Here is a 144,179-nt window from a genome sequence, read left to right as displayed (position 1 = left end):
AATATTGAAAAAAAAATAATATTTAAAATATTGCTAAAAATTAATTGGATGACATTCACTAGTTACTAGCATTCAATATTCATAAGAACATATTATTAAAACAAATAAAATTATTGAATGTGTGGCAATGGTCAAGAAATGACGATTAGAGAATCTTTAAGAAATCATATTATTTTTTTGTGAATATTTAAATGTTATTATGAAATATTAATTATTTACTTTTATTTGAAAATATTGTTACAGATTATTAGAAATGTCTGATCTGATCACCTATAGGTAATGGGATATATATTTTATACAACTCGGTAATGGGTTATTAACAAGAAATAATTTTTATACCTGAGTAATTTTGAAACTTGATGTTCAAGATTGGAGTGTGACAAAGAAACAATTCGACTTGTAGATTTACCATCAGATCCAAGATCATACAATTCAATTGAATTATTTTCAGCCAAAGTATAAAGAATATGCCGTGTATTGTCAACAGCTATTTCAATGATGGCAGAAGGTTCTGTGATCGAATATGTTAAAAACGATGGTAGTATATATGATAAAGTATTAGCTGAATGACAAATTTTTTTGCAACGTCTTCCATTACTTATTGAAAACCATCCTAAATCTTTCTATATGTTTTGAAAAAATACTGCATATTAATATTCATAAAGCTTGTAAAAATAGATAAGTATTTAATATTTAAAAATATACTGTTAAGATAATAAATACCCAATAATCAATTTCAAAAAGGTTACCATCTTCACTTGCAAGAAAAATACGTCCTTTATTAGTTCCAACAATTTTAGATATTATCACACCTTCAGTAGGAACTTCATAAATGGTATCATTAGTAAGTTCCAATTGTTCTATGGTTTTACCTGATATTACAAACATATTAAAAAATAAAATAGTTAAATATAATTGTCTGAGTTAATTTAATTGTTTAACAATTTTAAAAGTAAAATATATAATGATATAATAAACTTACCATCAACACTAGGAACTTTTTTAAATGTTACACCTAATATAGCAATGTTTAATCCTGTAGCTATAACTAACAAATATTTAATATGAGGTTGAAAAACATTTGGTTTAGGTTGTACCAGAGCTACAGAAAAAATAGTAGAGTTCATTCCATCAAAGTAAGATAAATCCGTTCTAAAAGAAAATCATCCAATTAAATAACTATTTAGATCATAAATAATAATATATTACCCTTCACTATAGTCCCATAAAAAGAATTCCTGATCAATTGTGACCCAAACTCGGTTGATTTCGGGAAATATTCCTAATTTGCGATGAAAGTTTTGAGCATCTATATTAACAAAAAGTTTTTTAAATTAAGTAATTTAATATTTAAAAAATAACTATGACAATTATTGTATGGTGAATTTATTTGTACTATGATGAATCATTTTCTAACATAAGACACATTTAGTACATAATTCCAAAAATAAAAGGAAAATGAACAATTTAAAATTAAACATAATACCATTCCATTGCTCTAATAATGCGCCAGGCAGTGGTATCTTGTGTCTTGATTTGAGAGGAGTAATTGAAGGCATTCCTAGTCCTTCTTTAGGATAATCATATTCTGTACAACCACTAACACTTTGACCTAGAGGATCAAAAAAACATAGAAAAAAAAACAAGCTTATATATTTAGATTGATTAAAAAAAAAAACTAAAAACATAATAATATGGTACTGACTGCTTTTAGTTATCTGCATTTTTTCCAGAAGTGTTGGAAATGAGTCATCTGCTGCAAAAAATCTATCCAACATTTTGCCAGATAAATCTAAACTATCTTTGATGGATATCGATTGATTAATCATTGACATTGTATCCACAGATCTTGAAACATTCATGGTAGAATCCATCTTTAATCTAAATTGACATGTACCCATCATTATTTATTAAATAACCAATTAGAAATAATCATATGTCGGTTGCTGAGTTGCATAAAAAATTAATTTACTAAAATTCATCTCTAAAGTAATAGACCAATAATCGACCAGTAAATCATGTTTAAAGGATTATTAACTTACTATAGATCCATTAATTGTTTAGTGATTGTTTATGCAACCCAGCATTAAATTCATAAATTGAGATCACTTACTAAAGTTAATAATATGTCTTGTGAAAATATCTGGGGAGACAGTTATTTATTTGAGTATCACTTAAAATGTTTGAGTTAAATTGTTCATCATTGATAAAATAAATAAATTACTTGTACCCAAATAAAATGATGTACTTGTAATACAACAGTAGCTCTTCTTTTTTTACAATATAAGTGTTATTCGTCACAATAATTATTAACTATTATATTAAATTATTAATAATATTATTCTTGAATGTTAACAAAAATAAAGAAACAGTTTCAGATTAGCGGGAAAATTAGATAAGCGCCACCTAACCTGTACCTAACCACGGCGTAAGCAGTAAGTACAGAATAGATGTAATGCATTAGCATAACTATCCGGCCGGCGGCCGTTAAGAACTAACCTCAAATATATGTATAAATATATATAATTATAAATATATTATTATATATAATATTATATCATAATCGTAACATGTCATATAAACTTATATAAATTATAAATATATCAATATATGATTGTTTTACGTTTTGTGTACGGACTATAGAGCTATATATTATAGAGCCTTAGTACGGAGTACGGACCACGAACTAAGCAGACCCTAGCGTAATATTAGTACTCTTATTTAAGATACGTATGTGCTTTCATTTGAGCCGAAGACTATAACTATTTTTCTATGGACTATAGAGTAATCTATATTATATGATTTTAAGTTTTAACACATACACAACCCGGAGTTACTTTCCGGAAGTTCCTCAAACCTTGTACTTTGCAGTAAACGGACCTATAATTTACTAGACAGATGTTACTGATGTTAGTAACGGGTTTCGTCGAGATTAAAGAAATTCTTATCAAGCGCATTGATATTATGATAAATACAAAATTACAAATACAAAGCCATGCGACAATATTACATGCTACCTTTAAAGTAAATAAGTGAAAAGTGAACTTATTGAATAAATGAAGCTAAATTCTTTCATTTTCATTGAGTGATTATAGCTCTTATTTTTTTTTTTGGGTTCTATTATTACAATCCATCATCAATAATCAATCTTACAAAAATTACAAAATATGACCGCACATTTCTGATGTACTACCTGTAAAGTTCACTTAGTAGTGTGTATTACTAAAGTGTTTAACAAACTAAATTTTTTATTTATTTACTAGATCCTATATTATTGTTGTTTGAATTTTAAAAAATTATGGAATCAAAAAATAGGTAAAATAATATACAGTATTTATATTTCGCCGTTTAGTCCAAATGTTTATTTTTCTTTTGATTTTATACAGATTTGGCTCCTGCGAAGTGTGCAACAGTGACGTTGCTAAATACTGCTGCCCAAGGTGTGAAGTGAAAACTTGTAGTTTATCATGTGTAAAAATTCACAAGAAAGAATTAGATTGTGATGGCAAGAAATACAAAACAGGGTTTAAAAGATTAGAAAACTTTACGGACGCAGAAATGAGTCAAGGTACTTTCTCAAGTTTTTATATTTTAATGGAAATGTTATTAATTAGTTATTTATGAATAATATGAATAGATTATAGACTTATGAATGAGTTTATTGAAGCTGTTGGAGAGTTTAAAATGAAAATTCAACGTATATCCAATTTATCTCCAGTGAGTATAATTTATACTTCAGTACTTAATCCTAGAAATTATTTTTATTATTTTAATTAATTTAATTTCAATAAGCCAATGTAAACTAGAAAATATCAAGATATTAAATTTCAAAATATTTGTCTTTTTAATTAATTAATTCTGATTTAATAAATATTTTCAAAGACAATTTTTATTGTAGAAAAAATGCTTTAATTTTCAACTTTAAGAGTTATTTTTGTTAGCAAATTGGATCTAGTTTGTATTTTAGGAAATGTGGAGTAATGTAAAAAATTCCTAGTTCTATAATAATGATTAGGAAGTACTAAAAATACAAACATTAATTTTGTTAACATTATCAATATTAAACATTATATCTATTGAATATAGCTAGGGTTATAATTATTTAACAGTATTTTATTCATATTATTTAGTTATCATTAAACTTGTTAAAAAAAGACATTTATTTGTAAAAATGTATTATTTTTTTTATGAACATATAGATTACCAGTTCTTTTATTAAAATTTTTTTTTTTTTAATTATAATTGTATACAATTTTAATTATATATCATTTTTAGGTATTTCGAAGATTACGTTATCAAGCATATCAAAGACACATACGCTTGCAGATCTTACCTAAATCTACTTTGAACAAAAATAATACCTCTTTTTTTAATCCTAAAATTAATAAAATCTTTTGGCGTATAGATTGGACATTTCATGGCATAGACGTAAAATACACAACCCACAAGTATTAAAATTAATTAATTATATTTATATATTTATTCATTACATCGTCCATATAAATTATTTAGAGTTCCAGAGTATCAAAAAATAAATAATATAGTTAGAAACTATTTCACAACAGAGTTTCATGATGATGAAGTAAAAGAAAAAATGCAGTTTTATATTTCAGCTGGAATCAAAGGTGTTATTTTTTTAATGAAAACACCATATGGAAAGTTAGTATAATTGCATATTTTTAAGTAATGATAATACAGTAAATTCCCGTTACAACAAAAAATCCTGTTATAATGAAAGTCATAGAAGTCCCCTGCTGAAAAGCAGGACTTATAAAGAGCTTATTTGAATTTTCGTTACAAAAAAATTTCTGTTATAACGAAAAAAATTTGGTCCCCTGGAGTTCGTTGTAATAAGATTTTCCTGTATTTACTTTCTTTTTTTGGTTTAACTGATGACTCTAGAAGTATTAGATTAAGGTCATTATTATTCTACATATAGTATGTACCTAATACACATAAATACATAATTATTGATTTATAAAAATATTTTTTTCAGATATTATCAACTTGATTCTGAGGACTCAATATTGTACAGCTTAAGATATAAAACAATACTAGAATACCCAGAAATATTAATTGTTTTATCTATTCATAAAGACACATTTAGTGATCTTCTTTATGTTGAGAATTCAACTTTTAATAACAATAAATCAACAATTGTGTAGCATTTAATAAATTGTTAATCATTACCTGGATAAACTAAAAGACTAATATTTTTTTGTAATTAGTGGTCATATTTTATGAAACATTTTTATCTATAAATATAATTATAAGTCATATCCAAAACAATATTATTGATTTTATTTGGCTATGGGTTAATTATATTTTAAAACTAGAATAATTATTGAGCTCTACAAAAAGTAAAAGTATTAGGTGATAAACTCAATGTGTTTAATGAATAGAAAAACGTATAATTTTGGAACATCATCTTAAACCAAAATGATTAAAAATTTGTATAAACTATATTATGTAAGAATATTTTTTGATTTCAACTAAACTATTGAATTGTTTTTATATTGTTGATGTTTGTACAACATGATAATGATTTATTGTAATAAACTTTTAGTACAGAATTATTTTGTCATTGTACATAATACAATTTGTTGAATACTTATAAATTAATATTACAAAATCGTGTTATTTATCATTATTTTTATTTTGATAAATTTAATTTCTAAACAGTTGTTAATGAATATTTTATACGCTTTGATAATAAAAAAAATTGTGACTTATTTAATTATAAAGCTTCTTACTCATAAAAAAAATTATACCATATAGAAATCGAATAAAAAAAAAAAAAAAAAAAGTAGATGAAGAATTTAAATAGTTCAAAAGACATACTTTTCATGTCTATAAAATGGTATTTGGTTAGAATTTCTTTGAAAAAGTTCTATTAATAATTAATAAACAATTAATTATAGATATTTGTGATACTGTGGTAGGCATTGGCTACTGAACAGGTATTACTGTAGTGATGGATAAATAATAATGTTATGATTTATAATAAATTATAATATTACTCTTAATGTAAAGGATAATTTATAGATATGCTACTCATTATTACTATAAGTGAAATAAAAAATAATCATAGATTTAAGTAAAAAAATTAAAAATCAGTCATTTTTTTTACGGAAATTTTTAGCTTGTTTAAAGATTTTAACCTGTGCCCTGTTTAACTATTCAACTTGAGTACTCGTTTCAACTCATTTAAATGCTAGTGAAGTTAAGCCAGTAAGTCATCCTGTTTAATAACTTTGTCATAAACTCATAACAGACTTTACATTTTAAATTAAAAGATTTAAATTTAACAATGTGTTAGTAATATAGACTAGTTGACTAGATAGGTTAGGTACCTACACTAGGTAATAAATATCCGGTGAATTTGTCGCGAATAAAATTGGTCGCCAAGATAATTGATCGCCGAACGAATATTTTTAGTTATTTCATTAAGTACCCTATGTAGGTATATTTCATAGTTTTATGTTAAACCTTAAACGCTTATTTTAATTTAAAAACATAATAAATAGATTATGTATAGTAGAATATAATAATAACAATTTAATCACGGTCGTATTGATATCACCTTAACACTAAAAGGGTTAATAATAATGCAAGTTACAAAATGTATTTTATACTATACTTATATTATTATTATTATTTATTAATACGATAGTCAGTAAATTGAATGAATATTATTAACTTACAGAAGTCGAAGCTGCATGAACTAATTACAGCGCGAGTGCTCAATTCCATATTTTGTGTAGTAATATTTTTTATCAAATTAACGGCTTTGGCTGCTTTAATATTTCCACAATCTGGTATATGATCATCAGATTATGTGATATTTCTTTAAATATTATTTGATCATTGTTAGAATTAATACGGCCTTTACACTTCATTTTTTTTACTGGTCACATTTCTATATAGACTTTTTTCAGTTCCAATTTTTTCAAAAATACACATATACCGTTATAAATTAATTTATAATTGCCTTTTTCACTCTTAATAAATTCCATTATTATACAATAAAAAACAGCTGACACACACAATATAACACCGGCATCGACTAACAAACATAAGTATGTAATGAAAAATTGGTATGACCAAAGGAATAGATGATGATAAATCGATAACGGCTATATAAGCTTATTGAAGTTATTGTCACGCCAGTTCAATGATCTCGTGTGTATATCATTTAATGGTACCTTTCAATCTTTCATAATATACCTATATATTATTATATATTTATATCTGTTGACCGCATTGTAAATTGGATTAACTGTCCGTTATTTAAAAATAAATCAATAAGTATACTTGAATATTCTAAAACAATAAATATAAAACTCGGAAATATACCAAGGGTAATAAAATAACTATAAAACTAAAAAAGTTCATTCGGCAATCAATTATCCTGGCGACCAATTGTATTCGCGATCTATTCACCCACGATCAATTCACCGCGATCCCCTACGGCCAACACTCATACACTATAATAATATTAATATAGGTACTTACTTAGAAATTAAGTTTCAAAGATTATCTGGACATAGATTTGATACAATTTAGGTTTAAGTACTTAAAATAAATTAATATATGAATATTTATAATACAATTTATAAATAATGCAACTACACTATACCTAGGTCAGGTGTTATACCATAAACGGTTATGCTTATGCCTGTGTTGACTGTGTCGTGAATTAAAACAGATACAGTGGTCGACGTCACCGCGCTTATATTTGTTTATTGTAGGATCTAATAAATTTTTTATTAAAAACTAATTAGGGTTGATTGGATTTGCCTTCTTCAACTATTTGCTTGATATTATTTCAATACGTCAGAATCGCCTTTCTGCTAAATTCCTGCGCAAGTGTGGAATAGTAATAAAGTGCTTCTAGTATTTAGTATACCTATCTGTCTTGATGATGATGGTTTCTCATCAATTCGTCTTCGTCATAGAAGTCAGAAGCAATATTTTTTCGTCGTATAGATTGGATTTCAACTCAGATGTCTTCGTTGCCTCGTTGGTTGTGATTTGTTTACTTATCCAGTAGTTCGAGCGTCATCGCGTATAATGTTCATTCATTCGTAATCATAAAGTTCGGCTGATCGGTATGTCTTGTAACAAGAACTTCTCTTTGACTGACATTGAATCCAACGTGTCAGTAATCGTTGCGTATTGTGATTTTGCTTACGACATTCTGGCATTCTGCACTTCGTTAGCTAAATCTTCAAGTAAAATTACTATAAAATTTTCTTGGCAATTTTATGGGCATATATGAGCACTGCATGAGCCGTGAAATTATTAACTATAACAATAACACATCATAAGTGGCTCATAACAAATTTTGTTTTCCCATTTAGTCAGCCAATTGTTGAAAATGTCTTTTATCATCCACTTGTTATTATTTACAGTTTAGTCTACACTCTACTATCTCTACTGATACTGTAAAGTTCTTAACACCTTTGATGGCCGTTTAGTTTATTGCGAAAAGATAATATTTAGTTATCTCCTGCGCGATAACAACAAAATACCGACCACGCAAACTTAGCTCAAGCAGTTTCTTCTATTTTATTTAGTAATATCTAATTGTCAAATGACTCTATATAAACCGGTATAATAGACGATTAGTTTTTTTTTGCCTGTTAGTATTATTTTATATTTATTATTATTTATTTATGTGTGATAATCGAGACAAAACCAACCTATATTTGAGTCCAATTAACGATCAAATTATTTAACCACGAGTCCAATTAGTTGCAATTACTGTATTATTATTAATTAATATTAGGTATAATAGGTAAGAGACGTAACACCCGCCGCCCACAACAATTCAATAGACATATATTATATATACGGGTCCGGCAAAAAAACCTCTCATATTTCAAGAGGCAGTTGCAAATAAACAAACAAAGAAATAGAAAAAATTCTTTTATTTTTACTAATAGATATTATGCTATTTTTAATTATTTATTTTAAACATTATATCGGTTAAGTGGTGTCCTCCATTGTTAACATATTCACGATAGTTTTCCATAACTCTTCGTGACTGTCATTTCTGGTGTAATGGAGGCCAATGCCTGGTGATTGGCTCCGCCAATGCTTGTAGGGATGTGGGGCGATGGTCGTATACACTGTGCCTTTAAATATCCCCAAAGAACGCAATCACAGGATAATCACGTTAAAAAATTTAAATTTAAATTTTTTTTTTAAATTACGTTTTATTTTCGTTATTTTTGCTGGTTTTTATTTCGTTTTTTTTTTGTTATTTTTTTGTTCCTTGTTAAAAATGGCACATATACCACTATCCATTGACGATCTAGGACAAATAGACGTAGCCGTTTAGACGTTGGGACAATTGGATATCAAAAAAATATATATAAATCAGTAAATAAAATTAATAAGTCAAAAATGAATATAAAATATTTAAATATACAAATTATTCATTATATAAAATATTAAAATTAAAAATATATCTAAAACAAATGTTTTATTGTAATAGGTACGCCAACAATTAAAATGTATTATCAGAAAAGGTTCTTTATATTAGTACGTAAAAATGTATATAAAAAAAATTATTTATTGTTTAAAATATCTAAAAAGTTTATGAATGTTAAACATAGTTATTTATATTAATTAATAATTATATTACTTACTTATGTAATAATATTAAAAAATGATCAACATTTTATTTTAATGCAGAAAAATATTTTGAGCGATTCCGCGTAAAAATGATATTTTATTTTATTTTTTAGTTTTATTACTCTATAAGGTTCTAGTGTCATACCTTGAACAATTTTTAGGTTAGATTAATATATTTTGATGATTATCTATTATAATAATATTATCTATTAAGCACCTACCTACTTATTTTTCAATATTTTGTTCAATTATATTATATTCATTATTTAACCAGCCTACCCCTTCCCAAAATACATTTTCAAGGTACATTCCTTATAAGTGAAAAGTACCTATTTAAATTTTAAAGTATCGACGAGTGAAGTGAATTGGCACAGGGATAACTCTAAAATGTTCGTCCATCAGTCATCAGTTCATCACTACTTACTTGGCTAATCTAAACTTTAAATCACATTATAACTAAATACTAATCAACTATAGTGTTACTACACAGTATACATGTTTAGAATTCGACTTTTTTTATTGAAATTTCCTGAAATAGTTTTGACATCTGAAATAAAAATACATATTTTTATTCAATAAAATAATAACGATAAAATATATGTTTAGTTTCAAAAATGTTAATTTTGTAATCATGTGTAAAAAAAATGTTTTCAAATACTCCACTACTTTTTGAAAAAAATAAATGTGAACATTTGAAAGAATTATTAATACCTTGTATCCTAGGTCCTAGGTATCTACATCAGCTACAAATATCAAAAATCTATGTCATGGTAATTTGGTAAACACTAAACAGAAGTAGGTAAAGGTAATGAATAATAATGATCATACAATATTATATGCAATAATCATTATTATGTAAACATTTTAAATTGTACTATACGAGTGTATTACGTTTACGTATATTTATTATATATTTATATTTATTTATTTATGTATTTAATATAGTAGCATAGTTTTATTAAAAATTGTGTCCTATGTAAATAATATAAAATAGGACGTGGAATAGTACCCACGAGCTGCTTACAAGCCGACAATCGAGACAAATGTACGTGATTAGAACGGTTCTCAATCAAACGTATTTAATACGTATTTGAGTATGATTAACCAATTAAATTTAAAAAAATGTAAGCTTATAAAAGAATTATTGAAAGAAAAATCTGATTTCGCTTGCAAGTTGCAAATATACAGTATAAAAACTCAAACACAACCATCATGTACCTATTGTATATGTACGGGCTTATTGTATAGCTTTCATTAACGATCGTTAAAAAACATGTTTTTTGCAGTGCATAAAAAATAAAATATACAAGACAAAATTATAAAAAAATTCTATAATAGTCATCATTAATTATAAATCATTATAATTATAATGAAAAAAAACATAAATGCAGCACACGAAGAAAATAAATAATGCATTATATGTATATTCTTCACAAAATGCAATTAAATATAATCAATTGTTAAGCAATTAAAATGTATTCAAACATATTTAGATGACTTATAATATATACTTATTATATATGACTTATACTTAAAATATTATTTATATGAATTACAAAAGAACTATATTTTAAATTTAAAAATTTATAAATAATAACTATATAGGCACTATATTACTATAAAAGTATTAGTTATTAATTTTTATTTGCAACCAAACATAAAATATAATGCACCTAAAAAAAAATCATCAAATGATTTACTTGGATGACCCGTGCCTAGTATAGCCGGTGTGTTTTTAGAATTTATTAGAGGCGCGTTGAACAATGGCATTATAAATTGTTATATTATATTTAATTGTAATTTAATTAACATCGTAGATATTCAAAAACAATCCTATAAATAATAATTATTTTTAAAATATAGCAGAAATTTTATACCACACATTGATTTTTATTTGAAATAAGAAATATTCAATAAATTTAAATTTATGGACGAACTAAAAATCTAAATAATCAAACATATTTCAATTTCATAACCTAAGATCTAACTATCAGGAACACTTAGTTATGCAGTTATGCAGTTATAGACAGTTATATATACTGCTAACCGTTTACTATTTACTTAAAGATAATTATATGATTTTTAATTTAATTTTTAAGTACTTACACTGGTATTCAGACGTGGTCACATGTATAGTGTAGTAAAATTTTGATTTTAGAGGAAATAATTAGATTCCGTTTAAACTATTTATTAAGTAATTTAGTTAATGAGATATGAAAATTAATTGGTGAAACATAATAAATAATATCATCTAGTTCTTTCTTAGAAAAATAATTTTCCAATTTAATATTTTTAATTATTAAATATAACTATATAAGTAATAACTAATAGGTTAGAAAGCTACTGCTGCTTATTGTTTACGTCTCGGTCTCACTGAGGTAGGTATCTATCTATAATGACACGAATGATAGTAGGTATATATAGTATATAACATGTCATGAGATTTAAAATTATATGTTCATCCGTGGTCATTATAATAACAGCCTTTATGAATAAACAAACATGCAATGAATGACAGAGTAGATTAATCAAACCCTCATCTAAGTCTATTGCCAATTATTGAACTTAATTAAGACTTATTAATATTAAAAATTATCGTATTCTGCAGGGTCGTAATTTGCAGATACAAGTGTGTGCATCTCATAGTCCATAGAATATAGATTGTTTTTCATGTATTACGAAAAAAAAATTATTTAGACTTTTTTAATTCTTAAAGAAATAATTTTTTTTTGAACTTCAATTATCGTCTATATTCCATAACTAATAAGTTATATTGTACCTATTGAACATTTTAATAGCATACTATTATTTAATATTGATTATTTTAAACTAAAAATTGAATTTCTTTCATTTTTATTTAATTAAAAAGTATTAATTATTTTTTTGCATTATGCATGTCGGTACTTACTCGTTTGAATTTTCATTTGTATAAAAAAAAAATTATCAATTTAATCAATTATTAAATGATGTTTAATAATAGTTTTTAAATCTAAGAATACTTATTATACGAATCAAAGAGTTGACTATTTGTAAATTAATTGTCATTCCATACAAAATTCTAAAATTACATAATTATATTTCAGCCTTTAGGTTATATTAAACGTGTCAGCCAACACAATATAATCATCTAACATTCTAATATATTATACGATTTGATATTATATTTCACTTCAATAACGTATAATTTATGAGTATGTAATTGCGTTAATAAGAAGCGATTTATAGTTAGTGGTTAGACTATCTTTTAATAAATAAGTGCAACACAAGTCCCCGCCGGATACTTTAACCAGATAACATCGGTCTCATAAAAATTCTAACATCCATTCCTAAGGGATCTTATTTACACACGTCTGTTGGCTCGTATTTTACCGTCCTTCGAAAAAGAAACCACGTTTTTTCGATACTTTGCACAAATATATTATATACAAGCTAATATATATATAATATACGCTGTGTCTCTTTATACGATTAACTGTGTAAGGTGTAAGATGTAACATGTGTAATACTTTAAAAATTTGATTAAAAAAAACCAAGCAACTGAAACATTAATATTTACTTTCAGTGGTTATCCCGAACGAGTTAACTACAAAGTATAAAAAGTATACAGATATTATGTCGCAAATTTTTAAATTGATCATGATGAAAAATATTACATAAAGATTAAATTAATAATACGTTTAAAAATATTTTATAGGTATCTATAAAAATAATGATTGTCATTGAAATACGCTATTATAACACTATTATTAGCTATTAATTTTCCAGGGCTGTGAATTTAATTCACCCAAAAACTGTTAAAAATGCAAAAATATGCAAAATAAATCGTCTTATATTTACTATAGGTACTTACATTAGTATTTAGTACAAGTAAAACAAAATTGGACTGGAATTATTAATTCCTCTCCAACAAGATAACAAAACGAAACATACGAATGCATTAAATTCTCAGTCCTGGGTTTAATTATTATATTATAATATTATGTGTACTTACTTTATATTCAAGTTTATTTTAAGTTATTACAGTTTATATTTATAATACATTTAATTTTAATGTTGCTGTTAATATTGTTATCGTAGACGAATTCTAATACACATTGTAAAAAAATAACATTTATATCTTATGAATAAAATAGTTTATAATACATATAATATGCATACATAATACATGTATATATTATATATATATATATATGTATTATGTATATGCTTTATACAATATATACATGTATACTATTACTATATATATATAGGTATTTAATTACTTGTATAATTTAAAACGGAACAAATAATTAATAGCATTTGCTTATAGCATTTAAGAAAGTGAATTAAATTAAATTTTTAGATTTTTTTCTTTTTATCGTTTTTGTTTAACGTTTATACTTTATACTATAGTCTATATTTATATATTTGATTAAAATGTCGTATGCAATCATTATTTTAATAATTCATACATTACTACACTAATAATCAGATTAGTTTTATAAAATATTAGTTCACATTTACACGCATTAATATCAATAATTAAGTTCAACTTAATTGTTAATACTTAACTTTTAGCATGATAAATATATTATATAATAATAATATGATACTAATAATTTATATCTGACTATGGTAACAATATAATATAATAATAACATATCTAACTTAGAAAATAAAACGAATTAGGTGTATCTATTTAGAAATAAAATATACATATAATTATTAAATAGACTTACTATAGTAATAAAACAAATTTCAGAAAGTTTAACTACCTACATAATTAACTAAAAATAAATAAAATAATGTAATGTGCATTTTTGTGCATTTAGAATTATATATTACATTGATTTATTGGATTATTATTATAAACTATGCATAAATAGAATAATGTTGAATATTTATTGTGATATTATTAAGGAAGTAAATGTAATTTTATCATTTTATTTATATGATCAAATTTATAATGTTTTTATTATTTTTTGAAGATAGATAACTCGTAAGATATTATTTTACATATTATAAAAGTTGAAAATATATAATACTATTATAATATATTTTATTATATATTGAGCAATTTTTTCTAGTCATTATAATCATTAATGAAGTTTTAAAATAATAACTACACATTAACTAAAATGAAACTGACTTGTTTTAAATTAAATTAATTATTTAGGTAGTATATTAATTATTATATAATGATTAAAAAGTATATTGACCCATTCTTCCATGCGTTATGACTACAGAGAAGTTTGATCGGGTAATCTATGAATGATGTGAAAAGTATTATATTATATTATATTTAGTTCAAAAGTAGATTGGTCGTGGGGATAAAAGGCTTTTCTCTGTATGTGGATACATCTGTCTGAACGAGTCTGCAATAAAAAAGAAAAAAAGAAAACATTGGGATATAAAAAAAGTTTTGGCATAATGATGTATAGTATTATATATATTATATAATATATATATACATAAGTAGATTCTTCATTTGTAAATTTATTTTAATAACATAAAACATTATATTGTGAAATAAATATATAAATGAAATATTGAAAAAAAAATGTGTAAAATGTTTAATTTTCTTTAAATAAAAGGTGTAAATTTAAACCTAATAGTAGTGTAAAACTTACCCATTGAAATGTGGCGAAAATGTGACCATGTCTTTGACGTGTACTTGTGCAGTTCTAGCTCTTGCCAGAATTGCCATTACTGTTCGCTTTGATGGAGTCATTGATACTTTGGCACATTCTCCAGACAACAGGGGACGTTTCCTTCCTGGAGTTTCCGTTAACCCGTTTGAATTGTTTGGAGTCACATGTTTTTCTACATCCAGAAGATAAATGTATTCTGACTACTGATTTGTGACTACTGTTACTATTATTATCATATTAAATATAACTAAACTATAGGAACAAATATCAAGCTATTACTTTCAAAGATATATATCATTAAAATATGTATATTTAATTTTCTTTATTTTTTGTCCATATTTTATTTATTTTAATCTAAAATCAAATTTAGCAGCATAAAATACACTACGTTAACATAAAACAATTCAGCTAACATTTTCAAAATAGTAAAGTTAACTTTTAATATTAAATGCATTTATTTTTAATAATTTTTTTTTAATATTAGGTTATGTATTACTGTATTAGTATTACATTAATTTTACCATTTATAGGTATTGCTTATACCTAACCTTATAACTTTATAACTTTATAACTATTAAAAATACGTGTTTCAATTGTAAGGTGTTTAAATACCTAAATTAATCGATTTACACTAAATATTAATATGAATTATGTAAAATTTATTTCAAATTGTGAGACGCCTTTTCGGCTTTCGTTAGACCTCAGACGGCTTAAAACAGAAAACCACTTTTTGCTCAATGCTCAAAGACCCACTTATTAAGTTGGGTAAACAGTGAGCTCCAATAAATCTGTCTAAACACAGCGCGTTAAGCTATACAAATGTTATAATACACTGTATACACATATAGGTGACACAAGAAATACTATTCGTGTAAACTTTCGTCATTAACCAATCGATTTTAGACAAACTATTCAAATAGGTAGGTCTACAGCAGTATAAGTATGCCGTGGCAAACGTAATCATAGGACGAGAATGAGAGGGCGTTGAAAACGGAATCTTTGCACAACTATAGTAAAATGTAATGAATGCGGAGAAGTTCAGGCAACGTTGTATCCACAATTAATACTACTCAATCGTCGTAACCTTTAAGTATATAAAATGTATACCATGGTATATATACCTAGTACCTACTATTCGTATAATATTATATTAAATGGAAAATACTAGACGACCAATTATTATGTGTACATGTGATTATAATATTATATCGTACCTGATGCGTTAATTATCGTTTGATTAGTGTTGATATTGCTGTGTTTGGTGTGCACCGGCGAACATTCTCCGGCTGAATGAACGGCGCTGTAATTTTGGCGATTATCGTCCACGGAATGAGACGAAGATCCGCTCTCGCCAGTTTCCGAATCGGTCGCGTCCCCCGATCCCTTCTGTAATATTTGCATTTCCCACATTTGCTCTTGTCGTATTTCATCGTTATAATCCTGTAATCAGATGAGTAGTGTGTTTAGCAATCAGTAGTTACAAATTCGAATTTAATAATATATATCCGTAAACTATAAATTTCAGCGCAGACGGAAGTAGGTATTAATTAACAATTTACGAATGAGTTATTTAAGTCTTAAAACTCCCTCTCATCGCACCACTCAATAATATAGTGTATATATATATATATATGTACATGTTTATATGATATATATATATGTACATGTTTATATGATATATATATATGTACATGTTTATATGATATACTTTAAAATTTAAATGATTATGTTGAACATTTGTTGAACAAATAATGACGAATAAAATGTCTTTTGAGTTGTTAACAGTCGAGATGGTATAACGGCAAGTCAATAGTAGGGTAAACGTAATTAAAAATGAAATGTTTTTTTAAACATCAAATGCTACGTTTATACAATTATCCTATGGTCTGGATTTCCACCCTCTTGTGTTAAAGCTGTGAACTATCTTAAACGAGTCAACTGGAATATATTTTTGTAACTCAGTCCCACTCAATGGTACATATAAAAAAATAGCGACGCTTATCTAAAATCTCAGTTACTTTTAATTCACACCACATTTTATTCAACTACGTCGTTATAAAAGAAATATACTTTTTATATATTTTTTTTAATTTAAGATGAATTACTTTTATGAATCAACAGGATTTACTGCAATTACGTTAAACTCTTAAAATTTATAATCAACTATATTGTTTATGCATGTAGTACCATTAGTAATACGTAATGCACTAATACCGTATACTATATAATTATATGCATATTTAGATATTAAAAATTAATTTTAAACCTCTAAAAAATTAATGAAAGCACCAATGTGTTGATTTACATTGGTTTCCTTAATAGATTAAATATGCGTAGTATGGCATCAACTAATTAATTATACTAAAATGAAGGTACTTATACCTATATAGCTATATGTACATATTATATTGTACATAAGCTGAATAAACTCATATCTTCAACATCTTAATTGATATACCACCGAGCCACCGTATTGTTTAATAGCATTATCTAAGTATCATAAGCATATTGTATAATATAGAATATGTATTTAAATGTAAGCATATATTATATTATTAGTTATGCATAATATGATAAAAAAGATTTTATATTATAATTTTATATAGATTTATAAAATTTAGTCAAAACTATCAATAATGCATAAATAATTATGATTTTTATTTAAAATATTGGGAAGAAAATAATAAATATTAATTTATAAATTGTAATACCTCCCACACAAGTTATTTCACCAAAATCCAGTATCTGTTAATAGGTTTTTAATAATAAAAAAGTTCTTCAATTCATTATATTTAATATACAACTTTGTATGAATATTTTATTACATCATTCACAATGGAATTTATTATTTGGGTTACATTTTTAATTTTAATTTAAAAATATTTTTAATACTTACCGGTACTAAAAATCTTCGGACTTCTGTTAAAGCATATGCAATACGAGCGTGTGCTTCTGCTGGAGGAGCAAAAGCTGTTATTTCAACATGAAGGTCATCTTTGAGATGAGAAAATTTTGGATCTCCTGAATTTCTTAACTTTTCTTCCTTAAAACGAAGTACAGATAAATTAAAACTATATTAATTAAATACTATTTAGTATTTACATAATTTCACTTAAAAAAATGAAGTTGTATACAACGTCAAGTTACAATTGTTATAGTACCTACATATTAAGTATAATATCATTAAAATAATTAAACCATATGAATTGAACATGATATTTTATTATTTCAGTCGATTGCTTACATTTAGAAATACCTATACGGTGTCTTGCTGTGTATGACAGAGTGACTCATAATGTATATGTAGGAACTCGACAAATCATAAAAACTCATCCATTCGCCCCCTAACTATATATATTATAATTTATAGCCTATCTATAGGTACACATTAAAAATAGCATTTCAGTATTTGAATATATTTAATAGAAATTAATAAAATAATAATTCAACTCTTCGATTAGGTACATATTTGTTTAAATTAAGAATTTCAGATTTTTAAGAAGTATCATAAAAAACAAAATTGAACAATTGATTAGGTAATAAAAACATGGGTATATAAACGCACACAAAACATAGTGATTTATCCTTGTTAATGCTGTACGTATATTCTATATTTTATACATTGCATGCTATTTTCTAAAAATACCAACTCAATTTTAATTTTAGTTTTATTAAAAAAAAGTAAAAAAAAATATTACTTGTAATTTAAAATGTGTGTATGCTGAACAGCTGCTTCATAAATAAAAGTCAATTAAAATCACGATAAAGGATTAAATACTATTTTATTATTTTTATAAGTAATGCACTCATGCATTTATGTTCAATTTCACTGATAATAAATAAAGAAAATAAAACTTTTAGTAAAAAATAAATGGTTTTGAAAGATAATCACGATGGTATCTAAGAAACATTGTTAAAAATTTTAACTTTTGATAGAAATAGTAAAGACATCTATAAACTACATAATAATACGTACATATAAAATATTATATTATACAAGACTCTATAGTAAGTTTTAAGTCCTACATCAAAAGCCTCCTATTTCCGTACACGAATAAACTTTCACGTATCTACCATTACTTTTTCGTAGCTATATTGTTCATGATATTTAAACTTATTATAAAGTCACTTTTACACTTAAGTCTTGATAGTTATATCACGCTTCTTCTATAGTTCATTTTGTATAGTAGGATACTAGGAGAGCAATATCATATCATTCTATTACTAACTAACATATTTCGAATTCAATACATCAATAATTATCTACCCAAAATCTTTTTGTACTTGACACTAGACAGTATAACTTAAATACACATTAAAGATACTCCAATACTGATATATTATTAAACATTTAAGATAATTTAATGTTTATACCTAATTTACCATTTTACCCTGACTGTACAAATATAGGTACAGTCATGACTCATAAAGATATAGAGATATTAAATAAAATATAATGCGTCTATACCTATCGGTTATTATCTATATAATGTGTATACTATAATTTAATTGATCGTATATACATATATAAATATATCATTATTCATTTTAATATTCAGTATTTGTGTAATCAAGCCATGTTCAGGATAGAGTGAGAAAGCGTGCAGGGTTAGGGGTGCAAAAGTGCCATACCCAAGGGGCGAACATTTTACGATTAATTTTGATACTAAAATATTATTACTAACAGCACTATAACAATATTTGCAATTTGTTTTAATTTATTCGTCACTTTGAAATCAAGTAATTAATGATTAGGTACCAATTTTTTATTCAAATTTTTTCTTGTTACTATTATATCAAAACGTGTGATTAGTGTGAATACCCAGATTTTATTTTAATATGATGTATTATTATTATTATTATTATGTTTATTGTATTTTGTATGTATTATATATGTATATGTATCATGCATTGTTTTTATGTATATTGTATATGTCCATTATATGTGAAATATGTTTGAGAGAATCTTGATGGTTTCAATGATATTTTTATTTTGCATTTTTTGACAAATTCAAGTTTTCGGGGCATTTTTCAAGTTTTAAAAATATTTTTTATTATTTGTTTTTGAAGTGAACATAAAAATTGTAAAAAGTAAAAAACCTAGTTAAGTTGTTCTAAAAACTAGCCTTTCGGTAAAGGTACAAAATGGTCAGATAGGCAGTGCAGAACGTGTAAAAGATATGCAAATACTCGTATTATGCAATATTCGTCGACCCTTGTTTTCATATATTATTATCTACAAATACTTAAAGATTTGATAATTTTGATACAATAGGTACTTCTATTTTAGTGTATTTAATATTTTAAAGTTTATACTTGAAAAACTCCATAACACATTTGAACACGTTTCCACTATACCATTTTTTAAACGATGAAAAATAAATTTTTATAGTACCTACCTAAATGTATTTTAAGAATTTTAAGTCGTTTTTTATATTTTAGAGCATTAAAAATACTTGCCCTATTCATTTTTAATTATTTAATTAGTTCTTGTTGATAATAATAGTTTATAGTTGTTAAAAATAATTATTAATTAAAGTACCATATTATATTATAATAAACATATTGAAGTGTCCGTATAATTTTAAAACCACTTTATACTTACTCGTAGTAATTTTACCGGGTAGCTGACAATATATTATTATATTATACATATAATATAAAAATGCGGTATACCTATACATTATACATCTACATATAGGTATCGCGTATTTCTTTATAAGTAAGATAAGTGAATCACTTGGGATGGCGCTTTGTATTTGAAACTTTGAAAGCAATGATAAATCAATGCATTCGAAAAACATTTTTGTTTTCGGTTTTGCGTTTGCCTAAATTTGATTTGAAAATTATTTGTATGAATTTAAAAAAATACTTTTTGCTCTTTTAACAACAATCTATGTTCTACTTTTAAATTTTTAAGGCAAATATATTAAATAAAAATATTGATAAGTACGAAAAAAATAAAATTAATTACTCACTTATATTAGAATTTTTTTTACGATTACCGTATTAAATACATACTTTATTTTAATCGTAGAAATATAATTTATATACATATTATATACTAGAGATACACATTTATTTTAAACTAATTGCTCAACAGATAATTTTAGTAATCTTGTTTTATTTATTTTAATTTTTTTTATAAAATGTCCTAATGTTTAAGTATAGGTACGTTAGCGATTAGCCAGCCAACTAGTAGCTACCTAGGGAGTACTTGCACAGTATAACATTCACTATAAATAATATTTTTCGTGAAATGATCATTTATATTTTATAACTTATAAACTATACAATTTAAATGACTTATGCATTTAAATAATCATAATAATTACTAATTAGGCAATAAAATATCAATTACTTAACTTAAAAAAAAAATCAAATCTTATATTCTGACACATCATACACATAACTTACACTTTAAACACTATTTATTATATATATGATATAATAAAACCATGTACTGGTATATGTCTAAAGCCTGTATATATATTCCATACGTTTAGATGTACGATATAAATCCACCTATTATGAAATCAAAATTGTAAATGAAACATTATTAATAATGTCCAATGTTTGTCAATAACAGACGTGTAAACACTTATTACAATTTTTAATAAATAACGTTAAATCTGATGTAAATCGTATAAATGTCGCTACACGTTTTGATTAAAATTTAAAACACATACAGTGTACCTAATACCTATACATATATTTATAAAGTATACATTTTAACAGCGTATACAAAGCAATATGTTATAAATAAAATGTTGTTAAAGAAAGGACCGAGATTATTCATTTCGATATTATTCATTTATAGTTTATACCATACTGAATGTGATTTTATGTACGCCCCGGAGGAATTACTACAGTTTTCCGTATAGTTCTATTATAAGTATACTTTTACGGTATATTGGTTATTATAATAATCGACCGGTATCGTAGAGGGGATGAAGTTCGGTGATAAAATAGAACGGGAAAAATAGCGCAAACGCGCAATAGTTTGTGGTGGTAAATACGCATATACGAATATAGAATTATTATGTTGCGTATTGTAGATATTATATATGTGTTTATGTATAAATGTTATATGCGCGAATACGTGTAGTAATTCATACGTGAAAATCGGATTTATCACGTGCATGTGATATCAACCATGTATATCGTTTAACTATAAAAAAAAAAACCGTACCTGGAAAAATAGCTTTTAGTTTTGGGTTAAATATTGTCGCCGAGAATTGTGCACTTATACGCCGTATAGATACAGTTATTTTGAATTCCATCACAAGACATTTGGGCTCATGTATAGGTACACAACATAATAAGACTCCGGTAAATTAAAACGCGTGTCAGTAAAACGTTTTGTCCCGCCGTTGACACGCTTATATTCGTATAAACAATAGTTAATATAATTTCCCATCTTATCCATTCCCTTAGGTAATCAAGCGTATTCGTCTTCCTCAACTGGAGCGTACACATAATCAGTATACAATATATTATATATTTATTTAATCTATGTATGGGTTTGACGCACCCGATTTTACGCATATTATACATTTGATGGTAGCTGAACTCCCGTGGTCTAGCATATAACATTTATATGCATATCAATTATAAATAATAATAATCACGGACAAAGCGAGTCCGTGATAATAATAATTGTTTAGTCGAACAAACACCCAGCGATATTAAGGTCTTAAGGACAATAATGCAATTACCTTGTTCCGATCACGCATAGATCCACGACCGAGTATTGCCATTTTCGTTATGGTATCTTCCTGTAATCTCTTCAAAGAGTTGCCTTTTGGTCCTAATAGTTTCCCTACAAAATTAAACTGGAAACATACGAAATATTTTAGATATAAAATAAATCTTAACTATTATTTGTATACACTATATAAGACATAATTATATTAAAAACTGTTTTTGTATCGGTCGTATCTATGAATATAAAAATTAATTTGTAAAAAATACAAACATAAAATAAGTAAGTAAGATAATAGTTGTGATCATGTTATTTCATTTTGTGGTCGTTGTTGGTTATCAAAATTATTATTATAAGTAACATAATTATAAATGCATGCATAATATTATAGCTTTAATAAGCAGATAATCTAAAATTCCAAATTTGTATTAAAAACAAAAATCAAAACATGTTAACGATATTTGTTTAAAAAAATACGTTTCGGTTTGCATAACTATTGTATAAATATGTTTATAACTTATAACGATATACTCGTATTTCTTATTTGAATTTATTTTAGTATATGAATTGTTCGACTCAGTTTCAAGACTGCTCCCTAAAATAATCTATCATATTTCATACGGTAGCTTTTTCCGGAATTGTAGAATATAATAGATATTTGAAAATAAAAGAAATACTGAGAATCACAAAACAATCAGGAGTTAGGACACTTTCAAAAAGTATAAGCCAAAGAAACAAATGCTTACGATGGCTTATAATATGCTTTATAGATATATATATAGCAAACCTACGTAGCTATATTTCTATACTTGGCCCACCCAATAACAACTAAAACAAAAGTCATTGGATAATTTATAAAAATATTTAAGTTGGATGTAAATAATAAAAATATACTTTAATTTTATATAATATTATAGGGACAACATTTTCTTAAATAATTACTTGTCAGTTTGGAATTATTTTAATTTATTATTATTATTATTGATATCAGTGCAAAAATTACAAACATTTCACAAGCCCCCCTTTTTTCAATTTTCAAATTTTTTTTCGGTCAAATATTAGTGCGCCATTCGTGTGAATTTGTGCGATACCGGTTTAGCCGTAAATTAAAAAATAAAGAAGGAGGGCTAGAGAAATGTTTGTGCAAAAATGACATATTTACAATAGAATAAAATACATAATAAAATTGTATAAGCAGTTAAAGATTAAAATGTATTAAAATTAAATACGTACTATTACAAGCTAATATATGCAAAATATACGATCTAAATATTTTATAGTCAAATTCTGATAGTTAAAATTGTATATTTTAAAATATACTTTTGACATTCCTTGCCTACATTTTAGGCAAACTAATACATCACAAATTGAGCTGAAAATTGAATTTACTTCCATTGTCTCTTTTACAATACGAAATATTAATAATTTAATACGAGTGTAATATAGAATTGTATTAATATTTAATTCATTTAAATTTTAAACGTTGATTTTATTATTGATATTAATAATTTATGAATATTTTTAATTTTAACTCAAAAAATATTAAGGAACTCGTTTCTGCTGTATATAAAGATTCGAGTATAAATCGTCACAAGAAGATATAATGGATTAGTTAAATTTGAATTCAATAATAAATAAAAGGAAATTCTTAATTCAATAATTTGAAATTTTTCCAAAAACTTATGTCATAATTTGACACAAGACAAAAACAACTTACGAACTTTGTTGATGAACTGCAGAATGATGTTAATAGATTTCTGATATAAATAGCTTAATACAAATTAGTCTAAATATTTTCTTTAAATTTGGGGCCGGAGGGAAAGTAATGCCAACAGCAGTCCTTCCTCCGGTCCTCGATAACACAAAAAAAAATAAATATTTTTTAAATGAAATTATTTAGAGAAAAAAAAACGGCATAAGTAAAGACGGAAGGTTTTAATTACCACAAATGATTAAATAACATACGAGTAGAAATAGTTTTATCCAATCTCGTTAAAATTACAAATGTATTTCCAATATATTTAAATTTTTGTATAAAAATAATTGAAATTGAAATTTTAAACTTTTTAACAGAGAACAAAATAATTTATAACGATAAAAATTCTAGAAAAAAAGAAGAAAAATATTTTTAATTTATGTTATATGTCCAGAAATTAATTAAATAAATAAAATATGGTAAATATATAGTGTTGAAATTCGTGATAGTTATTGGTTTTTGAATTGTAACAAAAAAAAGAAAATCGAATTTTCGAAAATTGCAGGCGTTGCATTGTTTTCCCGCTACTTTTCCAATTAAAGTATCTACTGAGATTTTTCTACTTTTGACCCTAGGTCAAATATTATTTTAAATTATTTATATCACAATAACATTACAATATAATATTATACCAGTGGCGTAGCCAGGGGTTAGGCTGATGGTGCTGCAGCCCCTTCCTCCCCGAAGAAAAATCCCGTCTACGCCACTGTATTATACCTATATATATATTATAATATATTCTATTGTTTTGCTCTAATAATCATGTATTAATTCGTTTTATATATTAATAAATGAACAATTATAACTGATACAAAAACAAGTAATAAAATAATAAAGTATGTAACATAATATATTTTTACTTAAGATAAATTAATTACCTACATATACATCATTTTTGCACGAAATTATACATTTATACCTACCGTTGGCATAAATATTTGCCTTGTAAGACTAACTTACATAACGAGCATACGTGTTATAATGAGAGCAGTATCTTTTATGAATATAAAATTTGGGGTGGGGGAGGAGGTTAATGTAATGGCGGACCCGGACGCATGCGATGATTATCTTATACAATATTCTGTTTATGCGCTACATATTATATTATATACTTTGCTGATATGCGAAGTACTAAACTGATGTAGTGATGTGTGTTCATGTGAGGACACACTTCTATCGTTGATTAAGTTATCTACCAATACGGCTGTGTATAATCTGCAATTATTTCGAAAAATATACATTTCTTTTTTTATTTAACGTTGTATGGTACGTAATTTTTAAGTACCTACATAGTTTATTAATTCATTATAAAATATTAATCAAAATAATTTTATGTTAATGCTGTAGAATTTTAGGTAATTTTCAAATATATTATACTATATAATAGCTAGGTAGGTACAAATATTTTTAATTTAAAAATAATTAATAATCATAAATAAAATTAATAGTTTTCAATGTTTTTCTTTTAAAAACATACACGTTCTTGATGGAAAATCGGGATCGCCATTTTCAACAATACTAATAAAGTCATATAATTCCCTTTCGCTTCTGAGTCTTAGATTTATATACATCTAATCATTATATTCTAATGGATATCATTTTCATCTAATTCATATTAATAGGATAATAAATATATATTTTAGATTTAAAAGTATTTTAAATTTATAAAATAGTATAGTATTCCTAGTCATATTACTTATGTAGGTACATTTAAAAACAATATGAATATTTAATTGTTTAATAATGTGGTTACGATGTATCGACTATTGTGTACTCAGTTTGTACATAATGTTTGTGTTTGAAAGATCTAATTTATATTAATATCTAAAAATCGCTATCAATATTGATACGTCATAATAAATTATTAATTATAATTATGTTTAATTATTAATAACTATTTCCTTCATCTAATTGTAAATGATGTATCCCTAGTGCATACCTTTGGATGGTCTCTTACAGGTACAGCTACCCTGATGGAAACTTTAATTGGTTTGTCACGTGTTATGTCCACCATTCGACGAATACCCTCTGATTTTCCTCCGTTTCTAGCTTCTAAAATGATAAGAATATTTTTCTTTAATACTTGCGTTGTTATTAAACTAAGATAGAATTATGGATTTATTACATATTTTTGTATGACTGCAAATGCATAACAATATAGATTTTGAACTAACAAGTTGTTAGAATCTCGAAGAGATTAATTATATTAGTATATTATTTTTTACATTTTTTTTTAGTAGTAGTAAAAGTGGTTGATATCTTTTATATAGCTTTACCAATTGGTTGAATATTTCATGAATATAAAACGAAAGTATACTAAGTACAAAAATCAAATAAAAATAATTTGTAATGACTTTTTTTTTATTGAAAATAAGCAATAAATACACATTTTAAGAATTTGATATGAAAAAACTGAAATTTACAGTCCTCTCATTTAAAACTGAAATCTAAAATCAATTTTGGATAAACCGAAATTTGGTCATAATAGTTTTTCGAATTCTATGACTTATCGTTGTTTCTTTCCAATTTCAAAAGATACAGTACAATATGTTGGCTTAAACCAAGGCAGGCGAAGTAGAATGATTTATGAGTAACGACTTACGAGTGCCTAACATGCTCAGTCACTTTATTCTATCCTCGTATAATTTTTAACTGTGAATTTTATCAATTTAACATTTACACACCTAAATAATGACGAGTTAACATTTAAAAGTTTTAAATTAAATTTGTCACTTGTAGGTGCGATCCGTTTTTATCGTTCAACACCGTGCTGGCAAATACACAAAACGTAATACTGTGCCAGGTACAGAATGTTAGTTTACGACTATCGTAAATTTGACTTTAGCACGCTAACCTGGTATAGTATACAATAACTACTTAATGCTAGAAAAATGAGACAAAATCGTTATTTTTACTCAATATATACGATGTCTAAGACACGATAGTAATTGAATACGATTATATCTATAGATGTGATTGTAATTCCATGTTTATATTTAAATAATTCATTTTGTGTTTTGGCTTTTACGGTAACTAATTATAAAACTATACATTATTATATCACGCTATCATATATATTTTTTTTTGTTATCATAAACAAATCATTATATATTTTTATATAATTTAATATCAATACGAAAGATTAACGAATAAATTCAATTTCTAAAGACGCTTAAGTTAATAATCAAATAAATCATATGAATTAAAATTACATTAAATTACCTGATTGAGAATTTAATTTATGATTTTCACTTTTATTGCCGTGGAATTGATTCTCGTCGTCAACTTCTACAATATCCATATCTGACATGATAGCAATAAATCATCCGTTTGAAATTTTATTTTACGTTAATATTTTTGTGAATTGATTACAATAATTGCTTAAAACCTGAAATATTGAAAGTTTTAAGTTTAATTTTATAAAAAACCAATGCTGTTTCCTAACGAGTACGTGAATATTTATTTTGAAACAGTTATAAATTATAATAATACATACACGCAGTGGCGTAGCCACGGGGGGGGGGGGGGGGGCAATGGACCATACATCCCCCCATCGGCTGTATCAACTTAATATAAAAAAAATGAACTGTTATTATTAATTGTTTATTGTGTTTTTTTAGTATTTTGGGTTTGTGCCCCCCCCTATTTTAAAATCATGGCTTCGCCACTGAATGATTTAATAGTAGCACATATACCTAGATATCTACTTTTAAAAGTTGTATAAATAATAATTAAGAAGACAACAACTTATAGTTTCATTATTGATTCACTTCACCATATGTAATACATTAAGAAAGAAAAATGTAATTAAAATTGATAGATGTGATGGACATATAATCTGTATTTCGTTTCAAATAATTATCGGTTATGTTTACCCATAATAATATAATTTATGCTCTAAAACGTCTAGACTAGTATTTAGTTTTGCTAACTATATTTAGACATATTACACGAACTTCTTAAAAATATATTAGGTTACCTATGTATGATTTATACGCTTGTATATATTTAAAAACCAAACTGATTTTAAATACGTAGGTCTGGTTGATTGATAATTGTAGTAAAGGTGTGTGAATGCGTGAATGGAATTATTATGACAACAACATCATCGTAGATAATATATACAAATGATTACTATGTAGATACCTATTGCTATTTATCATAGTCTGCAAAAAACTAATTTTTATATAGGGAAATTAATTAACAAATTAATAGATATAAAAATATGATCTATCAATTTTCATTTCATAATAATTTAAAGTTTTGATAATTGAATACTATGCTTATGTATTAAAATAATAATAAAAATATTATTATTGTTCGTTAATCTAATTACCTAATCAACATCACATAAGCACTATAAAAGTTAAAAAAAAAAAAAAAACAATACTGTATATTAATTTTATAATTTTACCTACTCTATATAATAATATAATATAATTATAATTTTTTTTTTTTATATAGTTCATGAGTTGTATTAAAAAAAAAAAATGTTCGTATTTGTATTAAAAATCAGAGTGGGTAATTAAAAAATAATAAACATTTATAATAACTATATAATAAATAATATATATATTGCTGTAACACGAAGGTATTTTTTAAATAATTTATACTGACTTACCAAATAATACAACAAATAATATAATATCCTCGGGAAAATGTTTCAAGTGATATAATTCTGTTGAAAAGTTAAACCTATACTAAACTTTATGAAAGGGCTGCTTTACGTATACCCTCGTCGTTATGACGATATCAACGCTATCTAGTGACATAATATGATGTATACAATTTAAATTATATTATTACCTACATCATGCCATAATAAAATGTATAAATGCAATTTAATCACTGATACAATTAGGACACAAAGGATTAAATAAAGCACTTCACAACTTTCAGTGACACAGCTTATGAACATTCCATAAAATAATATCAAATCCCAGGGCATTATAAAATACACTAACTGAAATTAAATATAGTTAAATTTGTAAAGTCGACGCTTTTGATAAACCTAATATAGTTATTTCATACAAAAAAATTAAGCTCAGTTAAAGATTAATATTTAAACACAAAAATAAATCAAAATATGTATGTATAAGATCATAAGATAATTCTATAACATTTAAACAATAAATGAACAAATAATTTGTGATACTGTGATCAATAGTCGTAATTTATCTAAGTCTAAAAAATAATTACATAATATATTTAATAATACTTTATGTTTAGTTACATATAGGGTAGCTAGACGGATATGTAGGAATTAGTAGAATACACAAAATAGTATAAATTATTTATATGATAAATCGTTGTAGGTATTTGAAAATTTATTTTAAGCTTATATAAGCAGTACTTATAAAATACCTATGTTTTAGCATCTACATAATCGTTGTTTTTATGTTTATAAAAAAAAATGTTTAAATGAAGGTAAATTATTTCAAAGAAATATAAAACAATAATTTTCTAAATTTAAATTAGTCAAAATATTATACAACTTAACTCCGTATTAAATCAATAAAGACAAAAACTGATTTATAAAGATTCAAGGTATTTCAAGCGTTAAATAACTTATATTTAAGGTTTAACTAAATTTCAAAAATGTTAATGGTTTATTTTTAAATCCTTATAATTTTCAGTAAACTTTGTATGAATAGGTAACTTTATAAACTTTATAAAGTTTTAGAGTTATAGTTTTATATTTAATATACAAATTAACAGAAAAGTCAATTAATTGTAAATTTACAATAGTCCTTATTAATATAATATATACCTATATTCAGAGTATAAATAAATTTGTATTATAAGGATTGCGATTTGTGAGGATAATAAATATGATTTTATAAACTTCTCACCATTTTAATTAAAATTCGACTACATATAGGTAAACATTGCTGACATTACATGAAAAAATGTGAAGTTAAAATGTTAAGCTCGTACATATTATGTAAAAGAATTACTTTTATTTTAAGTACCTTTAAGTAACCTTTGCCGTTTTACCGTTTTTCATAACTACCATCTGGTAAATTTCTGAATAATAATTCCAATAAAATGGCTTTTTTGAATTGCGTATATAAATGAATTAGCTATTTATAGATGATTATTTATTTTATAATTTTATTTCTGTCAACACTGTTTAATAGGAAAAATATGTACCTCAAAAACTTTAATTGGTGTATTGTTTATAAATCGAATCTTGTTGTGACTTTTTAAAAGGCATTTTTTCGATTTTCGCTATATAATTGTTTTTCTTAGCGTAATGAATAACTATAATTGACAACCACGGTAAAAAATGTTGACAAAACGTCAACAAGCACGGTTCAAACCGAGCTCGGCTCAGAATTGGTTTTTCTATAATGCGATAATTTATCATTGCTTTTAAATTTAATATCTCAACACGTCTCTATCCTGGGCTGAGGTGAGCGAAGCGTGACGAATGCCTAGCACCCGATCTTTGTATCCTGTCCGGCTTTTTTAAAGTATCATTTATTATATCTGATTTCTAAGACTTCAACAAATACTGCACTACTTCAGGGCCGCATTCCTTATATCGATACCAACAAACATTACCTATTATTGACTTGATAAATTATTAATATATAGCAAACATTATTGTAGAGCTAATAGCTTACTAGCTCCACTCATAACCGTCAGGACCCGGTGTATAAACAATTTTTAGTTAATTATACAATAGTTAAGTCATGTAAATTTTGTTTGGAATTTAAAAAAATCACTAATAAATAAATATAATACATTAATATTATAAGTATAATTATTATACACATGAAGTATGTTATATAATGGATTAAAATAATTTAGGTACCTACGTGATATAAATATGGAATAATTTGTATAAACCGTAATAGGTAAGCATAAATTTCCTATTGGATATTATTATTCATAGAGTTCTTAAATTTTAAATAATATATTATATTTAAGGTACTTGAAACATTTAATATAAAACAAAAAACAGTATCAAAGACGTCTATTTTTATTTCTGTTATTTGGTATAAAAGTTTAGTTATGCTTGATGTCAACTTTAAAACGGTCTTAATATAAAATCATTTAACGTTTGTTAGTATATTTTATTTTTATTGAAGCTATGTTTAAAAACCATTAAATAAAAGCCTACACAACACTAGAAGCAAACGAGTTGTGAATTGTTTTTATATGTTCTCTTTTTTATTGTACCTATTGTTCTTTCTTTGTGTCTTAAAAAATAAGTCACCAAGAGCTATGTCATCAAATACGTATATATCCTTTGTGCTTTTTTTGCGTCTCTCGGCAGTTTTAAGAATAACTTCACTATTTAAAAAGAAACTCATTAAAAACATTTTAAAAATAATATTGTTTGTTCACATACGTATAGAAATGGGAGTGTTAAAATTTAAAATTAAATTTCAGAGTAAAAATTATACTTTATTTAGAGGATAAAAATATAAATAATACCAATTTTCATCAATTTATTTAAACATATAAAATAATAATTAATTTTTAATAAAGCTATTTACTTTTATTCAGTGTACGCAGAGAAGTTATTTCGTTCAACGTTTTAGTATTTTTCAAATGAAATGTATAATTATTGATTTCATAAGGTCAATATTATTTTTACGACAACCTATTATACTGGAGATGCTTTTAATAAAAACAGGGTTTATTCTTGCATGTATTTTGCATAATGATTTTTTATTGTTCATATTGTATACACCTATAACATTCATCTTTGAACTTTCACAACTTCACCCTTTGTTTACATATTATCATCTTTAAATAATTATAAGTATACAAATATTACATTCAAAAAGGGGGATTTTTATAATTGTACATAATAATAAAATCTTTTGTCCTTAAAATAATTGACTAAAGGATCAGTTGTTTTAATTATTAATTTTCCGTTTTAAATAAAATAACAAATTTTATTTTTGTGCAAAGTTTATATTATTTTTATTACCTATTTACTAACTTATAAGTTAGTAATTATTATTTTAATTTCTATATCTTATTATATCTAATTTCTAGACAATTGATGAATTTTATTTTGTGTCAAATTCTATAAAAATAATATTGACTAATATAACTTAATACATTATTAGTACCAATAGTACCTTTTTGGGAATTACTAAATGCGAGTAATATTAGGTATTATACTCGCACATAAATACAAATATAAGATACAAAATTGGGTATATTCCGTAGTTTAATTTGGATTTTTAATTAAAAAAATCTATAACCTGTTATAATTGTAAAATGTCATAACTCATAAGTTATAAATTATATATGACATAATATATGTCATGTTTAATAAAGAATATTTTTTTTTTTTTTTTTTTTGAGAAATATTACCTGTCAAACTCTTAAAGATATACAAAAATGACTAACGTTATGATATTCCTTAAGGGGTTGTCGTGGTTACTTGAATAATAATATATATTTAATAATATTTGTATATTATGTACTTTAAAGTACTTATATTTTATAATAAACACAATAAAATCATTTGTTATTTGCCTTTTTTTGCCTATCAGTAGAGTAGGATTCAGGACTCGAGAGAATAAGGAATAATTTTCCATCAACTATTTAAAAATCTAATTATGTATAATTTACAATAAATACAATACTAAAATATACAGTATATAAATTATATACAATAGATAAAACATAAATATACATGTAAAGTAGTTATATTATCGATAATTACTTTAGCCTATAATCTTAAATATATAAAATTCACATAAAAAAATAACTTAAAAAAAAAGGAAATTATTATTTATTATTTTTTTTTAACCTTGTGAATATATATAAATATAATATAATGTATAGTATACCCATAATACAGTTTTGAAGTTTTTGTGAATTGTGAACTGTAGTACTAACTCCAATAATTGTGAGGTTGAAACAACATTTTTATTTTCGTTATTGTCTACGGGTTTTTATAAAAAGTAATTATTTAGAAACATAAACAATAATGTGTTTATACTATATATACGTAGGTAGTAGATATTTTAATAAAGTATCAGATTTTATACCATTTTTAAAAATATCAAGAAATCACAGTGGTCAGTGTCTAACCTAATTTGAATTTGAAGTGTTTAGAATAAACCTCTTCTTCAATAAAACCTCAAGCTGAAGAAGTTTTCAGTATGAAAATTTAACTGAAACCAATCAAATGTTTAACTGTGTTAACTATTAAAATTAGTTAAATGAGGTTTATTGCCATATAAGCTACTTTAATAATAGGTTAAATAGGTATATACGAAACGTACCTATTTTATTGTATTATCAATTTAATATACTTATTATTTATTATAATATTTAATACTAAATACTAAATATTGCTATCATTCAATGCTAATAATAATACAATGTATTTTATAATGTGATTAATGGTTGTTATTATTTATTATATTATACATTTATTTATAAACCTTTTTTTTTTATATTAAAGCCAGATTTTTGAGTTTTTAAAAATATCATAAACACAATTCTTAAAATATCCAATTTGCAAATTAATTTTTTGTTTAAGCTTTAAAGTTTTTAAAGTTAAATTATAAATACTTAGTTACAGTTTCAAACTTTTACAGATAAAATTATTTTATTCACGAAGAAAATACTCAAGAATGGGACTAAAGTATTTGGCGAAGGGATGGAGGAGGGGTTGTCGTTCTATTTCTCACATCATTTATTATAATATGTCAACTTCCCCACTTCTATTCAAAAAAGTGAAAAAAAGGTTCAGAGTTGGTGATGTCATGATCGACTTTTATTTATACATAGTTTTAAATTTTAAATAATAACAATTTTTATAATTTAACTTTAACATAACCTATCCAAACCCTAACGGCTAACATAAAGAATCAACATCCGTAGACCCATAAATTAATCATTAATTAGTTTTTAGTAATATATATATAACTACTACAATTAAACCATGACTTCGACAAATATTACACGTATGACTATAACAATTTAGTAATACTTAATAGTATAGTCTTTGACGAGAAAGGATTTGCCTAAAGAGTAAAAAATAAAGGTATAATAATATACTATTCGTAATTTTAATCGACCAAACCTAATAACTCATTTTTTTTATATAAATAATACCCACCAAACATATTCGGTGTATTTTGTTTATGTTGTGACCAGTCTCTGAAATATTTGTAAAACCAACTAAAACAACTGTTGAATCACTTGAATCCCCTAATTATTGATATAGACCTATGAAAGATGAAGGTGAGCTCTAATAAAATGTATAATTACTACCTAATTTTATATATTTTATATAATATGATTCATGATACTTATCGATAAGCCTTTGGAAATCGTCTGACTTTCTCCGTAGGTACGTATTATTTCAGTGGTTGATTTCTATTTAACAAAACATAGTCTCATGTTGTTCAAGCTCATCCAAGTGATCTATTTCCAGGTTAGATTATATCATAAATATATTTAATTAAATTATTATTAAAGGTGATGAAATACAGTCAAACAAAACATAAAACGAGTATAGCGTACCGTATAAGTGGTAGTGACATGTCACTAAAACAATACCTAACTAATAATAAATTGTTGTGAACAACTCGGTGCTTAAAATTGTTTGTGTTGTAAGTTGTAACCTTTTGATAAATTGTGTATGTCTGAAGTGTAATTCACATCAAGTAGCCTTGATGCCAGCCATCCACTTATATTACTCATTAGATTTGGATTCTAGATTTCCCACGTGATACGCAATGATATATCAGTGATAATGAGTCAATACTTAAAAATACTTTACTTATAGCACATTAGCGCCGTATAATCCTGCCGGGGACGCAAAGCTAAGTAGTGTGCAGTAAGTGTTACGACACCACTAAATATATTGTGCCGTATAAAAATTCAAATTTAGAGGACAAATTTAATTAAAATTTGTTGCTTGTATAAAAGTTTTTAATTTTTAAAACAAAAAGGTTATAACTAGACAACGTCATTATGTGTGAGGACTCGTATGGTTTACATTATTTTTCAGTTCTGTTTCGTAATTTATTCTTTGATGTATTTATATATTATATCAGCTAATACCTGTGAGTCACAAGCTGTGACATTCAGTAGATCAATTACGAAATTTATCTATTAATTAGTTGCATATCGCCATGTGTATATATTATGTACTACGAGATCGTATTTTCGTTTCGGCAAATAAGGATAATTGGAAATAATATATACTATGAGGTTTACCATATAGTTAAAATAAAATATTTATGCATCCTCCTAAATAATTTACACCGAGTTTCATGTAATTCAAAAAATAAAATAGCAATATTGCAATATAAACCATTTATAAAGTAGACGCTATACAGCGCGCTAAACGAATAAATAAATAATAAAATCGACGAATTCCTAATAAATAATAATTAATAATACAGATAAACGATATATTATAATATTATTATAAAGTTTATATGTTTATTATATGAATACATGTTTCAAAGTGAGTACGTGAGTACATAAGTACGTGATGTGTAGTACTGTAGTAGGTACCTTTACTATACCTTCACCAATCACTAGTATAGGTACATACGCATTTAGTAATAAAGTACATATTATAGTACGAGTAGATACTCGTAGTATTATTTTCAGTGAAAAATTAGATTACTTAAATTATTAATTAAATTTATTATGTGTTGCTTGATTAGAACACTGATTATAGGTTTAATGTTAAAAATAAATTTTAATTTGACAAAAAAAAAACACGTCTTGACATTACAAAAATTGAATATTTTGTTGTATAATCTATTATAAATTATTGCTTATTAGTTATTAAGAATATTATTATAGTTTGATTCCAAGGAAACGTTGGCGCAGTATTTTTTTACCCCAAAATCTTTATTATAATAAATAAGACATCGCTTTACTTTCATAATCAGTCGAAATCAAAAACGTATTCTTATATGTTAGTGGTAACTGGTAATACCTGGAATTTAAAAAATCATAATACATATATTTTAATATATATTTCAAATCTATTGAGATTATTTAAAAAATGATATATACCTATAGGCTATAACTCATATTTATACATGAGTTTATTTTTTTGTTTTTAAACAAAATGCTTAACAATTTTATCCAATGACGTATTTACAACTTATTTTTTTTAGTGGTGGGGAGGGTGAAAAGTTTATTACATTATATATATAATATATGTATAAATATAGTCAAATTATAAAATGAAATCAAGCTTTCTGTTTTTATTTGCTAAATCATTAATCCCTGAGGGAGTTGAAGCACCCAGCACCCCCTCCCGTAAATACGACACTGAATTTTTATCAACGAGTTAAACACAATTTTTTTTTTATTATTTGGATAAGTATAGCATTTAACTCCATCCGCCTCAAACACCATAATCTAAGGTATTTTCGTTTATTAAACAATAAACATCACCTAATACTTATTATTTACTCGACAACTACGTAGAGTGTAGACATAATGTGTTTTAACAAATTGATAAGCATAATTTTGCCGTTACCTGAGTAATGAGTTTATAAGTGTATTATTGTTATTGTTTTATTCTGCAGGGAATTCAATAATATTGAAATTTAAAAGTAAATCCTTGGACATTGGTGTACCTTTTCGGACAACGTGGATTAATGAATTATTAATTATACTAGCTGTATAGGCGTATAATAATAGCTAAATATGTGAATTTATAGGTAGGTACCTACCTAGGTTACCTAACCACTTACGGTCGGAAGACACGATATCAGACGTTATTTGCATTGTTGTTATTGTTTTGTATATTATAATATACGTATTATATCATTGAGTATAAATTATATGTTATTTGAGTATATGGCGCTCATAAATATATAATTTATAATTACGACTAAACAATAAATAATAAATAATAATGTGCACTACATTAACGATTATATTACCATAAAATACTAGGAAATAGGTATTTGCCATCATGGGTAATGGTTATTGCCTATATTATACTAGAAACTATAACGTTAAAAATTAATAAACGTATTCTGATAATTAACGAAGGCGTCATAGCTGGGTAGTAAAAATTGACGCAGATGACGATCAAAAAACCAGTAACCTCCATATGTCAGTTATCACAGGTTTATAATAATATTACTGTATTATTGTATGTATATGTAGTAAATAATAATATATACACTAAAGAGAAGTTTCAAGATCCTACAAATAGTATTTTTAAATAACAAAAAATAACTAAAATTGTGACTATATATTCCTAATATTTTATGATTTCAGTCAGTTACCTTCTATTAATTTTTTTTAGCTTTTTGACTTTTAAAAAACACTCCAACAAGTAACAATAAACACAAAAGAAACACTCATTATTGTAAAATCAATAGATACATTCATACGTCCGTCGTCCACTCAAAATCTAAAATATGTATATACAAATATTAGTGTACGTTCTCCTGTTCTGTAGAATGTAGAAAATAGGATCTTCGTTACCAAATATTTGTAGCATTAAAGATTAAATTCGATTAAACACTAGGGTTAATTAATGCTGTAATACATATTTATACAGACTTATAATTCACAATTTACGTGAATTGTTAGAATTACCTATGTCCATGAAAATAAAACTATCGATTGTTTTAAATTATTAACTAAGTAATAGGTACCTAAGGAGTAAAAAAAAAAATCAAAGTACATTAACCGAACTTGCAGACTTTCTTGAAGAGAAATTTCTACATTGATAGACTAATTAGGAGAGAAGTCATAAGAGAATCTCATTATTTCATATTAATATAATTATAATAAATTAATTAAAAAATATAATCCCCAAATAAAGGCTTTCATTCAATGTTTAATGTAATTTACTCATCTATATAGTCTTCTATCAAAGCATTAAAAATAGAAGATAATTTAAATCAATTCAAAGTTAAACAACCAATATTCCTTTCTTAAAAAATAAAACTCTACGAATTCAAAAGTTAATACTCCATCCAATTCGAAAATAAATCTGTTTAAGAATATTAAAGAGCATTGCTGAAAAATGTTTATCTTCAGATAAATATATTATACTTATACTTGTTATACTTATCAATTTATCATATATTTAAAATAATTTTAAATTCTGGGTGGAGCGATGAATGCATTGATATTACAATGATGTGTTTTCTTTTTACAACCTATCTCATATTTTGTTGAAATTATTACTGATTTTCTATATTTACTAACTCTACTAAGCCGATGTTTATTTCATGGTGATGAATATCAGCTGATTATTTTATATCTAGATCTATTAGTAAAACAAATTTATATTTAACAGTAGGTCAGAAAACTATTTTGATTGATCTACACTTAACATAAAAAAATTCACGTTTAGTAGAACCAATTTAAAATTAATTAGCCTATCATAAAAGTTAATTATCTAGAACACCTCAAAGGCTATTATCAATATTTTTATTTTAAAGTGAGTTATTATATCTATAAATAATATTAAAATTTTAATTTAAGTCTAAAATGTAAATTATAGCTAATATTATTTCGTTTAAGTTGAATACTAGAATCATTCACTCATTTCACTCTAATATTAAAGCTAAAAAAACACAACATTTTGTCTACAAAACGCACAATTTTTAATTCTATGTTACATACTTACATATTCTTACTCTTATATAGTCTTATGTGTTACAAACAGAAAATAAATAGTTTAATAACATAGGTAATTCAGAATTACTGTAATTCAATTTGTATTAACTTAAAATTTCATTTTCTTTACATTTTATTTTAAATACAGAATTATTAGATGATATGCGCTATATTTTTATTATACGAAGAAGATGAACTGACTTAGAAAAAGCAACAAAACAAAATTAAAAGACGACATTGAGCTATCCTTTAAATTAAAATTAATATAATTGCTGTTGCCGCCCGAGGTTGTATGACTTATATGTATTACCCCGCACATGCTTTGTTAACCAGACCGGAAAAATGAACCGACGGCGGTTAATCGAAACTAAACTGAAGATATTGTGTTGGTTGTGACGGCTCGTAAAGACTGGGTTCGAGAAGGTCGAGAAAAAACTTAATCTCAATGTCGGATTACATCGAAAACCACACACGTATTGGCGTAATTAGTGATAAGTCATGGGAAAGAGGGGTGTCCAATTTGGCCATAAGAATAATATTTAGAAATCTATTTTTCCAGGGGGATTTGTGCTAATAACTATCCTGAAATAACAAATTACGTTTTGTGTTGTTGAGGAAATGAACATTTTATAGAAATAAATTTTTACGAAGAAAAATATTTCTAATAGCGGGGAGTTTTTACCTACAATTAGGAACTGGAAACAAAATATTAATTACCTATATTGTTAATTTATTAACAAATTTAATAACCATAATTTAAATTAGTTTGAAGACTAAAGAGTATTACATTATTTTTTTTATTATTTTTTTTTTTTTTTTAATTATCAACTTAATTAAACTAAAATACTAAATACGTTTTGGCGATTGGGGGGCACTATAATAAATTACACATTGTGCTCGATATTTCAAAAATCTAAGATACGGAATATTATTTGTTAATACAAACTCTATGCAACATAGGTAATAGGGTATCTGGTGAATTTATCGCGAACAATTGATCGCCGGTGTATTGATCGCGGGCGAATTGATCGCTAATACAATTGGTCGCCAGGATAATGGATCGCCGAACGAACTTTTTTAGTTTTTTAATTATTTTATTACCCTATAGGTATATTTCATAGTTTTATGTTTATTATTTTAGAATATTCAAATATTCTTATAATGTCTATTCTATTTCTACTCGTATTTATTTATTTTTAAATAACGGACAGTTAAACGCTAATTTTAATTTAAAAATATAATAAATAGGTATATTATGTATAGTAAATAATAATAATAACAATTTAATCACGGCTATGTTGATATCACCTTAACACTAAAAGGGTTAATAATATTACAAGTTCCAAAATATATTTTATACTATTTTATTATATTATATTTATATTATTCATATAGACTTTTTTTCAGTTCCAAATTTTTCAAAAATACACATATACTGTTATAAATTAATTTATAATTGCCTTTTTCACTCTTAATAAATTCCATTATTATACAATAAAAAATAGTCGGCACGCACAATACAGCACCAGCATCGACTAACAAACACAAGTATATAATGAAAAATTGGTATGACCAACGGAATATAGATGACGATAAGTCGATAACGGCCGTATAAGCTTATTGAAGTTATTGTCACGCCAGCTTTATGATCTCGTGTGTATATCATTTAATGGTACTTTTTATAGAATACCTATATATTGTTATATCTGTTGACCGCAATTTAAATTAGATTAACTGTCCGTTATTTAAAAATAAATCAATAAGAATACTTGAATATTCTAAAATAATAAACATAAAAATCGGAAATATACCTATGGTATTAAAATAATTAAAAAACTATAAAAGTTCGTTTGGCGATCAATTATTCTGGCGACCAATTGAATTCGCGATCTATATTCCCGCGATCAATTCACCGGCGATCAATTGTTCGCGACCAATTTACAGCGATCCACATATAATAGATACTTAATTCTTTTTTAGATTGAAACTACACCACTTTTGCACATATAAAATGAGCAATTGTAAAACGTCGCGACCCCAACCTTAATATTATCTATGAATTAATTAACTGATCATCAGTGATAGTCGTTATAAGTCAGATGGAATATTTATTGTATGTAACGACTTTAGCAAATGCTTAAAATTGATACAAATAAAAATTAAAATAAAAAAAGATGGCTTGGTTAAGTAATTGTATAAACACTTTAATACTTTATGATATTTTTCAAATAGTTAAAACTTAATCATAATATATATAAAATATATTTATTTTGAAAATGCTATGATCCCGGCTTCTGGTGTCTGGTTGAGATTTAACTAAGTGGGTTAATATAAAAATAATAAGCTCCGGGTAACATAAACAGTTACAAAGTTCTAAAACTAAAGCTTTAAAACTAACCATTTGGGAACAGATTCAATTTCAGATTGAATTTCTCAAACTATGATTTTGAGTTGAGACTGTCTTATTACATCAAAGGTGAGACCTTTGACTGACGCTATTGCAGACAAAATGTGTGCGATTTGCGTATATTAATTTCAAAAATAAATAGTTATAGATAGTAGATTCTAATAACTATTCTAACTGAGTGAACTGTTGCATAATTTAAAGTTTTAATTTATAATTGTAAACCTTGTATAATAAATAATAATGTATAATATTAGTATAACTGTATGTCTGTATAACATAATATAATATATAATATTAAATTATAATATTCTTTTGTCAGCTCAGATACCCTCAAACCACACAGCACTATAGCGAATAAGTGATACGTTAAGAAATATAATTGTATACATTTTATTTTACATTTTTTCTATTAATAATATAATATTCTTCTACATTTCTACGTACACACAAGTAATGTGTACGTAGCGGTTGATGGTGAAAAAAAGAAGGAAGTTGGCAAAACAATATCGAAACACCGTGCGTGTACGATAGTGGGAACACGTAGGTGTTTTATTAAAAATATGTCATTTATTGTACAAGAACTTTTGCAGCGAACTCGACAGATACAGGTCCGTGGAGAGAAAAGCTCGGAGCCGGAGGAAAGGGGTACTATAAAGGCCCGAAAGTTTTTCAATGATCCACGATCGTGAAATTAACAATTACGTAGTTTTATTTAAACAATCTATAATAATATGGTTTACCACTCGTTCGTCTCCGTATATCTTTTATAGCAAATCAAATAATAAAAATTATTAATTACACTCATACAAAACAGACTAGAATAACGTGTTTTTTTAATAATATTATACTACAGTAGAAATAGAACCGTCAAACTTAAGAAAATAATTGTATAGGTAATACTGGTAATAATACCTTGTGCCAACCGTCAGCCATTGTATTGGATTATTATCTTCCGTTCTTATTTTCTCATTAAACTTTTAAATTAATGTTAAACGACAAACTAATCAACACTAAAATTTCAAAAATTAAATTAAGATATTTATAAAACATAAAAATACCAATAATAAATTCAATGTTTTTCATTTTGCGATTGTGATAAGCGGATCAAAGAAAGTATTTTAAAGTAAATTTAAATTTACCCAAAAATCCTGTAATATTTTGAAAAATCCATGCTGAGTCCTTTGACCCTTTCATGCAAATAACTCAATGTATTTTTGTTTTTTTTTTATCAACCGGTGTCGACTAACATTATAATGAGTAATAACACGCATTTTGTGATAATAATGATTACGACGTCTATTGCACAGAATACCTATATCAATTAATCTTAATATTTCTGTTTTTCAAGTACAACGGTAGTAATGATACACAAGTGCAAATTGTGTGGGGCTTAGGATTTAGTTTCTCAAAACCTCATTTAGCTTACCTGAAAGTTTTTATAACATATAATATTTTTTTAAATATAGATTATAACGCGATTTTTTTTAAAGAAGAATTTCTTTAAAACTAAAACTTATATCCTACTGCAACTGTTGCTGCTATAAATTAAATGTATTGTATTTATCTATTCACTTTTATATTACTAATTATAAATGTATAAAATTGATTTAGATAACTAGATGTAAGGTCAACGCACTTGTTTTCAATCACAAAACCACGTGCAACATGACATATTTACGTTTAGTTGAAGAGTAAAACTAATTTTTTATTGTTGGTCAAGCACATAGAAATCACATTGATATATGGACTGTATGTCCATTGTCCACAATATCCTGTCGTAGTTACCAAGTACCGATTTTGTCAGAAAGAGATAGACTGTGATAAGTTATGGTGTCACTTGTGTCTTCTATATTTTTCTAAAAAAAAAAAATGTTTTTATTTCAATAATTAAATTTTTCATTTTTTTCACTATTAACAGGTTTAGATGGACCTAAGATGCTATCTTTTTTTTAACAATATTGGACTCTGAACCTCTTGGCTATAAATCCGTTTCTTTATGTAAGGGCAGCTATAAAATTATGAATGGGTTTTTGTACTCGGTGAATTGGTCGAGTATTTTTAATGATAATTTAGATTTCTAAAAAAGTCTCAATTTCTATGAAATAGTTTCAAGAGTTATCAACATATACCCGCAAAAAAAAGCTTTCATGGTTGATAATAAATAATAATAGAAGAACTGAAAAGACTTTCATTTTTATTAGATAACTAATAACTGGCAAACACTATTATGATTCCAGATTTATTTTATAGTTGTGTTGCGTTAAAAAAATGATTTTTGTGGTTTATTGATATAAGTTTTGACCGTTCTATTACTTGTTTAGCTTAAAACGTATTTTATTACTTTATTAGGTATTTATTATTTTTGTATAAATATAACTTAAAAAAAAATTGTAATAACACAAATAATTGCAGATGAGACGTGATATAACATAACAATATAATAATAGTTTACAGTCACTATAGTTAAGGCAAAATACATAAATGCAATGTTTGTTCATTGTTATGCAAACAAGCTTAATTTTATATTAAAACAATCTGTTGATTATATAAAGGAATGTAAAATATTTTTTTATAACACTTTTGATTTCCATCATTATTTTCAAAATCTAAAAAAAAATTAATATACTTAATCAAGAAGTCAAAAATATTTCCATCTGTCACCCCCCATATTATAATGAAATTATTATATTAGACTCGTTAATATTATATTTAAATATAAATCAGAAGTTTTAAACTTCATTTATTCAATTGTAGAAAATTATGAAAAATGTAATAAGTGAAACATTATCTTATGCAAATCAAGTCTAAAATACAAAAAACTTCTGGAATTTCTGGGGATAAAGACACAAAGTACACAGATTCTAAATGGAAATCATCAATACATTAATTGTAAAAACTAATGAAAGGTTTTCAGATATCACTAAATTAAAATTAATTAGCTATTCAAAATTATATTTAATTTGTTAAGATTAGAATTATCCAATTTTTAAATATTTTTTTATTAATTAAATAATTATGTATACTAAAATATACTAAATATATTATTATACATTACATTTGGTATATTATATTAATACATACGTATTACATAGTGTAACACATTTTGTATTCTATAGTTTTTCTGCTTACATTTTATATAATGTTATAGATGATTTTTACTATAGCGAAAAAGTATTGTGTAACCACTAATCAGCTAAACACCCAATTATTATTAAAAAAAAAGTGTTTTCTTAACGTTAAAGCAACGTCTAAAAAAACAATAAATATTTCAGTTGAATAATATAATATTATTAATGTTACATTGTAAGGCAGCTTTGGTGCCATGTATAGATATAAGAAAAAATGTATGTAGGAACATTTTACGAAAATTGTGTGTGAAAAATATAGGTATGTAGTAACAACTACACAACTACAATATATAATATTATATAACAATAACATATGTTAGTAAAATTTTGCGTACAAAATATTATATCTTTTGAAAACAACTTGTTTTTTCCTTTTAAACGAATATATACGCATTGTATACGCGATGTGCATACTGGCATACTGCATATATTATACATGATATTATGCTTATATTAATATATTATTATGCTTATACCTACTATTTATATTTCTTACTACAACAGTAAACGAACTGCAGACGCACATCCTTCCCAACAGTCTTTCTTAATGAAACTTGACTGCTCTCGTGTTTTTATGCCTAGCTTATATTTTATAACTGCATCGCCTAAAGTTTATCAAATTGTATATTGAACTAAAAAAAAAATATCTCTGCAACAACTACTGTATATAATGATATATATTCATTGCAATAATTAATCAATTAATATTAAATAACGATTTTACATATTTGATCACTACTATTATACTATACACTAGGTATTATAAAATTCCATACGTACCTACTTATTGAGCCGTTTTATAATATTATAATAATTTACAGAATATAATACAAAACATGGAAACATTTTGAATTTTAATATTATGGAAGTTCCAGACAAAATACCAATGTTACGATCCAATATCCCAATGGAAGTATGCTGTACTCGTATATTATACATAATATATTATGACGTATATACATATAACAGTGGAATAATTTCAGCATTTTGACTCGACGGGAGTTTAATACCTACGACTTCGTGTAAGTATTATTTTTATCCCCTCGTTTTAAGTACACTGAACGAATGTCGAATACGGAGTGAAAAGTCATATTTTTTAAGGTTTCACATGTTCTTTCAGTACGAGTAATATATAAGAACGAAAGCAATCCTTTTTAGTTAAATTCCTCTATTTGAGTATTTGACCATTATAAAAACCTATAAATAATACCTATCTAAAATAATTTTCATTTTTCGTAAAACCATTATAATGTAAATATAAATTTTTATTTAATTGGTAATCCAGTACCTCTTATTTGCACACATTGCATCCGACCCCCACATCAAATTTCCGTAGCACCACTGTGGTCGGATGCCGTGCGCCATGGGAACGACAAGACAAATACGAAATATAAATGTCCGTCGCTATACCATTTCCGGGAAAAATATAGAATTGTTGGTCGAGTACGGTGCCGGAAATCGTCTTTCTTCCTTCTTCCGCTCCACTGTTGTCTGAACAGATCCAATGGGGGTAGTAAAGGAACTAAGTCCTTCTACCCAAATATCGAAACACAAACATACATAATTCCACAGTTTTTGTTAAAAATATATTTTAAACTATTATTTAATTAACTATATAATACATAACCTTCTAAATAAAAGTAAAACTAATTAAATCTATATTAATGCAATTCATATTTATTATATCGTATTAATATCGATGCAATTAAACTTTTATACTTTTATACATATATATCAACGGCCTGAGTGTGTGCAATTGGAAATTGTTGTTATAATAATTAATAACAACTAGGTAGTTTAAATCCATTTTAACTTAGATTATGAACATTTTTAATAAATAAAGTATATTATTTAATAATAGGATACATTTGAAATCATGGTAATACTTTTTTTTTATGTATATTTTACGGGCGATTCCTCAGTACATAATATCTGTATGAGACCCTTAGTTAGCCCCCTCAAAATGTATTTTAGCCCCCCTCCCAATTTTTTTTTTTATTATTTTAGATTTAATAATAATTTTAGCATAAGATAGTGATATACATCTTGTGCAATATGACGTATAGAATTATTCAAAAGTAAATTATATAAATATAAAATTTATTTCGCAATATTCATAATTTAATAATTATATTTTTATCTAATAAATATTATGCAAGCATACGGCAGCGGCCAATGGTGTAATACCATTACGGCCGTCATCGTCCGATATTTTATTTTTATTTTGGAGATTAAAAATGGACAAAAAAAAAATTATTTAGTATTTTTAATATACCAAAAAAAGTATCCAGTCGTAGGTACTCGTACAGTTACTACTATTGAAAATGAAATAAACCAGACAATTTTCAGGAACTCCTAGTTTTTTGGAAAGCATTAAAGTAAGTAAATTAATTTAGGTATTTATTTCTGGGGCTGCAGCCCCTCTAATACTTTAGAAATAATTGCGCCAATGTTCAGCACCCTAGTTTTTGCATTGAAATTGCGCCTCTGTCATTTGGAATGAGATATGATTAACATTATAATTTATAATTAGGAAAAATTAAATAATAATAATAAAAACAATAGGTAATTACATTTCACGTATTACATATTATTATGTATAAATGACAAAATTCAAAAACATTCAATTTACCAGACACATTAATCGGTTTTAGTTGGTGAGTTGTTGTGGAAGGGAACTGGGAACAACAAAAGGAACTCATTATTTCATTAGTTTATGTTGCTGGAAATGAATCAACTTTGAAGTTCACTTGTGAGAATAAAGAAGGATCATCAATGGATCTATCAATCAGTTTATGTAGGAACACTAAGTATTTGGCTTCAGCACACTTATTAGCCAGATAGGACATATGAATGACCAGTGGCGCAACTAGAAAATAATTTCGAGAGGGATTACATTATTACAATATATAAACATAAGATAAGTATACATAGGTTATTATACTATTCGTCGAAAAAATTTAGAGAGGGGTTACAATCCCTTAACCCCCCCCCTGGTTGTGCCACTGGTGCTGAAGCTCCTCCATATTTTTTTATAATGTTATCTCAAGGTTTTGGATATCTGTTACTATTATCCCCCCTCCGCAAATTGCGCTTATGAGAAAAGGTCAAGAGCTTTCAGGACTGATATAGTAACTAGTAAGTATAGTCAGTGGCGTAGCCAGGGTAGGGGGGGGGTTAACTCCTCCCCTTTGGCCGTATTTATATCAAAAATATAATGTTGATAATATAGGAATACAATCATTTGTTCGTGGTCATAGAATAAAGATCGTGGTAAAATGTATTTTACTATATGCCGAATTCACGTTATCGACTGCAATGGTGATAATAATTAATAATCATTATCATTCAATTGCTTTATTATTTTACCACGATTGTAGATTTATTTTATTTTATTAACCCCCCCCCCCCCTCAAAAAAAAAAAATCCTGGCTACGCCACTCTCAGTACCTATTATAGTCATCACGAGGAGGACGATCTGTCTTCGGTGCGTATAATGTCGCAGATCATCATATAAATTATACGTTATAATAATATACTACAACACTTCTAAATGATAATTAAACAATATGGTTTAAACGATGGATTCGTAAAATGTAAGAGCAAAACCAATATTTGTTTGGCGTACATTCAAATTAATGTCCTCCTCCTACCAGATCATCGCTCCGAGTCGGTCCACGAGTCCGTTGAAGCGCGTACGCGGGCCACGGACGTGCGGAGTGACACGTCGGCGGTCGTGTCGATGGGTCGTGGGGTGCGGGTACGCGTAGACGGCACGCGAGTCAACGGGGTCGATACACTCTGCGCGCATCGAACCGTGCCACCCCACAGGATAACGGGTTTATAACGAAAACTGCGAAATTCTTCGGCGCGTAACCGGTGCTGCGATCTGTGGGCCACGGCGCTGTGCGTACATGCACGCGGTACTTTTCGTCGGTCGCGCGGTATCGATTTTCATTATTTACAAACGTTTCACCGCCGTTGCAAAACGCTGCGCCACACCGTTTCGTGCGTCATGCTGCCCGCTCGCCCGTCCCGCCGACGAGTACCCGCCGCACCCCGCCACAAACTACCACCACCACATACGAACTGCGGCACGGCGTTCATGTTCACGGATCATTGTGTTGTCGGCCATTTTCAACGCGCGTTGCCTACTTGCCCAGTTAACCAAACTCTCTCTTTACGTGTGTTCGCCGACATAGTGCGTTTTCTTTCGTTCGTATATCACGTTTTGCACCTTTTCTGCATACCGCGTACCTGATCGCGTCACTCCAAACACCGTTAACCTTTTCGTCACACAATTTGACGCAGCCGACCTACTGTTGCCAATTCGTGTGTAAGCACTAAGCGCGAAACGCCGCCAAGTCCAAACATCGTCACGCCGACTGTAAATCTATTATTATTTTGCCTTTTCGCTGTGTCCTTAGCGTTTGTCAGTGAACCACCGTTGCCCGAACAACATGTCTTCGACCGAGATGAACGATGGCGCCAACGGAGAGATGTCTTCTGAGTCCAAGCCCAACGAATACGTGTCGGCCCTGGTCAAGGAAAAGTATGCTCTGGACGCTTCTACCCATCAGAACACAATGAAGCTCATCGACGAAGGTTAGTTATTTTTCATGATGCCATATCATAGGTACCTACATACATTTTTATGACTTCTATTAGTCGCAAGTCGTATCGTATGTGCGTCACCCTATTTATCAACATCGTTTGATTTTATTCGTACCTAGGTATGTAACAAGAAATCCCAGATATTTCTTTTTTCTTTTGAATAAACAAGTCCATACTCGGAAGGTAATTTGTACGTGCTGTTGTAGTTATAAACATATTTTTCCCAGTGTACAAGAGATTTTACCATTTTACGTCCATTTTTTTTTTATAAATGTAACATTTGCTTATATTGGTAAAATTAATATTAAATATGTAAATTTAAAAAAGTAACTTGGTGATTAGTATAGTACTATAGTTCTAAGTAATTTCATAACTTGTGAGTTTTTCCTTCAAACAAAAACTGGATTTTCAATCTCTTGTTATAAGATATTTATAGACTGTTCAAATCCTCAAATATCTGACTTTCATTCATTTCAATACTTGTCTTATCTTCTTGGACTAACTATTACTGGTTCTGTATGGTAGTAACTAATTATTAACTACATTCTAATTTTCATAGAATTAGGTAACATTATTCCTACAAATAGACTCATTTAATACATAATATGTAACTTTAACTGGCTTACCTCAATTCCAATAAGTTAACTTTTATAGTTAAATTCATATAAATTACTATTAATTCTGTTTATTATCAACTTGGTTTACTTAAAATTAGTCAATTTATATTTTAAATATGCATTAGAAATAACTCTAGGAGTATACAATGCATTTAAATAGAACATACCTACTTTACAATCAAATTTGATTAGGTTATAATTATTAATTAGTTATACCTAGTTAAGATAGATCATTTAAACCCTTGCATATATAGTCGTACCCTAATTTACACTGATTTAATATAAATCTAGTTGATTCAAATAAATAGATACATATAAACAAGATTCAAACTTCAACTTGATGTACAATATCACAGACTTGATTGTAACTGAGATTATGATTTTTATTTATTGTTAATCAACATTTAAAGATGTAACAAGTAAATATGCTTGAATAGTGCCTACGTTATACACATTATCAAGACATAAATGTTATCATTTAGATCCAAAAAAACTAAAATGCCTATTTAAAATGTATACAAAATTAATTATTAAATTAATTTTGTTTGTTAAAACAGTTTAGATCATTTTTTTTATTTTACATTTGTTTTTTGTGAATAGATTTAATAGATTTTTCTGTTTTAAAATACTAACTTACAAACTAACTTTATTTTATTTACATTTTAAATGTGTATTTTGTTTTGTTTGGATCCAAAATGAAATTTTGATAAGGATTAATACTGTATGTGACGTCACACTATTCATCCGTATAAATGAATTCCTTAAATATATTATTGAGAAATCATGTTACATTGTTTATAGGTAATATTTTAATAAATTTAAAATAAGACTTAAAAATATCATTTTTAAAAATTACTGATGCCATAAATGATATGTGTAATATTTGCAATTTATTTTATTCTAGAAATTGCCAGAGCACAAAACACCAATGGCAAACCAGAATCAGCTTATTTGGACATAAATAGCGATAAACCTATTCGACTATCTGCCAAAATTATGGTTCCAGCTAAAGAATTCCCAAGGGTATTAAATATTTAAAATAAAATTAATTTTTAACATAAATTTATTAATGATTTTCTAATATAATTTTTCATAAATATTATAATTTATTTTACATTTTCAGTTCAACTTTGTTGGTAAACTTTTGGGACCTAAAGGAAATTCTTTAAAACGTCTCCAAGAAGATACTATGACCAAAATGGCAATATTGGGCAAAGGATCAATGCGCAACAAAGAAAAAGTATGTGTTTGGTTTTAATAATACTTACCTTTAACAGTATTTAAACAATTTAAAATTCTTATGTTTGGTGATTTACTCAAAATTAATCATTTATACAATGTTATATTTAAAGAAACAGTATTTAAACCATGTATTAAAATATATTTAGTTGCAACAAATTTCTTATAGCATATTCCATTTTAAAATATTTTGCTTATAATTTTTAACATTTTTGATTAATATATTTATATTTTATAGGAAGATGAAATGAGAAGTTCATTAAATCCAAAATTTGCGCACCTTGCTGATGAACTCCATGTCCAAGTTACTGCTTATGCTCCTCCTGCTGAAGCTTATGCTCGTCTTGCTTATGCACTTGCAGAACTTAGGAAATTTTTGATACCCGACCATAATGATCAAATTGCACAAGAACAAGCACGTGAAATGCAACAATTTGGAGGTGCTCCACCTGTTCGTCATCCAGGACCAATAATTCATGCTCCACCACCTCCACCTGCAGTTATTCGCCAAATGCCGCCTCAGCCACCTCGTATGCCAAGAGCTCCAGTTCCAGGAAAAGCCAAAGTAATGAGCATATTGGATAGAGCTCGATCAGCAATGGAAGGATCAAATGCTTATCCTGGCAACGGTGGCTATGGTGATTCTGGTTCTTCTCATTATTCCCATTTTGATTCTGGGTAAATTATGTTTTATTAATTTTATAAATTATTTAAATAAATCAATTATGTCAGATAATAAAACTGAATGAATATTTTATAGGTATGGTGGTGTAGCAACATATAATGGAGGCGGGGTAATGATGATTACTACTCAGGAAATTCATATTCACAAGGTGAAAATACAATTATATTATAAATGTAAAGTATTTATTCAAAGTTGTAACTAATATTTTTTTTTTTTAGATAATTCTCAAAGTGGTGGCGGACGTGGCTGGAAAAATTACAATACTGGCGGTAGTAGTGGACCATCCAAACCGACTGGCAATCAAGGTAGTCGGTATGGAGGTCGCAATGCACCATATACCAGACAAAAATAACCAGGTATTTGTCAGGACTATTTCTATCATAAATGAATATTGACAACAAAGAAAAATAATGGGTAGAATAATTTTTTTTAATGTTTTGACATTTCATAATTATCTCAAATAATTTTCCACTTAGTAAAACAAATTAAGATTATCTTATATATATATTTTTTTTTTATATACGTATATAAAATATAAAAGTATTGTACATCCAATAAAAAGTTGTGTATTACATGGGATGTTGAATTCCAAATCATATTTTTCTTAAGATAAAACATTATAATTTAAACAAAATTGTGTAAGGAATAAAATTTAAATAAATACAATTTGTACAATGGAGTGTAAAATACAAATTCTGCACAAAACTTCTTGATTAGATTATTATTATAACTTTATATCAAATATTGTTGGGCTACTTATTTTATTATTTTTTTTTTAAATATGAATTTGTCTATAGGCATATGTTTATAATTTTTTGATGTATTTTTGATTATTACTTTTTATAGATACTTAGAACATACATTGTTACTGAAGGATAGCACCACTGCCACAATATATTTTTATTCAATAAATAATAGTTATTACTATTAATAAAATATTTGAGTTCCTTTAAATGTATAATATCGAGAAAATAAATGAATAATGAAATAAATTTGTCAACAAATAATTATTTTCAAATACTAAATTGCATTTATAAGAATTAAAAACAATTATTATAGTATTTATTAATTAAATATTAATAGTTAAAAAATTAATAAAAACAAAAATAAACATTAAGACAATAATAAAAAAATTCTATTGTGGCAGAGGTAACAATCCGCTTAAAATAAAATTCACCTGTTGCTTGCTGCTAATATTACAGATGCTGATTTATTATAAAAGTTAAAACTTAAATTCCAACCCAGTGATGATTGATGATGATTATTATAATAATAACAAACCAATTAACTAATATAATATTTTTAATTATTATTTTATTATATTTATGTGTTTGAATAAACCTTAATAGAACCTTTCATTTTAAAATGTCACTTATATATTATGTAATTACTAATTAATAAATTTTAAAAAATATTTGTAGTATTTATTGTTTTATACAGTTATTATTTACTTATTTATTATTATTTTTTTTTTTTATCATTTTATTATAAAAATATGGATTACTTGTAATCCAATGCTATCGATAGATGTTTAGATTTATAATAATATTGTAGTATGTTAGGTACAACAAAATTTATATAAAATAAAAACTTACAAAAAATAAAATAAAATATTTACAATTTACTTGATCTTGCTATACATATATTATTTACTCACAGTATTTATTATTGATATAAGTAATTATTATATATATATATGTATGTTATGGATGATGTGCCTAGTGTGAGTTTTGTCAATATTTAAAAAGCCAGAACTATAAATTGTATTCACAAGTTTTGGAAGAGTGAAAGTAATTTGAGGTGTTCAATTATAATTTATAATCAGATTGAATGTGCCAACTTAAATTTGTGGAATAACATTTTCAATGATGAATATTTTATATTCTATTTCTAGTGCCTTGCATTATAATTAATACTAATGTAACAAATAATTAAATTTAGTATGGTTTATTTATTGGTTTGAAGTGTTGTCTTCTCTAGCTACATGCATGAGTAAATAATTGTGAACAACTGTTAGTATTGTTGGCAGATGTTAACATCGACCAAAATTTGCATATCAGCTGTGACATATAATATATATATATATATATATATATATATACATACATTAACCTTACAATATTTTATAATTTGATAATTGATAACAATAAAGTTTCAGGTGAATCCTTATAACCAAATATTGCACGACCCAAACCTAATTCCTCACCATGAAAAACATCCACTGGATAAAAAAAAAAAAAAGCATAACATGATAAATAATAATAATTAATAATATTTAAATTGATCATTATGTTATCGTTTTAGGAGTATATATATATATATATATATAGCCATGATATTTATGACATAAATTAACTTCCAGCAAATGAAAACCAATATAAAGAGGAGTGGAGATGCTCTAAAAAGCGCATAAATTATTATCATGTTGATTGCCGATAATTCGGGCAGCCTTGGAAACCCCTATTTTAGAGAATAATTGTCTCTAATTTTGTTAAAAAAAAAAAAAAAAAAAAATTATGGTGAGGTCTAATGCATTTCACCATACATAATATATTTAACCTGGAAAGTAATAATATTATTATAGGAACACATATTATATTCTTATAATTATATTAAAATTGTGGTAAGTTGTTTTAAAGTTTAATAATGTCAAATGTTCACTGTAACTAACTCGTTGCCTTTGAAAAAAAAAACCATACAAAAGTTATAAATAACTATAAACTCAGTAATACATCAATAATATGAAGGAAAAAGAAATCAAAATTGAATGAAAATATTTAAATAACAGGTACATCTTTAAAATTTAATTTGTTAATATATACATAAATATAAATTATTTAAAACACTACGCGTTTTTGTATTATTTATTTTGTTAAAAGAATAAAAATAATTGAAAGATCCGTTTTTGTTAATACTTTTTTTTTATATATATTTAATTAGTGAATCTACATGAAATGTATTTTGCTTTGCACTATTTTAATGTATATCTGTTTTGTTTCAGGAGAATCTGGTTCTGCTACATACATATTCGTTGATTCTTTCCTGTAACAAAGGTTGGACAACTTCCTCTCGAGTACAATATTTTTTTATTTTTATTTTGTTTTTTATTATTTGAGATTTATTATTGTTTCAATTTGTGGTAATGTAATCCTAATACCAAAAAGACTGACCATAAATGTATATCGGTTAAATGTAAAAATTTTCACTTTTGTAATTCTTATTATTTATTTTTAGTACAATAAAAACTAGTCAATTATTAACTAAAAATGTGTTAACATTTATTTAAAAAGAAATATTTTCTACAATTAAACTATTTGTTTATATTTTTACGTATAAACAAACTTTTAAACACATCTAAATCAGACTGGGTAACAATAACCTCCATTACAGAATAATCACCGTCCGTATCGATATTGACAATGGCTGTGTGCGCCCTTAACCATTCATATTCATCGCGGCCAGTGCGTACCCTTATTTTAATTATTCGTCTACCAGTGACTTTAATTATTTGACTTTCTATTTTTTTCTTGAGCTCATCTAAACCCTTTCCAGTGGTACAAGATATCAACACCGAACTTCCATCGTTGTCAATATTGTCTAGGCGATCGATTTTGTTGCCAACATCGATTACACTATTCAACAAGTCTGGGTTAATGCTTAAGCTCTTTAGCGTCTCTTCCACATGAGTCTTTTGTACCAGGACATTGGGGTGAGACATGTCCCGTACATGGACAATGACATCTGCGAACATGGCATCTTCCAACGTGGCGACAAATGGTTCAATGAGTCTGGTAGGTATATCCGATATGAAACCTATGGTGTCTACATACAACACAGTCATGTTGCTGGGCAACACGCCTCCGTGTACGGTCACGTCTAGCGTGGCGAACAGGCAGTCTTTGGGAACCAGGCCCGCGTCGCCCGTCAACGCCCTGACCAGCGACGTCTTGCCGGCGTTGGTATATCCAACCACCGCGACGATGGGCAAATCCTTGTTGGACCTGTTGTAGCGCAGATGTTTCCGGTGGCTCCTCAGCTTGTCCACAGACCTTTTGAGCTTCTTCTCGTACGCCTTCAGCAAGTCTTTCTTGTCGTCGAACACGAGCTTGCCGCTGAGAGCTATCTGACCGGCTTCTGTGCCCAGCCGCTCCGTATACCCGTCCTGAACGCCGCGTATCCGCGACCAGATGTACGGCAGTTCGGCCAGGGCCACCTGTAGCTTAGCCTCCCTAGTGACGGCGTGCCTGCGGAATATCTGCACCACCATCAGGTACCGGTCGTAGACGGGCACACCGAAACGGTGTTCCAGATGTTGGTGTTGAATCGGTTTCAGCACGTTGACGCTGACGAACACGGCCGTGATCCGACGGTCGCCGGCCACCCGGAGCGCGATCGCGTCCACGTTGCCGGGACCGAAAAACGTGTGTTTCCGGTACGACGTGAGGCCCACCGATAACGTGTCCGTCACCGACCATTCGTCCAGAGTGTGCACCAGCGACCGGCTCTCGTCCAACTTGACTTCCGGCGTCGTGCTCCTGTCCTTTTTGGCGCCCCATTTTATGTACGGCTGGACGATCAACACCTGATGGCCGCCGGCCGGCGCCAGTTTCAGTTGTCTGTCGATCAGCTCTCTGGCCTGGACGTCCTCGGCGCCGTCGTCACCGCCTCCTCCGCCGCCACTGTACCACCTGACGAGACGGCCGCATCGTCCGGCCGTCACTGTTCGCGCGAAGCGGCCCACGAGTCCCTGCATTTGCGCACCTTGTCCTTGGCCGCGATGTACGAAGCCGCCACGCCGGCCGCCGTGGACACGGCTATGTGGGTCCTGCGCACCGCCGGAAACCGCTTGATGACGATCTGCTGCGTCACGTGCACAACGGCGAACGTGAACGCCAGCGCGCCCACACCGATGCCGTACGATCTGGTCAAGCAGTCCAAGTACGAGCTGAACCCCGGTCGCGTCTCTTCGAAATGTTCTTTGAGTGCAGTAGCGCTGGTCCTGTTCATGGTACGCGACAGTGACCGTTTACGATGATATCGTTTGACTGGCAATCCGTCGCGAACGAACGCCGGACCGTGGGCAAGATTTCGAAGACAAATCCGAATGAATTTTCAAAAATACCGAGTGTTGTTTTTAACGCTTGTCGTATCGTTGACTTTGACGTTCAGGTCCAGCGGACAACGACTTCGATACTGTACACCTCTAAAGTCTGTGGAGTGGGGATCGTAAATTATTATTTATTGGTTCTATACAATTATATTTATTCTAAAATATGAATATTATTAATTATACCTACATTATTTATAATTATTCATCAATTTTTCACAGTTAACGATAACAGATTGTCGTTGATAACACAGAATAACGCACAGATATAGATAATAAATTTTGTTTATTATCTATATCTGTGGAATAACGTAACAAGAAAGTTGATAACGTCGTCCGGACCAACGACGGATGAGTAAAATTATAATGACCGTGGTTTGAAAATACATTTTCCCTCCAATGATAACCGGTGAGCGGACGCGTATAATTGCAGAGTAGGTTTTTTAGAATTAAATTTTTTTTAAATTAGAATTATAACAAATTATTAATAATAGATATTTATGATATAATATAATCATTAATCAGGTATCGAGAGAAGAAAAATCAATTAAATACGGTGACGGTCACTTAATTGATTTTCGTTGATATTTAAAATCCTTGAAACACCATATTAATATACTAATATTGTATTGGCTCAATTGTCTTACAATTTCTTTAAATTATGGAAGACGAACAGGATTCAATAGAAATTGAGTGAGTATCAAATAATTATTATTTAATCGTGAAAAAGAAATGTCTATCATTATTGGATATTGATTAATGATTATGATTGGTAATCGTATCACTTTACAGAAAAGGTGTACAATAAATTAAATAATTATTTGATTTTTAATATCATATATTCATAATGTATATTTTTTAGAAATCCTAGTAAAAGCGCCACTGTCCTCTGTGTTCAATATCTTATATCACATCACATGAAATCTAAAAATGTAATTAAAAAAGATGATCTGATGAAAACTATCTTCAAAGGTCGCAATATCAGTAAAAATTATGAAAGAGTTATGGAAGAAGTAAAAAACACCTTAAAAAGTGTACTGTTTAAATTATTTCTGAAACATTGTATTATATTTTTTTACAAATGTCATTAATTATCATCAATTTTATTTCAGACTTTTGGATTTTCAATATCATATATTAAAAATGATCACAAGCAGTTCATAATTATAAATAGTATAGAAGAGATTGATGCTCCTGAATTTAGTCTTTCTGAAGAATCAAAATACCGTATTTTACTTAAACCAATAATTGGGGCTTTAGTTATGGTCCGTGCACCAATCAGTGAAGGTTTTTAAAAATTTAATTTTATAATAAAATTTTTATTTACTTAATTTTTAGAATTATGTTTAATTCACTAACCATTATTAATATTATCATTAAACTTATTAAAATAAAATTTAATAAAAATTTCAGGTCAAATGTGGAATATACTGGACAAATTTGCTCAGAAATTAAATTTAGACATGGATTATATTAAACGAATGGTTAAAGGAGTAAATATTTATTTATTTTTTTATTTAATGTTTGAATTACAATTTTTTTAACTTTTAAATAATGATTTTGACTAAAATTTGTAATAACCACAGATATATAGACTGGAATGGTCGTATTGTTTTAGTACTTAACTAATACTTATTACTCATAAACTACTCACTCTAATTTTCATTTATATACTTCGAAATACTTCAGAAAATATTCTACTTCAAAATGGGGAATTACAAATATATATTGTCTATCTAAAAAGTAAACAACTTTAACTATTATCACGATAAAAATATTTGTTTTATTTCAACTGGAAATTATGTGACAACTTTTTAAAAAAAGTTTATAGATTTTGAATTAATAAGTTTTTTTCTATAAAATAATCATGAAAAAATAAGTTTTTTGTAGTACACGTAAATATAATATAACTACAAACCATTCATCTTAATAAACATTTTTTTTTCACTGATTTTCATATTTTAGTGAAAAAAATTTTTCCTAGTCCCATTATAAACACTTATCTAGTCTAAATCATAAAATTTAAGACCCAAATCTATCAGAAAAAATTATGTATACTTAAAATACTAGGATTTATGTTTTTTATACATATTTAAATTCTTAAATCTTTAGGTTTTATTAAGTCAAACCAACATTTATTTTCTCTGTTTATCCCACATAATACCGGAACAAAGATATTCCCTATTCCCGTGATTACAACTTTCCAATTCAATTTAGGGCAAAGACACCTAATTTATATTTTATAAATAAGAATATTTTCTGTGCGTTTATTGGATAGAATATAATTATTTACATTTTTGAATAAATTATTAATGATTAAAAATAATCAGAATTATTTTAAATTGAATCACGCTTATATTTATAAAAAAATCTGTTCGGTCAATACGCAGTTAGTATTATTCTTTACAGAATATATAATAGGTGCCTTTGTCCTAAACTGAATTAGAGAGCCTTAATTATGGGAATACAAAATATTTTTGTTCCTATATAGTGTGAGAGATCGTCAGAAAAAATAAATGTTGGTGTAGCACTCCCTTAATGAGTTATGTTGGCAATAGAACTACAAGTTGTAAATAACATGTTGTTTTTTTTAAGTATTGACATAATGTATTATTTTTGAGCCTGAAAAAGAAAATTTAAATTTAAAAAAATAATTCCAACTTAATCTAGTGTAGAATTTTACTTTTTTATGTTCGTGGTACATAATATACTTAATAAATTATAAATTTTGATTTTATTTCAGGATTTTGTAAGAGATCAATATCTTCAACACAAACTTACTGATGATACAACTATAATGCTTGATCCAGAAAAAACAAGTTATTGGTTTACTTTAGGACCTAGAGCATTAGAAGAATGTGATCAGATGGCATTATTAAAACGAGTTGGCGAAGTTAGTACACAATTTATAATACAGAATACCTAGTCATAAACTCATAAGCATTAGTTATAGACCTGGATAAACATTTTTGGTTTACTATACCACCACTCAAACAATAAATGTTTAAATATTGTACATAACACATAATAACCTGAAACAAAAATATGTACTAGAAGTATAAATGGGTATAAAAGCATATAGGACTAATATAAGAGTATCAAACATTTATAATCTATCTTTAAATACAACTTATTCAAAAATGTATTATGAAGTTAATGCTGATAATATTCAAATTAACTGTATAATATTTGAGAGATCTTATATACTTTATTCCAAATAAGAAACACTCACAGCAGCCGACTTGTGCGCATAAACGTGGCTTCATTATACAGTAAACATATTAATAGTTGACTTATTAGGGTTGATAAGCAGGTGTTACTTGACCACTGCCCAACAAAAACTGGTCGCCGCCATGGGTGTTTCTTATTTGAAATAGAGTATAGAAAAACTTAGATTTAGTTTACAAATGTACAATATTCAACATAAGGATATACCTGTTTATGTAAATAAATTTATAAGGAAAATTGCTTGAATTTTTAATGTTGGCATTTTGGTAATAATATAAGGAAAACATTAAATTATGAAGTTTAAAGTTAATAAGAAGAAATTTATTAATTTAGTTAAAGTTGTTAATTTTAAATTATGATATGTTACCATAATGTAATTTTATTTTTTAAATAAGTCTATTTTATCTCAAGTTTATAGATCCTTATTAATTATTATTAAACTTCTAGATCTAGATTTTCTATTTATTTCTAGAATGTATTTTTAATTTCTAATACTTTGATTGGTGGCTAATTTTAAGTTTTACCTTATTATGTAACTGCATATACCTAAAATGACTGACAAATAAGACTAATACATTATATTATAGGATATACTAAAGTGTAAGGTATGTACAGTCTATAAGTCCACCATTGTTGTTTTTATAAGAAACATTGGGAAATTATTAGTGATTTATTTTAATATCTACATTTGTAGACATTCACCGACAGTGAGCAATAAAAATATTTTTGTCAATTTTTAATTTTAACTTGATGGATTGTGTTTTTAACTAATTGGAAAAAGATAAATTATTATAACCTGTTTAATTTAAGTGCTAATTTGACAACTATTCCAATTTAAAAAAAAAACAGTTGTCCAAAAACTATGTTTATTATATTTAAAAAAATATATATAATTTTGGACCACTATTTTTTTTAAATTGGAACAGTTTTCAAGTATTAAGATGAAGTAGATGGATTGTACAATAATAAATTAAATTAGTTAAGTTGTTAAGTTGTTAAGTTAATTAGAAAATTAGTTATCCACAATTTAGTTCAAAACTTAGAATCATTAACTTTTTAAACTTCTTTGTTTTTACAATATTATCCAATGATAAAAATTAAAAACAATAGTTTGCATAGTAACTGGTGAGTGATGACTGTTTAAATCACGAGAACGCAACTTTTGACTGTTAAAAAGCATGGCAGTGCGGTTTAAACAATATTCGCGACAGCCGCAGAGGGGGTTTAGGTTAAAAAATTAATAATTAGAATTCACTTTCACGTTCATCTGTATCATATTCAGAGCCTGAAATGGTTCTTTGTCTTCAACTCCCATTGCATGTCATTCGTGAAGAAGGTGACGCCAACTTACTCAAATTTGTTAAGACTTATAAGTTATAAGTAATAGTCCTACTACTCGGGACACCACAAAAACATATTCGGTGCACAAAAATCTCAAGCTCAATATATTTTATATTTGTTGACCGTACCGTAGATTCTCTGTTATTACGAGTGCGCTTACGGTTATACCTCCATATCTTCTAGGTTAACGACCGAACCAAAAGTGGTACTAAAGAGCTACACCCGACCGCGTACACGCTTTACATATATTATACATACCGTTAACCATTATATGATAAAATTGTCAACACTACATACTACGATTGAGTTCTAAATATCTAAATGGTATTACCATAGTGTTACTACAATTTTTTTTCGTTATAAACGGCTCTAATGTTACATTTTATTTAAATATAAATATAATATTAAACCTATGTTTAAGCTAAAAACTATTTTCGTAATGCTTTTATTTTTACAAACATTAAGACTAAAATTACTACTTCAAAAATGTATCATCATTTTTTAGTACTTATTTTTAGTCTTACTGATCTATTTTATATTTTTATATAACTCTGATTAGTGATTTGACATCATAGTTATTGTACTCTCATTATTTTTTTACAGTTGTACAACAAGCCTGCCAAGTCTTTCAAGCGTGTTTATGCTGCGTTAATTAAATAATAATTTTTGTTTGTAAGTCTTTTAATCTCTATTATGTTATCTCAAAAATAAACAATGGACTCAACTTATTTAGAATATACAAAAGAACATATTTAAAGTTCGATTATAATATTATTATAAGGTTCTCGAGAATAAAATATGATTACCTATATAACAATTGTCAATTATGTAAGTATTTTAAATTATTATACGTATATACATTTTAATTAAATATACATATATCTCTAACTGACTGAGTAAAAAAAAATTGTATTCTATATTTTTAATCCTATATATTATTGATGAAACGTAATTTATCTAAAAAAAAAACCGACTAACCACTTTTTATCGTGTACAGTGGGTCAATAGAGCATACTATCAATGTATTAACTATTATAGTTATGGATGACTGATTTTATGGTAATATAAATAAAAAAAGAATACTGAATTCTTCAAATACTAAAAAACACGTACAATAGACGAGTTGTTTGAAAATAAATTAAGGGCAGTAATTTAATTAGCGTTTAGCTTCTTGACCCTAATATATTCTCTTATTCTCTGTATTATGTTCACTATAATATAGTCCTTTCTCTTTCTCCGTCCAAATAAAAATTAGGTTTTTTCCTTCTATTTTGTATATGTAATTACCATTTACCATGTTGCTGGACTGTGAAGACTCCACAGCACGGTCCAGAGATTTTCATGACTGACGTATTCATAGTATTCATACGTTATTCGGTTAGTATTAAAACATAGTTACAAGTGAACACTATATTCTTTGTTTTATGTCGGTATCAAATAAATGTATAAATGTTTACAAACTCCAAAAAAAGCGAATTTGCCTATGCAATCGAACCAGAGGCTGCGGTGTACCAAATACACGATCGTAGAGGTAAGTCAAAATTGTATTCTCTATTATAGCATCATAATAAGTAAGCATTAGTATAGTTTTACTATTACAATATTTTAGTAATATAATTTTTTTTCTCGAGAATACTAACTAGTAACTAACAATTATACAAGCTAAAGATACCACATTTTAGTATAATATATTTAATATATTATATAGTACAATATACATACGCATATTTTTTACTGTTTTTCATTCATTATCTGTTATCATATTAACTTAACCACTAATAGGTATGCCAGGAATTATTTTTACATTTAATAGATAATTGTTTTTTTTTTTCAAAAATTAAAAATGGGTTACTATTATTGTTTAATATTTTAAACTTAAATCAAACCTAATACTTTAAACATACCTATTCAAAATTATTATTATTTTCCAAAACAAATATTATTAATTTATATACCTACCTAATAGTTTAAATTTTAAATTTTAAAATACTCATTACCTAATTGTTTAAAAGAAAAAAATCACGGGGTCCTATAGATAATTTTCTTAAATTTAAATTTGATAATAGTAGTTGTCACTTAAATGTTAAAAATAATATAGTAAAATGGATTATTTTGATTGCAAAATGTACTGTTAGGTATATCTGTATATGCGTTGTCTTCTTAATATTTCATAAAGATACAAATTGCTCTGTAATTAATAATTACTATTAACTATTAAACTATAATATGATTTCGGTAAGATTTATACTATATGCGTTTAGTATATATTTAAAGCTTATAAACTTTCATAGATAATTATTAAAAATAAAGGCTACCTTTCCAAACACCATGCAATCATGCAATCATTTCATAACACTACAAAGAAAATAAATATGAATAGAATGTGAATAACAGTACTGCGAATGTCTCAACTCATATTGTATGTATTGTGTGTATTAAATGATGAATACTCTGACAGTCTGACCTATTGTCAAAAAGTCTTCAACGTTAACGACCATATCAAGGTTACACATGACTGATAATATAATATACCTACCTATATCTTATGTATTTTAACTTTTTAATGTAGATTATAGACACTCTAATAGGCATTAGACAATAACCAATGATGGATTATAAACTTATAACTTCATAAGTCACCTACAAATTAGGTAATTAGATAGGTACCATCAATAACTAACTACAAAGTCAGTGGATACTGGATAGTCACTAGTCAGTATATAAAGTCATCACATAAAACTTATTTTTGAAATTATTCTCGAAGACAATTAACTTTTGTTATATTCGTGGTTAAACATCTTAATTATCTATAAAATGATCATTATGTTTATAGATTGTATAACCTAATAATAGTAATAACTATAAAATAGGTAGCATTATTAGGTAGGTAGGTAACTACCTATCTGGTCGTCTAAATAATTTGAATTATTATAGCCTAACCAGTAAGCGGCAGTAACCATTATATCATTAGTAAGTAGTAATAACTGGCTAGCCCGTAACTATATCTAGTTGAAGCCAAAACGACAATTTTTATGTTCTATACATACTGTTCATAACGAATTGGTTTTCTATGTTGAAAGACCGCAGATGATGTGTGGCGAATCAATTGTTGCTTTTCCTTAGTTACCTACCTACCGCTTACCTAGTGCCAGCCCATATCAATTTGTAATTTGTTTACCTACCTACAAACTTCCTGCAAAAAATGTACATAGACCTATATATATTATATAATTTATAGTAGGTACCGTGTACCTGGTACACTTTAAAAAGATCATATTTATTATTGAAACTTTTCAACCCTTAGTTATACTACTTATTAACTATCTATCTTTAGTAATTATACTCATAACTCGCAAGCATTTACCTATACCAACATTTAAAATTTTTCTTTATTTAATTATAATACATAATAAAATTAAGACAATAATTAAACAAAGTATTAAATAAATAAATAAACGTAGTTTATTAACAAGTATATCTTATAAGGTATCTATAAAATGTAAATCGTACATATTAACTACCGGCATACACTATACCTATATAGATAGACATCCTATAGACTGTGGTAGGTACCTAATTAATGTGCTATAATACGTTATTCAATCCAACTTTTTAATTTATTTTCATCATATAATATTTTAAATACCTAGTTCCTACTTGTAATCAGTAATTATACCTAGTGGTGTTAGCGGTTAGTGGTTACATAATAGATATACCTAGATTAGTGCAAAAATAATTTGGTACCTATATTATATAGTTGATACTTGATAATTAATAATTATTACATTTTAAATCAAGATGTTCCTCCCATAAGATATTAAGATATTATATCAAAATATAAAATTAACTTCTTCAACGTGTGAATTGTGTATTTTTTCATATAGGTACCTACACATATCGATGTATTATCATTCATCACATTCACATATTTTTCGATACATATTTAATTTATAAAAATATTAATTGTGTAATAAAACATTTTACTATTCGTGACGATTTCTTTCTTTCTATTTTTTATTATTATTATTAATTTATTTTGGTATGATATTTATTAATAATATTATGAAATGGATTTTTCATTAAAAATAATTTTTAGAAAGTATTTAATTAATTATTACTTTTTTACAAATGTAATTAAAAGGACCTTCCTATAATATAAATACTTTTCATTAGTTCATTACTTCACTAACAATTATATCTAGCGTATTTTTTTTTTTTAATAATAACCCTTGTAAGGCTGTTATAGTGATATAATAAATACAGTTTACACCTCTGCAGGTGTACAATATAATTAATATTAATAAATGGTAAGTGCACACCAATTGACCAATATGATATAATAATTATGTCATAGTAAAGAAATCGTAATTAGTAAATCACAATTGATTTTTATAAATATTTTATTCTTATATTTAATATCACGAATTACGATGTCACGTTAATTTTAAAAAGTAACTACAAAGTTCTTTATCGATAGTCATCGAGATTTCCTACTTTAGACTAATATATTTTATATAACTATATACACAAAAGTGCGTGCATTATAAATAGTTTATTTGCTTTTACTTTACGGTACTGTGCACATACAGCGATGATTACAGTCGGTTTATTGTCTTCGAGTTCGTGAAGTGTTGATAATGTAAACTGAAAGTACCAAATCACGACTTCTGTAAGACTACCTATAACCTATATGTGTCATCTGTACATAAATAATAATACATGCATAAATGCATAATGCTTTTATAGCGACTATCTAGTATCTATCTATATGACTATATATATGATGCATTTACACATAAAATATTTATATTGTATAATATATAATACATATATGACATTATCTATTGTCGACTCTCGCCTTCATTGTCATGTTATATTATTGTATTTCTCTGCGTGCATTACGGTTGTACATATATAGGTAAATAACACAATATGTATAAGTACCATATAATATCATACATATAGGGTATACCCTGACAATTATAACGGCGAGATACTCCGCCCACGCGGAACGCGAAGAAAACACCTATTCCTATACATGATGGCTATTATCTATTATAAGAATAGTTTAAAAATCGTTAACGATTTCAAAGTCTCATTATGCATTTGTAATTTTTTTAACCGCAGTTAGTTTTTCTTTTGATACATATTATTGTTGTTGTTAACTGCTGTGGCAGCGTTCCGCGTGGTCGGTCACGACCGCGATGTAATTACACACCCGGCACACTTTCTTCCCATTCAATTGATTTGATGTGATTTGTTTTTATTCTGCCCGCCGCAGAACCGCCAGCCATGATGAACTTTGCAGCAGCCGACACGTCGTACCACGAACGCAGGAGGGGACGAGTGTTCGTTGACGATCCGCTGTCTAGTCTCGAACAAGAGATACTGCTGTTCAGACACAACAACATCCAGAAATTTCAACAAGGTGCGTACCTATATACCATCGTATATATTTAAAGATAATAATATCTATAGGTAATATATAGACGCATGTCGCATCATGTGTACAACTATACAATTGCGCGTGTGTGAAGCGTTCGTGTTTACACTTGATAAACGTACTGCGAGCTTAAGTTCATAGTGATTTAATATCAGTCTTAGGTTGCGTGGAAGAGGAACCCGAATACAGGCTGGACGACATCGAATGCGCTTTGCGTTACAACTCGCTCGACTCCGGGATCCCGACCGAATACGACGAGGATGACGTTGCCAACTCGATAAACACAACTCTGAACAGGTATGAAACGACTTGATAATAATTATTACTATGTGGCTCGATGCAAGAAAGACCAATGTCAAAAAAGAACGTTGTTGACAAATTTAATTTAAAAAAAGGCTAATTTCAGTTTTACCGATTGAAAAATGGGCCAATTAAGAAAATAAAATTATATCAACTATGGGTTTTACGTTAAAATTTTGGAATTTCAATGATTGAATTTGAATCCCTCCAACCCCATGAAATATGAATACCTACATAAAATAAATACATCTTTTATAGTTACTATACGAAAATGACGTAACGATGAAAAAATTTAGGCCTGTTTAAATTATGGCAACTCTATATTAAAAAAAAAACTCATAAGGTATCATATTGGTGCTCTATACTATATACTATATATGTTTAAATGATTTGACGATCTGGCAGGTTGATATCGTTGTCGCTAGAACAGCAGTGTTTCCGGCAACCGGATGGGGATGATTGTACGACCGCAATGAGCAGTTTCACCACCGCTACCGCGCCGGTCACCGTCAAGTCCAACAACAATAATTGCTGTAGCCCGGTACCGCTGAACGAGACTTATAACCTGGTTGAAGAAGTATACGTCAACCGGGATCAATGTCACACGACCGAGCTCCAGGTGCTGGACGAATCCCCCGAAGACGGTATCGTGGTAGCCATCGATATCGGTACGACATACACCGGTTACGCGTATTCGTTCAGACGATCCGGCAGAATTACCGTCATGAAGAAACCTGACTGTAATTATATATAATATAAATATAGACATATAGTACCTATTAATTATTATAATATTATATTATTGTGATGTCAGGGGGGTATATTTACGGAGATGGAGTGATGTGAGGATAAATAAATAAAAATGTCTTAAAGGCTTAAAAGTTAAGACGCTTATTTTTATAATACGTCTTTATTTATGTCTGCGACGAGATTTATTTGAAACCTTTTTGGAGGATAAATTCAGTTAATTACCTATAGTTAACAATCATTACAATTTACAATGCAGAAATAATATAATATTTTGTTGTACATACTATGGTCTTGGCCAGACCCATAGCTGGTGATATAGCTGGCAGGGGTGGCGAACCTATGCACGATTGACAAAGGTGGCACGTTGATCAATAAATTTCAATAGCACGTAAAAAAATTGAAATTATTAAAAATATTATGCTATTTATTAAGTTTTGAAGAAATTAAAAAAAAAAAAAACAATTATATAAATTTTAAAAATTATAATTACAAAAAAAGGTGTACCTACTTAATAAAATAATATATAATAAATCTGTAACTTTATTTTTATCCTTAGAAAATTTAATTTCCTTTGAGCACGTGAAAAATGTTCAAAACCTTGATTGGGAAAATTTGATACTTGACCCCAAAAAGGTCGCCACCCCTGATATAGAGGATGATATTTTAGTCCGATTCATTACTGCTAGTTTTTGCCTGTATAAATTATAATTTATAACTATAAGCAATATCTTTAGAGAAATCTCGAAAAAAAGAGCAAACTATGTGTGAACAATTATTTTACTATCCATTATACAATATAAATGCTATAGTTTATTAAAAAAAACATAAAAGCATCACCAACAGTGGAAATAGAATAATGTTTACTACTTTTATCTTTTTTTTCTTTGATAATTTTTACTGATTACCATCATAGAGTATAGCCAGTATAGGTGTTATAATCCAGATATATACGATATACATATTATATTATATTAAATGTATTCGTTAAACGGTATTGTTGTTATATTTAGACGAAAGCGATACGATAGTCGATGGTCAAAAAATACCAACAGCTTTGCTGTTGTCGCCAGATTTTAATTTCCATTCGTTTGGAACGGCGGCCCGTGATTATTTCCACGACATGCACCCGGAAGAAGCACACAAGTGGTACTACTTTGATAAGTTCAAAATGTTTTTGTACAATAAAGACGTGAGTGTTTTATTTAGGTACCCCATAGTGGCATCGAAGCGTATTTAGTATGAAATTTCAATTATTTTCAGGTAATATCAAAAGAAACCCATATAATGGCTGCTAACAGCGTGTCTCTTCCGGCCACGCGCATATTGACCGAGGCTTTACGACATCTTAGATATTTAATTTTAGAAGAACTCACCGAACGGTGTTCTGAAGCTTTGAGTTTGGATTCGATTTCGTGGATATTAACCGTGCCGGCTATTTGGAATAAAAGTACCAGGCAATTGATGAAAGAGATCGCAATCGAGGTTCGCAACAATATTTTAGTTATTTATTATTGATAATAGCATACATATTATACTGCGTTTCAATCAACAATTATAGGTAGGTTAGGTACCTATATATATATAATAATCTTATTGTTTTACAGGCCGGATTGGGTAGTTTGGAAAACCCAGAATCTGTGACCATAGTTTTAGAACCCGAAGCAGCAGCTGTACATTGTCGCAGTGCACGACTAAAAAATACCAAAGTACTTTCTAAAATTAATTTTCAGGATAACTATGAAACTGACTATTGTGTTTTGAACGAAATAGGCGAAGGTAATAAACAATAATTAAAAGTGTAATTTGTTCGAATAGTGTATTAACTATAGGGATTAAACTGATTCCATAATATAATTCAAATTAATATTAACTGTGTTTTTTTTTTTTTGCTCGATTTCAGGATATAACTACTTAGTAGTTAATTGTGGTGGTGGTACAGTAGATGTAACAATCCATCAAGTGTGCCGTACAGTCAACCGACTACCAATCAGTAAACTCCATAAACCTTCAGCAGGCGTCTGTGGATCTCTAAGTAAATAACAAATTTTTCCTTTTTTATCTTTAGGTTCTTAAATAAATAGTTGATTTTAAGAAAGTTTTATTGTATATAGATTATATTATATATTTATATGTAATACAATAAATTAATACAAAAATCTAATCGTTTCACAATTATTTTAACGAGATCCCTCCTACTTTATATTCTTATTATATAATATATAATGATTTTTTTTACATGTATAATAATATTATACGTTATTAGAACCTATTATATATTTATTTATAGTTATATATTGTTTTTAATTAATACACCATATCAGTGTTAGGACATGATACATTACAATTACAGTATCAGTACATATATAATAAGTAAACGTTCTTTAATTGTTGTTGTTGTTGTTGTTGTTATTGTAGGTGTAGATATAGAATTTGTTAAACTTCTGTGTGCATTATTCGGTTTTGGATTCATGTCCGATTTTAAGCTTCAAAGACCTGCCGCTTATATGGAACTCCTTCAAAGGTTTGAAGAAGCTAAAAAGTCCGTGTCTAGCAAAGTGAGAGCGCCAATAGTTATAAGACCTCCGTACGCATTTATCGAACACTACTTGAAGTACTCAGACAAAGACGTTCGTATACAAAATAATATAATATAGCGTATTAGCTTTTGTGTAGACATCAAAGATTGCACGAGTGATGCATAACAATACGTATATTTAAAGGTATCCGACGCGGTGAGAGATTACGGATCTGACGCGATCGTGTGGAATGAACTGGATGGTGTTTTCATTTTACACTATTTGGCCATTGAGCCGCTTTTTCTACCAAGCTTTGCGTGCATTTCAGAAGTAAGCACACTTTTTGCCATTATATAACATTTTCGATAATCACGTCACAGGCGTATGCGCCGTTTTGATATTAAACTTGATATTCTATTTTTATATAGCAAATCAACAACATTATAAACGACGACCAAAAAGTAACTCACATGTTTTTGGTCGGAGGTTACTCTCAGTCGTTGTGGCTTCAAGAAAAGATCATCGAGCGTTTTAGCGACCGTTTGAAAATAATCTTACCCGACTTGGCTTTTGTCAGCGTACTCCGCGGGGCCGTCATGTACGAATTGAACAGGTCGGATACGCCGGCGTTTAAAGCAAAACACAGTTATGCCGTGGGCGTAATCAAACCATTTGTTGACAACACTCATCCAATAGGTAAGGATTAGCGTTTTTCTAGCCTTCACATTTCCAAATCCTTATATTTATTTTTTTTTTAAAGATTTTTCTATGGTATTTTACAGAATTCTATTTTCCGGATGAGAATCCCACCTTTTTACTGTAGGTACTTTATATCTTAAGCAGATGATTGTATTTTAAATATTGATGCATCCAAATCAAAATTCAAACGAATGATCTTTTACGTGAAACTTAAAAGTACTAAGAACAATACTTCATACGATTATTATAGAATTTTAAAGTGTGGGCTATGATAATTTGAAAATTTAATATATAAATAATAATAATATTAATTTACCAATATCTTTTTAATTTTCCGAGTATAATAAATATAAATAGGTAGGTACTATTGTACTAGATTAAATATTACTTCTATTCTATTATTTTATATTTTATGTAAAACCATTATTAATAACTATTATCCTTAATGCATAAAGATAAATGTAATATAACTTCGTACAGAAATTTATTGTTTTAAGTTTTATTAAGAAGCATCAACATTTTCAAAAAAATCATCTAGGTTTGTCACTTTAGTAATCTCTTTAGTTTCCCCAATGACGACACATTATATTAAATAGTAAAATAATATCTAAGTAAATACAAGATTTGGTATTTCTCTTTCAATGTTCTAAATTTTTTTTAAATAACGCAATATTAAAGGATAAATAAAAGGGCGAGTACTAAACATTCTTGATGTAGGTAGTCTATATATTTTTATATCTACTTCCTGCTTTAACTTTAAATCCAATACATAGTTACACTCAGAATTTAAAGACATCAAAAAATAATATGGATTATAATAAATTTGACGATCTAAAACAGTGATGAAATTTCAAAATCTTATTTGAAAAATTAAATACTAATTATACATCAAGTTGTTGGTGATGGGACACCTTTTACATGCATATTAACAATTGTATTATAATATAATTTTAGAAAAACTCGTCATAAAAGATGGCAAGCGTTGGTGTACAGACTTGCTGGATTACCTCATTGAAGAAAATGACTGTATTAGAGATAACGAGACGGTCATAAAAAAATATACTCCAGCGAACTCTTCGCAGGATTCAATCGTAATCAATATATACCTAGTACATAATATATCGGCCAAGGTAGGCGCATATTATATTATATTATGATAGTTTTAAAAGCATTAAAATGAGACTCGTATGGATATTTTAATGTTACTCTATATTTCAATATTATTTTATATTCGTTTTCTTATTTCTAGTTCGTTACGGACGATGGAGTGTTAAAGTGTGGTTCGTTAAAATTAACGAAAAACGAAGAGGATCAATTATCTAAAGAGCTGTTGGTACAAATAGGATTTTGTGGTCAAGGAGAAGTGGTCGCAACCGCTTTAGATTTAGCGAGCGGCACTCGAGTAGATGCTCAGATCGCTGAAACTGATTGTTGATGAAAGTATAGACGTATAGTAGTCCTTTATTAAAATGTTGTTACGAAATATACATAGGTATATAATATATATATATATATAATTGTTAAAATATAAGATAGGTACAGACTCAATGCGTTTATATCTAAATAAATTGAATCTTTATTGGCTATTATTAAAACTGTATATCTTTCACTATTATACAAATATATAATACTATTATACTCATTACTCGTGCGTAGTATGATGTTTTGGATTTAAGATCTAAATATATTTAGTACTATATATTATAATTTATACTAAGTATTATAATTGTTATAATATATATTTTATATTCGTATTCGAGACTATTAACATTAGGTAACTGCTGCATATTAGGAACAAATAATTGAAATAATGTATACCTATTGTTTTATAATATTATATTATTATTACTCGTTAGTTATTATACAGTTAGTATTTACTTCCAATTGCCTGTTAAAATTAAAATATAATAATACATTATGTATGATCAAAATGACAAACAATCATAAGAATATAATGTTGTTATCCAAATCGTATTTCTATAATTAATTTTAATCGATACCTATAAAATGTTCCTATTCATAGTTATGTTATTGATTACTAAAAAAGAATACAAAAACTAATACTATCGTTTCGCTGAAGAAATTAAAAAGGCTTATGTAAGTTTAACTAGTTATAGTTAACTCTTTAGTAATTAACATATACATCTAAACATTCTAAACCTACTTTGCTCTGTTTTACGTGTTATAACTTTTACAATCCAAATACATGCCTATTTTTTTACTTTTTTTAATTTATTGGTATAAGTACCTATATAATAGTAAAAGTTAAACCATTAACATTAGAGTATCATGTGAATTTTTAAAATTAGATAATCAGATTTAAGTATTAATTTATAGAAGACAAATAATTACCCCTGTTTAAAAATCTAATAATCAAAAATAACAAATATTGTGGCAAATGGTTAAATGTATTTTTTAGTAAATTGATGTTTGTTTTTTTATTTTTTTAGTATAATTTGTGTAATAGGTATAGCGTAAACGTGCAACCTTATGAGCTTCTAACCATTTCCGTTTTTATTGTAGTTCACTAAAAACGGCACAACTATATTATATATTTTATGAATTAATATGAATAACCATTATATAGGTAAGGGTTGTAGATTAAATTAATTAATATAGGAATATTTCCTTCAAATAATCTTTTTTTGATTGTTTTGTTAGTTCTCTTCTGTTATTTGGGCGGTATACACTCTTGTATCGTTGTATCTATATAGTCTATATATTGTAGTCTTCAGTATAGTGTGCTTGGAATTGTTTTTAATTTATATATATTTCTTTATGTAGAAAATTGTGATCGTATAATTTTGATTCTCCACAAACACTTAAAACATTATATTGCAATAGTTTATTAATAAATAATATTTATATTATCTGTGTAAATGAATATCTATAGGCGTGCACAGACTTTAATTTCCGGTCGAGCCTGGAAAAATTAGGGCCCCAATACTTGGACGGAGCCCATAATTTTTTTTAACACATTAACATACTACATAATATATTCAAATTGTAAATTTAAAACTGTATAATATTTATGTAACTAAACAAATAGACTCAAGTTGTATGTGCACACAACATTAATGTGCTAGACATAGGTACTTGTATATTTTTGAAGTTGAAAATAAAATACATATTATATTAATTTGTAAAAACCAAATTGTAAAATAAAATTATCTATAAATTAAATATTGACACGCCGATAGCTTATGTCGCTTATGATGTTAAGGTCTCGTTTCCAAAATCCAAATACGTTATAATTATAAATAGATAACATACTAAAAACATCTTAAACCCAAATACCTAATATTGTACATATATAATATGTAAATACTAAATACTAAATTATATATATAAAGTACGTCCATCGTCCATGGTATTAGTGCATTGTATTATAATACAAACTTATTAAACTTATTTTTATAAACGCAAAATTACACTTTTAATAATATTTTTAGCTCAAAATAAGCTGTGGGTGCTAAGCGCCTAAGCACCCTCTGGCACACTCGTGGACTGCATATATGTGCGACAATGGCGATGTTATTATTTTAAAACATACTTTTGAATTTCATACATTTATTATTTATATACATATGTAGGTAGGTATTGTATCTCAATAGTTTAATCGTTTGATGTAATGTATAGGTACGTATATAGTATATAATCGATGAATTGTCGCATTGAACATAGGTTAGGTTAGAAGTTAGAATACAATAAGTGGAATGCTCACCACGTATTGTAATTATTGTAGCCCAAGCTAGCATGTTAAAATGAGATGACTTTATGACGAATACATTAGGAGTATCTATTTCTGTTTAACACGCGATGGAAATGTATTATGTATTATTATCGATAGGTATGTGCCAAACTGCCAAGTAATATCTAATTGTATTTACTATTTATGCGGCTTGATAGCTAACTCATAATTGAACTACGATACATTTATTTATAATATATATATTGATTAATTAGTAATTAAATCTCATCTGAGTTCAGAAAATAAACTGTCAGCTTCATTGACAACTAGATTATATATATTTAGCAATATAGGTAGGTATATTTGTATAGGTATTTTATTTAAAATAATATTAATTTAATTAAATTTTTTTTTTTTTATTCAGCTCTAAAACAAGTGTCCTAATAAATAATTATAATAAAAAGGTATAAAGTGGTAATGCTCTGCTATACGCCTATACATTTGGTGACGAGTAGGTCACTTTTAGAGGTGTGTTGAATTTGAATTTAAATCTAATTTTAAAGATATAATTCGTTTTAAACAGAAAACTATTCTAAGCGGAGACGGTATATTTATACGTTCAGTGGCGTAGTTACGGAGGGGGGCGCAAAGGGGGTACTTGCACCTCCAACCTACCCTGAAAATTAACTTTTAAAAAAAATTTGGTAATTTAAAAAAACTGTATATTAAAGTTGTTTAAGAAATTGCATAGTATTGTTCTATATTGTATCATTATATTATATTATATTGTATTATTTTATTATTTTCATTTACTGAAATTAATTACTAATTACTACCTATATGGCTATATACTTGTGTTTTTGACGTTATATAATCCATGATTATTATGAACAATTTTGAAATTTTGCCCCTCCCCCACCCAACTAAAATTCCTAGCTACGCCACTGTATACGTTTATAAAAATATTGTGAATATACATTTTTTTATATTTTTAGTGAGTAAATTAACAACTTATTAAGAAAGTATTAATTCAATTTTCAAGGATTTTGACCCATTTATCAATTTTTGCTATTAAAAAACACTAATAAAACACGCAAATATATAGTCTATAAAGAGCTCAAAATGAATTACAATTATTTGAAAATAATACCATTTATAGAAAAAATGATAATATAAATACTTAGTAAACATTTGAAATTTTACGGCTATTCGTTTTTGAATTTTAAGAAAATAAAAAATCCTTTTGTTGAAAACTGGTTAGCATAAAATATTAAGAACATAATGATTTTAGAGGAATTGTAGCCTATGGTTAATAAAATCCAAATGTGTACAATCACATATTCACATGCAAACATTTGTATTTTATTATAAGATACAAATACCTACGTAACCAATGCGTCACTAAATTAGTAAAATATGAAGTTTCAAATTTACATGAAATAAAAATAAAATACACAATAATTAGTAAATAAAAATATGTGTAAATTCAATGTTTTAAGTAAAGTAATAGATACATACAATATGTCTGGCAATATTCAACTTGACCCGCTTTTGCTAGTGTCTTTGTAAAATAATAACTACTTGGAGTATTTTTTGTAACAAGTCAAAGAATATTTTTTTTGCAAAACTATTTTATTGTAATAGTTTATAAAACGTTAATATTTCTCGTTTCTTGTTATAAATAATTATTTAATTGGTATTTAATAAAAAAATGTATGTAAGGTAACTACTTATAAGATGAGAATAACAGTGTTAGGTAATTTTCCACACCACCTTTATTATTAAACGACGTACAATAACATTGTCCGTATTGTTTAATAACTTTATGAGGTATTACACGAGGCGCGTTTTTTTATTGTGGTGTCCCCAGTAGGCCTAATCCACATCGTAAGTGAGAACGCATCATATGCAGGGGCGTATTTAGGTAGGGGCTTTGGGTCCAGTTGTCCAGAACGGCAAATTTTTATTTCGTACTTTATGAGTACTGGCGCAGTGACGTCAATCATTAATATTTTTCACAACAAATGTGTGCCATAGAGGTGTAAAATACTATAGTATTTATATAACATGGTATTCTATGGTATTAACAGTTTGACCACTATTGCGCGGCATAGAAGTTTTTTAATTTTTTTTTAATGGGGGGGAAGGCGGCAAAATATGTGTTGCCCTAATCCTAAAACTCCTAAATACACAACTGATCATATGAATGCATTCAAATAATAAAAAAAAAATATACAATAACTTAAACTATGTAGGTATTAATAATATTATACAATATAAAACGGGTAATGTGTATAATATAGGTATGTGTGTTGCCGGCCGGCGATAGTCAATGTGTTGGATGAGAGATGAACGCTAATGCGTAAAGGGGGGACAACTAAATTAAGATGCGCTTCTTATTGATGCTGCCAATCTTCTTCCGGGTTGAAACGAAGCCGAGTGCCGACACATTTCCCATCAGCTTTGTGACAAATTCTTCTTCACTAATAAATATTTTATATTTATATATAGTATACTGTACCTACTACGATTCTAAAAATTATAATATAATACAAACAAATCCTTTGGACAGTTGACATGAAGATGAGCTTCTTATTGATGCTGCCATTCTTCCTCCGGGTTGAAACGAAGCCAAGTGCCGACACATTTCCCATCAGCTTTGTGATAACTTCTTCTTCACTAATAAATATTTTATATTTATATATAGTATACTGTACCTACTACGATTCTAAAAATTATAATATATTACAAACAAACCCTTTTGACAGTTGATTATCAGTTGAATTTCTTTTTGATGCTGCAAATCTTCCTACGGGTTGAAACGAAGCCGAGTGCCGACACATTTCCCATCAGCTTTGTGACAACTTCTTCTTCTTCACTAATAAATAGTATATATTTATATAAAGTATACTAAACCTACTACGATTCTAAAAATTATATTATATTACAAACCAATCCTTTGGACAGTTGATATTAAGATGAGCTTCTTATTGATGCTGCTAATCTTCCTCCGGGTGAAACGAAGCCGAGTGCCGACACATTTTCCTTCAGCTCAATGACCAATTCTCCGTCTGTGAGTAGTCCATGATCCAGCCAAATGTTCGGTTCCTATAAAACTTCAACTAATGTGCTGATTAAATGTAATTTAAACTTATAGTAAAATTTTAATGTTTAAGAAATCTATGTTGGTGTTCTTTTATTTTTGAATTTAAATTAATTTGAAATTTTATATTCATAATTTATCAGTTAAAAATGTAAACAAGAACTAAAAATATTATAGTATATTGCAGTTTAACTTTCTGTTCGGTGGCCACCTTTTTAATTCCTCACTCTCTTTTATAAGAAAGTTAAACAGCACAATAACTATAAAAAAAATATAAATTTAAACATACACAAAGACGAACTAGCTTTGTGATGAGAAATAAAATTGAAAAAATTGGTAATTTATCAACGTATTATTAAAATAAAAAGAACACCTAAAACCGTAGTACAGTACATTATCTGATAAAAAAAACCATAAAAATTAAATATAATTTAAATAAATATTCATAATATACTGTACTACTGTTCAAAAAATATAATATTAAACAAACGCAGCCTTGCGACATTTATTTTTGTTATTCAGATGAGCTTCTTAATGATACTGCCAATCGTCCTCCGGGTTGACATTATTCAAGGATATAGCGTAATTATTTCAGTTTTTTTGTTTTTCCGATATTATGGCAAGATCTGAAATTTTTTGTTTTATTTTACTATTTACCACCCAAAGAACCAAATTGATTATTTGCTACAAGAATTCATGACAAACAAAAAATAAACTACATAATTGTAAAATCATTATACATTTTTCACTACGTCCAGGATCTAAGGTGTACTATTCTACTATTATTCTAATATAATATAATCGCGAATAATACAAATAATACATGGTTGTTATTTCTCACAATATTTGTCTACTATAACTAATGAGTAAAATAAGTAGGCATTGTGTACTATTTTTTCATTGGACCCTGGAGAATAAAATATGCGTCTACATCAACTACATCGTCCGACTAGCGCGGATTGTTCATATTTTTTTTTTTTTTTTTTATTAGAAATCAAAATAAATGGTTACAAATTAAACAAATTTAACAAATAGGTACAGTTTTGATTACCTACCTCCTGTAAGCTAATAGCTTGTGTTGGAGGTAGGGAGTTATTACATTTACCAATAAAATAAAATAAAATAATAATAAAATAATTAGGTAATTTTTTATAATATTACGTACATTGATTTATGAATATGAACACTTTAAAAAATATAATATAATAATAGAGAAGAAAAGACACATTGATGTAAAGTTTATATAAATTAATATATTTTATTTTAAGTTTAAAAAATAATTTTAATCCCAAAAAAGAATAATAATAAAAAACTTACTTAAGCGTCGACTCTTCCCGGGAAACCGAGTTATACCAATCTACAGTGTATACGGGTGGTGCACCGCCGCCGAAGAAACTCCAAGTTTTCTTCATACGATCTTCATCATGATTCTAAAAGGGAGTATAAAGATATTTTATGAAAATAAACAGCACGAAATGAAAAGGAGAGTACTTGTCGTGTACTGAAGACTGTTGTTTAACGACTGTTCATTAAGACTATTATAGAATTGTTAATCGTCTTCGACGAATGTCGTCGATTGTCGTATGCCACAGATGACGAATATTATAATATGATAAATCTAAGGTTTTTTTTTATAGAACTCTTTATGATATTATACGATCTATTTTTCTATTTTAGCTGTTTGACATATTAACGTAAAATTGAAACATATAAACTATAGACCAAATCTTTATAGATATTGCAGTGTATTAATATTTTATTCTAATGAAGATGATTACAAATTATTTAATTTAATCTATAAAAATAGTGAACTAAACAAAAATAATTATATTATTATATATACTTAAAAATAATAATTATGACTAATATCGTTATGTTTCTAACTTATTATTTCTGCATTATTTTGATTCTAATCACGCGCAGTTTTTTAACTTAATCTAACATACCTATTACATTAGATGCAATTACCTCTGTATGTAGATATTATGTCTGAAGACACCTATCATAATAGAAAAAATTCATACATTTCGTTTATACTGATTTCTTGTAACAAATAATACCTAGTCACTATTCAATGCTTTGGGGAATCAATTTACTTTTTAAACTTAAAATAAAATATATTCATTTTTATGAAAAATCCACTATCCGGATGATGAATCAATGTAGACGCATATTTTATTAATTTATATATAAATTAAATAATACTGAACTTCAAACATTCATAATATAAGTTTCCAGTGAGCATTTTATTTTTGTTTTTAGCATTAAAAAAAACTAATGAGAATTCCAATATAATATTTTTAAATTGTAGATATAAAAAAAAAAATATTTATATGAATATCTAACGAAAAAATTAATTTGAACATTTTATAGATTTAGCCGAATACAATCAAAATTTTAATTTTAAACGTTTATAAAATATACCGTGACTATACATTTGTAATTAAAGTAATTTAGTGACTGATGAGGTACACTGTATTAAATTTTAAATCATATTTGCTATCAATAATTTTTAACGGCTTAAAAAAAAAATTAAAATTTTAATTATTTAAAATTATTAAAATGTTTTTATAATTATACAATGTACAAAAAATCATAATGTAGACAGTTGGTAAAATTTTCAACATTCTATGATTAGCATTTTTGAATTAAAACTTAGAAAATGAATTAATTTTGTCGAAATTACACAAGTATATATAGCGTAATGATTCCAGTTTTTCCGATATTATGACAAGATCTAAACTTTTTTATTTTATTTTACTATTAACCACCCAAAGTACTAAATATATCATATTTGCTACAAGAATTCATAATAGATAGAAAAAAAAACTAAGTAATTTTAAAATCAATATACATTCATTGCTACGTCCAGGATCCAAAGTATAATTGACGAATTTATTTTATTCTTGGCTATTTTTTAACTTTAACCTTTTAGAACTCTCATGCCATATTCACAAATTAAAAACAGTTTGCGGACCAGACAAAAATAAAAATTTTATATTTTTAAATTATTTACTATGAAAAAAAATATTATCTAGAACTTTAAAATAATAAAATATTAAAAAAAAGATTTCATCGTTTAAGAATTTAAAACGGGTCGTATACAGTAACCCGCCGGTTACCTGCTATCGGAAATAAAATATAGGTCTAAGTAATCGGGGTGGCAGCTTGTACAAGTCAATAAATATTTATTTAAAGTATAAAAACTAAATTTATTACTACCCTAAAATTATAGGAAAATTAACCTACGTAAGTATCCTTCGACGCTTTTCGGCGAAATCAAGCTGTGCCATATTAAAGTTTAAACGTGCACAGCCACCGAAGAAACAGCTAGTTTATTTCTTAATTCGTCTTCTTTAAGCTTCGGAATGGAATTATTGAAATATTTTATGAAAATGAGAGTACTTGTCATGTACTGAAGGCTGTTGTTTGACGACTGTTCAATACAATTATTAGAATTGTTAATTGTCTCCTACAAATGACAACGATTGTCGTTTGCCATGGATGTCGGATGATAAATATTATAATTTTTTTTTTTTATAAACTCTTTGTGATTTAATTGGATTTATTATTATATTTTATTTCTTTAACATACGTAAAATTGAAACATATAAATTATAGACCAAATCTTTATAGATATTGCAAATAATATAATATTTTATTCTAATGAAGATGATTACAAATTATTTAATTTAATCTATGAAAATAGTGAACTAAATAAAAATAATTATATTTTTAAGTATTTAAAAAAAAGAATTATGATCAATATCGTTATGTTTCTAAGTTATTATTTCTGCATTATTTTGATTCTAATCACGCGCAGAGTTTTAATTAATCTTACTTATCTATTACATTAGATACAATTGCCTCTTTCTGTAGATATTGTATCTAAAGACACCTATCATAATAGAAAAAAATTCATACATTTCGTTTATTGTGGTTTCTTATAACAAATAGTACCTAGTCACTAGTCAATGCTTTAGTTAATCAATTTACTTTTTAAAATTAAAATAAAATATATTCATTTTTATGAAAAATCCGCTACCCGGATAATGTAATCGATGTAGACGCATATTTTATTAATTTATATATAAATTATATAATATTGAACTTCAAACAGTCATAATATAAGTTTCCAGTGAGCATTTTATTTTTGTTTTTGTATTAAAAAAACTAATGAGAATTCCTATAAAACATTTTAAAATTGTAGATATAAAAAGAAAATATTTATATGAATACTAATGAAAAAAATAATTTGAACATTTTAAAAATTTTAAAAATTTGTAATAATAAAAAAATAAAGAACATTGTTTATATTTATATAGTTTGAAAATATTTTTAAAATAATAACATATATAAGAAATACTCTCATACAAAATTAGTTAAGACTTTATGTTATCGGTGTATAAGATTATTTGTTTTTAAACTATGTATAGTATTATAGTCTATAACACAATATAAAAATCGTTTTACAAGAAATAGTTTTTTTTTGGGATGAAAAATTAATACTCAATAAGTCATAAAACATTGAACTTCAGTCGTAAAAAATAATGTGACTTTCTAGTAAACCTTTTATATTTGTTATATTTAAAAAAAACTAATGAGAATTACTATATTAAATTTGTATATAAAAAGACAATATTATATAAATATCTGATGAAAAATAATTTGAAAATTGTATAGATTTAGACAAAATTTATCAAAATTTTGATTTTAAACGTTTATAAAAATATAATATCGTGACTATACATTTTTTATTGCAGTAATTTAGTGACTGATGAGGAACACTGTATTAAATTTTAAATCATATTTGCTATCAATAATTTTTATCGGCTTAAAAAAAAAATTGTTAAAATGTTTTTATAATTATACAATGTATAATAAAGATATGAAATTTTTTATTTTATTTTACTTTTAACCACCCAAAGTACTAATTATATCACATTTGCTACAAGAATTCATAACAGATAGAAAAAAAACTAAGTAATTTTAAAATCAATATAGGTACATTCATTGCTGCGTCCAGGATCCAAATTCCAAGGTACAATTGACGAATTTATTTTATTCTTGGCTATTTTTTAACTTTAACCTTTTAGAACTCCCATAGTCTCATGCCATATTCACAAATTAAAAACAGTTAACGGACCAGACAAAAATAAAAATTTTATATTCTTAAATTATTTACTATGAAAAAAAATATTATCTAGAACTTTAAAATAATATAAAATATTAAAAAAAAGATTTCATCGTTTAAGAATTTAAAACGGGTCGTATACAATAACCCACCGGTTACCGGCTATCGGAAATAAAATATAGGTCTAAGTAATCGGGGGGGCAGCTTGTACAAGTCAATAAATATTTAATTAAAGTATAAAAACTAAATTTATTACTACCCCCAAAATTATAGGAAAATTAACCTACGTAAGTATCCTTCGACGCTTTTCGGCGAAATCAAGCTGTGCCATATTAAAGTTCAAATGTGCACAGCCACCGAAGAAACAGCTAGTTTATTTCTTCATTTGTCTTCTTTATTACGCTTCGGTTTGAAATCATTGAAATTTGAAATTTTTTATGAAAATGAGAGCACTTGTCATGTACTGAAGGCTGTTGTTTGACGACTGTTCAATAAAATTATTAGAATGGTTAATCGTCTCCTACAAATGACAACGATTGTCGTTTGCCATGGATGATAAATTTTATAATGATGTTTTTTTTATAGAACTCTGTGATTTTATAGGATTTATTATTATATTTCAGTTGTCTTGCATACGAAACTTTTTTTATCTAATTAATTTCATACGTAATATCATAATAGTTGTATATCCTGAATTTTTTTTTAAATTATAATTTTATTATTTCAATAGTTGTTTGGTAAAATTTCTTACCAAAAAATAAGACCATCTTCGACCAGCATAATTTTAAATTGTACACAATGCATTAATGCATTATACATTGAAAATTGAATTCAAATTGAACAAATTCGTTATAGTGACATACTTAACCTAGTCTACATGTAGTATTGTAGTCACCTATACTATAGTAGCTATACAGTTGTTTACGGTTTGGCTGAACTAAATGATTAATAATTTTAAAAATGTTTAAAAGTTTAATCATTCAATTAATATTAGGTACATACTAAATAGTTAATAGATTATGATCTACGTATAATAAAGAAGGACTTACAAAATCAATAAAATTAATTTCTAAATACAAGCAATTATTCACATTCGACTCGTCATATACACATGTGACTATATTATCATTCCCGTTTCGGTACCGTCCTGTTTAGGAATAATACATACCTACTCATACTATTTTTTACTGATTTTAAAATAATCAATAGGTTCTAATGTTATGCTCAGATAATTTGCGATATTAATATAATTATATATAATAAATGCATCTATGTATGGTATTATGCTATGTTTATTTTATCCTATAATAAAAGTGTATAGTCAAAATATTTTGAAAATTATAATATGTTCTCGTATAAGAAATGCAATCATTAACATTTGGTAAAATTTTCAAATAACTACAGTTATTCGTTTTTACATTACTACAAAAAAACAAAAATCGGCTGAGCAGAAATAGTTATCACAGAAATATGAAATGAATATCCAATATCTTAAAAATTCAAAATTCAGACTATTATAAAAAAATATTAATGCGTCTTTTCGGAAAACTTTTTATTTTTGTTAGGGATAAAAAAAACTTATATTAGTCAGGTACTCGCCCAGTTAAAAATGAAAAATGCTATTTATAAAATTAATATAAATATAAATTATTATATAAAATGAGTCTGGTAATATACTAATTTGACGATTATGTATTTTCGGTCTCACATATTTTATGCATCGCGCGTTAGGGAATAGAATATGCATACGTAGATGGTAGGTATACGTCACACTGCGGGTAGCAGATTGTCCGGTACAATAAGTATGTATTTATTTTATGTCTACAAAAGTAAATTAAAGCTCCAAAAGTATAGAAAATCAAACTCACGTAAACATCGATTTTTTTTGTGAAACTTAGTTCTGTCATATTTAATGTCCACACGTTCAGGAACACCTTTCTTCGTCCGTCTTTACCTTGTTTCGAATTGAAGATATTGAGATATTTCATAAAAATAAGCTGAACAGAACGACATATGCGTGTAAAATATTATATTTATTAAAGTACGGTTTAACGATTTGTAAGACTATTTTTTTTCTCCGTTAAAATTATTACAACCGTCAACCGTCTCCAACGAATAGCGAAGATTGATGATTGCCATAGATGATAGATTAATATGATAGATCCATATCCATAGATTATATACTTTATTATATTATATTGTAATAATAAAAAACATTAAAAATTAAATTTAAATTTATTCGGGAGTCTGCCGTTCGAGAGACTCAATTGTGTACTTATACAAATTGTATATGCACGACAAGGCGGAGGGCAGGGTAGATTGTATAGATGTTGTTCAGTACATTGAGATTAGACTCATTCAAAGTTTCTGCCATTGGCATAGCATAAATTAGTAATTAGTAGTTGTTATCGATATTTTTCGCCCGTATTATTATTGAATGACACCCGTCTTCTCATTATTAAAGTAAAAATATAATACAAAATATTATAATATTATCAATAATCAATATTAATATCAAAAACCATCATAATTATTTTCAAAATAGATAAAAATATTAAATTATACTACAATTTTCTTCAAACTTTTTTATTACTACCTTTTTTTTATGGTGAGTCGCCGTCTAAAAGACCCCTGACGAGCCGCCACTGTAGGTGTTAATAAGTTTATGGCATAAACAGCTTAAAACTAATCTACATAATATTTTGAATACTTTTCTGTTAGTATTAAATAATAATACACGAATTGGTGTCTTTAAATAATATTTTTGTAATAATAACTTAGAACAAAATAGATAACTAGGTATACCTATTATCGTTATTTTTCGTTAAAATATCCAGTTTTGTCAATATTCAAATTTGGTATATGTACTAACAGTAGCGCCGAACACGGGTATGAACTGGGGAAAATTCCCGCGAAATATTTATGGGTGGGTGGGTGATAATCAAAAATAGTTTGTTATGCAGTATCTTGTATGTATTTAGTTAGAAATAAATAAAGTACCATTCGAACGTAACTAACTAAACATTTTTTTAGTAGGTGGGTCTAACACCAGCATTTTTTCCCCATAACATGAAATATAGATCGGCGCCACTGGACTTACGACTAACCTCTGAGACTGGGAGTTAGAATATGAATAAAGTTAAAGCTTTTAAGCAATAACAATAATATAATAGTAGCTATATAGTTATATAGTTATACTAAGTTATATACTACTCGATAGGCCATTATCTATATACTATAGACTATAGAGTATATTATACTCTTTAATACTTCTATACTAGGTACATATTTTGATATTTTGTGCACAATAATGTTTTAGTCAGATAACGAGCATTGTTCGAATCGAAATGTCTAAATATTCATTTTTTTATTTTATTTAGTTATTAATTTATTATAAACAATAAAAGGTATACATAATACATACTCACAATTTTTGTTGAAGTAACACGATATGTAAATAATAAAATAAATGTACGATAATTACCATACATTTTAACTGTAAACTGTAAATAATATGAAATGATGAGGGAGGATAGCCAATAATGACGGAAACCAACATGAATAGTGAATAAGCGATATAGTCTAATTTGTGGGCTTGAAAGATTTACTAAAGCCATGGTCTAATCTATTTTATACTTTTGTAGTCATATAAGTATTAAGTAGTTACTCATTTCAAATTCTCGTAATATCATCAAATGCTTTTTATATATCTGCGAACAAATTAAATTTAAAAAAATATTTATAACATTCACAGATTATCTATATCTGTGATAACATTTTTCAAACATCTTTGGCAAAACAGCGTACGTTCCGATCCGTTGATAGTCGGCGATCAAAGTAGTTATCGCGTTTACCGTTGCCAACATCATTCTTATGCATTGTGTTTACAAGTTTACAACCTTAAATTCAGTCCGCGTAGTGTGTAAGCGTAACATCTGATTACACTACTTTTCACTCGAACGTGATTTTGAGTGCCGCTGCAGAGGTATGTACAATTATTTTCATCCATTTTGATCGTAATATTTAAAAGCTTTTGACGTTTGAAATTGTTGTCGCCGCTTTAATAGTATCGTGGCGGTTTCGATTTCATCAACCGGCATATTTATTTTCGCGATACGAAAACCGTGACTTAGCACTCAACTGCTGCACTATTCGTTTCAGATACCTGCTAAAATATGAAGTTCAACATTTACAAAACGTCGTCGAGACGCAAGTCCCGCAAATTGCATTTCACAGCTCCATCGCACGTCAGGCGTCGCATCATGTCGGCGCCTCTTTCCAAAGAACTGAGGAGCAAGTACAACGTAAAGTCTATGCCTGTCCGCAAAGACGATGAAGTCCAGGTTAGTGTACCGATAACTTCTACTTTATTATAATATGTTTGGTTTTCACTAGTGTTTACATTCATTACTAAACAGATAGTAGTTTCATAGATCTGATCCATGGATCATATGATTTGGAAGGTATTTTCATTTGTTATTCGATGTTAAATTCTATAAAGTGATTTTTTTAAATTTCACTACTTAATTTTATTTATGTAATAAGTATTGATCAAAAAACAGTATCTACGTTTATCGATTATATCTTATTAGGTATTGTTTTAAAAATTAAATTTTCAACTATACAATATATAGATACAAAACCAACATAATATACAATGTTTAAATGCCCACTATAGTTGATGAGGTCAATTTGTTTATTGAAACAAAAAAATAATAAATATAATCATGTTTAATTGTGAGAGATTTTGTCTATTGAATGCTGTTAAAAAGACGATTGAATATTACTTAAAGCAATTCAATGTATAAAATAATTATTATTTATAAAAGATTTGATTTTAACTATTTATATTCATAATTAATTTTCATATGTACTTAAACTGATGAAGCAAAACCATTCTTTGAAACAGACGAATAACAAGTGCAATCAATTTTGTGTTACAGTTTTTGTATCATAATATTTGATTGTAGGCGTTTTATCTGTTAAATGATATTGTAAAGGCACTGATTTAACCATACCATAGTGAAATTTCATTAAAAAAACTTATTTTATTAGGTATATATTTTCTTAAACATTTATGAATATTTACTATGGTTCTGCTTCTTATTTATCAAATTTTATTTAAACTGATGAAGCAAAACCATTCTTTGAAACGGACGAATAACAAATACAATTAATTTTATGTTACAGTTTTTGTATCATAATATTTGATTGTAGGCGTTTTATCTGTTAAATGATGTTATAAAGGCTCTGATTAAATATTGTTTTAAGTAATATTATTTGGTAGGGATGAAATAATTATTTTACTTTTCACATTAAGGCTTTATTATTTATATATTATGTACCTGTTAGTATGTTAAAAAATATTGTTTCTTACTACTTCTTTGCATAATAGTTAATTATTATAAGTAAGTAACTGTATGTAATAAGTACTTGAACTGATGAAGCAAAACCATTCTTTGAAACAGACGAATAACAAGTACAATCGTTTTTTGGTTGCAGTTCTTGTAGTCAAATGAATGATTGTATAAGTTTTATCTGTTAGATGCTACTATAAAGGCTCTGATTAAATATAAAGCATATTAAATAAGTGTGAAATAAGTATAACCAGTTTATTCCTTTGATTAATGTGATGAAGCAAAACCATTCTTTGAAACAGACGAATAACAAATACAATCGTTTTTTGGTTGCAGTTCTTGTAGTCAAATAAATGATTGTAGGAGTTTTATCTGTACAATGATATTTCTAAGGCTCTGATTGACTAATAACTTGAAATCATTCACTTTGAACAATTTATAGTTTTATTTTAGTCTCTACTATTATTAAATCTATATTTTTGATATTTTCAGGTTGTAAGAGGACATTTTAGAGGTCAACAAGTTGGCAAAATTGTCCAAGTATACAGGAAGAAATACGTCATCTACATTGAAAGGATCCAACGTGAGAAAGCTAATGGTGCCACTGTTTATGTTGGAATCCATCCTTCAAAGGTATTATTTAAAACTTTCTTGTTAAATATTATAATCTATATATTTTCATATTGTTTTATAGTGTGTCATTGTAAAACTGAAGTTAGACAAAGACCGCAAAAAGATCCTTGACAGGAGAGGCAAAGGCAGAGCTCAAGCATTGGCTCTTAAAGGAAAGGGAAAATACACTGAAGAATCTGCAGCAGCAGCCGCTATGGAAACATCATCATCATAATAGTTATGATTTTTTCAATAAAAAACATAAAACAAATATTGTTTGTTTCTGTATTATTTAATTATCCTCAATTTAAAATTTAAATCCAACTTGTGGTTCTTTCTTCTATAATCATTTTAAATGCTAATACACCTAATAATAATAAGGTGTTGATAATAAATCAGTCTTAAAATACACTAACCATTGACTTCAACACACTAAAAATGTGATAAATTGCCCTTTGTAAACATTAATGTTTAAATTGGGGTGTATAAGCAAAACAAATCATTAATAATGAGGTAATTTGTTAAAATAAAATAATTCTATTTTAGGTAGATAATGATGATACATAGTTATCAATCTTTATACTAATAAAGTTTCTTACTAAAATAATGAATATGATAAATTTAATATTTATTTTGATTATCTACTTTTGGTAAAAAATATATTTTTGTTATTTCATTATACGTCCTAGGTTATAAACCTTAATGTCTAAAAACTAGGCTAATTAATGACTTGATTTCAAACAAATTTTTAAATTTTACTAAATCTATGATTTGAGTAAATAAATTTTTTATGAGATGAGAATATCTAAATGAACTAAGCGTATAAATCATCACGTTTAATATGTAAAAGTTATATATAAATTTCATAGATTCTATCTTACTAGTAAGTCATTGAACAATTTCGGTATTTTTAGGTTTTTTTGCTTATAGGCTCTTCGATTTCCTACCTTTCTCCTTATCATTCCTAGGATTATTTATAAACATATTTTAACATAAAATTTCTTATTGTCTTCCGTATTATACAGGAACACGGGATTGACAGAATTTGTACCCATTTTGATATCTCTTAAGTTAATGGAGATACCGTAATTTTGTTATTTTTTATGAGATTCACTACACACGGGGATAAAGATTAGTTAAAATATTTCAAATTTTAATTTAATGTTTTGGTAAAAAAGTAGTTTATTTTTCTGGAAATTTTGACGTTTCAACATTTTTTTTCATTAATCTCATGATTTATAATATTTTATCCATTTTCTAGAAAATTTGTGAATTGTTAAGTAATACCATACAGACTTGTCACTAATGAGTATAACTATATATATCTGTAAAATTGTAAACTAATAACATTCGTCGTTGATGTTTTAATTGATCAATAAAAAAATAAAATATTTACCTATTTAAAATCTACAATATTGCTAGTTGTTATATTAACTTATAAAATAATAATATATAATATGTGATGGATAAAAATTTCGTCATAAATTTGTTAGAAATAGAAGTATCAAGTATGCATTTATAATTTTCAGGTTGCTACTAGAAAAATTTAAATCTTTATTATCTACTAGCCTTATTTATCAAAATTTACATTATTTTGTAAACATTTAAATATTGAACGCATATAAAAAATATTGTGAATAGGTTAGGTACCTAATTTGTAAACCTTATGATGAGTTATCTTGTTTTTTATTTTCAATATTATTAATTAATCTAATAATTAGCATTCATAGAAAATTAGAAAATTATTAATTAGGTTAACTTAATTAATAGCTCGGGCCCCGACTAGCGGCTAATAATAGGTCTATGGTCTATGTTAATGAATGACAATACGGTAAGAATTTTTTCTTTTAAAAAAATATTGATAATAAGTAATAACATTAATAACAGAGAAGTCCACGATGATTAAAGATATCTCTAATCTTCATGATGAAGTCCGTTTCAATTTTTTATCTCATCTAGTTTTATCTTCATAGTTTATCACGATTAACAACAATAAACTAAAGTAATCAAACTGACCAACGACCAACACCGGCAACGGCGGCAATACTCCTCAACAAGACGCCCAAGTCAGCAATATTCTTCTAAAATCTTATGTTTTTCATTAGCGTGACTACTGACTAAATATTAAGACTGAAGCATAAAATTCAATTCTCGTTGTACTTGAGCTACACTGGTGTAGATAAAGTTTCATGTTTCTAGTTTTTAATTTCATGTGTTGATATATGTTTCATACAACTTATTCGTCGTAACTCTGGTAATCAAATCATTACATCTATATTATGATGGATAAAAAGAACGTACCTATACATTTATATTCTTGAGCATAATATCATTCGAGAATATTTTCAAACTGTTAGTTTAATTTGTGATTCATTACAAAAACTAGATTACCCAATAAATTATAGACATTTTTTTTTTTTAGAATAAAAAGGCAAAACTAGGTACCTACTTCACTAAAATGGGTTTATTGACTGATCCATCAGTTGGTCACGGTGCGTTGACCAGCATATTTGTTCGACATCACAATCGTTTTTGTGTAGTAATGTATATTGCATCTGTGGTACTGTTTTGTATGCTGGCGCACTACAGTTTAAGCTCACGTGAGTTTAATGTTTCATTTTTAATAAGTAATTTTTTATGAATGATAAATAACTGATGATAATACTTGTTATTTTCAGAAACTTATTTTTCTGAAAACGCCCTTCTTCCCGGATTGGTAAAAGGCCAGTTAAACGACAATACTGGATCATCGTATAGAGATCATTTTAGAGAACTTAATGCTGAAGCACAACATTATGAAACTGAAACACCTCATGCATACTTGATCTCAAAATTTAAAAATTTACGGCTAGAAACTTACTCTCATAATTTTACATTAAATTATCCTTTAAAAAATAACACAGTAAGTTCAAAAATCAAATATATAAATTATTATATAATCAGTGATGGCATCAAGGTAGATTTGTGAGTCAATGGGTTGGTAGGTAAGTTGACAAAATCTGAATGGGACTCATGAAGTATAATATCTTGCGCCATCACTATACACAAATATTAATTATGATGATTATTATTATACTTTTGATTAAAAAAAAATAATTTAATTTACAAAGTTTAATAATTTATTATTAGATTTATTTATAAACCATAAGTAAATCATCATTATTATAATATGTCATACAAATTATATTGTAGATATAAATAATTTTATAGAAATATACGGGACGTAATGTATATGGTATTCTTCGAGCACCTAGAAGTGCTAGTATCGAATCAATAGTGTTAAGTGTGCCATACAGATCTCCGTCAAGTGTTTTTCACAGTACTCTACCTGGTCTTGCTGTTATGTTTCAAATTGCTCAGTTCTTTCGCCGTATGTACATTTCCATAATCAAAATTAATATGTATTTTTTAACTGAGTTTTTGATAAAGTATGATTTTTTAACAGATCAAATCTATTGGGCAAAAGATATTATATTTTTAGTAACTGAACATGAACAACTGGGAATGCAAGCATGGTTAGAGGCATATCATGGAACTTCCTGTGGTTCACTTGGTAATTACATTATTTGGTTATATTAGTAGTGCTAAGTTAATAATCAAATATAATTTAAAATACCAATGTAGGTGTGTTAGACTCTGGAAAGTTAAGTGGCCGTGCAGGTGCCATTCAAGCTGCTATTAATTTGGAAATTCATTCTGACAAAATTGATCATATTGACATTAAATTGTCTGGATTAAATGGCCAATTACCCAATTTAGATTTGGTTAATTTGGCTCATAGATTATGCAACAAAGAATCTGTTAGACATACATTTAACAATGTTGATGGTGGAGTATGTATTTAGTTTTTAATTACTAAATAATACATTTATTTTAGTTTGATAAAAGTTTTCATTGTTTTAAAGTTATTAAATATTTTTATTAGGCTATTGGTCGTAATAAAGTCAACTCTTATTACACAAATTTGAGCACAATGCTGTCAATGGTAATGACTCAAGCTATGGGAGTGCCTGATGGTAACCATGGTCTTTTTCATAGGTGAAATTTAACCAGATATTTTATTATTTACTTTTATTCACGTGTACATACATTTTTTCTAGGTTTGGTATTGAAGCAATAACCTTAGAAGGATATGAAAAAGAAGGACGAGGCATTTATTCCAGTGTATTACAAGTTGGAAGGTATGGCATAAGATATTAAATGTTAGAAATATACAACTGTCATTATTATTAGTTTTTAAATTTATTCCTTTCTTTAAAGGGTTATTGAAGGCATGTTCCGTAGCTTGAATAATCTACTTGAAAGATTTCATCAGTCATTTTTTTTTTATCTACTACCTTCTACTGATAGATATGTTTCAATTGGTAAGTACTATAATAATATATATAAAAGTAACTTAAATTTATTGAAATAACACATTTTAAAAAGAGTGAAATGTTTTATTAGGTTTATATATGCCTTGTTTGGTATTACTTGTTGGTGCTTTGTTTTTGAAAGCTTTCTCAACTTGGATTCAACATTCTTCTGAACATAAGCTGGGTGACTCGTCAGAACAAGCTACTGTAATAACACCTCTAAGTTATATAGATAGTTTATATAGTTAACTAATGAAAAATTGTGTTTATTTAGATTCCTGAACACTTAAATGTTGGAATGGTCAGTGTAATTACATTGGGTTCTCATGTCTTTGGTTTGTTGTTATTACCAAATTTAGCACCAGCATATTTTACACATTTTTGGAATCATATACCAACAAGTCGTGCAATATACCTAGGTTATGGTTCATTATCTTTGACCATTATTTTTCTTCTACCAATAATAATGAAAAAGTTAGTAAAAGTTATAGTTATAAATAATTTATTTTAAATGAAATATAATATAGTACATTTTAATTAATTACCTCATTTGGTATTCGTTTGGTTCAAAATTCAATTATTTGCCTTAATTTTATATTATTGTTTATAGATGTCTAAATTCATTCAAATCTTCAAATTGGGTATTGTTACATGTAATTTGTTTATTAGAACTCGGAATTGGTCTATTATGTGTTTCAATGCATAATTTTTCGCTCGGATATTTAATTGCTCTTGTGTATGTTCTACCTGCAGTTTGCACTAAATCTAGTCAAAACAGGTATGCAAAATAACTAATATTATTGAATCCATCTCTAGATGTTTTAATGTTCTTTAATTTCTGTTTCAGTTTTACAGTAAAATGTCTTTGGATACTTGTGCACCCTATGAACTTACTGCTTTGGATTAGTACATATATCACTTATACAATATATAAAAATGAAATATCGATTACTGATTATTTTACCAATATACTAGAGGTATCGAGCCAATGGATGGTAATGTCAACAGTTGATAACATGATTTATGGTAATTGGGCATTTACAGTTGGTGTACTGTTATTGTTGCCGGTTTGGACAGCATTTTGGTGTCTTATGTTCCTTCCAACAGTTGTTTCAAAAAAAATGAAGACAGAATAAATAAAAATAATACGTGTTCATTTAATCTTTTTTTTTATTCAATAATTTATTTACAAAATAATTTTTAAGCAATAAAAAAGATCAATATATAAACCATTTATGTTATATTAACTAAAATCATTATATTATTCTAGTAGGAGTGAGTGCGGGTATTATTATATAATATGTATATATTTATTATGTGCCTTGGCGTTCAGTCATAATATGAAAATCAATGAACATCATGATTTTACATAGTTATAAGGTAACAAAATTCATTTAGAAAATAAAATTTGTTCATGATTAAGTTATAGTAGAAAAAATAATATAATACTGAAACAGGACACTTTAAGCATTATTATAAAAAACATAGCTTAAATTTGGGTAGGTAGGAACTATTTATTAGAAGAACATAATTTAAATTAAAAGTATTGAACTATTTATTATTATTTGGGAAAAATTAAGGGATTAGTATACCAGGCTTAAAAATCACAGGACATAATTGGTTGTTTCCAATATTGTCAGATATTACAAATTATGTATAATAAAAAAAAAATACATGTAATAATAATAATATAATAAAAAAATAAAATAAAAATGGGTGAGAGGGAAAGGGATCATTGAGATGTCAGCCATTAATTATCAGCTCGTTATCATTGAGCAATGACTCTTAAATAGCTAACAATCAATTATACAAGAAAATAATATCTTAATTTAGTATTATCACATAACAATATTGTAGATCTCAGTTGGTGATCATATAATGCATGTACAGAAAAATTTATTATTATTGTTACATGGTACTTTGTAACTTGGATGTTATGTAATATTATTGTACCTAGTAAAATCATAACACAATAATATATAACTATGCATATACATACATACATACATCTAAGATATATATAAATAGTATATATACTTGGTACAGATATAAATAATATTACTTAAATTAATAAATAAGTAGTAAATTTGTAGATACCTACTGTAATTAGTATATAAAAAAAAATATATATTCCCTAAATAATAATAATAATAATAATAAAAAAAAATGGTAAAACAAAATGTAATCAATAGGGGTGATGTGATTATGTCATTCGATTTGCTCAAATGCCAAATACATAGAAAAAACTAAGGGTTCTTATTGAGCAATTGAGAATATACGGTGGAATTAGTGGCATGATTGAAAATATTATTGGAACAGCATGTTAAATGTTGATATAATACTTTATAAAAAGTTGAAGTTCTTGAGAGAATAAATTTGTTCCTATTTGCAAACCATTTTTTTATATTCAATATTTTTAGTTGATATTGTAATTGTTAACACAAAACATTTTTTCTTGATTTTCCTTGCAAATTCCAAAGACCGTATACTGATTCAACTAGCAATCTGAAATATTTAGAATTATTAATTAGTAATTTATGACTTAAATATATTATATATTTATATTTATATTAAAAGTAGCAAATTGATAAAAACAAGAGAAAAAGACTAAAGAGGTAATTATTAGGGCTCAGATTTTTTAGATCGACCAACTCGTGCCCATTTTAGCATTATTCTCAAGCTTTAAATGTATTCCAAGTGTATAGAGATTTCTAAAAAAAAAAATGATATATCATTTTCAAACCAATATTTAAAAATAAAAAAAATTGTTTTTAATTATTTGTTCAATTTTCAAAGATCTAAGTGTTTTTTTTTTTTTTAAATTTTTAGGACATTAAAATTTGATTATATGACCTTTTAACAATTATTAGTTACTACAAATTATGTCTCAATTAAATAACATGAATTACATTTTTGTCAGTATCATTGAAATTATTAAAAATTAATTTTTAATTATAAAATTTAAATGTTACAACAATGTTCTTAAAAAATTTTTACTAGATTTATTAGTACTAATTATTCATTAAAAATTTAAAATCTGTTTCTTGTTAGATTTTTTTCAATAAATTAAAAAGGTAACAACAGGTATATTATACTTATTTTATGAAATAAAACTGAAGGAATTGAGTAGAAATAGGAATTAAAACTGCTATATTTATTTCATAATTAAATAATGAATACCTTGTGACTGTTGATCTATAGGTGATGTTTCTGGCATATTGAGAAAAATGAAGTATTATATTTTGTTAAGATCCCATTGTCGTTGATTGTAAAATACTATTAGATACATTTTAATTCAAGATTTGTTGAATTCAAAATATGTTGTAATAGTTGTTGTATAGTATAAAAAGAATTAGAAGTTTAGACGACTTCAGGAGTATAAGAAGAAATGTAGTTTAACAGTTTTTGAAGCTTGTTGATTTGTTGTTATTATGACTGGGTATCACTTGATTACATAGGTGGTTTGATTTTGGTAACTGTAACTTTTGTTTTTTTTGATGAATTTGGCATTATGATGTTCACGAAAGACATACAAATTGAGGTTTAGTTGTATGACTAATAATGGACATTAATGACGCCTTCCTAGATAACAGTAATTTTTTTAAGTCAAACACTAAAACACATAGTACAAATCTTAAAAAAAGTTAATTTTTACCTGAAAGGTCAGCTGCCATAGTATGAACATTTTTAACTCGTTGTTGTTGTTTTGCCTTATCTCTTTTTTCTCGCTCTTGCATATCTCTATCTCTTTGTAGTCTGTCTTCTTCCATTTTCATTCTATCTACTATATTTGGTGACATGACTAATGGTGACTGTAAATGATGAAGTCCATATAGAGCTGAAGGATGAGGACTACTATGAGGATGATATGGAGAAGTAGGAAACAAAGGTACCCCACATCTTTCAAGATACATTTGTTCTTCAATCCTAAAATAACATATACACATTAAGTAAATAAGTATAACTTATTACAAATAATAACTTACCGGAAGGCATGTTGAAAATGTGGAGAATACAGATTTGCAGGATGATAAGGTGAATATGAGGCAGGATCAACAGCAAAATGAGGAGCAGATGCTGATGTAGGTACCATAGTTCTTTGTTCATCAGGCTTATAAGGTTGAAATCCACTTCGAGGCTCTGTATTCAGACCAATTGATTTTGATTCCTTTTGATAAAATATACAAATTAAAATGGATATATATATTATTATACTGGCAGTAAACATAATGTTGATTTTGACAATAAATGATACACTCTTATAACTAAAATAGTTTATTGTTATTTTTTTATGATACTCACATTATCTGGTTGTGATTTATTACAGCTTGAAAGTGCGATTCGTCCTTTTAAAGATTCTTGCTGATGTTTCTCTTGGGACTCAATTCCTTCTTTATCTATTTAAAAAAAAAAAAATTAAAACCGATCATGTTTCTATAATATTAACTTATTATATATAAGTAATTTAGTATTTATTATCTTACCGTTAGAATGAGTAGAAGGGGGTCCAGCTTGTTTAGCTAAATTTCTTAGAGCAGCAGCAAATGATCTACCACCAGGGGATGGAGGTGGCGGAGCTTGGCCAATAAGATTTGGCATTAAAGTATGTTTCGAACCTGAACTTGTTGGTTGAGGTTTGACTAAACCTAAAAATAAAAAACATATTAATGGTTTTAGTTTTATTTTATAATTTACATTAAACTAAATTCTTTAACATACATTAAAATAAATAACAATTTAACAAAGCTATCTAAGTATTTTTAGATATCAATTTTATACTTGAGTTTTAACAATTGATTTTATGATTTCAGAATGAAAATTTAAAATGCGAGGAATAATTTATAAATCTAACATTTGGAAAAAAAAACTGATATATTTATTATATTTTACTATTAAAAAAAGCAATTGAGAATACAGCAAACAGTTCCTCGACTCCCAAAACATACCTAAATCCAAATGCCGAGCTAGATCTAATTATCCACAAAATAAAACCATCTTCAACAATCCATCAAGCGCACTTAAATTACAAATAGCTAATTTTAAAAATGAACAATTCAAATCTCATTGTTAATCATTAAATCCAAATACGGTTCTTTTCGGAAAATGACAAAAACCCTGTGCAACCAAAGGGAAACGTACCACCCCTAGTTCATCTTGATGATTCTTTGACTATTTCTAACACTGAAAAAGTAAATTTTTTTAATGAAAATCTTGTTCCCCCACAAGAAACAATTTAACCACACTTAAATGACAAATATGTACACAAATTTCTTTTTTCCTCACTACCAATGTTCCTTCGAGCCAAACGAACCTATCCCCCCACTTAAAATCGCACAAACCATAAAAAAAAAAACGATATCCTAAAAACTCTGGGTAATGGCTTAATAACTAACAAATTATTACAGTATCTATCTAAAAAATCAATCCTTCTTACCGCCTATATTTACAACTCCTTACTTAGACCATCCTTTTTTTCGACAGTGTGAAAACACCCTGAAATCATTATGCTACTCAGACTAAGCAAACTAAAATAAATTGTATTGTCTTATCGATCAATAAGCCTACTACCACTTTCGGTAAATTATTCGAAAAATTATTCCTTAAAAGGCTTATTCCTAAAACACACGATAAAACTATGTTTAAAAAAAGTCAGTTCGGTTTTCGACTCAGCACAGTACAATTCACCCAATTCACCGAATTACCGACTTCATATCCACTTGTCTCGAACAAAAGGAATTCTGCCAGGATTTTTATTAAACACTTTCCAAGTCTTTAATCGGATGTGACGCGAAGGATTACATTTTAAACTCAAGCTATTTCTCCCTGCCCCTTACTATTTAATTTAAAAGCCATACTTAGAAAATCAAACATTTGTTGTACACCATTTTAATTCATACTCAGGTATAAAAAATATAAAAGTAGGAGTCCCTCAAAGTAGTGTCCTATCACCTGCACTCTATAATGACATACCTACATCCTCTAAAACACTACTTGCCACATTTACTGATGACACTGCAATTCTACCATCCGACAAAAACCTAACCATAGCAGTAAACCTTCTACAACTTCATTTAAGTAAAATAAGTAATGGGCAAAAAGTGGAAAAAAAAAAAAAGAAGAAAACTTCATTCAAATAAATTTTACCTTGAGTCAAAATGAATATTTCCCCACTCTAGATTAACGAAAAGTTAATCCTAATCCATCCTTCAACAAAGTATTTGAGTAACATCCTAGAGAAACGCCTCACTTGGACTTGAGCATACTACATAACATTTAAAGGTAAACAGGTAAATTCTTGTATTCATCTCCTAAAAACACTCCTCAAATCCAAAATGGATCTCAAATATAAAATTTTAATTCATAAAGCTACGGACTAACTAGTCTGGTCTTATGGCATTCAAATTTGGGGCCCTACCTAACCCTTCTAAACCTTCTAAAATAGGCTCACTACAAGCTTTCCAATTTATTTGTCTCAGAATTCTGACAGGAGCTCTCCTTGGTTTGTTATAAACGACTCTCCATAAAGACCTCAAATTTCCAGTTACGGAACTTGCCAAAAGTTATTATTTTAATTCCACGCACCACGCTAATGTTAAATTATCGAACCATCCCAACCCTCATCAAAAATATGTCTTTCTTTTTCTGGTAATGTTCGACGACGTCCAAAACGTAACTGACAAAGAGATCTACTTAAGTTAAAAGTTAAGAAAACAAAATCTGTGAAAAATCTAATGTAAAATTCTAAGGTGTCGTTAGTGAACGACTAGGATCTGATCATAGTAATTAGTTCTATGATATTATGCTTTGAACCGAGCTATCTAATAGTGAAACCGCGTTTAAATCTGTTTATTTTAATAGTTATAAAGACGAGTAAAAATGATTCTAATTTACTCGTATAAGTAATTTATAAATAATTATTAAATATATACATATGTATATAAACATTATAAACGTAAGTATGTTAACACATGGATGATTTGTGTGCTGGACGTTGCAGTAATTATTGATTGAAATAAAAAGTTTTAAATATATAAGTAATTATAAAATCCAATATTTTTAAAATTTAATGAAATATTTGTAGTAAATATTATATTAGCGGATCATAGAGAACTGTAGCGCTGTAGAGTGTAGATCATAGCGGATTATTTTCTATTTATTAATACGCACTTTAAAGACGTACGTGCGTCTTCGTAATAATTTATGTTTAGAATAGTATAATAAACTAGCTGAATTACATTTTTAAAAGATGCTGCCCGTGATAACAAGATAAAATATTGTTTTTTTTAGTAGTACAACCGAAAGAAATCAGAAATAAACAAAAAAAATATTTTAGTATTTTACGGATTAAATTCTTAGATATAAAGTAGTTTATAACACTCCATGAACCTCAATACATTTATAACTTACAAATGTTAGTACCTCTTTTCACGGCTATAACAAATATATATTCAAAACAAAATATAAAGTGGGTTGAAAGCGTGTTTAAAACTATTTAATCGTAGATCTGGTCAAGAGTAATTTTTTGGGTTTATATGAAATTAATTTACAATTAAAAATAATACTTAGTTTTGGTTATTTAAATTTTCTGATCACTATCAATAGACAGACACATACTTGTGTAAAAGTTCCTAGCCTTAAAACTAATAATATTTTTATACAAATATAATATAATAACAATATGAAAAAAATGCTATGATGGTATACATGAATGATGACCGATGAGTCATATCACACGAAATTTGGAGACCCTCTTTATAAATAGAAGGGACGAATAGGACGATTATCACTTAAAGGGCGATATGGTTGTTTATATTTGGTAATGTAACATCTGGGCTTTACCTCCCCCTTTAATACAAGTGTAAACGAGACTGCCGACTTCCTGTCAAAAGACACATCAGAAATTCAGATAATATTCACATATTTATATATTATTAGCAACCAACATTAATTTAACTAATTTCAATATGTATTATTAATAAATCAAAATGTATAGTAATTCAAATTATGATATAAAATAATAGATGTTAATGCGTGTTATGTAGTTCATAATAATATACATAGGTATTAAGTAATACAATATTATATTAAATAACTTTAAAAAACGTTTATATATATATATATACATATTTTTTTAGACTTCAGTTAGTATCGTTTACGATAATTTAGTACCTAGAGTAAAATTAGTAATTATTTAGTATAATTAATGAATTTATATTATAGAATAAGTGCATCAAATACAAATACCGTAGTCCTTAATCTTTAATTCAAACTAAATTCATATTATAAACTATTTTCATATTTCATTAAATATTGTATACTTTTCTTTTACATAATTTAGCCTAGATTGTTATTGCATTATATATATATAATAATGATACCGATTGTATATTTCTTTAAAAAAAAGGACTACAATAATAATATTTATACATTTATTTAATTTTCAAGTCTAGTAATAAAAATTTAAGAAAGAAATATGTGGGTATGTAGAATTTTCAAAATTCTATTTTTCCGACAAAAAAAATGAAATATTAATTTGAAAATATTTAAATAATTGATGAAAATGTTAAGTTCCTTATAGATTATTGTCTTCTGAAATACGAAAAAACCACCGAAATCATCCATCGGTCTTAAAACAAGTGGCTATAATACATTTCAGTATTTGATCATACATCAGAAGACAGTATAGTCTGTGTATGGTTGAACTTACGCAACGCAATACAATAATGTACAAATGCGTCAATCAAATTAATCTTAGTATAATACATAAAAATTGCAATTGTCACTAAATTAAATGATAAATACCTTGGTAATACATCATATTATTTACAATACTCGGAGTTTGAGGTATAGAACCAGCCGCTCCGTATCCAGGCATAGGAATATTGTTTATATCATGAGTGAAGTGATCCAAAGGGACACTATTTGTATCGTCATTAAAACGCATTATACAAAATAATAAATAAAACTGCTCAGCGCAATGATTATTATTTATAAACAAAATTAACGTTTCAGAATTTAAATGGTAAAGAACAACGTTGTAACTATAATATAAACGTGATATTTTTTTATAGTTCACAATGATGGGATAGTAATATGTATAGTAGTATACACGTGTTGTTGAGCTGCGAGTACTGCGTTAACTGGCGACGCATACGGGACGCACACAACGATGAAAATAATACAGTGGAGCGAACGTACGAGAACAAAAAAAACAACACTGGTTAGCAATAGGGGATGAATATCCAATAAGCACCCTTAAACACAGCAGATCTCTAAACAAACTGAAAAGGGGGACGGTATACAGAAGCTAAATCATAAGAATTCTTTTAAAATAAGTGTTGTCTGTACACATTTTACTATTAGGAAATATTTTATAAGATTTATAATTGAATTAAAATTTAAGTTTGATAATTATATAAATTATTGAAGTATAAACAAAATAATGTATGTATTCGGTGGTGTATTCATAATTTTATTTTTGTGGTCAGGGGTTTTTAATATCATATTAAATATATATATATATAGGGGAAGTAGAATTAGGATCCTTCATAAGTTTGGTATGCTATACCCATAGGGCATAGATAATATAAAACATATTCAACTCTCGCAGCAATCTTCATTTAAATAACAATTTTAATACATGTTTAACGAAATCTATTTTACCATAGGTTGTAAATAAACATAACATTAAAAAGTGGGCAAGTGGGTATCGTTTTGCTGTATAGTAGAGATGGAGAGTAGGTCACTGGTCGTGTGGATGTGTTAAATTTGAATGCAATGACGGGTATCATTGTATACGAAAAACGATTCTGAACGGAGATGATTTGTCAGTCAATGATAATTAGTTGGATATATTATATTATTACCTATATTTAAATTGTAATATATCGTTAATTTACGCGATTTCGTAAAAAATTAAATTTCATACGCTCATAAAATGTTTTCTATATTAACAATGGAATTTTTTTTTACAGTAAAAGTATTGGATTTTTGAACCTTAAGTATAAATCACCAAAATTTTATGAATTCTTAACTTCAAAATTCTTTGCAAATTTTCGTGATTTTGTTATATTTTGTAAACATTTGAACTTTAAATGCTTATAAACAAATATTGTGACTAACGATTTTTGATTTTTTTTTACTACGATAAGTACAACTTATAATTAACCTTGTATTAAATTTTAAAGATTTTTTGGATAGCCAAATTTTTTTTATCGGCATTTTAAGAAAAAAACTTAGAAAAGTCGAAAATTTCAATTGTCTATAAGTATTAAGTAGCTTAAAAAAGGTCAAAATATTTTGAAAATTTAATCATAAATATATAACGCTAATATAAGCATTTGGTGAAAATTTCAAGTATTTACAATGATTCGTTTTTGAGTTACAGCAAAATAAAAAAATCGATTTTGTCAAAAAGTGGTTATGCGTAAAAATTCCCGTTTTTCCGTAATTTTTTCAGGGTTTTTCCCGACGCTTTTGAAAACTATTGGAAATTTTTTACTTTTGACCAAAGTACCAACTAGATGAATTTTCCTTTTCAAAGAGGGGCTGAAGTCAAAAATCGAAGCATTATTACTACTCCAAAAAGTGATGACAGACACGAAAAAAAAACACACATCATTGTAAAATAAATACATTCATCACTCCGTTCAGAATCTAAAATTGAGTATTTTTTATTATAAGTATTAATATTTAATTGTAATAAACTAATAAAGTATATGTTTCTATAAATGTATAAAAAATAGTTTTTTACAATTACCACTTCTACCAACCAAATATATATCATAAACACATTATATTTAATTAACTATTATGTTTAAAGTTTTTAAATATTCCACTTGCTTATAAATAACAGTCCAAAATTCAAAAATTACCAGTATTATTTCAACCCCTGAAAACATATTTTAGATACTGAAAACTATGGGTGTCCAACAAAAAAAGGGGGTTTTTTAAAACTGGATATTCTAGAAAACAAATAATAGAATAAATTCACTTTTTAAAGGTCAAAGGCCATACTGGACAGTGGTCAACTGGTTATTGTATAATAAACAAACCAGTTTACGTGGGTATAATACATTACTACTTTAAAAAGATAGAATTATTATATAGTTTATATCAAACCCAAATAACTAACTAACTAATGTACAAAAAAATAATAAAATCACACTATTAAATTAAATACTAACATTAATAAAATCAATTATTTATACTATTTTAAATTAAGTTAGAAAACTATGGTCTATATTTTAATTAACAAATACAACATAAAAAGTATTTATAGAAAATAATTAATGGCATAAGAAATTATTACAAAATTATACTTGTATAAACAAATTTATTCTTGAACTAAACTAAATTAAAGGTATAACTTGGATTTAGAATTTTTGTATTTGATGCATATACATATTTTTTTTTGTGGTTGTAGAATATTTTAGATAAGATGAACATTTTTGAAATTAAATATGTATAAAGTTTGACTACATTTTCATTATAATTTATAAAATGGGCATTTTTATAAATGTGAGCATTTATAACAAATATTAATATAATATAAATTTATACCAGGTGATCTATTTAACATAAGGGATTCATAATTTCAAAAACTATAAAAACTTTTGAAAATATTTTTTATATAATTAAAAGTTATAGGTACTATGTATAATATGTACATACATTATAATTTATTTAATTTCAGGCTAATATTAAAATGAAACTAGTAGATTCTCAAGTACAATCTAAAATAAGTAGTTTCTTTACTTTATTTTATTTAAATTTAATTTTAAACATACATATAAATATAAACTCATCAATAAAAAAAAAAAAAAAATGTTTTATGGAATCAACCGGTTTTAATAGAATCAAAATGATCTGAACCAATGTGAACACATTAAGCAGAATTCACTGTATAATATATTCCTCAAGATTCGAGCGTTATAACTTATTTTTTAACCCCTATAGGTTACTGTAAAGTGGCTCTAGTCACACATGAATTTAGTTTTTGCTTATGAATACTGAGTATTTTTATTTTTATACATAAGGTTACCATTATCATAGGGTACTCGTCTATACAATTTGTAGTTTATTGACTAAAAAATGTATCGACCAATTTTGATAAGAATTTCAGAAATTGGTTTTTTATATATTCAGGAAGTTTAAGAGTAAAGCTTTCAAAAATGATCACATTATCCAAATTCAATAATATACAAAGTGCTATATTCAATCTGACATAGATACAGGGACTGGTTTTCCCAGTGAAATGAGGTATACTAAGACTGTGATATACTGATTTACTAATATAATGCCGTGATTATTAATTTTTCCAAGGTAAAGTTTGGTTGTAACAGCTAGTATTAAATAAAATAAAGTAATGAATTACTAATGACATACCTGCATCTGTTTTAGAGTTGTATTGATTAGAATTTAACTTAGACCGCTTTGTACTCTCAGCAGCAGGTTGTTGTTGTTGTTGTTGTTGTTGTCGTTTAACAATTAGTCGTTGGCCTTTATTTGTTTGGACAAACGACTTTAACATAATAAATACATATATTAAACATATAATTAACATATTTAACATATTAAATATTATAAATGAATGTGTATCAAAGATTAAAAATTGAACAATTTTATTTTTTTCACATATTTAGTTAGGGGTGGCCAACCTAAATGATCTAGCGGGCAACTTTGGAAATACATTGCAATTCTGCGGACCACATATAAAATTATATTAGTATTTTGCCTCAATATAAAAAAAATAAAAATAGTAAAAATAGAATTAATTATTATTATAAAATAAGTTAGGTTACATTCTTAATAATACGGATACCGCGTTGTGCAAACATTCCAGAATATTCTATTAGCACAAAAATAAATTTTTTTTGAAAATGCTTGATAAATCTCGCGGGCCAAAAAATTTCCCAAGATGAGCGAGTTAGCCATCCTTATATTTAGTATTGCAGTAGATTAAGATATGAGTAATTATAAAAATAAAGTTATAATTTATATTTCAAATGGAAATTTATTATATTATTGACATTTATTGACAAAACAATATTTATACCAACAAATTTTTTTTTGAATTGGAATACTTGGTAATTTAATCAATATTTGCATTATACAATACATTTTCTTTTTTAAATTTATATATTGTTAATAAATAAAAGTGTTTGTACCTGTGGTTTTTCAACTGTCATATTTTGTGGCACTCGTTGGCTATAATTGTCTTCTTGCTTTACCATTTTAACAGTATTAGTATTTTGAAGACTTTGTTTATCTAATGGCATACCAAATCGTTCATATTCGATAGCTTGTATATGTATTGTTTCATAACATTCAACACAAACAACGGCAAATTCTCCATTTTCTAATAACAATGCTTGATCAATTTGACGATGGTATCGTAGAAAAGGATAGTCCTAAAGTTAAAAAAGTTAATTATTTTTTGTCGAATTAAACAAAATAATAATTATAAAATAAAAATTATTTGTATATTACATTAACTGCAAGTGAACGAATTTGTCGACGTCCAGCTCTTTGTGTACAAACATAACATACATATTCCTTATGATTATAACTTCTTTCATGCTGTGGAATAGGTATGGAACTTGATTCATAGTCTCGCCATTGGGCAACATAAGCATGATAACAAAATGTACACACTAATGCAGATCCGTCTTCACGCAATTGTTCTGCACCTTGTGTAGTTTCATGTTTTAAAAGATATGGGAAATATGGTGCATTTCGACCCTAAAACAACCATGATTTATAAATAATAAATATTGATAGTTATTATAAAATATAGATAAGAAAAATTACTTGTGGACGGCTATATAATACTCTGGCATAAGTTAAGTCTGAATGGTGGTTGCATAAGAAACAATAAATAGACGAAATGTCATTTCGACTAGATATTTGTTGAGTATTATAACCATTAACATTCAAACTAGGAACGTTATACCTAAAAAGTTTTAAATAAAAATTAAATATAAATGTCACAAAATTATGATTTTTTTTTTTATCATACCTTCTATGTTCTAAAGGGACCCTGTTGGCTTCCATAGAATTCCATTGGGCAGATAGCTGTGGAACACACTTAGAACAGGCTAATACTCTACCTTGGGATTCAACACAATAATTTTCCGATGACCTGAATTACAATTTACAATATAATATAAAAAATGATTTATCTTATGATATAAGTCAATATTTTAAATATATTTAATATTAAAAACATTTTTTTTTTATTTATATTACTATTAACATAAAATAACTATTTTAATTTAGAAATAAACAATTTAGTTATTGTACATTAAAATGATAATATTATTTGATAGAAAGTAAAAAATAGAGAAAACAATTAAGGTATTAATGATATCAAAAAAATATTTATCAATATAATTGAAATATTTTCATCAAAAGAACATACTTTTTTAATTTAATGTATTCTCTAATTATTTTTGATTTAGTATATAATTATATAAATATGTTTGAACTATTTAAGTTAATGATAGGAAATTAGTGTTAGCAAATAATTATAAATTTACCTAGATAATTGTGTAAGACATGGAAAATGCATAGCATGTGAATTCATGCCTTCTGCATTTGTACATATCCATTCTAATTGTGAACGATGTTGCATTTCATAGCATACATAACAACGAAAGTTATTACCACTCATGATACGAACTGGTCCTCCATTACCAGATACATCAGAATTAACCTGTAAATTGAATTTAAAAATGTGTTATATTATAATTTATAAAACAAACTTCATACCCGCATGTGTTGTCTCCGTTTTACAAACGCAAGACATAGCAAATTTGCATTCAGTGAAATAAATTTTATGCTATTAGCTTTAATTTAGTTAATTTACCTATTATTAAACTTAATAGTTATAATCATATCTAGGGCAATTCATAGGCTTTTATTGATATTTTAATTTTTAAGTGAGTTATAAGCATTTAAAAGTTTTAATATTTTACATAATTAATGAAAATTGATTCTGCTGAATACAAATTTTCTATGTTACATATGTGGGGGTATCACATCCTCTTAGTAATGAAAAATATAAACTACTTACTGCATGAGTACTACGATGTGCTTCAGACGGTGTTGGTGTTTGTGATTTATTTGGTTTTGTTATATCATAGGGCCGAAAACGTATATCTGGTGATTTAATTGATTGAAGAGATGGAGAAGGTGATGGAACAACAGGCAAATCCATTAACATAGTAACTTGATGTTTTTGAGGTACAGATTTAAAACAAACTGCACAAACCTAAAACAAACAAATTTTGATTTAAGCAATAAATTTTATAAAGCAATATCAGATGATAATAGTTAATAAATAATAACAAAATAAATGCATACTTGAACAGTGCCTTGAGAAGATATAGGAAGTGCACCAGGTGGAGTTTTTATTTTCGTCAATGACGGATAATAAGGTTCACGGATATTATTTGGATAACAATATAAAGACCTTAAACAAATATAGATCAAATTAATTAGTAAAAATATTTATATCAAATGTAAATTGAAATCAAAATATTTACTCACCTCATAGAAGACGAAGGGTATTCTAGTGAACAGGTAAAACAAATAAATGTAGATGTATCTATGGATGGAATTAATCGCTTACGCAAAATATAATTCCTTTCACCATGTGGAATGCCTTTTGACGTATAGACCTGCAAAAATAAATCATGAACAATTTAATCACTTATATCATAATAAATTAATACATAAAAAATGTATATAGAAAAACAAAATTGAAATGTCTGATTTTGAACTTAATTAAAATAATAAATAGATTAGTCATTAAGTTACCATACCTGCCACTGATTTAAAAGATGAGCATGACAAGCAGTACATGTTTGTACACGTCCTGTACTATCCATTGGCCTAGAACGAGGGGGTCTAGGATGAAGCATAAGGCTAGGAAAAAAAGGTTGCTCAGTTTGATTAACAGTAGCTGGTGGTTTAGCTGACACATGTGATAAGGAACCTCGTCGGAATTCTTCTCCACATACATAGCATACTTCAGTAGAAGAATTTTTATCAGGCATAGATAGATCTAAAATATCTGTACCACTACTACTACTATAACTTCCTATATAAAAAAAAAAATAGTTGATAACAAGAATTAATAAAAGTTAATATTAAGAATTTATTAAAAACTTATTCACCTGGATTAGAATGAGGTGTATTTGTATTAATTGGATTTGAACCATTTAATTGTGCTATGTGATCAGATGATGTGGAAATTGATGTAAGTGGTATTCTAGCACCTCGACTATCTTCTCCAGTAATTTGAGACATTGCAGATGACATGATTGTATCCTTATGACTAGAACAAGAAATTTATAAATTTGTTAAAGTAATTTATATGATTAATTATGACATTTTAATAACCTATTAGTGTAGTCAACACTGAGACCCAATAGTTGGCATGCATATTCTCCTTGTGTAGAAAGATCAGCACCAGTAAATGGACCATTATCACAGCGTTTTAACCAGTAGACACGTTGCCTGGCTGGAACATTTTCTCTTTCATATCGATCCCATTGACCGATTAATAGTGAATAACACAAGTAACAACTTGTTATCTAAACAAGAATTATCAAAGTAGTAAAACAAATTATATATTAACATTTATAAATGACAAGAAATTTCTCTTAAAATAATATTCTTATTTAAATACTTTTTAGGTGTATATTATTATATATACAAAGTGATTCTTTTATCACAAAACACTCATTATTTCAAAAAGTATTCATGTTTTTGAAATTATTTTTGTAAGTTATAACTCATAAACTACTCGCCCTAAATACAATTTCTATATATCAAAATACTCAGAAAATTATTCTGCTTTGGAATATGAAATTAAAACTGTTGTCATTCAAAAAAGTAAAAAATTTAAAAGTATAAATCTTTTAATAAAAACGTTGTTTTTTTAACAATATGAAACTATGTAAAAAAATATTTTCAAAAACATGAATACCTTTTGAAATAACGAGTGTATTACGATAAAAGAATCACCCTTTATATAATACATATAAAAAAACAGTCCAGATTTTTTAGTAGCGCTATAATGGAACCATTTGTCTTTAAATGTTATTGATTAAATTTGATCAACTTGTATTAAATATAATTTATTATTAAAAATATGATTTATACAATTTTAAAATACTTTAATTTTTTAATTTAACGTTTCTACATACCTATGCAATTCTATCATTGTACATATATGATGATATACTATCAATATTTATGAGGATTTTATGAAATATTTTCTTGAGTTTAAGTGCTTGCATCATAAGAAAATAATGAACATAGATGATAGATAAAATTTACGTTTTAATTTTATACACAAATTTCAAAAGTATTTTCATTTATTATACATTGATGGCAATGGTAAAAAATAATCATAACTTTAATTTTATAAAATAAAAATGCATCAATTAAATATGTTTTTTCAACCACTTAAATACTTCCATAACAATTAATAACATTAAGTTATCACAAATAAAAGAGTAATTAATAATTTTTCAAACATAACGTTCTATTCTAAAATATTGAGCAGATAAAAATTAAAAACATTATTGCAAACTTAAAGTTAAATAGTTTAATTAATTATTTATTAAAATAGATAAACAGTAATTTACATTTTATTAGGTAAGTATATAAGTATTTTTACAGTCATGTGATTTTTCTTAAAGTTTGATTGGTAACTTTTATAGACTACTGCCCAATACTATGACTCCCAGCTCAGTACAATTCTATTATTTTGATAACTATTCAATTGAATAGTTATTAAGACACGAAATGTCATTAGTTTCACAACAAATATCTCCAATGTATACTGTTGTAAAAATCTTCTATTTTTCTCTTTCAAAACATAGGTACTCCTATCAATTTCAAAAATTGTTCACGAACCTTTGATTTTTTTTTTTCATTTTGATTTGATTTTGAAAGTCTCATTGATTTTTGTGTAAAACAATAATGATAATATAATAATCATGTTTTACAAAACGTTTTAAAAATCAAATCAAATTGAATTAAATAAGTAGATTGAGTACAATTTTGATCATGGGTTTTTATAGGTACTATTTGGAAAAACTACTCATATTGTTATATCATAACAGAATCCATATACTTTTATTTTTATACCGTGTGGTAAATACCATATCTTGCCTATACTCTAATCCAAAAGAAGATACCCTAACCATTTTCTTCCAGTACTTTGTGCCAGTGATAAGGTGTAGCGTAACTAGGATAAAAAGTTTTTATAAGAATCAATGGCTTTATGCTTTGAGTTAAGTATGAGAAATTAGTTTTGGTGCTACTGAAACTGTCAGTTGCAATGCACAAAAAGCGAGTATAGAGTATAATACGGAGTATAGATATTTATTATGATTAAATAAATAATAATACTTTAATAGCAAAAATACATAAATTAGGACTGGAATTTTTTTTTCATTTCTATTTAGATAGTATTTTTTATTAATGCTATTGAAGAAACCTTATCAAAAAATGTATATATTATAACCTCTATTGTTTAAATTAAAAATTGAATATTTTGGATTATAAACATAAATATGACAAGTAGACGCATACAATTTGAAGTTGAATGAACTGATAACTGTTGTATTATTATTGATAATTCATTAAAATTTAATAGGTAAATAGGCAATAGATTACACTTAAGTCATGTTAGTAGTTACATAAAATCAAATTTTGAATGTTATAAAGTACCAATGTGCCAGATAATAATATACCTGTAGTATAAACACTTAAGTTGTTGATAAAATGAGGAAAATAATTAATATATATTAAAGTAGGTAGCATATTTTAAATTAAAAGTATTTCATTAATAGAATTTAGTGATATTCACACTTTTTACTGGGGATTAAAGGTATTCTTTAAAATAATATTTTTTTTGATTTATCATAAATAACAAAAATTTTTATAGAAGAGCATTATATTAAATAATATCCATAAAATTACATACCGCACTATCTTGTTTGGCATTCAAAGGTTGTCTATAACCTTGTGGAGGTTCATGCATTTCCAAAAATGGAAAATGTGGTGTGCCATCAGATGGTCCAGCTGATGGCGGTCGTACACGTAACCAATACTGCTCGGGATGTCCAGAATTTCCACAAACAAAACATACATTATGTATCACACTAGAGGTCTCTTGTTTTATGTACATGCCATCATCGGTGCGAGTTTCTTGTGCCATCACACCACTAAAAACAATACGAAATATACATAATTCCATTAGCACAAACCTAATAAATTTTCTTTTGGGTATGTGTAGAAATTACCCAACATGTATTGGACCAGGATGATGTTTTGAGCAAAACTCAAAGGAAATATGATTTATCGACAGATGTTACCAGCTGATGTGTGGCACATACATTTTTTCACTGGCGCACACACACACAGCTGCTGCTGTGGGATTACATATAAGGAAAAATAGGGCGTACACTTTTGGATACTACGTCTACATAAAGCGACGATAAAGCGATAGCGGCCGATCGAGATACAATCGGCGGAACGTATTAAACGTCAATCCGGAGCCAGTCGATTAAAAAATTGTAAGTACTTACGTGTGAAAGTGTGATGCACAGAATTCAAAGGGACGTCGTCTCTCGCGATCCGGTTATCATACGATTGTCGACTGCGGTTATCACGGCGAACGGATGTACTTTATCGTAGTTCGGATTCACGTCCATCATCAGGCCGGGTCCATTGACACTGCACGGCAAAAGAACGATGAAGATTTTACCGTCGTGTCGCAACTTTCGGGGAAATGACAAGTTGCTTTTACCTTGCAGAGTATATTTTAAATACAAGACTTTGCAAGGGGAAAAAAAATACAAACTTTTTTCTTCCATGAGCTATCACTTTTTTTTCACCATTGTCTATTGGTTAACACGGTATCTTGTTCCATAACTGTTAATGTCGAAAAAAACAATAATTACAATTTATAGAACACAACACACATCACTATATTCAGTATTGAGTATATCCACCGAATGATGAACGATGAAGTGAACGGTTAATGCAAATAACAAGGAAGGTGGTCACTGACCACTAGTCATTGCTCGCATTTATAATTTATATCAAAAGTATTTTATTTATTTTTGTGAAATATTTAATACCTAATCAATTACCTACTAATGTTGCCTTTTGTCTTGTCTATTGTTCTTAACAGGAAGTTCCTCTTTCCGTTAGCACAATTTAGGCATGGGGGCATAACTCGCCAAAAACTCTCTTGACCCCCTCCACCTCCTCAAGATGTGACAAATAAAATCTTTTGTAGTATTTTGTATCTTTTACAGGTAGCTAATACTTTTTAAAATATTATTTATTTATAAATGTTAACATTCATTTTTTTAAATTTTTTTGTCGATATCACTAAAACAATAAAACCTTACAAACTGCAACCACAGCTGTTGTAAACTATTCATTATTGTGCTGTGGTTATCTTTTAGCTATTTACAATTGTCATTTAAAATGGGTAATATTATAAGAGGATATAATCGGCGCAATAGGTGTTTACTTTCTCTGAACTAAGCACAACAGAACATTTGCATTCAGCAGAACCAATCTAGCGTTATTAATGTTAGAGTAAATTGGGCTTAAAGTTAAAAACATATATACCTATTATCTATGTTTGCGCGTTGGTTTTTTTAATTTAAGATATTTAAATTTAAAAACAAGTTAGAACCAAAATACCTAAGTAGGTATGTAAAAATGTATTTAAATGCTCATTACACAACTGCAAAATTGAAATATTTACCGAAAAAGCCTCTAGAGATAGTTCCAAACTTTAAGTTTAATAGTACGACAGTAGGTCAATTTACTCTCGTACTTAACAATACCTACAAAATTGGTTCAGCTAAACGGAAATTTATTTTGTTAGTGTAAGTTAGAGAGTGAAAACAAATTATAGTACGCTGACTACGCTGGCATCCTCTTGGCTGTAACATTGTTTTATATCGCAGGTTCCATTAGTGGTTATTTCCTTTTTAATTTTAGCTAGCATTATTTCTTTATTTTTTCTTATTTGGTATTGTAATTTATTTTGTTGTAGAATGTAGATTTATGCGTATAAGGTGACGGCGACAATACCCTTCGGCCTTACTACACCCTTTCTCGGGACAACTCGAGTATTTACTTAATAATGATAATTTATCAATAAAATACAATGTAAGAATCTTGTAAGATGTAAAAACTAAAAAGTTCAATGTGGTCGTAGAGGGGCATCGACCCCATACGAGTCTGTTAAATATTTTAAGAATACCTACGTATATTATGTAGTTATAGTTAATATGTATTATAAAACCTATCGCTACAGGCTATATACAATCATGTAAAATTTATAACGATGTATATTTTAACTTTTGATTAAAATAAAAAAATTGTATTTATTAAATTTTCATAATCAGTTTTATTATTCTGCCGTAGACTACAACCGAGTATAATAGTTTATTATAGATAATATCATCATAGTGGGTGTGCTGAATGACTGAATGAGTCATCTGTATAACACTATGAATAGACATTACTTTAATGCTTACTACCTACATATCTTATTGATTAATTGACTTTTCCGTTGAAAAAGAGTGTCATCATTATTTTTTTATGTTATCCTTTGCACATATTATGTAAAGGAAATAAACAACCAACTTAACCTTGATAGTAGTCTAAGTTCTAGGCACCTATATATCAGTTTAACAATAAATACAGGTACCTGTTACAAGTGTTATACAACTCTGCAGTTTTCTGCAGTAGTGTCAGTAGTGATGACAACAATTTTAAAACTAGGAATTTCTCAGCGGGAGGACTTATTAAGTTTGTTTAAGGGCTTCATAATATATCAATATCGCGTCATCGCATCATTTATAATAGTTTCAATATTATACGATATCTATTGTAGTTACCTTTTTATAGTGTAAAAAATATGCTTTATAATAACTTTTCCTAGATTGCAGTTCATGGCGTTTACTTATAAGAAGTTCCTAGAACTCGTCTTTGTTATATAATATATGCTTATTGCTTTATATAATTTAGGCATACCTATAAAGTATAAATTATACATTCATACATTATTATTTTATTTATCCATAGTTGAATGTGCTAATTTAGATAATATAATGTTCTGGTTGAAAACTAAAATACAATACTAATGTATAATATTTATATTCTAACTAAATATTTTTTCTATTTATTTTCATAAGAGTCTGTCAGAAAAAAATTTTGAGAAACGTTGGTTAATAGTAAATTAGTAAATTATTACTTAATAATTTTATGTTTACATAATGACCGTAAATCGTAAAATATGTCTAGCCGTCTAGGTATAATACCCATACTTAAGATATATAGGTATTGTCGTATTGATAGATACTATAACACGTCCTCTCGTCACACGCTAATTTAATAATTTCACAGAAACATTCGGGTTTTAAAAAGGTAAAAAATTTATCGAACCTATCAAGTCTATTTTAATTCATAAATATAGTAAAAACTTGCCTCAAGTTTAAGATTTCATTCATATTTTATTGAATTTTTATTAAAATAATTAGGTGATTTATTACACAAATCATAGTGTAATGTATTGATATATTATCAATATATAATATTTAATATTTATCTAAAATGCCAAATACCATTGTCGTGGTTATTACTTTATTATAGTTAATATGATATACTGTCATATTGATATGTGATACACCAAATTTTGAACATAATTAGTATAGGTGCCTATTATATTGTATTAAAAAAAAAATAATGCAAAGTTGAAAGTAATGATTTACATGATATGCCTTTTACATTATATAACAAACCATACTACCAACACTTTTATAGTTTATAATTTTAAAATAAATATATATTATATTACATTTAAGGCTGGGCGGAATCAATAGCCGCCGGGTCGATATATACTCAGCGTCACAATTACCATTATTAAACCCCTGTGCAGAAGTATTTTGAAGGGCTTTTGCCCCTAGACATTAGCAAAAATATAGAGTGTGCCACAAATTGAAAATTAGCCTCCCATATATTACTCGAAATTAATACTCTACTTTTATTTTTGTATGTATAAGTAGATAGGTAAGTATAAAAATGTCAACAGTTATTTCTAATATACTTGCATATTATTTTAATTATCTGTATAATTCTTCTTTTTTCCGCTCCTTTCAACGAAAATAAACTGTGTACCTATCGTGTTAATATTTTTTATTCATCTTGACTTAGATGACGGTATACTCACCTATATTTAAATTATAACATATGATTTTATGAATTTTCATTTAAAATTTTATTTTTATCGGATCATATTCTATATTTTATTTTTCATAAAAATTATTACCTATGTATTTTCTTTTCGTTACTATAAGACGATATAATGATAGGATAATAATATATAATGTATAGGAGTAGATTAATTTTTTATTATGATATATTATATGAATTTATTGCATTGGGAACTATTAATTATTCTTGAAATAGGTACACAATTTTCATAGAATATCATAATATATGCGGCCAGCGGCATAGTTACGCGGGAGGGGGGGGGCAAAGAGGGCACTTATCCCCCCCAACCTCCTCTGAAAATTAACTTTTAAACAAAATTTAGTAATTTAAAAAAACTGTAGGTATATTGAAGTTATATAGTATTAAGTTTTATTATTTTCATTTACTGAAATTAACCTATATACTTGTGTATTTGACTTTATATAATCCATGGTTATCATGAACAATTTTGAAATTTTGCCAACCCCCCCCCCCATATCTAAAATTCCTAGCTACGCCACTGTATGCATTATGACACAAACACTGTATATTATATTATATCCATCGGCAACTACATCAAACTATACAGCAAAAGTAAACGTTTATAGTTTAGACACATTTATGGTAAATATAAATACATGATAATAATACACATTAGTATAGCATCACATATACACATTGACATTGAGAGTTTTATTTAAATAATATTATATATTTTAAGAGGATGTAAGCGCACTGTTTTCTCTCTCTAGCCCACGCGCAACATAGACAAAACGCATTTACGCAGCCGGAGTAGAACTCGCTCAATTTTGGTTCTAGAGTAAATATACCTATTATAAAATTAAATTTTGATAATATTTCTGAGTACAAGGCGATGAGTTTTTTAAAAAAAATTAAAATTTTGAAAATGTTTTTAAAAATGTTGTAATTTTTAGCTATTTTTAAACGATATAATTAACGTTGTATTGGGAATAATGGAAAAAACTCTCACCGTCTTGTACTCAGAAATATTATCAAAATTTAATTTATTCTAGAACCAAAATTGGGCGAGTTCTACTCAGACTGCGTAAATGCGTTTTGTCTATGTTGCGCGTGGGCTAGAGAGAGAAAACAAACGGTGTACTGACATCCTCTAAGTGTTTTGATAGTGAGTTTTCATCATTTGTTTTCGATGAATTTTTTTCAGAACACTGTATACCTGTAACCTGTGAGATGTGATCCTGTGCGGGATTCTGAAATTAAGAATTCTATTTCATCGTCGATACACCCAAACGAAATCGAAATAAATAAAAATAAATATGCAACACGACGTGGCGTGAAATACGATAACCAGTAGATATAATAACTGGTACCTCGAGTGTAAGAAGAACCAATAGTCGGTTGGTCACGACCATTATCGTAGCTACGCCGTCTGTCGTGTTGTGTTCAAAAGTTGAGCTTAACCAAACTTTCCGTCATAGATCATGATTACAAATCAAAATGCTTTATAGGTAAGATATGACAGCTATGTTCTGTGTACTCTGCTAAATATTATTGTATCGTTCGTGCCGTTATCGTGGTTCATAGCAACTGGTGTAGCCAGAGTTAGTAAACAATGCACCGCGCCATATCGTGTATAATAGATATCAGACGGCCGATTTTAGTGACAGTACGGCATAGCATCGCTCGCAGATATCGACGTCATCATAATATATAGACATTAATAACCCTCATTTTTAGCCCATAATATTGATTAAAAAAACGCGCTTAGCCCTTACACAGTTACATCCCCCTCTGACTATATAGTTATCGACACACAAATACAAATTATTATTTACATAAATTATATAATTTACCAAAATTAAATTTATTCTGTTTTTATATAGGTTAGCCTGATACCTATATACATTATGCAAACGGAGTACCTAATAAACACATAATCATCATATGTGTGTTAAAATGTTATATAATCGGAGCATATTATCTCTTACCACATTTTTACAGAAAAACAACACTGTTAACACTAAATCTTAAGCCTCCAGGGATTCACAACTATACGTCGTCTGCTGTGTCATGTGCCTTTTATCGTATTCCGATTAAGTATTATAATTTATAAGCATCATTCATTAATATTGCAGTGAGTAATCTACAATATATCAGGGAATTTTTAGAGTCATATTTACCTCAACTTTTGGACATGACATGACAGATGACTCATCGACTTTATCGTCTGTGTTTACAAAATCACCTATCAGATTTATTGTAGGTACAACCTATCTACAACAAAAACAAAATATTTAATAATCTTTATTGAGTTTATTTCAAAATTGTAGAAATATACTATAGTATTTTGTGGCAAGAGCAGGAACCGGGAAGTGAACTATTTTAATTGAGGGCTGAAATTCACCCGCAAGATGGAAATTGTCTTCCTACACGAACCATACATATACTATTTTTTGTCACACTTCTACTGCATACAAAAAAGGCTTCTATCGATATTAAAGTTTGGTAATATATAATGAATTGTCCTTGCTGTTATCAATAACTAGATTGATCAAATAACTATTTACTAATTCATATAGAACAGCAAAGGAGTAACCAACCGTAGGTACTCAGCAAGTATTTGTTATATTATGAATAATAATGGGATTCTGACATTGCTAGAAGCTACCACTCAGAAGAAAAAAAAATTCTCTGTTGGCAAAAAAAGGTTATTTTTCATCGTTTTAACAGGCATCGAAAATTAAACTTTCCGCAATGACGTGATAAAAATAATATTTACTTGGTACCTATACTTTATGAAGACTCTATATTTTGGGAGGGAGGACTTAACATAGTTTTGGTGGGGTCAAGTCTCGCCAAGTTTCCCACCCTATTTGCGCGTACCTAATAATTTTTGAAATGTCTGTATGTATGAGTATGACTGTATACAGTGTATATACCTAGTACATACTCGAAAGTAGAAACTCCATGGCTACACCCCACTGATCACATTGCGTTTATTCATAATGAAATGACGCTCATCATTCATGGTTCATCTGTGAGTAGTGAGTACTAAGGGTAACGCGTTTTTACGCAGTCTTGTTATCGCCGTATACCTATCTGTTTTTTTCTTAACTCAACCAATTTTTGTCATCACTATATATTATTACATTATTAAAATAAAAAGAGGGGTTAAATCTCATTACATATGTGGATTTGAAGTTCACCCTTCTTCAAAACTGGATATATCCACCACTAATCCTCAAAGTTCAAATGAATATATTATGATATTGTTTTTTGTTTGTGACGACGTAACGGTTCACGACTGGTCAAAAAAAAAATACTGCTTAGTGCTTTTATTCCGCGGAAAGTCTGTTAGGTTCTGCCTTCTACATTTCGGACTATTTATCGACTATTTATTATTTAACTCCCCTATGGCCCTATGTAAAAGATAAAAATGGAATATTGTATAATGTTAATAAAAATAATGTACAAGTTACAAGAAACCTATGAATTTTATGGGTTATACACTGACACGATGTGCATTTTCCCTTGATGTGCCACCTCTGGCTCGGGAAACGAGTGAAGCGTAGAAATTATGTGGCTCGTAAATATAGGTCTCTTGATCGCTGGAATTCTGTTTCACTGCTATCTCATCACTAATGTGAGAAACAGTCATAATATTATCAAACCAAATCGATAAGAAGACCCAGAAGAGGTAATTTAAAAAAGTTATTTACTTTTTGTATGATGATTATAACGTATATCTTCATGTTATTTGCTTCTCTCCTCTCTCCCTATATTTTAAAATTAGTGAGTCAAATTTCAAAAACATGAACCTTATTTTACAAAAAGATTACTCAACTACTGAAATAGTTATATATTATAAGTACACAAATGAAAATTACACAATATGCACTTAAAACGAATATCGACAAAAAAGTCACCAGTATATTTAAGCAATCATATGTTTCTTTGTAGAAAATCAAAAATTCGCAGGACTATAGGTATAGTATAATATTTGCATATATTACGCTATTTTTTAGAATTTGTATAGTGTATATGTCAATAAACGATTACTGTAGAGGAGTAGTATTGTTCACATAATAGGCCTCCTTTGCTGTCGGTTAAACAGGGAAAAAAGTATAATATAAACATTTTGTATTTTTTTTTTATTATTATTGATATTATTGTATTATAAGTTAATTTTTAGTTAATTTATTGAATCATAGTATTTCAAAAAACGTATATTAATTTATTTTTTATATATTTTTAGTTTCGTAACTTCCTATGGTAGTATATATATTAAGACTAAAATTATGTATATAAATATTATAAATTATACATAAAAAAATTATAAATTTATAAGAGAGTATAAAATTTACAATAGTATAATTAAATTATTTTTGATTTGCACAAGTGAACGAGTTGTATAATTGTAAGTATAAACGATATCTATAAAAATAAATATAAATCATATTATGCATCTTAATTTGATATATGTATGTAACGTAGCCTAACGGTTACTCCATAATACATGCCGTATAAAAACAAACCACTAGATTGAGCTGTATTACAGATTTTAATTTTACTTTAAATCTAAATTAGTTAATGTATTACATTGCATTTTAAATTGTGCTGATTTTAGAAATGACGATGAATGAATTATCAAATTACAGTTACCTATCAATATTATCATTTTAAATTATAGCAAGTACCATATTAAAAGAAATATTACAATACTTTTATACTGTCATATTATGTATAAATGATATCATTTAAATTGAAAATTATGATTTTTAAGAATATTTTTGAAAGTTGTTGGTAAAAATAAATCTTTTTTTTTATAAAATTATACATTTATAAATTATAATACCAAATTTATATTATTTATTCATGTACCTTTTTTTTTTTAAATTTTATTTATATACTATTACATTTTAATAAAATATTATCCTCGTAAAATAAATTACAGTGGTGCCATGGACGGGCAAGGTAGGGCCATGGTCCTACCACTGGCTCTACCACTGGTCTATCCTTAGACATTATACTCATAGTATACTCATTTTAGTAGAAAAAAATCCTGGCGCCGCCACTGATAAATTATAATGTTTATTTTTTAAATTTTATATCTCAATTGGTTATTTACATACAATTGCATCTTGATTTTTATAAATTTATAAATTCTTGCAAATTTAATTACTTTTGTTAAATATACACATACAGTTTCGTTTTAACCAGGCACGTATAAAAAAAAATCGTGGGTGGTGTGTTTACAAAATTTAGCAATACAAATTGTGCCGCAACATAATAAAACAATTTTTTCCTCATTATTTGAAATTATTTCGGGGGATGTTTGAACCCCAAAACCCCCTCTGTATACGTGCCTGGTTTTAATACTAAGTAATTAAATAGTTTTACTTTTATGATTTAGGTTGTCTACAACTTTGATCTACAAGCGTATCTACGAGTACAAGTGTCTACTATTCCGATTAACTTAACCTAACTTAACAATTTTATTATTAATTTAATATTCATAATAATATAATCATTTTTTTGTAGGAATATATACCTACTAAATAGTATCTAGTTAGCACTTAGTTACAAATTACAAATTATAATGTTATAGAAAAATGTATTTTAAGAATAATATCTTAAATGTTAAATAGGTATCCTTTCTGTATAGTACTTACATTTAATATAAATAATTGTATTAATTTAACCTTGTGTTATACGTCAGAGGAAAATTGTTAAGAACAACTTTTGGCATCAACCAAGGGCATTTATATAAAATTATATTTAGGGGGGAGACACGCTTAGATATATTGTTATAATATTAATATATATTATTATTTACGTAAATCTTTAATATGTAAATATAGGTAGGTACTTTGTGTATGACTTTTGATTCTAAATTATTTAAAATATTATGTTCCTAATGATAGGAATTACAAATAAGAACTTTACACTTTAATGTGGTTTAGGTCAGTTGAATGTACGTATTTAATTTAAATATTCTATATCAATATAATAATTATTATTGTTATAATTAATATTGTTACGTAACTATTATTATAAAGAAAACAGTTAAAACCGCCTATTATTATGTATTGAATTTTCTATAGGTACATTCTCATGCATGTTCATAAATCATAATAATAGCTAATTTAATGATTTTAAATAAATTTATTTTGTAATATATATTATGTTAAATTTTGATGTAATGTTTATAGTTATTAGTTAATATAATAATTTAATTTTAATTTTGCATTAATAGTGCACTGTGTATGCTATACCTACTCTCTTCTCGTTCCAGTCACCTCATAATATCTAATACTTAGCCACAATTATTACCGTGATCTGCTATTATTCACGATGATTTAATAAAACCAAATGAAGTTTTACATTTCATCAATCAGTACACTGTTATTTATATTCGTTTATCATATATAGTTATTAGACTCTATTATTGAGTAAAGATTGTACGTATCCTTAAAAAAACAATTATATTAATATATAAAAAAAAACTATAGATATGAAGATTATGTAAATCGTAATAATATGATCGCATATGAAATTAGCACTACAATACGGTGATATTTACATATGTATAGTTAACACAATACTATTATAGCATAGGTATATATAGGTAGGTACGTTTAATTAAATTAAATATATGAACGCTAATCGATATAACAAACAATGAAACCCCATAAGAATATAACATTCTTAGCTTTTGTTACTTGCAATAACGTTGATATCTATCATTTTATACATATTGTGTACATTTTAATGTATAATAAATAATAATGCAGCCAGGTAAGATAATTTATGTACCATAATAAGTTTTATTAAAAGTACTGAAATATAATATGTATTATATTAATCGTTTTTCATCGTTGCCTAGGTGGTTTTAATAATTAAATCAAATATTTTGGAATGGTACCTGTTTACACTTATTTAGTACCTACTTAAAAATTAATAAAAGAATAAGTATTAAATAATAATATACTATACTTTAGAATAAAACATATTATGTATTAATACTTATTAATTTATACTAAATAATTGATTATCAAACCAATAATTAACTATGAATAAAATGTATAAGAAATTATTAAATATAATAAATAAACAAAAAATAATTTTATTTACAAAATATATATTTAATACATTTTTTTAACAAAAATCGTAACTTTTAGCGTTTAAAAACTAGCAAATTAAAATTGTAATTATTTGGAATGAAAAAAATACCTAGTTAAGAGGATGCCATACCCGCATGTGTTGTCTTTGCCTTACTAACGTACACCATAACAAATTTGCGTCTAGCAAACACATTTTGTGATGTCAGCTTTAATATTAGTGTAAATTTTCCTATTATCAAATTTAAAGTTAAGAATATTATCTAGAAAATGACATAAGTATGCTTTTATTGATATTATCATTTTAAAGTGAGTTATGAACAATTTAAAGTTGTAATATTTTACATAGCTATAACTCACTTTAAAATAATAATATCAATAAAAACGTGTGTAATTTTCTAGATAATATTCTTACCTTTAAATTTTATAATAGGACAATTTACTCCAATATTAAAGCTGACATTACAAAATGTGTTTTGCTGAACGCAAATTTGTTATGGTGTACGTTAGTAAGGCAGAGACAACACATGCGGGTATGGCGTCCTCTTAACTAGGTATTTTTTTATTCCAAATAATTACAACTAATTAATTCATTAATGTTAGATAAACAGTATTATGTTATGTTTAGTTTTTCTTTGTTTTATTGCGATGGTCTTATTTTAAATTACAATTATTTTATTGATTATTTATTTATATATTTTTTTAATAATTAATTTTTATAGATTACTATTAATTATTTTTAATTAACTCGTAGGTATACCTATATCAGAATATGCCAGGTACTTTAATGGTAAATTCGTAGAAGTTGTATGTAATACTTTACTAAATATACTATAACATATATAACGAGTAACGACAGATTTGTTAGTAAAAAAATAATTCATTTTTAATTTCATTTAGTCAAGTATAAAAAGTTATTTCTATATCAAACAATTTATTGCTGTAATCTATGTGTTTTTTAGCCAGGGTTACTAAATTTGGAGCTTATGTGTACGAAGATGGCTCAAAATACATCGGAGACTGGAACGATCGAGGTCGAAAACATGGTTTGGGTCACGTCCAATTAAAAGACAATACACGTTATGAAGGAGGATTCAGCAATGGACTTTGCTCAGGTCTTGGAGTTCTCCAGTATCCGGATGGAGCTAGGTATGTACTTTAAAAATAAATAATGTGTATAGCAATAGCAATAGCAATAGCAATTATTGTTATTATTCAAGTATAATGTTAACTTTTTCATACTTTTTTATTTATATTGATCCAATATTGCAGATATGAAGGAGAATTTATGGAAGGATGGTTTCATGGTCACGGAATGTTTTGGAGGGCTGATGGCATGAAGTACGAAGGCCAATTTCGAGGTGGTCGTATTTGGGGATTAGGTAATACAGATTGCAGTATTTATACTTAAATAAAACTACTTAAACACAGAAACGACAAACAGCAAGTTAAAATCTAATATATTTTTAGTATATAAATATGAGTATATATATTATAATAATTTATCTATTATTTATTTATTGGTAAGGGTACATATGTGATATGATAAGCATACGTTTGTGTATTATAATTTTAACAAATACGTACCGTTATATTTATCGGTAGTTAAAACAAACAAAGTGATAAAAATATCGGAAAATTTAATATTTAGTGTGATTTATAAAATTGTATAGGTTTAGTGACTTTTAAGGACGGATCTCACGGACTTCCAAGACACGAAGGATTTTTCAAAGATTGCAAATTTGTACAAAAGAAAAAATGTCCAGGAGTCGTTACAGATGCACAACGAGCAGCTTTGATGGCAAGAATACAAACTGAACAAACATAATTTTCACTGTGCATATTGCATAGTGCAGAGAATAATAAAAAAAATCGATCTCGCAAATATATTAATTACAAAAAAAAAAAAGTAAAATAATTCTTGTTTATTATTTAGATTAGTTAAGTTTAATATCTACTAAATATTGGATTTTTTTACTTATATCACACATTTTTTGTAATTCATGATAGTTCTGATATTAAAATGACACTACACACCTACGTGTTGCCTGCGTCTTACAAACCTGTAGAACATCACACATTTTACGTTCACAATAATTTATTTTATTCTGCGATTTTTACAACTAGAGTGAATTGACTAAAAAAGCTTTTATTGTTATTTTTATTATGAAGCAAGTTAAAAGCATTTTAAAAATATTTTTTGTAAATTTTAAAATATTAAATGTTGTATGAACATTTAGTGTTGTTCAATAATTATTGTGTGTTTTGTAAATTAAAGAAGTATAATATTTAATAGTTTATTTACATATACAAATAGTAACAATAAATTTATTTTAACTCGATTATACTTATTTTATTCTTATTATAGATTATATATATATTCAAATGGGGTTTCTATATTATTATAAGTATTTTAATATTTAAGTCATAAATATGAACAATATAATATTCTGTTACACTGGGTAGTTATATGTATTTTGGATCGTGTATTTCTAACCTAGTGAACTTGACCTTGCACTACTACAATCTGTGATAAATAAAGTGTATACACACATACCTATGTATGTATGTGCTAATAAATAATATTATATAAATATAACAATAGATATACCAATACGTAAACATATCTCTTTGAATTAATACAACTTAATAGTAATTTAATTATTAGAATTATTTTATTTAGGTATTTTAATATTTATGGAAATTATATAACTTTATTACATCAAAAACGGTATCTAATAAAGTAAATTTTGTATTTATTAATTACCTTTTCTAAAATTCTAGTAGTTGATATATTTTTTTTCCTTTTTAGAAGTTAATTTTAAGAAATACATTTTGTAGAATAATCATTTTGTGCCTTTATGATGTTAAATGGAGTAAAAATAACCTCCATATAGAAAAATAAATACCTACCGAACTACTGAAAACGAAAGACAATTTTTCTAGACTATCAATATTATAAAATTGTAATAATTATAAATAAAAATGTAAGAAAAATAAAACTATTTCAAATTATATAACCTATAACTGATTGTGTACTGGGTTCATAGACAAGGAGAGAAGGAAAACATTTTTCAGAACAAATAGTAGAAAAATATAATATTCTAAAAGTAAATAATAAATCATAGAAATTAATATCAAAGAAGGTGGGCAAATTCCAAATGGGTACCGCTTTGCTGTACGGTAGGTCTCAACTAGGGTTACTGTAGTACTGTAGTAGACGTATTTAATTTGAATTCAATTATATACGTAAACATATTTCTACTTTGTATACGAATAACAATTCCGTGCAGATACGGTCTATCAGGTTATATCATTAAGTTTATTTTATGTTATGGTTTTAATGCTATTATGTTTTGTAAATTAGTTTACTATAAGTAATACGGTAGATTAAATTAATTTTTTCCAAAAATTACATTTTAAAATTTCATTATATGTGTAAAATGTAATAACATATGTTAAAGTTTTATGCCTCCACAAATTTTTCTGAAATACAACAAAATAATGAATATTGTTGTTCATACCTAGTTTAAACATCCAATTTCATCCAAATTTTAACTTAAATTTTTTTTAAATAAAAATAATGCTTATATTATTTTTTGATTTCACTATAAACTACTTATGAAAAACTTTGTATTACATTTTTAAGACTTAGAAATAACAATTGCAAAACAATTTGGAAATTTTCGTCATTAGAACGAATGTAGTTTAAAATTGAACTTAAAAAATAAAATAAAAATCGACGAGTAGTTTAAATGTTATAATTATTATTTAAAGTTTAGGTTAATGAAATGGTAAGTGGATACTCCACAAAATCATGGTCTATTCCGCTCACCTAAACTTTAAATACTTATAAGTTATAATAAATATAAATTTAGATTTTTATGTATCAAAATATTCCGAAAAATATAAATTTGGACCGACAGAATTTTATAACAACAATTTTTAAAATGTATATTGTCCTTCAAAAAAGTAAAAAATTATAACAATGAAAAATATAATTTTTTCAAAAAAAGTGTTGTTTTATTATTTATTTTTGGAAATTAAGTAAAAAAAATATTTTCAAAAACGTTAATAGATTTTTATATAATGAGTGTTGTTCAATAAAAAATCACTCAGTACCTATATTAAATTTATATAAATAAAAGAATCCTGTATATGTTTCAACAAATTATTATAAAAGGATGTATTAAGTTTTAAATTATTCTAAACTGTGGACACTTTTTGTGGTTCCTGTATGATAGGTGTTCGCTTCAATGGAAGGTTACAAATTTCAATGCAGTGAATACATTATAGTTAATACACATGCACTATACAAATTATATTATATAATAATATATTAATATATGAGTATATGACCTAGGATATGAGTAATACGTATATTTAACATTGCATTTTTATTATGTATATTGTTTTATTATATAGGTAATTATTCACTTTTTGCGCATGTGCATAATATTTTATATACATAATTAATGTTTAAAGTATGGATATTATTAGATTTTGAGTGGAGCAATGAGTACATTGATTTTACAACGATGTGTGTTTTTATTTATTTATTTTTTTCATTTCAGCCATCGCCTTTCGGGGCAGTAAAACGTTTTCGGGTACTTGAACTTTCAACGTACATTATTATATTTTATATTTTTATACACAAAAATGTTATAATTTGTGTAAAAAATAATTCAATTTACTGTATTTCTAATAGTAAAATATAAAAATATAAATAACTTCAATTGCAATACTTACACTTAAATATATCATAAAATATACTTATAGAAATACTACAGCTTGAAAGATCGTCTTCGCTCAGAATCGTTTTTCGTATGCAAGATTGAAATTTATTGCATTCTAATTCAACACAGACCTACATTACAATGACTTACTCGTCAATGAATGAAAAAAAGACACCAACTGATTTTAATAATATTAATGTATAGTATACGAATAAATAATAATAATAACTAATACAATTATAGGTACGTTTTTTAAACAATCACCTAATGTTATTTTTATATTTAATTTAAATGTCCGTATATATGTATATCGTGTAGGGCCAGGAAGTAGGTTTTGATGTACTATATTATTTTTATACACCTAATACTATAATAGTTAAGGGGTGCCCAATGTCCATCATGTATAAAGTCATGTTTGTCCTCGTACAGAGGTACATTCCCGCCCACCAACGGCACCAACTATATGTGTAATTATGTATATTATACCTACTCTGGTATCCACCTCTTGGATCATGCCAACTAAATTTTAAAAAATCATATAAAACTATTTTAATAGAATATATGTTTAATGTAAATTGACGATGAATCATGTTCTAAACTATACCCTCATAAAATGATGCCGTTCTCAGATTTTTACGTAACACGAAAATACATTTTTTTTATTTTAAGTTTTAGTTCATTTTAAATAAGCTATTTATAAAATAGTGGCTCTTTACATAAATTACAAAGCATGATTAAAAACAAAAATTGATTTGTAGATAAGATACAATAATACTGTGAGACACAACATACATAGGTAGTATAATACGAGTATAATATAGGTGGTATTATGCTTGATTTAAAAATTCTAAAATGAATTCTAAACAACATTAGTTGATTAAAACGATATAATTACTTATACTTTCTGTAATTCAAATTAAAGTAAGTACTTTTATAATTAATGTTAATAGATAGAATAAAAAACAATATATTTATGAACATTAATTTATAAAATGTTATTTATTATTTGTATTATCTGTTTAATTGGCAGAGTTCCAAATTAAAATTTAAGTTATCTAGAAAATGCCTATTAATAAGTTGAAAATTCAGAATGTTAAATTTTATGTTATTTGAATTAGTAATTTGTTTAATGTTTAATGTAACTAAGAGACAAACACTTGTTTCTATATTTTATACATTATATGAATTATAGCTATATAAGTACTTTATTAATAGTACTATATTATCATTTACTATTATACTAGTTTATATGGTCTAGTTTTACAATAGACAATACACTCTATATCGTATATAGTATATACAATTTAATAAAAATTATATATTATATAATTCTAACTGCAATTTTACTTAACAAATTTTTAATTTACAATTTATTATTTACACTAAAGAATTTGAAAAGGTGATCATTATTGATAGATACATAATATGTACCTACTTGTATTATCATACATATTATAATAATAAAATTAAAAGTTTATCCATTATACAATTAAAACACGATACAAGTCATACACATTGTATGCATACGTTATAATCAATAAATTATTTGCTCGTTTGTATTTACGTCGATGCAATACAACAAACGTATATTAACGATATTATTATACTTAACATTATATAAATGGAATAGATTATAAGGAAAATTATCGTATAAAATGTAAAAACACGTAGCATAATATTTTCAATATTATATATTATACTTCCATGCTTAATTATTTAAACAAATATTGTTAAGTATCGCCTTGATAATGGCTTAAAAACATACGCCAACAGACATGTATGCATGTTATGGTTGAATAGTTCTGTAATATCTACTGCTAGTTATTGCTGTATAATATGAATACCATCGAGTTATTTAATTATTATTATTATTTATTTATTTAATTATATTATAATATGATAACTTATACCAGCTAGAACTAGATATTATTGAAAACTTGTTACCTAACAACGAGTTCAAAACACGCTACCGCGATTTCGTCAAATACAATCAGTTCGTGATATAATAATTGTATAAAAACTGAATTGTAATTGTTGTTGTGTACACGGGGTGAGGTGTCTGTCGTACCAGAAATATGTAGATATCTGTATTTAATATTTTTTTTTTTTTTTTTTTGCAAACATTATCTTCACACCTATAGTATTATTTCCATTTTAATCGCACCAATATCGATTAATTAATAATAATTAAATAAATAATGATAAGTCGATTTAAAAAATAATAATTCCTATAAATATTGTTATTATTATACATATAGGCACATAATATAATATGTCGCAATTAATTATATACTGCGGGTTAAATACACGTCATCATAAGTATCGGCATACACTGCAGTTGAATTGTACGTAATGCACAAATACTCACACATGAAACACGTCGACATACGCACAATATAATATAATATATAATATATGTTATATATCCAATATCAAGGTCACCTTGACCTAGTCCTGACTAATCAAAAACAGCTGATTGCCGTATTTATCACGTGTTTGCAAATAAACGACAAACCGTTTATTATGAATTGCATTCTGTATATCGTGTATCTATATACCTATGCGGCTACACGATGCACACTGTCGGCGTCGCCGCTGTGACCGTTTTTATTTCTATTTTTTTTTTTTTTTACATTACTTGGCACCGCATTTTTTAATCAACAAAAATGTATAAATTCTGCATTTGATATAATGAAAGACACGTTAACAATATACCCCGACGACGATTGGCCGTGTCATAAACCATAAATGCGTATCAATCGTATCATATATGGTAATAATGTCGCCGTACACAAATTGTATAATATCTGCTACTCATCAGTCATAATTTATAATATATAAAAATAATAAACTGTTTATTGATGTTTTAAATATACCTACAACACAATTAACCCATGTACAATAAATGCATATATATATTACATAAATATATAGGTATGCATTTTAATGTAATATACCTACATCCTACATAATATAGTTGCTGATTAGCGTTCTGTAAACCGTATGGGCGGCCGGATAAAAAATTTAAGATTCTCTCCCCCCCATGATACACACATTAAGCATTATACCATCTATCAAGGTCAATTTGCACCAGGAAGTGAATGCAGTTGAAAATGCATTGCGAGGCAATTATTATTATAGAGGCCCTTCCCGCTTGTTTGCCGATCCATTCCGTGTACGGTTAACTGGGCATGGGGTGGGAGGGGGCGTGAACACAGGAAATCGTATGAAACGAAATACGCACACTGCAAAGCGCTCTGTAAGCGCATTGATAAAAATCGTTCTTGGTCAAGGACAAAAATGCATTCAATCGAGTAGGTATATAATAACACGGCGAAAAGGGGAGGAGGGGGCCCTCTGTATCAGAGGAAATATAAATTATTGTCATTTGTGATATTTTAATGATTATACATTATTATTATGATTATTATTTTTTAATACGACCAACAGTAGGACAGCAGAGACATTGATCTATTCCACATCTATGCGCGATTAAATCGATATCGATATAATATAATGCAACTACGTTATTTAAGCTTCGAATAGGTATTGTTACATAACAAAGCAATGCCTAGATCGGAAAATGAGGGGAAAATATCACTTTGAAATTGTTCATTATAATTGGTAATGAGATGAATAATATAAAATAAAAACGGTAGGTGATCCGTTCAATATAATATCTATTTTAAATAGTGTTTTTTACGTTATAAATATAATTCGATGCAGTGCCAATAGGATAACTGCCAACTGCATCTGTGATTCAGTTTATGTAAATAAATAGTAATTATAAATCCAAATAAATAAGACTCGACGATAATAATATATTATGAAGATAGTTGGATAGGAATTTTCAATTTTAGGATAACTACAATCATTAATGTGTCTTGAATATAATCGATATTGTTGGTTTCGGTTGTAAGTGACAAAATGTGGATCCATTATAAAACAATTAAATAAATTACAAATATAAATTATGTATTTCAATGTGTATTTATTTTCTATAATATACTTAAAAACAGCTTGCGAACTACGCATTGCTTATAGTATTACATAGGTATACTTACAATTATACTTAGAATGCGCACTGTATGATCATTAGGTTTTCTTTTTTATATTTGTACAGTGCACTTTGACTATTATTATCGCTGCATTCTGCTGACCTTGGCCTTCCTTTCGAACGACAATCTTTGCCAACTTTTATAAACTGCCAAGTGCATAATGCTACGTTGCCAATAGTTTTTACTATCGGGCCACTGGGTCGACTTTAGATCCATTTATGATAAGCATCATAATATATTAATCGTATATTGAATAGTAAATTTACCTATTTTTTTTTTTTGGACATAATTTTTGAATAAAAAAAAACATTTATAATAATTTTATGTTTAAATAATATATTCGAATTGTTTATATACATTAATGAAAATTTATTAAAAATTTAAAAGTTAATAATGACAACTAGATTTTTATAATAAGTCATTGTTTTGAACTGGAAATTACTATATATTATTATTATATATCTACAAATAGTTATTGTCATTTTGTCAATGTATACTATTCTACTTTATAATAATTTTCGACGTGTTTCTATTGTGGTAGTATAAATTAGCAATTTATTTAACCTTGATAAGTGACCAAGACCTTTGCAACATAATACTAAATATTATAGTTTACTAGGTGTTCGTTATCGGAATATAGATTTTTTTTAATTTTTTACGATAAAATTATTTATGATCTGAGTAAATATTGTTTTCTTATTCATAGATATTATCAACAGCGCATATAGATAGTATATTAAAAATTCAAATTAATTGATACATTTATACATTATATATAAATATTTTTATCGTGCTCAAAAACACACAGACTCCGTAATTCGATGTAAAAGAAAATTCCAAAATAAAAATATACCTACGTGTATTGAGTATTAATTCTATATTTTTGTCTATCAAGTGTTAGGACTTGGGTAATATTTTATACATCAATTTTAAGATGAAAAAGATAGTAAATTATTTTGTAAGTATTTTGCATTTATATTTGCCAGTTATTCACCTGTATATTGGTATATAATTAAAATTATAATAATTAACGTGAATAATGTCTGACTGTCTCGTCATCTCCGCATAAAACCCATTTTATGTTGTTAGTTTACACTCATTAAACGATTCTTAATTTACACACAGTCTATATTAATATACGACTGCACAAGTGTAATGAGTTTTTGCTCGAAACCAAAAATAACGTAGCTATATGAAACTTCAAACTGCCTAAACGTAGGAATTTCGAGTTCAAATTACAAACATACATAAGCGATCTACTCATATAACCATTAATCAAATGTAATGGTTTGATACGCGTTTCGAATTTTTCGAGACAAATCATTACGTTTATATACATTATAAGTAATACTAACAGATGATATAGTTAGGTTTGTATATTTATTATTTTTAATTATGGTAGAGGACAATTTAATATCGTTTTTTTTTTTACATTATTATATGATACGCATGTGATAGTGAGTAATTATTATTATTAATTACTATGTACATGTGAATTTGCAAATTATGTTAATATTTAAAAAAAATAAAATTAATCTTTATTACTATAATAGGTATACCACTATTATAACTATTAACTACATATAAATACTACTATAATATATATATAAATGTATTATATAAATAATATTATTACCTAATATGCATTAAATCTTCAGGGAAGTATGTTTTAAATAACAAAAACTTGTAGTTGACAGTCGTGAATATTTAATTTCTTTATTGTATCCAATAATTTTTCGTGGGGTGAGGGTAATACTCATTTATTCACATACAAATATAAGTTTACTAAATAACTACCAGATTATTATTTATGTTATGTATATTATGTTAAAGCTAGATAATGTAGGTTGTATGTAATAAACTAATAAACAATAATAATACTTACTATATGGTCTATATGGTAGTAATAAAAATAATGTTTTATTAAATCATTATAAGTACATTTACTCCAATAATAATTGTTTGAAGTATCTATTACAACTCCAATGTTTGATAATATATATGTAAGAATTTAAAATTTAAAAGAAGGTTTTTTTTTTTTGGTGGGGGAGGGCTACTTTATATTTATAATAATATGTAGGTAGTATTTATTATCAATGGTAATATATTCAAAGAGTACTGAAAGCATTTTTACATTTTCCTGAAATTTCGGGGAGGAATGCCGCCTCTTTCCTGCCTTTGCTAAGCAAATAAGTCCTTATGATGGACATTACACCAACTCGATTTTTAAACTAAAAGTTTGTTTTTAAGGTAAAGCTGTTGATTATTTCCGATATGTTTAATGTTTATATCAAACATCAGTATTAAAGATGTACGCACTATGTCTTTTAAATTTGAAAGTTTATTTAGTTAAATTTTTACGGACAAAGAGAAGTTGGAGTTTAGGTATTTAGTTGAGTTTTATTAACCACTAGTTGAAAAAAATAATACTTTTGTTGAATGAGGAAAATTTAAATAGCCTGTAGTGAAGATGTTAGTATCAAAAATGGATTAGGTGAATTTTTGAACTTTCAAGAATAAATCAAATTAAATTATTTAGTACCTTACCAGTGTCAAAAGTGAGTCATCAAGAAGGGTTTTTAAGCATTAAAAATTAAAATGAACAATAAATAAAATATTATTTAAATTATTTTGGAAATATTTAATACAAAAGATACAAATTATAACACTTATAAAATTAAAGCTAATAACTGAATTAAAAATGTTATCTGTAAGTAGGTAATTAAGTAAAACTACTAAAACTAAATGGATCGGAATTTATATTCATTCATCAGATCATACATATAACATATATATATATATATGGATAAAATCATTAATGAAGTAGCATTAAATCCTAAGTATAATTAGATTTTGTATTATGAACGTTTTAACAAAATCTTATCTCCAATTGTATATAATTATTATAAATAAATAATAATCATTTAATCAAACTCAAAAGTCAAGTTTTTGCTTATATAAATTGTAATAAGTTGTACTCTTATTAATTATAGTGCATTGTTGGATGGTGTGGACTAAAGTACCCACAGTAGTGTGTTAGGAAAATTATCTGGACCTCCTTCACATAAAAAATGCTTAAATACACCTGTCTCTCTCTGTCTTTCTCTCTCTCTATATATAACGATGATTGATAATCACTCGAGTATTTATTTATCATTAAACATTTATGCGACATTAGTATATAATTTACTACAACATGTAGAATGTAGATGCACGCGTTGGATAATATTAGGAAAATAAAAACGAATATTAAGCATAGAGCAAAAAACAATTAACAATCATAATAAACAATTAAAAACGTCGCACAAGACGCAACGAATGAAATACGAGTGAGTGAGTGACTATAATAATATTATTATTATTATTATTACTATTATTACGATATAGAGTATAAACATTGATACTAAATATATTTATATATTTTATTTTACCGTTTTATTCAACTCGGAAAATCATAAATCATAATGTAACGACGACAAGGCGACAATGACAAGTGTCAGTCGCCGAACCGATTTCGCGTATAATAACGAAGGGAGCACGTCTATGCTATATAAACGCAACAATAGCTATCATTTATGGTGGCCCTGAAAATGGAAATGTATAGTGCAAATTTTAAAAAATAGTTAAAATGTATCAAATGTTTATTTTATAACTTATCACACTTCACACTCAATTGTTTTATAATTTTGACTAATATACACAAAAAAAAAATTTAAAATTTAAATAAATGTTATTTTTGAACAAGGTCTATTATAATAGAGGTGTAAGGTATTCGATTTGCGTAAAACGTTTCCGAACTCCTGTAATATGTTTTTTAATTTTATCTAAATCTTTTCCAATATTTAGTAAAATTATGAAAACCAGTTTATAAAATGTGAAAATTCTTATTTTCAACCAAGGTATATGATGCGATATACGTTTTAACGTTTTACCATGAGCTGAACACTTAAACATCGGATTTATAAATGAGTCGAATAATATAATAAAATGTATCATTATGCGTATATATTATTATAAATTTATAACAGTTGTACTGTGATATCTGGTGCTAGTGGTTATACAGAGGAAACGAATGCAGGGGGCGTCGCCCAATTGCGACCCAAAGTAACCTTTTTACATTTTCACTTATTGTGGCCAGTATACATAGCAGACATATCAGGTAGGAAATACTATTTAAGTGGTTATCAAAACTAAATAAATATCCCGATTGCATCCGATACGAATTTTAACGTAAATATATAATAATATAAATATCTATTATACACGATTCACACGATCACCAATATTCGGCGTGGTAATTTAGTGCTGCCATAGATTTAGCTTCTATACAACCTTCAACGGCTTTTTACAAACATATTGTGATTATTTAGTAGACACTTATTGATGATGATTCTGATTTTCCACCTGAAATATGGGCTAGTGGGCTACTTGCAGGGACGGATTGGTAGAATTTTTCGGCCCGGGAAAATTATTTAGACCGGCCCTCTATATTATATAATATCTAATATTATACATAAAAACAAAAATTAGGTACTAGTGCTTTTTTAAGGCAATAGGAAGCAACTCCCCCCCACATATACAATTTTAAAAATTGCAATTTTGTTTACTGACTTTATTAAAAATAAAATGTGCACATACATAATATAGCAAAACAATTTAATAAGAGTTCTTTATTAAGTAATGCATTTTTTTTAACTCAAAAAAGCTATCCAAAACAAGGGCATCAGGTGTTTTTTTAAAGATTGTTAAATCCTATTCCTTTTCACTTAATTTTTCCTATAATTTTAACATAAATATTTATAGTTAATAAAATATAGTTAACTTTAGGGTAGTTCCTTTATTATAACTAGATTCGCGGCTATAACGTTGGTATTATATGTAGGCATATTATACACGTGTCATAACCGTAGCCTTGATAAAAAGTCAAAAATCACGAACTAAGATATACTATAAAAAAAAGGGGGCTAGATGGGGTTTTTTTGGTAGAACTTTTTGGTCTGGGCCGGGCTGCATTTAAACCAAGGTTGGATCGGGCTTTTTAAGAATTTTTTACATCTCGCTTAGGCATTTTTGGTTTTTTTTGTATGACAAATAATCATTATTTAAAACTTAAATGATAAGTTTACAATTTGATGTTGTAATAATCACAAATAATGAATATTTTAATATTTTAAATAAAAATATTTTGGACTGGACTGGACCAGGCTTTTTTTTATCAAAATATGTTTTGAACTGGATCTAACCGGGCTTAAAAAAATATCCTTAGAGGTTAGCGTGATTTTCGGGCCGGACTTGGGCTCTTTTTCACAACATTTCTTGGACCGGTTGGGCCGAGCTTTAGAAAAAATCTGTAGGACTGGGCTGCGCCGTAAATGTATTGCCCTTGCAGGTCTAAACTAGATATAGTATATCTTACTATCTTAGTCCGTGTCAGAGAATAAAATAATTATAATGTGATAAATTAGTAAATTATAAATTTTAATAAATGTAAAAAAAAATTCATGACAATTTATGTCAAAATTAAAAACTGTTTGCGACCATAGCAGCTCTCAAGCATACCGGACAATCGGTAAGTTTCTCGGTATCCCGATAGGCCAATCCGACCCTGTCTACTTGTAATTCCAATTTGTATTTGACAACGAATGCGTGTGATGTGTGAAAGTTTTCATTCGAAATTAAATTCACTATTTTATACTTCACGTCCAAATATATTTCAATTTTTGGAAATATTTTGAAACAATGCCAAATAGATGCTACAATAAAAATTCAATCTATAGTTTGTACTCCTCGGGAAACAACCAAAATAATTAATAAAAAAAAATTAAACAAACCCAAATTACAAAATTAAACAACTTGAAAATGTCTAATTTTAATTTTGTAAAAATAATGATTTAAAAAAATCTAACATTATAATTATATTTCTTTTTATTGACATAATAATTATATTTCATACAATATATTTCAAAAACAAATACAGTATTTATAATATTTACTTTATTTTATTCCTTAAAAGCTATTTTGTGAACCAATGTGTGTTTGGACCTTGGACGCAACGGGATACTTATATTTAGGATAAAATACGACTACTCGGACTACCTGAATTCGGGCCACAATCGGGCAACTCGGAATGCGGAATCACTGGAGTAGTAGTTCACAAAAGCAATAAATAGGAGATTTACTCGTATACTATAGAGTAAAAATATACACTAGTTCGGATTTTTAGAAACGAAACCTCCACAAAGGAAACAAAAAAATTATTATTAAAATGATACTTTTAAATCAGTTGCAAAATAACTCACCCCTCGCTTTAAATCTAATAACCGCACTTTTTTTTTTCAAATATCATATAATGTCAAACTGAATAAGCTTTAATTAGAATAGTATTTATTTTTACAAAAAAATCTCATAATTAAATTTTCCTTTAAATTATTAAGACATTGATGACATTTTATATACATTACAACAACAATTGCAGATTGAATTACTTCAACCCGCAAAAAAAACCTTACCAAAAACATAACAGACCGGCATTTAAAATGAAATCATAATTTTTTTATGAAAACAATTTTTTAATAATTTTTTGATGGTATTTATAAAAGTTTAAAATATGTTCAACATTCATGTGATGACCAATAGGCTTTAGGACGGATATCCGTCCAATCTCCTGTTGTAGTCGTTGGCCTGAGGCTTTATGTCAGTAGTGCCAATCTTTATCATTACGTTACTACTAATTTTATCATGATCGGATATATTGGACTCTTAAACAACCCAACCTTTGAGAAATTCGAGCTGTTCAAAGTTTGTTTTCGTTTCAGATACTCTTAAGTTTAAATCGAATATTTCGAACAATTCCAGAAAAAAGCGAATTTGAATTTGAAAAAATAGAAATTCAACCCGTCCGTTAATATTATAATAATTATCATTTATCATCATGACGTCCGACGCACGTGACGAGCGAAAACGGGACTTGTCAGCAACCGGGCACCGCGTCCTTTTTGTACGTTGATACCCTTAACATAAATAACGCATTGTTGTTATTATTGTTATAATATAATAATATGATATTATTGTCACACGCGTTAACCGACAATGCTACTACATAATATACAATAATATATTATGATTATAACTCATACTCGCGCACGCGTATGGACGAAAAATCGTTTGTCGTGTTGCCGGAAACAAAGAAACATTTGCGGGCGGGCGGGCGGAAGGGTGCGCCCGAGATACCGGAGGCGGACGGCCTTGGCCAATGCAGCAGATGCTGGACCGCTCTGCCGCCACCGCCACTACTGGACGTGTGCTATTACGACTTGATTACACACTCACGCGTATATTATGTGTGTATGTGTGTGTGTTCTGCACTGCAATCTGCACACGTACAAACGCCGCCCGCGCGCGCAATGCACAATGCATTTACGGCCGCGACGTTGCAGTTGTTGTACTATGTATATATATATATAAATATAGTGGTGTATTACATAGTTGCATGTTAAACAGTAGTTGTATATTATGCACACACTTCCCCCGCCGACGTCCATCCATCCCACCACTTGCAGCGATGCACGCGAGAGGATGCACGCACGCGTGCTTGCTCACTCGCCCACACCACGGCACACACAAAGCTCTTTCGGTCGAGTTTCAGTACTAACTTATTATTAGTACCTTCCCCGTACATGCATAGCACAGGTATAAATATATAGGTACTATATAGGCCGTAGATTGACAAGGAAACCCGGGGTTGGTATTTTCGTATTTCTCTTTCGTTTTCCCGTTATTGTGTGTGCGTATTTATACTCTTTTCCCCTTTGCAGGAATGTCCTTTTATTCGGCGGCACGGTGGAACAATAAAATTGAGAAACAATAATCGAGAGACCAGCACGTCGTATAAGTGCATTGTGTATACGCGCGCTTATGAAGTGTGTGTGTGTGTGTGTGTGTGTGTGTGTGTGTGTGTGTGTGTGTGTGTGTATGTGTATAGTGTACCTGCGTCAAAAGAACACCGCGTGCGTGTGCGAGAGAGTATAATAAAATAATATCATAGAATAACGATGACACAGAATATTGTGTTCGTGTATTAGAACTGGACGACCTTGAATTTTATAGTGGAATTTTGGAAATGAAAGCGAGTAGGAAAATGTAAATGATTTTATCATTTTTAAATCACGCATGTATTTCAGTTGAATAGAATTCCTTTTTCTAAACGAGAAATTATATTATATACATTTTTTTTAAGTATGTTTTAAATTAACTACTTTACTTATAAAAATACATGTATTTAAAATAGTTAATATACATTATACAGTATACACAAAACTGAAAATACATTTAACCGGTACCAGGAACTAAAATATAATAATTTGTTATCTTTACTCCTTATTTCGAAAATTGTATATTCAAGACGTGTGCCATAGGTCAAAAATAAAATAAAAATAATTTCATTATATTTTATTATCAATAAATTGTAATTCGTATTGTAAATATATACATAACGTATAGTTATTTATATATTTATCATGTTAATATAAAACTCATATGTAAGTACCAACTGCAGTATATAATTTATACTATATTATATACCAACTATTGCTGTACAGTAAGTCAGTAACTACTGTGGTCTGAAGACCTTTTCATAGATGTGTTAAAATTATCGTATAAGCCCGTTGGCAAACGGTGACTGAGTTTGTTGCCCCCAATAATACAAATATATTTTTACGAATTATTGTTTAAAAAAATAAAAGAAAAAAACTTAAAATGCATATTTTCATGTTTGTTTTTGTCCGTTCCCCGTTTTGTGTCAGGAACAAATGCCTCTTGAGTCTCGATCCCCTGCAACGAGCCCCTAAAACCTTTTGTTTTACTTTTATTTGAAGCTGTTTGAATCACGTAATTTTATTAAGGTGTAAACGTGGAGTATTATGCATTAATTTTTAATTTTATTAATATTAAATTAAAAGTTTAAAATTAAAATTATTAAAATATGAAATATTTTCAACATGACTTGACAACATTCATAAAAGTACAAACATATATTTAATTATAAATGTGATTAATTGTACACAGCCATACATTTTAAATATGATATTATTGAAATTAAATGTTGACGTTATTAATCAATTAATAATTTTGAATTTTGTTTAGAAACTTGAAACAGTTTTAATTTTTAAATATGCTCTTATTGCTATTATTTTATGTAAATTAATTTTTTTTCTATATTAAAAGTTAATTTAATTTTTTATTTATTAGCAAATATTTATATTTAAATACATTGCTTTTTTAAATTTTTATAATGTTCCAATTCATTTTTGGTATACAGCTCTTATTTGTACAAGTTACCAACGTTTTTATGTGAAATGTAAATAAATTAACAAAGAGACATTGTTCAATATAACAAATTTATAACAAGGTCTTTATGATGTTATGCCATTGTATTTAAAAAAAAAAAAAAATTAAACGTTAATAAAGACAAATAAAAGTAATAACAAAAAAAATAATGTTAAGGTATATACCTATCTTATATGAAGTTACACGTGTTACATATACATATATTATAATACGTAATCAAGTTTATAAAATATTTATTTTGTAAAAACATAAATGATGTATTATGTTGCATGATATATAAAGTTCTGGATAAAAAAAATTTAGATATACTAGTGAGTTCAAATGTAATTTCTAAGAGTCGTAAAATTAATAGAAAATAAATTAAAAATGTATAAGATCTTTCTTTCTTTAAATCTTACGAAGGGTATAGTTTCATTATTTTAATACCTAGTATCTATACCAACTATAAATTAATAAAATGTAAGTGGTTCTATACATTATCATTTAATAATAATTATAGATAACTCATCTGTAATTACTAATTAGTGAATGTTTATAAATGTTTATAATACAAAACAAATCATTACAATAATATATAATATCACTTAAATCGGTAATCCTATAGGCTATAATTTCGAAATGTTTTATTATAATAAATACTGATATAAAAATAAATTAATACTGATAACATGTTGATTTAATAAGGTATGTCAAAATATGTTTTATCTCAGTTTTCACACATTTACTAATTCAAAATTGTACACTAAAAAATTATTAAAAATATTAAAAAAAAAAAATAGATTTTAAAGTGTGAATTAAAAAAAAAAAATTTAAAAACTATAAATTTTAAGTAGTAATTATCTTTAAAATAATTGTTATAATAATGTTTATGTTATATTTATCAATTCAGCCAGATACACAAATGGTGTTTATTTGCTTTACAGTGTACACCTATAAAATCTATAAATATAACTTATATTATGTATTCTACTTCATAGTACGTAGATGTTCAATTATATTTATTATAACTAGTTCGGATTTTAATTAATATATGTATATTGTATATCGACTATGTACATATTTAAATTTAATATTATAATAATATAATATCCTCCACAGTAAATTCATTTCGATTAAAAAAATTAATTCGTTAAGTATCTATAAATTAAGATGCAAAAATGCAGAATGTTTTCAAGGTTCTATTTTATAGAAAGGGAGAAAAACATCTTCAAATTATTGTTCTAAGTCACTGGCTTAATTTAATATATAAAATAAAATAATTTACAATTTTAACATTATCATAATATGTAATATATGTTATAATATGTGTATTAATGTTTATACTTATTTTTTTTTTAATAATGTTTTGGATAACAATACTGAATATAAATTAGGTAGGTGAGTAATCAAATTATTAGCTATAGATACGTCACACGTTAGCGTTTTAATACATATTTTATTGGTACAATAAGTTTTATAGTAGGTATTACAGTCAGATATTTTGGTACAAATTAAAGGCCCTAAAGACCCACGGCCCATGCATGTAAAGTATTTATAGTAATTTCAAATTTAAATTATATTAAGGGCAATTTATAATACTTTTAGTATAAAAATATAATATTTTAAGAAAAAAAAAATTAATACTATATTAAATTCGTCAAAAGAGTATATTATGTACCAACGTGTCGTTCATTAACCGTGGTATCGACTTTTATTTGTATTTACGTTTTAGAATATTTGTACTATCTTTTTCTACGAATGATGACAGCTGTTAACAATGACATCAAATATTCATACTATTAATATAATTTTGATCTTTTGCTGTTGGAGTAAAATTAAACAAACCTGCAGATACACATAAATGTCAATATCTACGTGAATTAAGTTAATATATATTAAGAGCCATAATAATTAAAAACAACAAAGCACCTCCTTAATGGAGCTGAAAGGAGAAAAAAATAAACAATTTAGTCCTAAGATTTTAAAAATTA

The 144,179-nt window shown here is 27.0% G+C and overlaps 11 protein-coding genes across 18 annotated transcripts in view; 7 read left to right on the top strand and 4 right to left on the bottom strand.

Moving 5' to 3' along the window:
• LOC132920502 (nuclear pore complex protein Nup155-like) overlaps window positions 1-2,439 on the bottom strand; it is a 9,011-nt gene extending 6,572 nt beyond the window's left edge. The window contains exons 1-7 of the mRNA XM_060982940.1: window positions 2,114-2,439; window positions 1,706-1,881; window positions 1,487-1,612; window positions 1,210-1,309; window positions 983-1,152; window positions 724-872; window positions 340-623 (exon numbers count right to left, since the gene is read on the bottom strand). Coding sequence (XP_060838923.1) covers window positions 340-623; window positions 724-872; window positions 983-1,152; window positions 1,210-1,309; window positions 1,487-1,612; window positions 1,706-1,874 — 998 coding nt within the window. The 5' untranslated portion in view covers window positions 1,875-1,881; window positions 2,114-2,439. The remainder of the gene's footprint in view (window positions 1-339; window positions 624-723; window positions 873-982; window positions 1,153-1,209; window positions 1,310-1,486; window positions 1,613-1,705; window positions 1,882-2,113) is intronic.
• A 540-nt stretch (window positions 2,440-2,979) lies between these two features.
• LOC132920503 (box C/D snoRNA protein 1) lies at window positions 2,980-5,289 on the top strand. Of its 2 annotated transcripts, XM_060982942.1 has the most exons (7): window positions 2,980-3,195; window positions 3,264-3,315; window positions 3,387-3,568; window positions 3,638-3,717; window positions 4,276-4,448; window positions 4,513-4,659; window positions 4,997-5,289. In XM_060982942.1, exons 2-7 carry the CDS (start codon window positions 3,299-3,301, stop codon window positions 5,163-5,165), a joined length of 768 nt encoding a protein of 255 aa, XP_060838925.1. In that variant the 5' UTR covers window positions 2,980-3,195; window positions 3,264-3,298; the 3' UTR covers window positions 5,166-5,289. The 2 variants fall into 2 exon arrangements, with proteins under 2 accessions (XP_060838925.1, XP_060838924.1); XM_060982941.1 differs by having other exon boundaries at window positions 2,980-3,315.
• A 9,219-nt stretch (window positions 5,290-14,508) lies between these two features.
• On the bottom strand, window positions 14,509-29,426 carry LOC132920532 (KH domain-containing, RNA-binding, signal transduction-associated protein 2-like). The gene is made up of 8 exons (XM_060982993.1): window positions 29,355-29,426; window positions 27,956-28,121; window positions 26,673-26,785; window positions 22,991-23,107; window positions 18,169-18,315; window positions 16,487-16,712; window positions 15,252-15,444; window positions 14,509-14,996 (listed from the first exon to the last, which is right to left on the bottom strand). The coding sequence occupies exons 2-8, from the start codon at window positions 28,041-28,043 to the stop codon at window positions 14,924-14,926; spliced, it is 957 nt and encodes a 318-aa protein (XP_060838976.1). The 5' UTR covers window positions 28,044-28,121; window positions 29,355-29,426; the 3' UTR covers window positions 14,509-14,923.
• A 19,528-nt stretch (window positions 29,427-48,954) lies between these two features.
• Window positions 48,955-53,651, top strand: LOC132923204 (KH domain-containing, RNA-binding, signal transduction-associated protein 2-like). The gene is given in 7 exon segments (XM_060987058.1): window positions 48,955-49,477; window positions 51,008-51,126; window positions 51,227-51,343; window positions 51,581-52,020; window positions 52,103-52,133; window positions 52,136-52,175; window positions 52,246-53,651. Coding segments are annotated over 7 exon segments (1,026 nt in total). The 5' UTR covers window positions 48,955-49,332; the 3' UTR covers window positions 52,380-53,651.
• Window positions 53,652-55,280: 1,629 nt separating this feature from the next.
• On the bottom strand, window positions 55,281-57,426 carry LOC132923203 (putative GTP-binding protein 6). Its single transcript, XM_060987057.1, has 2 exons — window positions 57,325-57,426; window positions 55,281-57,237 (listed from the first exon to the last, which is right to left on the bottom strand). The coding sequence occupies exon 2, from the start codon at window positions 56,778-56,780 to the stop codon at window positions 55,338-55,340; it is 1,443 nt and encodes a 480-aa protein (XP_060843040.1). The 5' UTR covers window positions 56,781-57,237; window positions 57,325-57,426; the 3' UTR covers window positions 55,281-55,337.
• Window positions 57,427-57,428: 2 nt separating this feature from the next.
• LOC132923205 (uncharacterized) lies at window positions 57,429-62,431 on the top strand. Its single transcript, XM_060987059.1, has 7 exons — window positions 57,429-57,568; window positions 57,660-57,827; window positions 57,997-58,168; window positions 58,247-58,421; window positions 58,548-58,627; window positions 59,878-60,027; window positions 62,307-62,431. The coding sequence occupies exons 2-7, from the start codon at window positions 57,796-57,798 to the stop codon at window positions 62,361-62,363; spliced, it is 666 nt and encodes a 221-aa protein (XP_060843042.1). The 5' UTR covers window positions 57,429-57,568; window positions 57,660-57,795; the 3' UTR covers window positions 62,364-62,431.
• A 583-nt stretch (window positions 62,432-63,014) lies between these two features.
• LOC132923202 (heat shock 70 kDa protein 12A-like) lies at window positions 63,015-73,196 on the top strand. Of its 3 annotated transcripts, none has more exons than XM_060987055.1 (13): window positions 63,015-63,234; window positions 66,985-67,131; window positions 67,308-67,443; window positions 67,852-68,186; window positions 69,207-69,385; window positions 69,457-69,678; window positions 69,801-69,972; window positions 70,097-70,228; window positions 70,612-70,823; window positions 70,917-71,042; window positions 71,141-71,408; window positions 72,366-72,541; window positions 72,661-73,196. In XM_060987055.1, the coding sequence occupies exons 1-13, from the start codon at window positions 63,153-63,155 to the stop codon at window positions 72,844-72,846; spliced, it is 2,373 nt and encodes a 790-aa protein (XP_060843038.1). In that variant the 5' UTR covers window positions 63,015-63,152; the 3' UTR covers window positions 72,847-73,196. The 3 variants fall into 3 exon arrangements, with proteins under 3 accessions (XP_060843038.1, XP_060843039.1, XP_060843037.1); XM_060987054.1 differs by having other exon boundaries at window positions 63,016-63,234; window positions 67,302-67,443; window positions 72,661-73,194; XM_060987056.1 differs by lacking the exons at window positions 72,366-72,541; window positions 72,661-73,196 and adding an exon at window positions 71,495-71,637 and having other exon boundaries at window positions 67,302-67,443.
• Window positions 73,197-87,164: 13,968 nt separating this feature from the next.
• On the top strand, window positions 87,165-89,579 carry LOC132922158 (large ribosomal subunit protein uL24). The gene is made up of 4 exons (XM_060985514.1): window positions 87,165-87,324; window positions 87,501-87,682; window positions 89,189-89,329; window positions 89,391-89,579. Exons 2-4 carry the CDS (start codon window positions 87,515-87,517, stop codon window positions 89,541-89,543), a joined length of 462 nt encoding a protein of 153 aa, XP_060841497.1. The 5' UTR covers window positions 87,165-87,324; window positions 87,501-87,514; the 3' UTR covers window positions 89,544-89,579.
• A 1,415-nt stretch (window positions 89,580-90,994) lies between these two features.
• LOC132919190 (glycosylphosphatidylinositol anchor attachment 1 protein) lies at window positions 90,995-94,895 on the top strand. 4 transcript variants are annotated; one of them, XM_060980562.1, is made up of 13 exons: window positions 90,995-91,139; window positions 91,731-91,908; window positions 91,987-92,210; window positions 92,519-92,678; window positions 92,754-92,861; window positions 92,933-93,141; window positions 93,234-93,346; window positions 93,409-93,489; window positions 93,569-93,672; window positions 93,755-93,870; window positions 93,938-94,137; window positions 94,274-94,441; window positions 94,511-94,895. In XM_060980562.1, exons 1-13 carry the CDS (start codon window positions 91,119-91,121, stop codon window positions 94,797-94,799), a joined length of 1,971 nt encoding a protein of 656 aa, XP_060836545.1. In that variant the 5' UTR covers window positions 90,995-91,118; the 3' UTR covers window positions 94,800-94,895. The 4 variants fall into 4 exon arrangements, with proteins under 4 accessions (XP_060836545.1, XP_060836549.1, XP_060836548.1 ...); XM_060980566.1 differs by lacking the exon at window positions 90,995-91,139 and adding an exon at window positions 91,235-91,374; XM_060980565.1 differs by lacking the exon at window positions 90,995-91,139 and adding an exon at window positions 91,235-91,562.
• LOC132919189 (uncharacterized) lies at window positions 94,816-113,473 on the bottom strand. Of its 2 annotated transcripts, none has more exons than XM_060980560.1 (20): window positions 113,274-113,473; window positions 112,670-112,910; window positions 110,071-110,264; window positions 109,845-110,005; window positions 109,491-109,768; window positions 109,216-109,346; window positions 109,030-109,138; window positions 108,740-108,937; window positions 108,204-108,379; window positions 107,684-107,806; window positions 107,476-107,617; window positions 107,155-107,406; window positions 106,833-107,075; window positions 106,051-106,186; window positions 98,148-98,309; window positions 97,966-98,060; window positions 97,650-97,831; window positions 97,319-97,590; window positions 96,844-97,245; window positions 94,816-96,168 (listed from the first exon to the last, which is right to left on the bottom strand). In XM_060980560.1, exons 2-19 carry the CDS (start codon window positions 112,901-112,903, stop codon window positions 97,232-97,234), a joined length of 3,102 nt encoding a protein of 1,033 aa, XP_060836543.1. In that variant the 5' UTR covers window positions 112,904-112,910; window positions 113,274-113,473; the 3' UTR covers window positions 94,816-96,168; window positions 96,844-97,231. The 2 variants fall into 2 exon arrangements, with proteins under 2 accessions (XP_060836543.1, XP_060836544.1); XM_060980561.1 differs by lacking the exon at window positions 113,274-113,473 and adding an exon at window positions 112,989-113,246.
• Window positions 113,474-123,656: 10,183 nt separating this feature from the next.
• On the top strand, window positions 123,657-126,415 carry LOC132923102 (MORN repeat-containing protein 4 homolog). The gene is made up of 4 exons (XM_060986922.1): window positions 123,657-123,747; window positions 125,033-125,219; window positions 125,343-125,452; window positions 125,744-126,415. Exons 1-4 carry the CDS (start codon window positions 123,738-123,740, stop codon window positions 125,896-125,898), a joined length of 462 nt encoding a protein of 153 aa, XP_060842905.1. The 5' UTR covers window positions 123,657-123,737; the 3' UTR covers window positions 125,899-126,415.
• Window positions 126,416-144,179: the final 17,764 nt, after the last annotated feature.

This window comes from Rhopalosiphum padi, chromosome 2, assembly GCF_020882245.1.
Source record: "Rhopalosiphum padi isolate XX-2018 chromosome 2, ASM2088224v1, whole genome shotgun sequence".
In the NCBI taxonomy this organism is placed as follows: Eukaryota; Metazoa; Arthropoda; class Insecta; order Hemiptera; family Aphididae; genus Rhopalosiphum; species Rhopalosiphum padi.
This window is presented reverse-complemented; position numbering and strand designations above follow the sequence as displayed.

Coding starts and splice junctions, on each gene's coding strand:
- LOC132920503 (XM_060982942.1), top strand. Junction 3,569..3,637: donor GGACGCAGAAATGAGTCAAG/GTACTTTCTCAA, acceptor TAATATGAATAG/ATTATAGACTTATGAATGAG. Junction 4,660..4,996: donor ATGAAAACACCATATGGAAA/GTTAGTATAATT, acceptor TATTTTTTTCAG/ATATTATCAACTTGATTCTG.
- LOC132920532 (XM_060982993.1), bottom strand. CDS start 28,043: ATGTCAGATATGGATATTGTAGAAGTTGACGACGAGAATCAATTCCAC. Junction 18,316..22,990: donor CTATGCGTGATCGGAACAAG/GTAATTGCATTA, acceptor CTTCGTTTTAAG/GAAGAAAAGTTAAGAAATTC. Junction 14,997..15,251: donor TTTTCGCCACATTTCAATGG/GTAAGTTTTACA, acceptor TTTTTATTGCAG/ACTCGTTCAGACAGATGTAT.
- LOC132923203 (XM_060987057.1), bottom strand. CDS start 56,780: ATGCAGGGACTCGTGGGCCGCTTCGCGCGAACAGTGACGGCCGGACGA.
- LOC132923205 (XM_060987059.1), top strand. CDS start 57,796: ATGGAAGACGAACAGGATTCAATAGAAATTGA. Junction 58,422..58,547: donor CCGTGCACCAATCAGTGAAG/GTTTTTAAAAAT, acceptor TAAAAATTTCAG/GTCAAATGTGGAATATACTG. Junction 60,028..62,306: donor TATTAAAACGAGTTGGCGAA/GTTAGTACACAA, acceptor ATTTTTTTACAG/TTGTACAACAAGCCTGCCAA.
- LOC132923202 (XM_060987054.1), top strand. CDS start 63,153: ATGTTTACAAACTCCAAAAAAAGCGAATTTGCCTATGCAATCGAACCA. Junction 67,132..67,301: donor CATCCAGAAATTTCAACAAG/GTGCGTACCTAT, acceptor ATTTAATATCAG/TCTTAGGTTGCGTGGAAGAG. Junction 67,444..67,851: donor ATAAACACAACTCTGAACAG/GTATGAAACGAC, acceptor ACGATCTGGCAG/GTTGATATCGTTGTCGCTAG.
- LOC132922158 (XM_060985514.1), top strand. CDS start 87,515: ATGAAGTTCAACATTTACAAAACGTCGTCGAGACGCAAGTCCCGCAAA. Junction 87,683..89,188: donor GCAAAGACGATGAAGTCCAG/GTTAGTGTACCG, acceptor TGATATTTTCAG/GTTGTAAGAGGACATTTTAG. Junction 89,330..89,390: donor TTGGAATCCATCCTTCAAAG/GTATTATTTAAA, acceptor ATTGTTTTATAG/TGTGTCATTGTAAAACTGAA.
- LOC132919190 (XM_060980562.1), top strand. CDS start 91,119: ATGTTAATGAATGACAATACG. Junction 92,211..92,518: donor ATCCTTTAAAAAATAACACA/GTAAGTTCAAAA, acceptor ATAATTTTATAG/AAATATACGGGACGTAATGT. Junction 92,679..92,753: donor AATTGCTCAGTTCTTTCGCC/GTATGTACATTT, acceptor ATTTTTTAACAG/ATCAAATCTATTGGGCAAAA.
- LOC132919189 (XM_060980560.1), bottom strand. CDS start 112,903: ATGGCACAAGAAACTCGCACCGATGATGGCATGTACATAAAACAAGAG. Junction 107,618..107,683: donor GTCCCTTTAGAACATAGAAG/GTATGATAAAAA, acceptor AAAACTTTTTAG/GTATAACGTTCCTAGTTTGA. Junction 98,061..98,147: donor CCCTTCTACTCATTCTAACG/GTAAGATAATAA, acceptor TTTTTTAAATAG/ATAAAGAAGGAATTGAGTCC.
- LOC132923102 (XM_060986922.1), top strand. Junction 125,220..125,342: donor CAGTATCCGGATGGAGCTAG/GTATGTACTTTA, acceptor CCAATATTGCAG/ATATGAAGGAGAATTTATGG. Junction 125,453..125,743: donor TGGTCGTATTTGGGGATTAG/GTAATACAGATT, acceptor AAAATTGTATAG/GTTTAGTGACTTTTAAGGAC.